The sequence below is a fragment of the Anoplolepis gracilipes genome, chromosome 6, assembly GCF_047496725.1.
Source record: "Anoplolepis gracilipes chromosome 6, ASM4749672v1, whole genome shotgun sequence".
Taxonomy (NCBI): domain Eukaryota; kingdom Metazoa; phylum Arthropoda; class Insecta; order Hymenoptera; family Formicidae; genus Anoplolepis; species Anoplolepis gracilipes.
In genome coordinates, this window is record NC_132975.1 from 11,344,284 (window position 1) to 11,455,261 (window position 110,978).

Here is a 110,978-nt window from a genome sequence, read left to right on the forward strand (position 1 = left end):
ATAATGACATGAAAGCGACAACAGTTTAAGTTACGATGTGACGAAACTTATGCACAATCGTCTAATTACCTATGTAATACCCCTAATTGTCTCACTGTGCGAGAAATCGTTAGTCTGCTTGCTTCAAACGAGGCCATATTCATTAGCTTTTTATCTACATAATCATCGGAGAATTCACCTCGGCACGACGGAAATGTGAATTCATCGAAGGTACCCTTCATTTAAAAAAAAAAAAAAAAAAAAAAAAGGCACGCATGTCGTTAATTACTCCGTTATCTCATCAATGTGCACCATTCCTGGAATACGATGTTTTCGTGCAACACGTTGTCGCCAGTGTGTGATATATTTCTTCTGAAATATCACAGGAATATTTAAATTAAAATATTACGTAAAATTTTAATTGTAATTTTTATAAGCATACACACCCATACACACACACACACACACATATATACACAACATGTGTGCATTCATATATATATATTAGTTTAGAATATGTATATATGTATATATAAAATTTTATATATACCTTATACATATATCTATTTTATGTATATGTATATACAAATATCAAATCTTGTTTAAAAAAGTTTTATATGATGTGCTTCCTTAATGAATTCCAATATATTTGCTGGTTCTCACACTTGCATTACTTTATTTTGCGATCAAGAAAAAGCGCATCGTTGCATCTTCACACTGGCAAACCGTAATTATTACAATCGCTCGGCCGATCGGTCGAAAGATTAAAATTCCTGCGCCACCGTTGCGCGTTCTTGCGCGCTTATCTTCTGGCAAAAAAGGAACGGTTTCTTTCATTAAAGAGGCGGCGGAATCAAAAGTTTCTGCGTTATAAAATCGCGTCGATTGCTTGGATTCGTAAACGTACCGCGTTTAATATCTGTTCAATGCTAATCATTATCATTCACTCTAGTGAGCATAATGATCGATTTCGTGCAGCGATAGAGCAAAGTTTATTTTTCTCGACTTAAAGCTTGCCTACCATTATTAGCGTTATATAAGATTGTTGATAAATGTACAGAAAAATATTAAAAATTAATATTACGATGCGTTTAACCCGACAGAACTTGCAGCTGGCGTTCAACGTGGAATGTGGGAGAAAATCATACGGAAATTAATAAACACATTGCTAATCTTCAACAACATACGTTTTGGCGTATCCATTCAATTGGCATTCAGCCGACATTCGCGTTAAGAAATGATATTGCGACCATATTTCGCACAGATATTCATGCGCGCGATACAACTGTGCAACGGTAAATTCATCGTGCGTTAAGTTTATTTATTCATCGGTAATCTCACATGCGCCGATATTTCCCATCGAATTTTTTATGCCAGGAAGATCATATATTTCGATTGCGCACGCGAGTTTTACATTCTGCAATTTTGTACGCCGTATTAGTGGACTGTGAAAAATGAGAGCACACAGTGTGTCGTTGTATTTTTAAATTAATATATATATACATATATATATATATATATATATATATATATATATATATATATATAATTCTTATAATCATGTGGATTTTTCGGAGAGACTTTGACGAGTCAGGACAAGGATAACAGAAGGTCTAAGGAGTGTACAATATACAATACAAGCCACGGAATATCACGATTCTCGTGTTAGGAAGTTAGATCCACTTTTGACGCGCGCAATCACGTCAGAGCTGTCTGTTCTTGTTTCTTTTTTCCATTTTTTTTTATTGCTTTTCTTGTTTTTTTTTCTTGTCGACAATGAGGCTCGCATCGCTCCTAGCGCACGACCCGAAGAAAGCCACGAAAAATATATATGCGAGGGTTGAGCAAATTCCCGAAGTTTCGAGGGAACTGAGACGTGATATTTATTCGGGCGAGAGTCTTTGATCGTAGCAGTCAATTTAAAATTCCAATGTACAACGAACTTCTTGTCGAATACATAATCGAATCGTTAATTGAAGGAGCAGATGGACGAAGAAAATGTTTCGATATAATAATAATGCTTTGAGATTACAGGCTTTAGCGTTAAATCAATATGATCGCGTTAATGTGACTTAATATTGTACAATGGATTCTTCATCCACAGGCTATCTTCACTAAGAACCATCACAGCACTAAATTGATAATACACTTTACGTATTGATTACGTATGATACAATAGGGAGTAACATTCATCCATACAAATAACTTAGCACATGCGTAAGAATGTGACAAGCCTTCTTCATCCACTTGCCTGTTCAATTGCGTATCTGTACATATCGATCACTTTTTTTATTTCTGCATCGGAACATCGCAACTCGCTATCGCGCTGTATATTTAACGCTAAATATAACAATTCTCATCTCACTCAATTCATATCTCATTGACTGTGTTTTTCATTTGCGTATAAGTAAAATTTGTGTTTAAAAAAATCAAAGAAATCATATTTAGCGTTAAATATAAGCAAGTTGAAGTAGTATAAGTATGTACAACGTTCGTCAGAGACATATCTGAATAAAGTTCATTAAAAATCAATATGCGCAAACCTAAAACAAATCAAGAGAGAAAAGTCTGTAAACCAGTAATAAATGATAACAAAAGTTATAAAGATTTATGGAAAATATTTGTTTCATTATTTTTTATCATGCGAATTAATTCCTAATTCCTTGTTTAAAATCTGATCAATCACGGGCCTCGTTGACCTTTCGAATTCCAATTTCCAAACCATTCATTTCGAATTGCTCGAAAATCTTCCTTCGGATTCTTTTTTTGAGCCAAAATGCTTGCTAATTTTTGTTCATGAAAGTTTTGACAATCGCGACATTCTATTAAACAACTGAACCGATTATTAATTTCACTTACGATAGTTGCATTCACGACTCTTCAATTATTGCTTTCAGAACATTTCGCTTTTTCGTAATAGATTTGGATTTACAGACATGTGTTACAGCGATGATGCTTGCCTTTAACAGGTATCGTAAAATGAAACAAAGCTGATCAGAACTTCCAAAAGTCGATATATGATTTCTCATTTTAATTAACGTACTCAAATGTCAAAGGTATTTAATAAATAATATTATATTCTATTTGTGTTTGTGCATAGATTATGTGCAAGTATATTAATTGTTAATCATTTAAAGTTAACAGATACTCTAGGGATTAAGAATTTTGAAATGTTACAGTTTGATAAATATCAACAATTAAAAAAGTATTTTTATATTTTTATATAATATCAATATATCACACAACTTAACCGTTGTATTGAAAACATCGACTGATTGACTTGATTCAGTCGCTGTTGACTTACCTTTCGCTGTTACTGCATAATGGCAATAAATTATGCTGAAACGAGAGCTCGACTTAGAAGATCCACTCGTCTTTCCCATTTTACGATACTCGACACTATTGCAGGATCGAAAACACGACGTTATAGCGATTAGTCGAATTACGACAGAGTGATTTTAGAATACGAATGAGGAAGCCAATCATCGATTGCACAACGGGATGATCGACGTTAACGCGAGAATACATAACGAGTCGGTCTTTTGATTGTTGTTGCAGCCATTTCGAATGTGCGCTGCATTCGCGTTGTCGCAAACGATAACGGTCTTCCTCTTTCTCGGATCACATCGCGGGAATCCCAGTCTCGCGGACGTTTCCTTAAAAAAATCATCGCACTCCAGCAGACATCGCGCGATTTCGCTTTAAATCACCGTTATTTTCCATCCCGGATGTCACGTTTTTCTCATTAGACCATTTCTATAGTGTTACGTATGCATTCGCGGATAGCGTACTTTCTGCTAAACTGCGCGCGAGTTGATTGCAATTTACTCGACGTTCTAATTAGATATTTAATAATTATCTACACCGATCGCTACTATTTATACAAATCGCAGGCCGGATCGGACTTTTGGTCGGCGCAGAGTACTTCCGGTCCTTTATCAAATTCACGACCGAGTAATGAGCAACTATTGTGAAATCTTATTTTGCTTTATATTCTGAAAAAAAAAACAACCCCACAGTGTCGTCATGTTTTTGACAGGAATATGAAAGAAATATATAATTTTTGACAAATAATTTCTATAAATGTAATAGAGAGAAAGACATTGTAGGCGACGATCACAAGCCCGACCTACTCCATTCTACTGATAAAAGATCGAAAGAGATTATCCGTAAAATCCCGAGGAAAATCATCGAGAGCGCGCAAGATAGCGAGAAGCATTTTCCTGTAAGTTGGCAAAAAAGCATGACTTGTCAGACGTCAAAAACGATTATCGTTTGAATAAATTAATGAAAAAGCTCCTTGCAACCGCGTCGTTTCGGTCAACTTTACCTCTTATATATTTTTAACGATCGCGAGTCTTCGCGTGATGATGACGTAGAATTTCAAGAAATCAAGAGAATTGGAAAGTCGCGGTGAACTGATCCGCGGTTTTTACGCCGCTTCTCTCTTTGCAGACTTGCCCCCGAGATTTTTTGAATTTTGGATTTTTTGCGCTTCCTTCTTTGTGTTTTCGAGGCGTAAATCGGGCAGCGTGCGTTTATGCATTTACGCATCTCCTAATATCGTTATAATATAATATATTTATATAATAATTAGTACAGAGAAAGTGTAGATGTTATTTATATTTATATATATATAATATTTATATATATAATATAATATATAATATATAATATCACTAGGGTACATATGTACAGGGACTGCAAATAATAGGAGGTGCTCTTATATTGCAATATCGTTCTCTGTTCTTTTCTCTTAAGACCTAACGTACACAGGTAGAACGTAGACTCACACGAGATACAGGTACGCGCTCGTAGACTCTCTCATCTTCTCTCACATTCATTTTTCTCCTATCGCAATCACCCTTGCGTCTCGTTTAAATTTACATTAAATGCGCGATAGGCGCAACGTCTGTCGAGAGTCTACCGTACCCCGCCACGCGGTCTTTCAACAGAGATATACTCCTAACGATCGCGGATCGCGCACAAAGGTTTATTTACAGATACAGGAAACACGCGAAGGACTCCTTGTCCTGTCCCGAAAGCACGAAGAGCGCCATTTTCGCTCGTGAACACGACTTCTCGAGCGCGACGCTATTCCGGAAATAAAATTGCACTTTATAGTATGAGAGTCCGGCCATCCTAGCTCTCCTCCAGCGCGTCCAGCAAGAATCCTGGCAAACGATCGAGCGCAACCAAGATTCCTGAATAAAACACGGAGGAAGAGGTAGTGAGAACCGAGTGTCGACCAGCCGACGTTCCTACCGCTACGACGGCTCCGACGTAGAGTCCGGCTCCCTCTCGTCGGCGGAGAGGTCCTCTGGATCGCCGCCGGACTCGTCGGTGCAGTCGGGATCGTCATCCTTCGTGCTGCTCACAGGTTCGTTCTCCTGTCACGGACTCCCTCCGCCGGCGTCGTCGCCCCGATGTCCGGGCGTCAAACTAGGACTTCTCCGTCTCTTTTCCTGTAGCCCGTTCACCATGTTCTCGATGGATTTAAGCTCGCCGGCGGAGCTAGGCGTCGTCGAGGTCAGAGGGCCACCACCGGTGGGCGTCGGTGAATCAGTTGGTGGCCTCGGCGGCGGCGATCTCGGGCTCAAGGTCCTACTGCCGGGTGTCACGGTCTCAAAGGCAGAGCCATGCGAAGGAGCCGGGAGAGTATAGGGCGCAAATCTGTGACCTTTCAGCTGATGTAAGGGACTCGCCAGGGGATGCGGATAGTGCGCGAAAAGCGCTGGATGCTGCGAAGCCGCCAGAGCCAGTTGGGCGTTGAACAGCATGCCGGGTGTAACACCGCCGTGCAGACCCAGAGGCGAAGGTGGTATCAGAGGACCGTGACCAGGGTAAAGCCCAGGAACCGGTGGATACAGATACGGCAACAGTGGTGGGTGAAGTGGCGGACCGACGGAGACGTCCGGGCGTGGGCCCTCGGATCCGGTCGGGCCCGGTCCGCCGCCGCTCTCAGATCCGGACGACTCGCTACCCTCGCCCCGCTCGCTCGTTCGGTCGTCCCTTTCGCGGGAATGCTCCCGTTCTCGATGATGGTGAGCCGGATGTGGCGTATCGGGACCGACCACGTCTAGCAGCTTGTCCTCGTCGTCCATAAGATCGGTGGCGGAATTGGACGAACGCCTCTTGTCCGGCGACGCTGGTCCGCCAGCTGTCAAACGGGAACCGCCGCCCGATACTGTCAGTAGCGCCTGCCTTCTGCAACAACGACTCAGAGTTAGCAATCTTGCAAGGTTGACGCATGCTGAGCTTATAGTTTTACTCGTTAGATTAATTTTCCATATATTTTTTCGTCTAAAATTAAGTTAAAAATCCATTTTATATTATTATAAAAATTAATGAAATTATACTGCGCTGATGTTATCTCGCGTAAAGTAAATTGTGAGTTAATAAGATGGATTCATTGTTACCGCGACGCGCAACTACAAAGAATCAATAATGTCTTCAAATTTCTATATAAATTGATTATTGATTTATAGAAAGGCGTGGTGGTAAAAGTTATCAATCGTTAAAAACCGTTATAGCGTAGCTGCTGGGTAAAATGGGTTCCGCCTATTTCGATATAATTTATCGATGTTCCTAAGCTGACAATCTCCTTTGAGACGCGCCAATACCCAATGATTACGGCACACTATAATTGCTTCTGAGAATATAACGAGAGGGCGGACGATAAAGTCACTTCTTTTCTTGGCAGCGACAATTTCAAAATAATCGCTAAATTGTTCCCAACACCGTTACGGTTTTGTTAATATGCCGTGTGCATCTCTCGATTGAAAATTTGTAATAAACAATGTGCGATGGAAAGAGAATTATTTCAATCTATACCAACAATAATTATAATAATTCAATGACATTTTTGCTTTGTTTGAAAATGATTGCAATGTTATAATTTCCAATTTGCAACATGGAGCAAAGCGACAGAGCTACTCTTTAAAAATTTGACAAGTTTTGAAAAATAAATATATACTTTTCCTAAAGTTTCTAAAATTCTGTAAATAAATTTTCTTGTCTCGGAATTACACATAGCTTAGAAAAAAAAAAAAATAAAACTACAGTATATTTTTCCACTGGGAATAAAATATCGCGTTCGAGAGAAACAGGCGCACGATCATGCGATCGCAAGGAGACAGAGAGGTATATTGTGTCAAAGAGAGAATCTCAAAAGGCCCCGACGCATACACGAGACAGCGCAGCGCTCACTCTTGGCTTATGCGGCGCGTCTCGCTCACGTCTTCGTAGCGATAATTCACGCGAGGCTGGTTGGCGAGCGATGCAATAAACGAGGCCCTGGGATTTATGCGAGCGCCGGTAGCTGTATCGCCCCGAGGCGCGGCCGTGGTATTAGATTAATTATCTTAATTGCGCCTTCAACGCCTTTCCTATGCGCGCGCCAAGCGTCTAGCTTTCGTTCGCTCGCTCGCGCGTGCGTTGCCTTCACGTGCGCGCTTAACTTTATGCCACTCGCGGCTATTTGCACTTATAACTAGACGAACGAGAGTGTGGCGTAATTCGCGTTTATGTGTGTTTATGTACAAGCTCGCATAAACGATAGAACACTCAAGATATACGCGAGGCACACTATTTTATATCGCTCTTCGCGTCGCGGTACGACGCAAAGAACTTTTTTCCGCGAATCGCGAGGAGCTAAAGGGAATCGAACGCTGATTTATCGCGCTGACATGTCTAGCCGCCTGTATCCCGACAGTCATGATCATTTTTCACGATGTCGCGGCGATACCGAACGCGAGAGACTTTATCGATTCGCGATGCGCTGATCTATTCGCGATTTCCTCGGGCAACGTGTTTCTATCACCCGATCTACGCAAAGAGTCGCGTATATCGCAACGTGATTTATTGAACCGCGTTATATGGATATCCTTTACACAAGAGTAGCCTAGCGGCTTTAATCGTCCTTAATTAATCTACATTAGTATGTATGAATTCTTATACATTTTCACAGTTTGATTTTACAATTGACCGAAGCGCAGAAAAAATATAGAAAAAAAAAATAATCAGCCGTGATTAGCGCTAAACGGCGACTTCGATCGCTCCTCGCAACCGCAGACGGAAGAGAGGGACTTATTCGAGAATCCCATACAGAGTGTGCACGACGGCGAACTATTGATTCGGCGCGCTCTTGCACTTACATACAGAAACCAGAGAGCCTGTACACCCCTTTCGTTGCTGCAACGAGTGCTTGTCACGGATGCATCCACGAGGAGCGCGCTTCGCGCCAAACGGATGCACCTAGGGCAAGGGAAAGCGCGCGCCACTGTGTGTTAGTGAACTGATCGCATTACATGGCATTAAGGTACCGGTAAGCCTCTCGTTGTGCGAACGGCTATGTTCGGGACTTACACGAAGCTTAGGTTTGTTCTGCCTGCACGAGACGATGTATTAGATTTGCCCTATTCCCCTTCCCTCGTTCCGTCGCGCCCCCGTAACCCCGGCCCGTCATTTCGATTGTCGACGGTAACGTACCATCGAGTTTCCTTCGCGTGATTACAAACATTCCAGGAAATTTTGCTCGAACTCGCCTGAAAGGATCCGTGTGCGCCAATTAATTCTGGATTAGGTTGCGGAATCGAATATTTCGGTTTGGCGCGATTATGAGAGACGTATTTGAGGCGCTTTTCGTATCGTCGCAAGAAAAGATTTTTACGGAAAGACTAGAGACTGCTCTTCTGTCAAAATATCTTTTTCTGTTTTGTAAATTGTCGCAATGATTTATGCGATCCAACGAGCGAGATATTTTTATATTAACAAAAGTAGAAATTGCGAGAGATTATGTAACAAGAAATATCAATGTTTACTGTTTACTGTTTACTGTTAGGGTAAACTCGGGTAAGATGGCCATAGTTTTTTAAAATGCAAAAAACATACTTTTATTTTTGTTATTTTTTAATACTGTTTGGCATATTATCTTCACTGAAGCTTAAATTATGTAATATTATCGAAATTAAAAGAAAAATATTTAACAGAAATTTTATATTATCAAAATAATACGACATAAGCATTGGCCATCTTACCCAACTTTTAAGGAAAAGATGGCCATAATATTTATAAAAAAATAGTGAAAATGAAAATAAAAATTATAGGTCATATAATAATTTACATATCTTTATAATATGTCTAACGTCGATTACGATAGCTTAACTGTAATTTATTCGACGTTATAACAGTTTTTAGTGGACAAATGAAAAACTTTGCAGATAGTCAAAAGTAAAAATATGATATGAGATTCACAATATCGTTATTTCGAACAATGTGCGCACATAAACTACTATAAATATCGATTATCTTTGATAATGACTAAAACAGCGCACTATGTAGCGCTTTTTTAGTCATTATTGAAAAAATTACAGTCTATAGCCGTATCTTTTCCGTATGGCTATCATACCCTAGTTTACCCTATATTGCAAACAACGATATTTAAAATGTCATTACTTATCCATATTTTTTTGAATGCTAATTTTTTGATATTACCCAACAGGAGATTGCCAACGAGGTTAGACTGATATTTTTCAACAAAAATCGAAGGTAAAGCCGGAGGCTAATCCGGCTAGTAATTATAGCTTGAAGGAATGCTTTGTTGGATGCGGAGAACTCGCAGGAATTCCAACGATTTTTGTTCTGCGGATAATATAATTAACTGCGAAAGTAAAGAGTAAAACTCAATACTGCAGATTTCTCAACGCGTCTAGAGAGATATCCGCTCATTAATCAGAAACTGAATATGTGGTGGCGAATGTGTAAATATCGAATGCACAAATTAATCCTGGAGACAATGGTCAGTGTCACGGTTATTAATTTAACATCCGCGTTAAATACATAGGAAATATGTATCGTGTAATATATATTAAACACGACAGTGAGAGTTTCACAAGCGAACGGATTAATTCGTCGCGTATCGCAATGCGATCTTTCCGCGGTGTATATATGATGATAAATGACGTGACAACTCGCCGCACCGGTGTACTTTCTTTCTTTTTTTTTTTTTTTTTTTTCGCTCAGTCTTTTTTTTAAGCACTGTAGCGAATCAACTCGTCACGCTCGAGTGGCGTTACATCTCGTGACGAAACGCCGCGTCGCGCGTTGTTAAAAAATTAACGAAACAATGCACCAGCTGTCAGTGGCGTTTAACGCTATCGCGTCGAGTGGAAGCGATTTCCACAGAGAATACAATCGTGCGCGGTTCCGTATCTTGAATTATATAAGTGATTGTCGAAATTATATTGCGCGAAGACAACGAGATTGGTTTTACTACACATTTGCGGTCACTTTTATCGCCTCTCTTTTATTCTATTATCCTTCTTGCTTTCTCTAATATCGTTATTAGCGGTTCAGTACGTTATACAAAAGTCTACGTACACGATCGAAAGTGTAGTGAAAAATGCATAGGGATATGCGCGATCAAGGGAAAGCGATCTCGTACCGCTCTCGTATCGCCCACGCTCTCGAAGCGCAGTCTTTGTGCAGCCACAAAACGATCTCTATAGAGGCAATATAAAATTCAAAGCCGCCAAGAGTGGCACCCTCCAACGTTAACGACAGCGCCGCCCCTGAGCATCAGTATGCTAATCCGATGATTGGCTATGTTCCAACCCCCGATCCCTCTTCTCACTGTGCCACTCTCTTTCTCTCGCGATACGTCTCCTCGTCCCTTTCTGCCGGTATTTCTCCGTTGTGCCTTCTCTTTCTCTCTTTCTAGTTTCCCTGTGGCTTCCTGATGGCATCCAACCACCCTTAACCGAAACCATAAGCCAAAACTAACCCTTATTCTAATTAGGCAGTGCCGCGGCGACGCGTCCCCCCTACTTTGCATATTTTCTCGATTAACCTCGCCCTTTCTTTATCCGCTCGACGTCGCAGACCACAATTTTCCGAAAATTTTCTGTTCTACGATCGCTTTTGCTTTATTCTTTTCTGCATAACGTAATGCACTTGCTACGATGGCACGAGATTCGTAATCATAGATGGGATATCTTTTTTCGCGCGTGCACATATCGATAAAATTTTTCTGAGAAAAATTATTCGCTAATGATGTAACAAGGATTAGGAGCAGTTTAAATTGTTATGCATAGAGAAATTTAACTTCATCAAAATCCACTTTTCACCCCGCGATCAATGAGATTGAAATGAGTTTCCATAGCGGCCTGGTCCACGGCAACGGGCCAGCATCCTCAAGGGAGCGCGTTCGCTGACATAAGCTCATAAACCCGCAATATTGAATACAAATGGACGGCACTGCCAGCGATGCGGAGTGCAAATGAGCCCTGTGAAACCAACCCTTAGCTCCGGGGGTGACCCTAAGGTCGGCATAATAGCCCCGATCGAGGGGAAGCTCGAAAGGTCTACGATCAATTAGGTCGACCCCGAAGACAGATTCGCGCTCTTTGCGCTCTTTACGAAGCGCGATTCGAAGAGAGGGCATATCCCTTGCTTCGCATTTAGGGTAGTTTTTGTAATCCGTTTTATGTACAAGTTTTTCACAGGATATTCGATAAAAAACGCTTAGTCTATTTTGATTCTTTTGATTCTTTCAACTATTTCTTGATTATTAATATTTATACTTTTCGTAAATAAATTATATATGAAACAAATACATGTATGTGTAAATTAGATAATTTGTTTACATATATATATACTGTGAAAAATATGAACATCTATTTCACATAAATTCGCTTTTTATTTTTAATTTTAGGAAAGGGTGAAAAAAAAATATATCCTTAAAATGCAGTTTTAAAAGCGATACTCACTTTTTCTCGCGCTTCCCCGCGCCAGTATCCCGAAATCCTTTCGCGAAAGGGTTATTATCGATCTTCAGTTGGGTGATCTAAACACAAAATTAATATATATAAATTTTTTTAGAAAAAAACATTTGTAAATTAAAAGATTTCTTTTTAATTTACATTCATAATAAATTTGGACAAGACTCTAGAGTTAATATCCTTTCTCGCTTTGTTTTATATTCGCCGACATACTGAGAAGGCGCGATAATTAAGATAGTAGTATAAAGCTGCGTACATAAACGACCTAAAATCTCTGTACAAAGCTCGGTCTCTTCTTACGGCCATGTGTGTTCGTGAGCAACTCATTCACTACCGAAAATAATGCGTACCGAGAAGACTTGTTATTCCACGAAACGATTTTCGTAGCCACAATTTTATCGAAATAAGAATGTAAGGAAATTATTAATTAACGAAAAAAGGCCAGAAGCTAAAACGGTCTACCCCCGTTCAGATCGTAACGTGAGATTGTTTTACCCTAACGAATTCTCGCTATGCGTGTGAGTTTTACTATTTCTCCTACAATAAGGTGACGAAGTCTTAATAAATCAAAGGACTTTCAGAAAGATTATATCTTTACGTCGATAAAGTTTACGAGATAAAAGAAAAAAAAAAAACGAAGTAAATTTTTTTACTTTTCTAAAAGTCTCCGCACAACGGATACTACAAAATGCAAAGTTAATATTTTTTTTAATTTTCCAAAAGTTTGATATTTTGAAATTAGTCTGTAATAAAGGTTTCTTTTACATAAAAGAAATTTCGATGGTCACTTACCTTTTCATTTTGATAGGCCGTCACGGCAATGAATTCCGTCTCCTTGAAAACGTAACTCCTGAATGTCGAATACGGAAGTTTCAGGATGTCGTTGGCTCGCACGAGGTGAAACCTCGGCTGATACTTGTGCATTGAATTCAGTATCGTCTGTAATAAGAAAGGGGGCATACATTGGGACAGATTGTTTTATATTAACTCTGACAAGAACGTTTGCAATTAATTCACTTTTATTCGTATTTTCAGACCAATTCTATTTGACGATACAATCACGAAAATCTGCCTTTATAAAGCCTTAAGTTAAAAAGACGTTGTAAAAGAAATTTTTTAAAGAGCTATAAATTTTTTCAAATATCTTTAGACTTTATGTGTAGAAAATGGATCTCGTTTTTATAAACGATATTCGAAGCGTTCCAATTAGAGCAAGTCACGGAGCTTAAAATTTTCGTGATTAGTCGTCGCGAGCATGGTCTGAGAGAGTGAGTACGGCGCAAAATTAAGAAACAAAAGCGGCACGAGACACGAGAGCGATTTTGCACGAAGAAAAATATAGAGAGATATGTCAGATTAAAAAAGTGTCAAGAAGGTGTCGCCGTTAATCATACAATCAGAGAGCGTGCGCCGGCATGTTACTCTTTCTCCCCGTTAATTAATCTTCGTGCAAGTATTTCATAAAGTTCCGTGCGGGCCAAGAAGGTACGAGCTTGGCAAAGCGGCTATTACAATGATGCATCATGCCGGGTTGATCGATATAAAGTCTGTAAACGCAATCGAGCTTTACGAACAAGCCTCGCGCGATTTTATCATTGCTAACGATGACGATTTGCGGTCACATATTTGCATTGGAAACGTAATTATTTATCGAAGACATCCCCTTTATTAACACTCAAATGATACGCTAATGGACAGAAACGACTATGATAAAATGGCCGCATATATTTACCCTGCCTACAATAATGCGTATACGTTTCGATTTAGCGTCGCAATTGGCGCCAAATTATCGTTGTTAAGCGGCATAATACAAATTTGTCAAATTATCGAAATAAACGAACTCCCGGATTACAATAATTTATCGATCTCGGCCTCGCGATTAAAGCTCGCGTTATCCAGAGCGGTAGCCCATCGATCTTGTTAAACGGACGCGAGTTACTACTCGCTCACGAGCAAATTTGCCGGTGCACGCGCGTGTTGCTTTTATTACGATGCAAAGGAATGTTCAGAATATATTCCAGCACGCAAAACGACAAGAGCGAAACGTAATCTGCGCACGCGTCCGCATGCGTAAAGAGAGAGGAAGATATTAATACGTGAGCGGTAACGAATAAATTATCGGGAGCATCTGTATAAAAATACGGACGATCGATATTACCGGAAATCGTGTCTCCATCGCTCGATTCGAATCCACGAACACGGATTCTTGGATCCACAACAGGCCGTCACTTCCGACCGACCGCTTTTGCGGAGTCAAGACCCGATCGTCGTCGACATAATTTATATATAGCGTGGTTATTGACGCATATACATAGTGATCGATAGGCGCGCTCCAAAACATGGCCGACCGTAGTTCTGGATATTGGTCGCTCTCTAGGGGGCTCAATCGAATTCTCTTATTAATTCAATGGAACCCGCAGTCTTTCGTTGCCATTTCGCCAAATAAAACATATCGATACCGCGCTTATCACCCATATATCGTGACTGCATCGTATGAACGAAGAGGAAGCGAGATTAATTTCAATGAGTGGCATCGAGAAACCGGTTCATCCGCACAGGAACTCGTAGTAATGTTTCTTTTAATCAAAAAGAATTTTCCTTCGTCAAAAAATGTCGCGGCTGTCTTAAACTGAATTCTAAAAATCTAAAAGAATCAATGAATTTTACGGAATGATTGTAAGAAATTATTCCTTTATAGATTACTAGATCTCTCTAAAAGATAACATAGTATTATTATAATTCAAGTTTCGCCTATACATCGTGAGTAATGTCGTTAAAGTATTAATGCCGGATTAGTTTATGAACTTAGAAACACCGGCTTAAACATGCCAAGAATTGTTCACGGAAATCTTAAAATTTTTACAGTATTCTGTAATTAACTGCGAAGGACGTATTATTATATAATGATGTAGAAACGTATGAGTATCGCGCTTGAAAATATGACGATAGTATCGTGCGATAAATCTTTAGTCTTTTCCAGAAAGACTACAAACCTCTGTAGGAGAAACCTGCACAAATTAGTGCATGCATATGAATCATAAAAGGGATTAATGAATAATCAGAAAAAACTGATATATATCCGGCGTATTAATTTATCGTTATTCTCATAAATAAAAATTCGCGTCCAAGCGGATGATCGGTCCACACGTGCGGAATGGAAAAAATAGAAATCGGGGGATGGTTAAGGGTCGAAATGCATGGAATTGTAAGTAAAAGAACCGACTCGTAAAGACGCGCCGTCCAATCCGCGACGAGAAATTCACGCCGCGCGCACGGGAACAAAAAAAAAAAAAAATTCACCGTCACGCTCGTGCGTGTAAATCGCACGGTGCACGACGTAAGGAGAAAAGAGAGAACCCGCTCTCGCTCCTTCCCGCGCGGACGCCATTATGCGCGGCACGGCACAAAGGAGAAATAATTAGCGCTGGCCGGGTGATAAGCCGGCAATCTAGGCGTTTGTCATTAGCCTATCAAAGCCGAATGCTTCTTTTCTTTTTTTTCTCTCTTTCCCCTCACCGACCGCCACTGGGTCCCCCCTTCGTTGCCTCTCTCTTCCGATCCCTTGCGCGTCGCCCCGCGGACGGTCCCCTCGTCCCTATCTCGTTTCTCGTGGACCTTCGGCCTCGACACGCCTCTGGCGCCGTGGAAAATATGTGCAAACGCCGATCGGAGCAATTAGTATTTCTCTGGACTCTAATCTGGGCTCGCTCGAGCGCGGCGAATGCGCGTCTTTCGCGGTGCATGTTACCTGTACAACCTGTACAACATAGCGAATGAGAGATTAAAAAAAAAAAAAAAAAAAAAGAGGATAGATAGAGGAAGAGGAGGGTATGATTCGCGAGAGAAGAAAAAAGAGGGAGCTAGTATTGCGAGATGCGTCTAGTTGAAGAGAGAGAAAGAGAAGATAAATAAAAACAGTAAAAAAGAAAAAAAAGAGAGGAACGAAAAGAGATGGTTGTAGGATAGAAAGTAAGTGGTACGATCTGAAGCGATCCGGTGTGTATATCGCACCGCATGAATTGACCGACCAGATAAAACCGCACGGCGGAAGGGGGAGGACGGAGGGAGCGGGTAGAGGGAGAGACGGACGGCAGGAAAGGAAAGTGAGAGAATATCTCGACCGACACAGAAGCCGACATTGCTAATGACTCTGTCCGCGGTAATCTCCGGGTGTTATCTGTCCTGGCTACCTGGGGGCCCACCTACTTCGAATCACGAACCTGCACACGTTGCTGCTGTTGCGTCTCTCTTCCTCGCGCTTCTCCTCCTCTACATTCCTCTTCCTCCTTCCCCCTCCCCCTTTCCCTATGCCATCAGGATCATGGAATCCCGAGATCTCTTTAGATGCGCCGCTTTTGAGCCGATATGATATACATATCTTTAGTATAGTATATAGTTTTTTGATAAAAATGTATGCGCGTAACAACTTCAACTCTGTTATTCGGATTTTTAATTATTCGTCCCTTTTAGACAAATAATACTTAAAAGACGTGTACAAAAAAAAAGAACAAAAAAAAAAAAAAAACAAGAATAAAATAAATCGAAAATATAAAAGATTAAAAAGATTGACGCGTGGAAAAGACAGAGATGAAATAATTCGTCGTTGGACAGCCGAGAATGCGAAGGCGCGCAACAAAGCCTCGCCATTACTGTCTTTAGTGTTTGGTCAACTGATCGTACAGAAGAGCAAACAAATCTCTTGGGCTGAAAGGGCCTGCCTCGGTGAGAGTCTGAAAATAAGGACTTTAGCAGTACCGGCGGTATCGCGAAATTCTTTCGCCGTAGAAAGGAGCAAAAAGTAAAGTGCAGAACGCGCTTCGACGTATTGCGAAGACGAGAACTGTGAACTAAAAGATAAGACGGGTTACAGGAAAAAGAGAGAGACAGGAGAGGAAAAAGTCGGCGCTTTTCACTTTGAGGGTCAAGGAGTTGGCCGATGGTCCGAGGATTACTTAGTCGGTACATCAGGTAACAGTGCATGTGTGATTTAGTTTGCAGTCCTTGCGAATGCACGTATCTCCCGTATGTGCGCACTCTCATCCGCTTACGTACACACGTGTGTGTACATACGATCTCCGATACACACATTCGAGATCGAGCTGGATATCTGAACGAATAACGCGAGAATAACGAAAGAAAAGATATACTGGTAGAAAGTCATCGGACGGAAAGAGAAGAAAGGGGTAACTCGCGTATGTGTACGATACGTGGGGGAGTGAACGAGGAGAGCGAAAGAGGGTGGTTCTTGACGACGAGTGTGGCGCTACCTCGGCAGAAAGCGGCGGAGGAGCGAAACTTTTCGCCGAAGGCGAGGGTGCGAGCGAGATAGCTCGCTTGCCATGTAAGGGCGCGACGAAGAAAAGACGAGGAGGCGACGGGGGGTGGAACGCACCGGAGCGGAAAGGGAAGGTGGTGGTAAGGTTGGTCGTCCTGGTATCGACCGCCTGAAAAAGGGGTGGATTTTTCTATCCCTGGGCGGAGGACCCGTCGTGTAGGAGGACGTGTTCCGGACGCAAACGCGACTGGCCCATCTCGGGACCTTCGTCACGCGGAATAAAAATAAAAGCAGACTGTCTCGGTGATATTTCGTTGTATTTAGTAATGTAGCACAAAAATAAATTTCTTTACTTCGCGTCATCAATCACAAAGAGAAAGATTGAAATGGAATTTTTTAAAGACAAAATTATGAAACACTGAATATTATTAAAATTTTGAATTGAAGTATTATTTTGAATTTTGAATATTTCATAAATCATAAAATTTGAAATCAAAATGATTATAAGACAATCAGAAATTTCGCAAAGACGTGTGAAAGATTAGTGAGAGATAAAAAAATACATGAAATTTTACATTAATTATAAAAGTGAGTACATTTTAATTATAAAATCAATACAACCAGAAACGGTTCAATTAATTTTTCGAGCAACTACGTCACGTGCAAAAGACCTTTGGAATCGCAATATTTTCTGGAATAACTTTAATCGCGTTTTCAATTCTCGTCAATCTCGGCAGACGTTACCTCCTAGCTCACGATTAAGCGCGCGTAATTTTAACAAAGTCAATTAGTTCGAATCAATCTGAATTCGGGGAAGCGACGCGTGGGAGCGTGACAGAGTGTCTTCCAGTTCTAAGAACGAATTAGACGATGAACTTGGGGCTTACAGACGGCTGGGCGACGCGACGCGACAGTCTCACTCGTTGGTAAAACGAGACCAGCCAAGTTAGGTCAATTCGTGATGGCTCAACGACGAAGACGATAAGGAGGAAGAGGAGGAAGGAATGGAAGAGGGGAGGAAAGGGGTGTGGGAGAGAAATGGATCCTTGGGGGGTTTCTCTGCCACTTACTCGCCCGGAAGCTAATTGGCCCGAATCGAGGGTGGCTTTTCCATCATCCGGTTCGGGCATTATGGCCGACTTGCACGTAAGCCGACAAGCCAATAGCGGGCCGGCTGGATAGCCGATGCTCGGCTGAGCAAACACGGGGAACTCCTTTAGATCGCGTTCCTTCTTCCCTTCCACGCGAATTCGTGCAGATTTTCGAGACTACTTTGTAAATGTTGTTACTCGGTGAAATATGACAAGTGTCACAGTATGTCGCATTCACCTCGATTAAGAAGAGCGACGAGAAATATTTATTTATCGATGACGCGACTACCCCACTACTACTCTATTTTTCATTTTTTCAGATAATTTTCAGAATCTTTTACAGACAAACTGATAGAACGTGAAACGTTTTTTTTTTTTTTTTTGTATCTAAATAAATCCGTGTAATGTAAATTATTTTTAAATATAAAAATCTAATCTATTTCTAATTCGATACCTTGTATTTATTATTCTGCTAAAATAGCAGTAAAAAGATAAGCAAATTTTTTTGCAAATATTGAAAAGAGCGATTAAAGTCGAGCGTCGTATTAATGCTAATTTCAATTCCGGTGTCCTCAAGTCAAATTGCGTACAAGTTCCATGGATCGAACGGAACCGCTCAATGGACCCACTGTGCACGCAAAGAGATAAAGATTATCGACTTAACGCCGTTCTTTGATCACCGAATGAAAGCAAATAGGTACTGTCGCCGACCAGTGCTATCGCGCCGTCATCATAATTTCTGATAAGCTCCGCGCGATCAAAGTCTGGCTCATTAAAGAGAAACGGAAACAGAAATTAAATCACTATTTCACACGCTTTAAATTTACTTCTCTCTTACTATATTTTACCATCAAAAATCTCAGAGAAAAATTTACGTACATTTGCACATACAATTTTTATATACAATTTAATTAAGGCTCAAAGTATCATTTCCAACCTTTACAGATTACTTAATGTATGTATATATATATATATATATATAATGTAAAAGTGAAATCTCGGTTTTTAAAATATACAATTGTCGTCCAACAAATCTCCAACAAAATGCCCCTTCGAATTTATACTACAATTCGTGGAAGTATTCAAGATAAATACGTTTGACGTGACTCTACGTTTACATAAGAGCGTACACGAGAGGTTATTTAAGCGAGAATTGTCAAGGCTTAAAAGAGGGTACACGCTAGAATCGTCCTTTTCCCTTGATTTCCGCAGCGGTTGATACAAAAAAAAAAGCAACGGAGAGAAACGTTAAACGGAAATCAGGCTGCTTACAGACAGCCGCGTGTATAAAGAAGGCGTCACTCTCTCTTTCTTTTTTCCTTTCTGTCTCTCTCGCACCCGCCCGAAGGATGATGAAGGGAAAAAAGCTCTTTGAGAGACGACAAACGCGCGGTATCTCTCGCGCTGAAATACGCGACTACGGAAGAGATGGGAAATCGCGCCGCCGCGAGGGGTGTTCGCTCGGTTCGCAAGTGTGAAATTGCCGGCGATGCTCGATACACCATGAAATACACAAGAGCGGAAGCTTCCAACTTTTTTTCTTTTAACGCGAAAAGCGGGAAAAATGGTTCTCTCGAATATTCGAGAGTTTGAGGCGACGTTTTCTCCAATGTGTCGCGCCGTCGCCGTCATCGTTCTTTTACGGCCGTTTGCATATTGCGCTAATTGCACGGTATTCATAGAAGCTTTACAAATGGACATCGTGGTCCTTTGAGGCCCTCGAACATGGGATACACGGATTTTAAAACGCTCCGCGAATTCGAGTGGGGCAAAAGCTCGATTATCACGGTACATGACAAGCAAGATGAATTCCAACCGCTGTGTGTCTTTCGTCGCCTCGCTTTCATGACGCAAATTCAATTCGAGATTAACTCTTCTCCTCTTCCGTCGTTTTGTTTTTAAATCGCATTCTTATTATTATAAATTATTATTACGAAAGAAAATGTTATTTTTGTTTTTCCATAGAAAAATAATCAATTCTAATAAAAGAATGGTACACTATAAAAACATGTATCCGATATATTAACAATAACGAGCAAGAATATCGCAACCTATATACATATCTAGAATTCTTCTAACTTCCCGGTTAAATAAATGCATTGACAACAAGCATTGGTATCGCGTTATTTATCGATCTTACCGTATCGAATGTAGAGAATCTAGACGATTCTTTAAATATAGAACATTAAATATTGGCTAAAGACAATACTATACACACAGCCTAGACGACAAGGCTATACACGTGTGTTCACCGGCAACGAGCTTTCCTTGCTGATGCAGCGAAAGTCGACTTCGGTCGTTTGCACTATTCTTTTTTTTTTTTTTTTTTTTTTTTTTCAATACCTCAGTCTAGCGGATTACGCTGACCGACAATGGTGCTGATTGAAACCGATTATCGGACTCTCCTCCTCTCATCTTTTCTTTTTTTTTTTTCTTTTTTTTTTCACTTCAACCCCGTTACAGCGACAGTCGTCGGATTCGTTTCCAGTTGAGGTGTTACGACCCTGTGATTTCATCGTCGTAGGGTCACATGTAAAAAAAGGAATAGAAAGAAAGAAAAGAAAAATGCCAGAGAGCGAGGAGAGAAACGGAAAAGAGAAAGGAAGAAATGGAAGGAAACGAAAGGCTGAAAGCTCGGCAAAACTTAACTCCCGAGATGTGGACTGTTAGCCACCCCCTTCGTTTTCAGAGAGAGAGAGAAAAAAAGAGAGAGAGAGAAAGAGAGAAAATAAGTCGGGGCTTTTATTATCCTGAAGAATACGTCGCAACCACGTCGGTCACCCTCCTATCTAGTAATCGCGCGTCCCTTCCTTTTTTGGAATATGAACGAGGGCAACTGCGGCACGAAGGGATACTGACCGCCGATATTTTTTCCGTCGAGAACATTGCGGTTTAGAAGGCCGTAAGCGCGCGGAATACGGAATATCGGATCGATTATATCGAACCGCAATAGAGATATTGCGAACGTATTAAAAACGGATTAGATATTCTACTTCTTTAAATGCAATATAATTCTAAAGAACGAATTAATGCATGTCATTTATAATTTCTGATACCAGACGCGTCATTATATATTTAAATCTACGAAAAAAATTATATATTTATGCGAGAGCTATATTAAGATTTTCTGTTTGGCACTTATGAAATTAGAATATTTCATTAATTACGAGTACCGATTAGATTTATTAATTCAGATGTTCCACACCAATGATCTATTTCTTTGATTAACATAGACGAACGCACAGGCGAGAAAGGCTAGGCGCGACTGATTAACGCCATAAAAGCTGAGCATCTGACATTTCGTGTGAAACTAGACTATGCAATCCTCTAACCATTCGCCGCTCGTGACACGCTCGCTCTCCTGATTTCACTGAAAAAAATGGAATTGAATGGTCGTGTCACGTAAGAGAAACGTATGTCGGTAACACGCATGAAATATTTTACCCCTGGGAAACGGTCCTTTCGCTACTCGCGTTGCTCCATTTCCCTTAAGTAAGTCTAATTTATTAGCATTAAACTGACCCTCCCAAACTAACAAGCTACAATTATGTTCTAGTCACGTAAGATAAGAAAATATTTTTTTGCTACAGCTCGAAAAAAATCTCTGTGTCACTAACATTACTGTTAAACTTCGCTTGACCAAGTACTATATATTATTGTTTGGCCTTACAATTTAGCAACACGGAATAGTATTGTTATCAATAATGCTGACATCGTAAATGTCATCAATTAATAATGATCATCGTGAGAAAAGCGTTATAGACTCATCTATTAGAAAACTAAAAGAACCGCAAAATAAAATTTTCGAGGCCGAAAGACTGTTCCGAGAGATATATGATAAACGTGGATAAGTTGCCGGTCATAAAGATAAGTTAGTTGGAAGAGCGTAATAATCAGAGAATCAACGCATGCATTAGGTCTCCCGTCATTTGACATTTTTTATCTCTCTCGACTGCTTTTGTCTCTCGTTTCTTTCCTTTTTTTCTTCCCGTCCAACCTTCGGGATCGAGCGAGATCGTCTTAAATTATCGGTCCCTGTTATCCGTAACCCATGGGGAGGTATTTAGATAACCCCGAAGTTCAGAACGCGCTTTATCACAATCTGTCTCAATAATTTGGAGCAGTGACGATGCACGCATACGGCATCGTAAAATGCGTGGGATTCGTCGCGAATACGTGGGACTTGCAATGGATGAGTGACACTCTATAGCCGCACGGATGCGTGTCGATGATCGCGATTCTTCGAAATTACGATCAGCTGATCTGTTGGCGCGATCAACTTTAATCTTTTATTTATAACAATCAACTCATCAGTACGTACTAAAACATTTAAATTGTTCTCACTATCTAGATAACATCACCTGATATTATTTTATAATTCTCTGAATATAATGTATTCAGAGAAACGCGCGCCGTTGTTTAACTTTGTTTTACGTGTGCTTTGATACGCAAACGTCGCGCGTAAAACACGTAGATGAATTTGTGTAAACAACTCGTCAGAGGTCTCTATGACAATATTAAAAAAAAATTGCAGTGCGATTCCGCCGCCAGGTGAATCCCTGGTTCTCGCGGTACATCGTTAATGTAACGTCGACTGAGCAAACCGACGGCTCGGCGTACCCGGAAGCAAATTTGAACACGAAATCGGTAGAAAAATAGTAGGCGATAGTGGCGCGTCGATTTTTAACTGCCGCCCGTTGCGCACACCAAAAATACAGTGGTGTCCGGACGCAGCCGCCAGAAAGCGCAAACAGATACGCGTGTTTGCAGAAGCATCCGTCATAGAGAGAAACGTCTGCTGTGTGTTCGTAGAGCGACACAGAAGGTGTCCGCAGTTTCAGGAAGAGTGAAAAAGGAGGAGGAGGAGGAGGAGGAGGAGAAGGAGGAAGAAGACGACGACGACGACAACGACGATGGACGGTCGATGAGGGAGAAGGGGAAACGGAGGAAAGAAAAAGAAGAAATGTTCCGTGCAAACACGGCAGCGGCTGTCTCCCACAGAGGCAGTAAGTAAGTTGGTTAAGCAGAGGTCCTAAAACATTCAAACGACAAACAGTAAGGAGCCCCGTTTCTTCCGTCCCCGTCTCACGTTCCGCGCCCAGCGCTCGGCTTGTCGTCCTCGTCCTCGTCCTCGTCCTCGCCATCGTCGTCGTCGTCGTCGTCGTCGTCGTCGAATGTCCATTAGTAGAGTTTGCGCGGCGGCGCCTCTGATGTCGGGACTCTGTATGTGTGTGTATGTTCGGCCGTAACACAAATTTTTACCCTGCCTGCCCACTTCGATCAGCGTCGCGAAAGAATCTCGCATAAGCCTCTCTTCGTTCTCGTGAGAGAATCAAGGCGACGAACGTAAACGACAAGCCGACTGACAAATCTCGCGAAAAATTCTAGAAATTACTGACAATGAGTTACAGCGATATATTATACTTATTCCTATCAATCTTATGCTTAGTTTTAAAAAGAAAAAAAACGTACGTAGATCGTACTCATTTTTGGTTCTGCTAATATTTTCATAATTTTCTATTGCTTATTGTTTAGACAATATACGTGTGAAAAATAAGATAATCGTGAGATTTAATATCATAAAATAAGCGATAATTCGTCTGTGACTCGCTCTATTTGCCACTCAAGGACTCGCGCTGCTTTCGGCGAAAAATAGCGCCTTTTTATAGGCCGCCCTAATTTGCAACAGATGCACCACCAACGACGTCGTCGCGACGCCGAGATTCGTCGGCGACGAGGTGGTCCCTTTAGAAAACGATTTTAGGAGCGTTTGCGATAGCCGCGGAACATCTGTCCGCTTGTCAGCTCGTTAGTTATCACAATAAAATGATAAAAAACGGAAAGAGAAGGATTTAAGTATGGTCGTTAAACTGATTTATACATCTCGAGTCGAAGTTATGCACGCAATAGTACGTACATTCTAATCACACGGCATTACATCATTATTTTCGATTGAAGATAAGATAGAGAAAAGATAAAATGAAAAAAAGACAAGAAGGAATAAGAAAAGCGCGTTCATCTACAACATGTTAACACCGTTTCTTGACGTACTAGATCATAAATTATATTTCGACTAAAAAATTAGAGCAAGAAAGTAACGTCATGAGTAAAGAAAAGTCATGTTATAAAAGCCAAGCTCCATGGATCATTATGCTTGGGAATCAAGCAATGCTTTTGCATCCGTCATAGACGAAGATGGAAGACGAAAATCCATGAATTTAGATGACGTTTCTTACATTCAACGATCTGGTGGCGCCAAGCTGGTATGAAAGGGTTGAAGGAACCGACCGTAGAGCCTGGGAAACATTGCGGGAAGAATGAGAGAAGACGAACAGCGGAAGACGCGAGAAAGAGAGGGCGCTCATTATGTTTCGGTAATTAGCCGAATCCACGAGTGTTTTCAATTTACTCAAAGGCGCCGCTTGTACGCGCCGGTCCATTTTCGTTGCGTAGGCGCAAGCGCCTGCCAAAAAAAGACACACCGAGAGAGAAAGAAAGAAGGAGAGGAAATCGCGAGAAATGGGGGAGGTAAGGAAGAAAAAGAGGAAACAGGGAAGCGCAGGAGGGAAGAACGCGATTCGTGCGAAGAAGAAAAACTGGGCGCGAGTGCGCGTGCAATCTACGCGCGCATCACACGAGTCAACCGACTCGGCTCGAAGACCCCAAGAAGAGAGAAAAAAAAAGGAAAAGGGAGAAAGAGAGAGGCGTACACACGCTTCTTCGTCAAGGGTTGAAGCGCCGGGACGTTTTTCTGCGGCTCGGGTTTCGCAAAGAGAGCTCGTGCGAAGTTTACAGAACACTGAGAAGTGCATGTCTCACCTAGAATTACCACAGACGCCTTTTTTCATCTCTTTCTCTTTCTCTCTCTCTCTCTCTCTCTCTCTCTCTCTCTCTCTCTCTCTTTCGGACAAATTTTTCTGTTTTTAAAAAGCAAACAAATCCAGATTTTTATCCCTCTTGTTATTTTTATTTTTTTTTTTTTCTATACAACTAAATAATGAATTAACGTTGAATATTTTAGTATCGATGATATCATAACTTTGATTACCTACGATGCAGCATTTAAAGACGCGAAATTTAATCGTAAAAAATTATATTATTAACGCAGCGGGAACAAAAGTGGAAGAGAACCAACGATGGCGATGATGGTCGTGGTGCGCGTGGCAAAATTGCTCGAGTGCATTATGGTTGAAGCCCGGTGGGAGACAAAAGGCGTCCGGGCAATTTAGCGATTGTCGGCTATCGTCACCCGGAGGTGGCTCTGATAGAAATTATGATTGGCGGATTGATGTGACGCGCCGAGGATGAGGAGGAACGACAGAGAGACGGATAGGGAAAGAAGGGACGACCTGGAATTGCGTGGAACGAGCGGACGTGGGCGAGTGGTTTGGCGTTAAGCAGGAAGCTGTCCCGACGAAGCGGACCCATTAAGCGCGTCCTACGGGGCCCCCCTACTTTGAATCTTCTCTCTTTCTCTGTCTTTCTATCCCGTCGCCGACCACTGGCCCTTCAGACTGCGTTTTATTATTTCAACTCATTTTTCAATATGGAGTCGCAGACGACGAGCAATTCGATTAATTCGTGGGAATTTTTATTTAATCATGAATACAGTTATTAATGATAAAAAGAAAGAAGAAATCTATCTTTCTAAACGTACAGTACTTATTAAGAGAGATTATGATATGAAATTTGAATAAATTTTTGATTAAAAATAATGTGTATCACATTAAGCCACAAATAGCATTAATATAAAATTTAAGAAAATATATATTTTGATGAAATACGACTGTTGTTGGAAGACAGGTATCATCATCTCAAAAGTTTGTAAAAAGAAACCAAAGACGGCCAGAGGCGGATTCGCGCGAGAAGTTTTCTTGAAACCTCAGTAAAAAGGGCGGACACGTGTAAGCGTTCACCGTCACGCGCATCAAAGACTGCACTTTTGCAATGCCGGCTATGAGATGCGAACGTACGTATATACCGTCGCATAGGCTTGTGTGCGAGCGAGCGCGATTCCGCGCGCGTGTGTGTTTGTACTCGTGGTAGATGTACGTGCCGCAAAGTAATTAAACGGCCGCTGCTCGAGCCGCAGCCACTTCACGCGTTCCGAAGAACCTCGTAGTTTCGTCAAGAAAATGCAAGACATAATGACGAGATTTACGCTGCCCGTGGGGCTGCCAACGTTTCTTAATGAGACGCGCGCGCTGGAATGACAGATTTTGCTGTAATTAGCATTAAATGCGATCCAGCATTTAATAAGATAAGAGTAATTTTATCATGGGGATATGCGAAAATCCCATTTTATCATGGGAATATGTGAAATCCCGCTGATGATGCATGGAAAATAAAAAAAATACTTTTGATTTTTTATATATATAATCTCAGCATTTATTTTTCATGATAAGAAAATATATGTGTAATGTAAAATAATTTTTTATTTTTATTTTCGTTCTCTATCTCGCTGGAGAGGAACTATTTAAATTATATCTTATGTAAAAAAAACCTTACATTAATATAATTTATGATAAGCAAATGAAAAATGATATCCGTAAAATTAAATGAAGCGTTACTGAATTAAAAATTTAATTTAAAATCATAATTACATAAATAAGTAAAAATTTCGAGATTTAGCTTAGATGTTATATGTGCGTTTTGTCGGTATTATGACGAAAATAATGCGTAAAAGAACACGGTTTTTCTGGAAACAGGAAATTAATCGTAAGAAAAAGAGAGACAACGTAGTACAGGTTGAAAATAGTCTAGCCACAGGTCGAGATCGTTCCTTAGGTGGCTACTCAAAAAGACAGATACGTCTCCCTTCTTCTCCCGAGGCTCCGGTTCCTCCTCCTTCTCTTCCTTCTCCTTCATCTTCCACGGAAGATGATGGCGTGCTATATAGCCTCTGGCCACGGTTCGCTGCCTCCTCTATTTCCCTCTCTTTCTTCAGACTGCTCGGGTATGAACGACGATGTTGGAGAAAGACGAACGAAAGAAGGTACGAGGAGTAAGAAAGAGAAAAAGACTTGGCAGAGAACCCCGGATGATGGATTCGGAGAGACACGAGAGAGAGAAAGAGAGGAAGAGAGAAAGAAACAGAAGGAGAGAGAGGCGATAGATGGTTACCTTGGTAGGCAGATATAATGTAGCCAGCTGTAGGCAGTCGGTAATCACATGTTTGTTTAACCTCCAAAACCCCTCATCTACGGGGTCTCCCCCTCGACCACCCTAACGGGCCGACGGAGCCTGGGCCACCCCGAGCCTCCACCAAACAAAGATGTCGTGTTTTCTTTCTCTCTTTTGCTCCTTCATAGTAAATCTTCTCTCGCGCTTTCTTACAGAGCTGGACCACCGATCTGCGGGATCGGAGACGAGGGGCACTAGGGACGGTTGACCTCGGTCCACAGTGCGTATTTAATGGGGTACGAAGTTCGCGCGCGTCCGGACCCCCGTAAAGTGCCGAAGATTACATGCGCGTTTTTCACGCATCGCGGATTACACTGCGATCTGTCAAAATTTCCCGCCAAAAATGTCTTTCTTCAAGTTTCGCGAGGGGATCGAAAAGGAAGGCTCGCAAAATCCCAGGGGAATCTACATAATTATCTTGCGTGAACTGACGTTGGGTATCGTTATTTTTATTTCAGAATCCTGTTTCGTTACACAGCCTCCAATTGAGATGCAACAAGGAAGAGGGCGAATCTATACAAGACAAGGTATACTCAATAATAGTCGCCGTAGGTGCACGATAAAACGCTTCTTGAGAATAGCAGGTTGAAGCTTGATCCGCGACGGGTATAACGTAGTCATAAGTTTCCACGACGAATTTGCAAGTGCATATGAGATGAGCCGCGAGTTGCCGATCCTATGGCGTGCATATATAGAGCAAGGGGAGGTCGGGGGCAGCGCGGGAGGAAGCTAACGTTCGTGCGGAACCACCATGTTCGTTATTATAGCCGGCTATAATATGGTACTCGCACCTACGAAGAGCCTTCAGGTGCGACCGTCGACTCGGGGGAAGTCGCCCGGAGGCTAGGGAATCTTCCACTTTGAATAAGTATGACGGACGAAGTGTTTCAACCTGTAACCTTCGCGAGAGCGATAACGTACGCCTTCCTTGCGCCGGTATTTCGTATGCAAACGGTGAATAACCGAGCCGTTAAAATTGGCACGGTATCGCATGATATGCGATGGCGAAAAATTCCACCGATTATTCGCAAAATCTGTGGCACGTCGGAATAGATTTAAATTTACAAAATATATGCGAATAATTTATTAGAATAATATATTAGAGTTACGCAATAATTTCGTTATTATCATTATTTGAAAAAAAAAATTATTTTAATTGTTTATTTATAAAACATCTTTCAATTCAAACCCACACACATAGATATATCTCTAATTTTAATTTAAAAAAAAAAAAAAACAACGATATATTCTAATATTTATAACCCGAGCGATAAATTCTCATTGCAAGGCAAAACTTTGGCGTTAATTCTATCGCAAAATAAAATGCCTCCAAAAATGTCGCTATTTTTTATCAAAGTGAACGCACAAAAAGATAACTAATTGAAGCGAGGAAGGAAGGAAGGAAGAGTCCGATTAGCGACGGAGCTGATTAAATCTGCCAGAATTTTGTAAAAAAGTCCGTGTAAATTTCCATCGACACGGTGTAGCAAGCCGGAGCGACCGACCGGCGTTTCAGGTGACCGAGGGACTTGCACGACGACTACGACGACAGGGGGTTATGGGCGCGCGATCGTGAGCGCCTCGGAGGAAGGCGGAGCACCCTGGCGCCATGTCGCGGGGGGTCCGTGGTTACCAATACGAGGAAGAAGGGTCGACGAGCGTGTCCGTGAGAGAGAAGCCACGATATTACTACCCGGCACTAACCGGCTTGTATCCGTGACTGCTCACCAACACGCGCGCGCGTGCCTTCCTTCTCTCTTTTCTTTCCTGGCGAGTGCAGGAGATGCAACCAAGTCGCGACGTGCACCAACACAAAGTTACGCCAAACTCGCGACGGACTCGCAACACACACTGACACACCGGGACGGTTATTAACCGTGGACTCTCTATCGCTGGAGGTGTGCTGATGGAGGCTGAGATTTGTGATTTAGATGAGCTCACCGGCTCGGCTCTGGGCGACCAGCCTCCGATTTCTAACTCCCCTTTCTTTTTCTCTCTCGGATCCTTCGAGCTATCTCGGTCGCGAGGCTTTGTTTTAACTGTTTCAAGTTTCGGCCGGCCCTTAACTAGTCGCGACCAGGTATACAACGAGCTACGGAAAAGGAGAAGGAAGAAGAAGAGGAAGAGCAGGGGGCAGACGAACCAAAAGAACGAAGTAAAATCTCGCGATAGAACGAATATTGCGTTGGGAGTTCCGAGACCTTGGAGAAACGGCTTTGCTCCCGCGCCTGTCGTTGTTTCGTGAAAATTTCATTCGTCCATTAATTCTAACTTAACAGTCTATTACAACAATCTTTTGATTTTTTAATTAATTAAAGAATTTTTAATTCGTCTTCTTTTAGTCTCTTTCAACGATCATATTATTGACGAGAAGAAAAACATATGCAAAGTATTAAGTTATCATTAAAGGTATATGCATTTGTCACAAATAAATATCATTTTGTCTTTATAATAAACATCTTTAGTCTCTCTGACGCTACTTTATATTGTTTGTCTGTGTTTGTTAAGTTCAAATAGTGTGTGTAGATATAAGTTGTCAGTAAGTAATATAAATTGCATCTTTATATATTTATCAAGAAAGAAAGGGCAAAACCATTATTTTACATTTACGCAGTGAGAACTTCGGTAACTATAGATGAAATAGAAATGTAAATATACGTAAGCAAATATTAAAGAAAAGTTTTATGCAGATAATGGTGTTGAAAACTGTATAGGCGTTACAGTGTCGGGCATTTTCTGATCTATGTATCGCTTATCTGACACATGTATTGTCGTCAAAAATATTTACACATAAAATCTCACATAATGTTATCGAAAACGTATTGTTTTATAAAATGACAAGACGATATTTTTTGTAATATAGAAATAAAAATAGAGAGAGTTAAATTACTATATGATAAACTATCAAAATGTTTTTTTTCGTGTGGAAAATATTTTATTTTTTTGAGAAATGTTAACTAATCTATATTTATTTTTGTAACTTTATCTTTTTTGTTTCACGCACAAAAGTGTGTATATATATATATATATATATATATATATATATATATATATATATATATGTATATGTATATATAAATTTCTGTTCAACGACAAAATTTTGACATTTAAATTTTCCTTTAAAAAACTTAAATCTTAATTAAATTTGATTTTCAATTATTTTATTTTTCGTTTTAATAAAATTTTTTATAATATACATGTCTATTTTAAACTCGGTTTTACAAATTTCTGTATATGTTACAGTCCAATTAAAATATTTTTACGTCTTTCAAATCATGGTTGACACACGATGATTCTTTCAAAATATTCAAGCGCTTATTGACAAATACATATTTATTCTTTGAAATATATATATATATATATATATATATATACTTTTTAGCCAACGTCTATTTATAAAATTACTTTGTACTTTATAACATTTACATCCGTTGACAATTTACCTTGCAAAATTTCTACAAATACGCATAATCATAATTCATCATGATCGCGGAGTTACATATATTGAGGACGCCAAACGGTTGTAAAACGCGTTCCCAATCAGTACTCGCGTTCTCGCAACACAGGCGGCACTTTTATTCGCGGCCACGTTAAGAGAGGAATTCGTAGACTCGATTCCAGGATTCTCCGGACTAAACTATTCGCGCGGCGCGCCGTCTTTCCTGGAAAACGGAAACGGGATCTGGATGCCTGGGGGACAGCGGCAGGAACGGCAGCAGCAGAGACGCGTACGTCGATTTAATCGGTAGCCGAGAAAGGGCCTACATAAATAAGATCTATCTCGGAAGGAACACGAGAATCCTTTACCACGTAGAGATAGAGGCCGGGACATATCGTAGATAAGACGCGGCCTTTCATCGCGCCGCCCGGCAAGGCGATAAAGCGTCGTCTCCGTGACCTGACGTTCCTTTAAATCCCAGTCGGCTACCGCTCGTCGTCGCCTTCACTTCTCGCCTCGAACGAGCAATATGCGTTGTTGCAAATAATGACGTGTCGGAAACTACCTCGCGATATCTTTTAAAATTCCTTCATTTTATTTTTTTTTTTTTTTTTTTTTTTTTTTTTTAACAGTGATCTATTATTATATACACAGCAACTATCGGTGGAAACGAAAGATTATGATAAGAGTTTTTTTTTTATTATTATATTAAGTTATTATATAAGTTTGAGAGTCGATATTTTCACGAAACTGATTACTACGTATGATAGTATCACGTAATCTTGCTTATGTAAGAATGATCTGATATAGAATCAGATAAAAAATGCAATATCGCATATACTTGTGCGAACAAATGGAATACATTGTATGATACATACAACATTGTGCAAAATAATGATCTAATGTTATGTCAGAAAAAATAACACCGCAAAGTCATGATAGCGATTGTAATCTTCGATTCATAGATTTATATACATCATTTCATCTAAACAATACATTTAAAATGATGAACGCTTGTGAAATTTGATCGTTGTATAATTTTTAGAATATTCCAATCGAGCTCTCTATTATGTTCTTATAAAAATAATTTACGTTATGCTGTCTCAGAGAGATCATATATAAAATTCCGATAAGCCGCATTGTGCTGGAATTTACTATTATTATTATCTGAGCAACATCAGTTCTTTCCGATAGCTATGCGATTATTTTCAACGCCGATGTAAATGAAAATCTAAATTAACCGATATCGGGATTGATGAAAACGCATCAATTTCTCACTGCAAAAGCCAAACGTGCGCTATATTGTGTTCGATATACACGCTATGTGGGTAACGCGCGAGTCTCTCACCAATTCCTTTCTAATTAAAATCTCTCGAAGCAACAAACGCAGATTGGTGGTAACGATCGTCGGGAAACGTATGACTGCGAAATCGGAAGAAGGGGAAAAGTATCAGAGTACTCGAAGGATAAGTAACGAAACGACAACCCCTTTCTGACGGGAATCTTTTCCCCGGGGGGCTCCTCACCCACAACGGGAGTATACTCGCCCAGGTAGATACGTACCTGAAACACGATACGTCGTATCTAACGAATCAATATGAAAATACGTCGAAGTATAATGATCAGGGATAACGGGGATGAAGCTTATCATCGAGCTCGCTCGCGATACGCATTAAAAATCCCGCGTCTAGATACGAGAACGATTCGATGCAATTCGAATGACTTTGAAAAACGCTACGCGCACTCTCCTATCTTTTTCTCTCTTTTTTTTACGCAAAATCCGCACGTGCGGTAAGCTCCTTTCCCAAGTACCGGTATTTAACCTATCGAACGCGAGCGGAACATTAAATGTTGGGCTATTAAAGCAGCCGCCGAGCACCGGTACTCTCATAGACGATACACGAGCGGAATACTCGTCTAGTGACTCATCCGCCGGTCACCGTATCGTGGGATATCTCGGCGAATGCGCGTTATTCCGGTGGTAGGGATTCTTTATCTTTTTCTCTCACTCTCGAGCATATCTCGGTGTCGATGCACCGGCAATCGGCAGCTGTTTAATGCAGCGCGGCTCGCGATGCCTGAGACTCGTCTTACGAAACGACGATTTTCTCTCGCCCTTGCTCGAGGCACCTAAGAAGCGATGACTAAAGCGACGGGATATGAGCCGTCTGGTCGTCTATCGGAGAGAACATGGAATGGTACTCTGATGAGGAAAAGGCAGCCGAAATCAGTTCCTTGATAATATAGAGAGCAACGTTTCTCAATTAAATTCGAATAAAAATTCAACGAAAAAAATTCTTGATCATACGTGTTAATGTTTCGCATCATTATAGTTAAAATATAAAGAGTAGAAAGTAGTTTAATACTTCCATGAGGAGTAATGAAATACCGTGACCATGCTTCTGCAGACTTGCCTCAGTTTCGTGATATTTTTCACGCAAAATCGCGCATAAAAAAAGGAGATCGATTTGTTTCGGGATAAAGCGGTCAAATCGCAAAGGGATCGTAGATACGGCAGTTATATACCCTCTTGATGTATCATATCGCGGATCTATGATCCCCCTGGAGGATCCTGCGGTGGACCGTAATCCCAAAACTCCCTCCCCCACCCCATAAAAGCCCTGTAAGAGATAGTTCCCCGTAATACGATAGAACCTCGATAGACCTTTATCACGCTTTCTGATCAGTACACGAGCCATATGTCGCTCTCCTTCTCTTTTCCTACTTTGATATTATTTATTCGCGTGCTCCCCCGCATCTGAAACGCATCAGGCCGTTCCACGCCCCGTGAATTATTCGGAATTGCCGAAAATTGCCTGCAATTTTTGTCCCGTCTAACATGTGTGTGTGCACGCGCGAACCGCTCCTCCATCAAATTCGTTAAGATTCCAGGAGAAAAAGAAAGATGATAAGTAAAATTGTAAGCTACATGCAAGCGCATATCTATATGTATGTAATTGTGAATACTTATGTAAGTATAATATGTATATAAGAGATTCTTGAATGAATATTGATTGCCTTTGAATTAATTATAATTATCTCTTATCCTTGTTTAAAAAAAAAGTTAAATTATGATGAACATTTTTTCAAACAACATTCCTTCAAAAGTTTTCTAGAGTTGCGTAAATAAATAATAGAATTAGCAAAATAGAATTTTAAAAATTTCAGAGGAAATTTCATCTTTTTCATACGTTTATAAAATATACCAAGGTTCATCACATTAGTTATAAAATTGCATTCTATCAATATAGACAAAATCATAATAGTTATCGAACTCTTGGATTATGCATTTAATCAGACGCTTCGGAAACAAGATACGAAAGAAACTTTTCGAGCTCGTACACGTAAAATATGCAGAAGGTGAAGAATGTTATCAATGAACTTCGAAAGATGACACACCGTTGGGTTGAACCCACGTCAAAATACAAAATTGACAGGCGATTTCCCATGAAATTGATGACCGTCCTGGTTGGCGCCACGAACCCACGATTAGCCACAGGCGTTCTATGGGTTATGAATGGATCACCATTTTCTAGATTGCTTTGGGCAGGTACACCAAAGGCGTTCTGTAGAAACAGAACGGATGGGAGAATTGCCCCTTGCATCATTTAAGTTTTACTAGGTAAATCTTTTGTTACCAATGCGTTTGCCAAAATTTAAAAAATTAAAGACTTCTTCCGGGTTTTTAATCATATCGGAGAAATTATTCGTTAATTAGATATGTATAATTAAAATTCATATAATTTATAATATAATAAATTTTCAAATTCAATATTCAAAATATCATCAATAAATTCAATTTCTTAAGCCTTTCTTATCTTCGATTCGTTGCTATGATAGTTAATTATAAAGTTATCGTTGCAACGTGTGTTATATCCCATGTTAAGAAAAATACAGGGATATTTCATTTTTTTTTTTTTTTTTTTTTTTTTGTGTGTACATTCTATCAGGAAAATTACATTCGCGGAATCAAGAATTAGCTATATAACTTGGTGTGTAGGTACCTACCTACGCTTTAACAGCTGCAACGCGGCGAACTGTTTGCTACCGCGAACCGCATTTGCGCCACGTATAACCGTATACTTTGGGTAGCTCGATACTCTGCAATTCCCTCTTTTTGTGCATTATCCGAGCACGATGTAACGCGCACTTTCCTTTCCTTTCGCATGCACGGCGATAACCTGAGGTGTAAGCTCGCGAAACGCGAGCGAACGAGACGTGTATCTTAGTTACGGCAAAAAAATTTTTCTAGAAATATATATTTCTCTCTATAATATAATATGCATTCTAAAAATATATTTTTACAGCATCTTTACAAGGTTAACGTTATCCCAAAAATAAGTTATTACTTTTATAAATTATGCGATATAAGATACATTGATATTAAAAAAAATAGCAGGTAATATAAAATTCGAAATTAAAATACATATTGTAATCCGGAACTCTGTAAAACTGAAAAGTGGTTCCGGGACGCCCAGTATACAAAGCCACCGTATATTTAGATAAGGGGATCGATGTGCTATTTAATGATGAAGTCACGATCATGACTGCTTTTATCACTAACGAGCGTTGCGCCAGTTTCTATTAGCGGATCGCGGACGAATATCTAAGTCGACTATAACTAGGTAGAGATTCGACGATCTCCCGAAGCACCTTTCACATGGTGGTCCACGATTACCTCTATCTCCCGCGAGCTCGGCCTGGTATCGGATAATTACAACTTCCTGGCCGATCGTGGTCGAGTGGTCGCGCGGACAAGCACCGGCGCGACGCGAGGCAAAAAGTGCGAACAATCTCTTCGAAGCTCATAAAATTTCAGTCGAAGGGACAAGGGAGATTAATGGAAAAAATGAGAATGGGTTGCGAGAAACCGCGTTGCCCACGGCGACGATAGAAAAGTGGCGCGGGCAGTAATTTCGAGATAGTTGAGGATCGCCTAACGGTTATTACTCCTGGTTGCTTCGCGTAACGACCTCTCTCGCAGAAGGACGACAGGGACGACGGATGTCCCAGGACGAGTTTGCCGGAATGATCTTTGCGCCGCGACATAAATCAGCAAAAAATCAGCTGTCAAGCGAGCGGGCAAGAGGGAGGAAGAATCCTTTGCGAATCTTTTGAGAAAATGCAACGTCGTTCAAAAAAGTTTCGTGACAGAAATAGTTTACTGTAATCTCTCGCAGAATCTGATAATATTTTATTTTGTAAATTTTTTTTTACGAAAATTGTAGCGCATTCTCAAACATTTCAGCAACCGATTAGTTCGCGTACGACAACCATAATTAAACCATTTAAGCGCGGTAAGTTTTCTCAAATGGCCGAAAATTGTCGTCGTTATCGGAAGCTTTTAGAACAATTGCCCTTTTTCCCTTCCAATTTTTCACATGTACCTTCGTCCATGGTCAGTCCAAAAAATGTCCCTTCGATTATACTTATCTCTAATTATCTGTAGCTACCGTAAAAAACAAAACCCACTGAGACAACTGTCTGCCGATTGTCTCTTTTAAAATATTTTTTTGTTTTTTTTTTTTTTTTTTGTTTAAATTTAATCTAACAGTTTATTATAAATAAAATCATAACTTAAAATCTTTTTGCATTCTCTATATTATATTTAAAAATTTTGTAATTTAAGGCTGATTTTTACAGATCGTGATTATTGATATAACAAACTGGTTTTATTATTGAGCCATAGGAGGCCTCTTAATTCGCGCACAAAGTGCTAATTATTTGCCCGGGGTATAGTAGTGATCGTTAATCGAGAATGACGTTGCGCAACGCAAGGACGGCAACTGAACATTGCCGCCAAGAAAAAAGCGAAAGACCGTGTTACGGTTTTCGCGATGTCGCGCCGGCTTAGTCGGCATCAAACAGAGACGAAAAGAATCTTGTCCGATTTTACGCTTTGATGGCGACGGCAAACAACAGAGGGCTGTTTCTTCTCGTTACTTTTCTCCCCTCCCTCGACTCTCCCTTTTTATTTTACAATAGTTTCATTGCGTTGCCATAGAAGGCGGAACTTGCCCTGTTTGTTATTCTACTTCGAACCTATGTGACACCTGGTGTCGCGTTAAACTTAAATCAGAAAAATACGTTTTCATTTTTTTGTTAATTACAAGCGTATCCCTTAAAATGCGCGACTGTAGTCGAATAAAACTTTAGTAAAAAAAATTAGTTTACATACACACTTTCATAAAAGAATTGTAATATATATACAGTTATTCATAGATATAAAAAATATATATATAATGTTCAGACCTTTAAAAAATAAGAAATAAAAAATAATTCAGGAAGATTAGTTCAGAGGCTAATCACGTATGATTCTTAAACATTCTATCTTGTGTGTTACAGAAAAAAAAAGATCAAATAGTTAAATATAACTGCATCGTGGGTTGTCAGTTTTCTATTTTGTTACTATCATTTCTTTTCTCTCTTTTTTTCAACGTTATGTGGCATCTACTCTATTTTTTGTCGGCCACACGTTCTCTGTGAAAAAAGGCGCATTCGTGGATTTTATCGCATCAATTTTTTGGGTGCTCTTTTCTATGCACATCGACCAATTTCGCTGCTGTAATTTTAAATGTAAATACAGAATGGAGCAGCACACATGGCCTACGGTTACCGAGATCGATTGCGAAACGGGAACAATTCAAATATATCGCGTGATAATATTTCGTTCGACCTATCGGAAACTGCAAATGTTTTTATCGAGTCGATAAAATCGTCATCCATTCTCGCGCGCGCCAGAATATTTTTATTCTACGCGTTCATTGAGCTTTCTAATCGTGAAATCGAACGCGATTTTTACATCGTTCAGCACTGTCACTTTTAACTGATTCGCTATTCCGGCACGCTTGTTGAAACGGCATGGCTTATAAGTAATTATAGACTCGTTAAGTTTTAATGACAGCCAGTTCAAGAAGAAACGAACGAAGCCGATGCGTTGTGAAATGATTAGATAAATTGTCCGATAAATATGACATTTATTGGCGCGGCATAAAAACAGCGCGACAGCGCAAAGGTGTATAAACGCGTGTCGATAATAACGATAGTCGATAGAAAAGCCGATCGGCGACGAGAGACAACGTGTATAAAACACATTTGTCTTTTATTCGCATTATTTTATTCTATATTTCGATATATACGTATTCGAATGGTTTCCATTTCCCGATAAATTACAGAGAAACTAAATTACGCGACATAATAATCGCTTCTTGTGTGTAATGTGTGTTGTTCAACGTTCCTTTTATACTTTGTATACTTTCTCACCTTCGTGTTGTATTTTTCCAGAAAGAAATGTGACATTATAATTAACAGCAAGTATAGACAATTTCCAGACTCGACGTTGCCGTTTAATTATTCGCGACTGCCGAAATCCCGGAAGGTGCGATTGCTGCTGGGCGAAAATGTGTTTATTCGGGTTAACGCTGCATCGCGTAGGGAGCGAAATGAACACGGAGTAACGCTAATTAATATTTACCCTCTGACAACATCGCGCTGCCGTGACGTACTAACACTTGGAGTATGCCAAACTTTCGAAACTATGCGCGATACGCAAGAGAGTTCAATAAGGCAAAATTAGGAGAGAAAAACCTTTCTTCTTAATTTTCCATTTCTTATATTAAAAATAAGAATATTTGAAAAATCTGATTTATATTTATTTTATATATCTTAAGAAAAATTAGAAAATGTGAAGATTAACCGCAAAAACTTTGCAAGCTTGTAAAATCAACTCCATAAATTTTAGAATATTCCACGACGTTTAAATTTTTCCGAAAGCGTAGAATCTATTTTTCAGAGAAAATCCTAATATTTTTCTATTTTTTTATTATTATAATAAATCAAAAACTTAATTTATATATTTCTTTTATATCTTGACAAAGGCTAAAAAATATAGATTAATTGTTCGATTATTTTCCAACGTTTGCTTCAAGAACTTTGCAAGTTTGTAAAATCAACCCCAAAAAATTTTAGAATATTCCACAATAACGTTTCAGAAGACGTTGAAAAAAAAAATCGTAGAATCGATTTCAGAGATATTAGACATAAGTCATCTCGTTCATCCATTAGTGAATTAATCGACCAAATCTATGCGGTATCCCTCTGCCTCCCTTTCTCGTTCGTGATGCATCAGCCCCGCGCGCGCGCGCGCGCGCGCACACACATAGAAGCCTGTTCTGGGCATTTTCGTCGCCGGGGAGGGACGCGGCCCTTCCACCAGGATATACGATATGCTATATGCTCCCTCTCTCCGTGCCCCTTTACCGCGTAATATTCCCCGTTCTGGTGGGGACGACGACCGCCTCTAGAAACGCCCTTCGACTTGCTTCACCCGATATGCGCGTATGCTCCTTCACGACGACGAGACGACGACGACAGCTCTATGCGATATACTCGCAATATATGCACGTACGTGCAGATGCATATACGTGTGCGCGCGTCTGCTGATGCGTGCGTCGTTCACACGCGCTCACATCTGCCCGTGCATGCGCGTGCACACACAGAGGACGTATGTAGGACAAACTGCATGGCGGAGCCCTTCACTGGCTTCCGCAGTCGTCTGTCCTCGGCGTCGGGAAAAAGAAGGGACGAAGGGCCAAGAAAGGATCGTTCCTCCGGATCTAGCGTTCAAACGCGAACAACGTACGATACTTTTCGCGACTGAGAAGAGATTTTTCAGAAATTATCTTCGAGTATACTCGCGATTTAAAATAAAATAATGTTACATTCGAATTGTCAGTTTTGCAGAGGAAACAAAGAAAGCTTGAAAAAAAGTTAAACCAAAAGACGTGTATCGCGCCGTTAGCTGCAATCACACGCTGTAGAGTAAATTGACGAATCCTTTTTTACACGTATGTCGACGAGCAAGTGTTGTAACGATGTGGAAAATATTACATGTGGTGATATCTTTTACCTCTTACCCCTCCCATCCCCTCAAGAAACAATCCAATCTCGAGTCTAGTTAAAATGTAATTAATGTAATAAATGTGATGTAATTTCACGCGGCGGTGTACACGTGCATTGTTATGTAATAATTCGTCTGTCTCGTTACAATATATATGTACGACGCGTTTGCATGAAAAATCGAACGATCAGAAGAACAAAGTTCAAGAGAATGGCTTAATTTACACAGTAATCTATGCGAGATTAATTTTCAACAGCGAAATTATTTTTTATTTCTTTTAAATCATAATAAATATTTCACTCCAATGATTTTAAACACGCATATCATTCTTATTAATTATAATCTTTCCTATTTCTCTAATCTACTGGTATTTACATGTGATAAAATAAGTACAATGTCACGTATTTTACTGTACAACAACGGAATAATGTATAATAATCGATTCCGCTTTACATTATGTCGCATTTTATCACATCAACACGCATCACATTTTCCCAGAACGTTTGTCACGAGCTGTCAAATACTTGACGAGTAAATATGCGCGTAATATTTCGTCTGTGCGGAGCCGGCTTTACGCGTACGAGAGAAAATTGCGCGTACACGCTAGATGCATTCAACATGCGTTCGCGTACGCGCGGGGATGCACGAGGAATGCAACGCAACGCAACGCAACGCAACGCAACGCAACGCCGACCGCCGCCGCCGGTATTTTTTAATGGAATGACAATAGAGGGAGATAGAGAAAGAGAGAGAAAGAGAGCTCAACGGGGTCGGGTGGTATCCAATTTTTTTTTCAATTTGCCGCGAGACTCGGGATTCGACACACCCCGTATAACGCGCGCTCACGCGCACGTGAGAACGCTCGCAACAGAGCGAATGGAAAAATTCGAAACAATAGGGAAAAAAAAAAAAAACATTTTCTCCCACTCTCTCGGTTGCCCTCAGAGAAAATGCCAACGAAATTCACTTCGCCTCCGGTAAGATCCGTGGAAATGATATTCCGCGGTCGGCCGGCTCGCGCCACGGGGTACCGCGCGGAAAATTTCACGGGGTACCGCGCGGAAAATTCGGCTGCCGCGCGACGTTTGTTCCGCCGTTTTGCAAAAATGGCGAATTTCAGGAGAAAGATACGGCGAATAATCTGATTTGCCGTGCGCAATTATCCGGCTGGATATCAACAAATGCGCAAAATAACTTTACCTATTTTTTTCTAACTTCATTTTTAGCGGTTTTTCAAAAGGAAAAAAAGAACGTGCTGCAAACATATTCAACATTTACACGTCTAAAGAAATATATATATATATATATATATATAAAGTAAAAATTAATTAATATTAAAATACAAGTGTAACAAAATGCAATTTGCACTTTGTTACAATTAAAGTTTTCAATTGTAATTTGCTTTCAACTTTGTACTCGCTACTCCCTTACAGTAAAATCAGCAAACTTAAGAGACCCAGCCATGTTGGGGGAAAATTCGAAAATTGCTATTCGTGCGAACAATAACCGCACGTTATTCTCGTTTCTTTTCCGTCGCGAGTTTCGTTGGTGAAAACGGAAGAACGTTCGTTCGTCGAAGCAGAGAAGGTCTCTCTCTCTCGGCAAGGAAAACTGTGCTTTTTATTTAAACCACGCTTGCCAGCCAAACCTCCGCGCCGCGGTACAACATACCTTTTAATTTTACTTTCTTTGCTATGCTTTTGCGCCGCGTGACGTCTAACCGCTGAAAAAAACGGCGAACAAACGCGGTGGTAATGCCGTGAAACTACCCACCAAGAATAAGAATACATACCATTTTTCTTTCCCTCTTTTTCCAGCGTACTTCGTTAACGTCCTTTTATCTTCCGAATTTTCTCTTCTCGAGCCGCCACTTTTTAGCTCAGCAAAGAAGATAAGTTTACAGAAAGTGTCAACGACGCGGAAATATCCCGACGTTAATAACAACATTAATTTAGATCTCGTTGATAAGTAACCTTAATAAATTTACACAAAGCAGATATGAATTTGTACATATGTATATGTAGATTCTTTCGAAGCAAATAGCTTCCGTACTCTTGGCCGTTCCTTTTTTTCCTCTAGAATATTTCAAATTCTTTTTTACTCGAGGAAAACCGAAGAATTTCATTTTCAGATAAAAAAAGCATCTATCAGTAGATATAATTGTGATCAATAGATATAAATGGATGCTTCAAATACCTTCCACACATATTTTGAATGTTCCTTTTTTTTTCTTGTAAATCGCACGTTTTTTTTTTAATACTCGCTAAATAGAAATGTCGTGTTCTCTGAATTAGAACCAGCATCTATATCGTCGCCATCTTTCGCCCTGCTACAAGAAATATCACGAAGAATCCATCACTTTCGGATCGCGAGGGCGCGTCTTACCCCATGAAACGGAGCGCGGACGTCCGTTAGGGACGTTGTACGAGGGTTGTTTGCCGATGTTAAGAGGTAGAGGTGAGTGGGGTGAGGAAATGTCGCGTCAGACGTCGCCAGGAGGGTTTCGATTGGGCCGTTCAGCGGCAAAAGACAGATCGTTTGGGATCGCCTTACCGCCTGTTCGATTCTATTAAACCGACCTATTCTATCTCCCTGTGCGCCCTTCGGCACCCTATCCCACGTATACATGCAAGGAGAGTGAAAGAGAGAGAGCTTACCGTGGAAATCCATCGGTGACCCCAACGAAAATCGTTCCTATCTCGTTTCAACCTCGCCCGGAACTCTCGTCTCTTTTCGTCAAGATCAATTTATGGTTTCCTCTCACGGTCTTCACCGGCGAAATCGAGACATAAATGCCGCGAGGCTCCTTTTTCGCGTCTCTTCATCTGACTCTAATTTAATCGATGATTCTATTCCACGCCAAATTAACCAATTATGTAATTATAGTAAAGGCGATCGCTAATGATTTTTCATTTTCGTTGTGAGAATAGAAAAATAAAAGTGTGACCAAGTATATGAGAGTAACGTATGAATTAACGAGATTATAAATAATTAATAATTTACGGTGAAGCCTGGTCAATGATTGACGTGATACCGAATTCGCGCGTTGAGCTACGTATGCGAGCGATTACACGAGGGATTCCATAAAACGTTCGATTATTCAATGCCGTTGGTAACGCGAACTGTAAAAAATTCATCGATTCGATTTGATTATTGCAAGTAGAATGGCTGGTCTATCTCGCTGTCGGAACGGACTGAACGATAAGTACCGAACACACACACACACACACACACACCACGCATACACATGTACGCGCGAAATAATCGACCTTGTGAAATAAATGCCGCTAGTTGGAATAATATGCCAACCTCGTGGATGATGTATGTCCGCTGAGTGACAGCTGTCACGCTTGCAGCGCGCTCGGACTTGGGCGTTCGAGTTAAGATACGACTTCTTCGCGAAGAAATCGTCGACTCGAAAGAACAATAACAGCTGCAGAACTAGGCGAATCCGAAAGCAACTGCGTGCGCTCGCTTGTAAAATTTTCACTTGGAAACGCGACAGGTGCGTGACGTATCCGTGTAACGACCTACAAATTGAATATTAAAGCGCGGAAAAGTGGCGTTTAACAAGAGCGGAAAATAAGAAGAATAATAGTGGAGATACGAGAGCAAAAATATCAGAAAAAGCTAAGAGATAGATATCTCTTTCAAGAAATTTATTTTTTTATGCATTAAGAATAAATATTATACTGTTTATTATCGACATCTTGTAATGCTGTAAACTGAGCATATATATTTTCATAATTGGTCTCTGTTTGATTTGCATATTATACGTATATCCCTCTTCGGAACATACAGCGGAAACAAAATAGTCTAAATTTACAGTTTGATATTTTTAATAGAAAATTTATCGGAAAAATAAAAAAAGATTCAGTATCTCGATTTCAAGACACGTTAATCTCGCAACGTACAGTTTCTCTACCAATTCGTCTCAAGATTATTCATTATATTTCGTTTCGTGTGTGACGAGAGAAACATTCGTTATTCCAATTTAGCAGTGATAAAATCCGCGTCGCAATTTCCCAGCGATCTCTCGCCACGAGTGGCTCGCTAAATTGCCCGCCAAGTGCCACCTGCGCGAAATGCCGCATTAAGACGGGAAAAATGGAAGGCGGTCGGTTCGGTAGACAAGGACATACGGCTTACACGGACGTTGATTAACGAGACGGTGAGAAGGAGGGTTGTTAGTTAGCGTGGGCATGGAGTTGGTGCGAAAAAGGAGATAACGGATTACCGCCCTCGTATTATTTCACCGTAAAATAATCGCAACCTCACTCTTTAATGCGATATACATACATATATTCTTCGTATTTACGTAATCGCGTTATTGGAATTATTCTTACAAGTTCTTTTACTTAAAAATTTCCATGTTAACGATTAGCATCTAATTTCCTAAGCTAATTCTTTCTACGTGCATAGGCGTATTTAGTTTTAGCTTACTTATGTTCTCTTCATATTGAAGTACTTTATATTGATCTTTCTGCATTGCACTTGGAGTTCATCGAACTTATATTATTCAGAAACAAGAGAATAAGTTGACGAATAGAGCAGGAAGTAACCGACAGTTGGCAAACGCCTCTTCACTCATCAACTTGCTCTTACGTGTAAATGTCGCAACTATTATCACAGTTGTCTACTTCCTTCTTCGAGTTTTCACCCGGCGTATCAATAAACGTATGTGTATGTCCAATGTATTGCGAGTAGAAGAAAGTTTAGCTTCATTAAATAAAGATTTCAAAAGTGAGGAAAACCAAGAAGTGAGTGTATGATCAATCTTGCAAGTTTGTTCGCATACGTCACATATGTACGTAAGGATTATCCATTCCGTAAAGAAATATCGGTTTGTTTGTCGTGTACAAAACATAGACTATTATTACCCTCGCGTAGGCGTCTGAAGAGAGGTCTTTCTAACACAATGTGATTTCGTGCGACGGATCTTCTCGCGGAAAAAAAATATTCGCGAGGAAAAAGTACGTAGGAGGAACGGCGAGTCGAAAGTAATAATTACGATGTTAGGATCCGAGCGCGCTCTCGATCCTGTGGCCTGCCCGTTATGTCATTATCCCATTTATTATAACGATCAGGAGCCACCGTGGCGGCTCGACCGGATTCCACGCCCGTTTCTCGCTCGACGGACGCAAATTGCCCGGGCGCCGCTCGGGCAAGTCCTCGAGTACCTGGCCGCCGCCGCCGCCGCCGCCGCCGCGGATGATACACGGTGATGTCTTGATACGGAATGCACGATCGTTAATCGCCGTTTAATTCTCTCCTCTCGGCGTTCGCAAATACGGACGGACATGCGTAGTGCGCCCCCTTGCCACGTCATTTCCTCCGGGGTTTCTCGGGAACCATAAAATTTTAAGAGATAGGTCAACGTGGGCCAATCAGGCCGCCGCGAAGCTGCAAATGAACGCGCGCGCTCGCGTCAGGGCTCTCATTAATTCGGGGTGTCTTAAGTAAACGTTGATGCCGGGCAAACGAGCGGTATGCGACGTCGAAAGTATAGGGTTGGCCCGCGAGAGTGAGATGGTACATTTTTCGATATACATCTTTCGATCACGCCAAGAGATTTAACTTAGTTATTACGGGTGTCCGTGTTGCTTCATTAAGGATTCAGGAATTTACACCGACACGCCTTTAGCACAACGGCTACAAAATTGATACGATGTACACGATCACGAAAGAAAGAGAGAGAGAGAGAGAGAGAGAGAGAGAGAGAGAGAGAAAGACAAAAGAGTTACACACCGGAAGACAAAATAATCGTAAGAAATTTTCTCCAGACCGCAGCTAAATATCAGCCATCAAAACGCGAAGTGGGGTCTCTTTTCTTGTTGTATCGACTAGAATTCGTAGTAGAATTCGCGCTCGATTGTTGACGGAGGGCGAATCCCCAGGGAAATTTGCAGAGTGCGTGCGAAACGCAGCCGCGGACAAATGATTTAGTAATGTCTGAGCGTGCGTAGCGCGAGCTCCTTTTTTCTTTTTCTTTTTTTTTTTTTTTTTTTTTTTTTTTCATCGAGTCTAAACAAAACGGGCGTGACGCTGGTTCGCTTAACGCTAACTTGTTCTCGAAATACGAAAACCAAAATTTACATAAAAATATTATTCAAAATATCCTAATAATATTTTTATTGTCGAAAGAAGATAAAATGGATAATTCTTCCATATAAATTCTTGCTATTCTTGCTGTTATCAAAAATTAAATGCAAAACAGATAAACGGTAAAGAGCGCAAAATGTATATCATCAACTTGATATCATCATTTGTTATTTATTATTTACCGATTAAATACACGATATTTTCTAATGGCTTCGCCGAATAAATATTCGACGGAAGCTTATCGCTATGTAAATAAGAGAAACGATAAAATTGAAGGCAAAGAACACGCATTATAGATAGTAAAAGCGAGCAAGCCGTGAATTATAATAATAAACTTGAAAAACCTGAGTCACAAAATATACGCGTGTGCGTGGAGCACGTATAAAAAAATACAGTTCGCTTTCCGATAATTAGGTAAGTAGAAGCGGCATCGAAAACAAAGAGACACAGATCCCGACGTGATGCACGGTGAAGGGATACGCGGGACCCACACTTGCAGAGAATATTAAATGCCAGTTTATACGCCGTAAATAATGACAAAATACGTACCTATAAAACCGGAACGATCTCTTCAGGCTTGCGCAAATTGCAAGAGTCGCGACGATGATAATCGTCTCAACGGCGTGTGAACGCGAATATAAATGCGGTCTCATTGATGGCGATTTTGCGACTATGTATAAAGAGAGGGCTTTGACACACCGGATACCCCGACAAGCATCAAAGTATACATTTCGTCCTGATCAATTCGAAATATTATCGACAATCCCGATTAATCAAATCAATGTATCAGGTATGCGAAATACGAATACAATAGTCGCTAATAATTAAATAATTATCCACTGCAGACTCGATGACGTACAAGCATCTAACACGTTATTTTCCGCGGCACGATCGCGCGCGCATTTCCGCGTGCGGACGCCAACGACGTAAAGCGCTCGCGGTATAAACGTGCGCAATCTCGTTACGATTCTCGTGACTAATCTCCATCTGATAGATCGCGGTGGACTTTAATGTCCGCGACACGTATCGAATCGGTGTGTTCCTCGCACGGCGGACAGTAAAATGGCCCCCGCGAGCCACCGTCGAAGCTTACACGCACGCAGACACGACGCCTCGGGACACGCGATGCCGCAGTAATGAACGAACGTGCGTGTGTGCGTGCACGCGACGCACGCAACGAGCCGCGCGAAGCAACGATCTAATATCCTGGCCGCGATACTATTCCGTGCGCCGATGTATGCGCTTGTTGCGGCTTGCGGACGACCGCGTGTCCTATTTGCATATGCTGCGTGAATACGTATGTACTATATACGTAAGCCGCGTTGCAAGAGTCGCGCTGCTCCCTCAATCGTACCTGTGTGTGTGTGTGTGTGTGTGTGTGTGTGTGTGTGTGTGTGTGTGTTTGTGATTATTATTTTCTTAACAAACAATCAAAGTTTACCTAGAGCAACTATATTGTAAACGCGAAAGAGAATCGTTCTAGATATGATTTAAGAACGTAACCGTTCTCTCTCTTTCTCTCTCTTTCTCTCTCTCTCTCTCTCTCTCTCTCTCTCCCTCTGCTCTTACGAAACGTAAATATTGCGAGACAAAAATTCCCGAAAAACAAGCAAGAACGGAAACGCCGCTATCTCGGATAAGCTGCATCCCATATCGGTCTACCGTTGAATGTCAACTAACGAACACCACTATAGCTGCACGTAGCCATTACTAAACAAATCACGAGCGCCGCTCGACCGTGCTTCTGTAAGCTCCGCCGCTGGGCGCTGGATAATTAAAGCTGCGAGGCACATTTGATCGAGTTTTGGTCGCTCTCCGTCCGACAGACCGATTGTTCTCTATTTTAATTTTTTTCGGAAAATTGGAAAAGGAATCCTTTCCCTCGTTTTCTCGATGTTTTTTTTTCCTGCACGCGCACGCGCGGATATGAATGCCCTCCCCCTTGTGCATGCGCTACTATCGGGCGAAAATTGGAAATTGATTTCGAACGGAATTCCGAGCGATATGTCGAGCACGTATCGAACGATACCGAAATTTCGCGCCTACAAAATAGTTTCCCGGCTGTATCTTCGCCGAACAATTCGTCGGAATATCATTCAGCGGATGTGTGTCGCGTTGAACACGCATATTAAACGAAGATGAAAAGCAAAATGTGAAAGATGCTGTGGATTATTATTCCATTGGCATCCCCGAGTCAAGCAAAATTGATTTCTTTGAATAGGAAAACTTAGTATTTTTCTCATTATATTCCCGGAAAAATTGTGCAGATTAGACACGTGTTGACAAGAATATTTGCTTTCGAATATCTCGATTAAAAAAACATCAGATTTGATACTTACTTACTTATTTTACGCGAATTTAGAAATATCGCTTCGATAAGCTGACATGTAAATAATTCTTTGAAGAAATGTAAGTAACACAAGATTCGAGAATTGTTAAAACAATAAAATCGTTACCATCTAATATAAAGACGACGTATCGCTCAATTTAGTTGGATATTTTTCTCAAAAGATTGCGAGAAAACATTTTTGTGAGTCGCGCGCATTAAAAAGGTGATTTTTAGCAATGTAGAGGAAGATCGCTCCCGATTCCAGTATTTCCAGTATTTCGGGTATCCCGCGGCGAAGCGGTTTAGATTACCAAATTGAACTATTTCATTAGTGGTAAGCCATAATGACGATAACACGATTCAACCACGAAAAAAAGAAACGATCACACCGACAATTAATAAACAGCGACGGTATCGCAGAATTGCCACTGGATTGTGCCCTAGGGCTTGAGAGAGAGAGAGAGAGAGAGAGAGAGAGAGAGAGAGAGAGAGAGAGAGAGAGAAAGAGAGAGAAAGAGAGTTAAAAGGTTGAAAATATACACATATATATAATATTTAATATTTAATGTATGTAAACGATAATATACAATATGTAAACAATATGAAACGATAATGTAAAGGCGGTCGTGACGCGTACGTGAAAATATATGCATGTACTGTGTTATTTACATAATCATCTATATTGAAAAAGATAGAAATCTCTAAACTATACTTATTTTTTATGTAAATAAATTTTAATTATTTTCTGTCACATTTTTTTTATATACGCGTGTATCATTATATTTTCGTTAATTAAATAATAGAATATATGTGACGTATCATACATGAGGCGGTGTATATCTCAACTTCCATTTAAGATCGGATCCGCCCTACGCTTTCATCCTGTCAAACATTCCCACGCCTAATGCTTACTAGCGTCTGAGGAAGCGCACGCGGTGTCACTTTAAAACGGGAGCAACGAGGTTCTTTCAGCCGCTGTTGTCGCCACGACGGGATGTCTCTCGCGAGGTACCGTCGGTGTCCTGTTTGCGGTCCTTGACGGCCTTTCACCGATATTTACTCGCAGACCTAGGGCCTCCGCCCTCGAAAACATCCCGAAGGGCCGTGACTCGGCAGTGTCTCGTTTTTGTTTGCCACGCCAGGATTTCCCGACAAAGGGCCCGGTGCGTCGTCATCTTTTCTCCCCGACCCCCACCCCGCTTCATCTAAGACGCCAGGATTAGACTCGAGAGGCTTCCGAGGTGTTTGCATTTTTTTTTTTTTTTTTTTTTTTTTTTTGCTACCCTCTTAGACCTTTGCCTTTGCTAATTGTAAGTAGGCTAACCAGAAGAAGATTAAACCTCGGCAAAAATTAGGGTTAAACTTGAAGTCAAATCTCAAGATGAATCTTTAAACTTAACAACCCTTAATAACTCTTTACATGCTTTACTAATAGTCTAATGGGTTCGCGTAAATAAAAAAAATCACAACCTTGTTTACTAAATTTGATTATTATTATAAGTCTCTAACATCAATATAATATAATGTGTCGATCTTAATATATTTAAATTTGAAAATTACCATAATCCCTATTTGCACGCATGTTTATTTTTTCAAATTTCCTACATACTAAAGAAAATGAAGTTATCTTCCACATTTCACGTCAGTAAATAATCATATATTCGCGTTTCTCAATAAGTGTGTATTCCACCGTATCTATATGAAATCGTTTTTATAGACTCGCTTTTGAAGTAGCGTGAAAAAACACATAATCCTTCAAAGAACTCTCGGACCAGATCTTTCGTAAATCTGGAAAGGGTTGGGCCAGGTGAAAAGGGTCGCCGTCTATTAGCCGCGACAGGAGAAAGGGGTTCGGGAAGATTTTTTCGAGAGGCATTTTCTGGGCTCGTGCACAAACTGGATCCGATCTCTCTACATTTCTCTGAGAAAGAGAGAGAGAGAGAGAGAGAGAGAGAGAGAGGGAGGAAGGGTCCTTAAAGGCGGAAGAGACGCACGCCCGTTGCCCTGTCACACGATGTAGGTGAACCATGCATAATGTCGTGGCCACATTACTTTTCGACGACAATCTGCCCACTGTTCCTTCTCGTTTTTTTTATCTAGCCCCCTCCCCAACTATTCTATCTTTCTCTCTCCTTTCGCTTTCTCTTTCGATTTCTCTCATACGTTCATCCCACTCGTTCTCTCACGAATACTCGTCCATTTTTCTTCCTTCTTTCACCTGGCGTGTAGATGTGTTTACGCAAGTGTTTAGAAGGAAAGAAATAGACGTCGAGAGAGAAAAGAGATAAGGGAAGAAACGGGAGGAGGAGACACGAGAGTGGTCTTAACAAAGGTCGGTCTGCCACGCACTGCGCGACAGCCAGCCATTGACATCGGTGGGCTCTGGATAAGGACTAGATTTCACGAGCCAGCGATGCAAGATCCTTCAAAGGGCGCCGACGGGTTGGCCGCAAAAAGGATTCGCAAAAAAGTAAAAGAACAAGGTAGGGAAAAAGAGACAGAGCCACCATGGCCGCAGAAAAGGGAAGGAGAAGGGGGCAGGCGAGCTTCTTTTTTAGTTAATGCTGGCTTCCGCGCATCCTTGCGTCAGAGAAAGAAAAGACGAGAGAGAAAGAGAGCGAAAGGGGTCGAGGGAACAAGCGGCCGAGGCTAATAGAGAAGAAGATGAATAAGGGCAACGCGCGAAGCGAGGAAAAGGGACGCGGATGGAGGGCGAAACTACTTGACGGCGAAATCCATCGCGATAACTTAATCCGGGGATTACGCTGCGGTTAAGGTATCCGCGCGGAAATCCGATCGCGCGCGGCTGACAGAATCCTTCAGGGCCGTTGTGAAGAAACGCGACTGCTCCGTTTCCGGTTGCTCGCAAATCCCTCTTTGATAGTGTACGATTAACGCGAGGATTATTGTTCGGATGTAAAAAAAAAAAATATATATATATATATATATATGTATATATTTTTACCGATAAAATTCTCAAATTGTAAATATAATTAAACATCGTTATATGGAAAGTATTACTACTCTACTAACTTTCTTCCATAAATTATAGCTAATATTCTATGGAAAATATCATATTTGAACGAATATTTATGTGATATTTTGGAAAAATTCTTTGGGTTGAAAGCCCAAAATGCATTCATTTATCTTTTCCTGTTAATACTTGACCAATCGTCATCGTCGTGAAAATCATCGCAAAGAATGCCGCAAGCATGCACATTCGATTACGACACATTCGTTTTGAATCGGCCTGTTGATTGCGCGCGTTTAGACAGATCCAAAAGTTAGCGATTAATTGCAAACCAGAGAAACAAGCTTAAAAAGTAGCTAGTAAGTAAGTAATTGTTTGGTTGGCGTTACGTACAGTACTTACAAAGCCGTGCTTGTCGCTGATGTTGTTGGTGAGCTTGAGTTTGTGGAAGCTCACGACCTTCTGCATCCACTGCTCGCCGCTGCTGGGTGAGTCCGGATGTATGTACATCCTCTTCGGCATTTCCGGATCCGCCTTACCCGCTACCATCCACCTACTGTTCGCAACACGCGTAAGAGTGTATTAGAAAGTTACCGGGTGCAGTCCGTCACGTAACATACCTCGACTAAGATGCGACGTAGTAACGATCTTCATCGTTACTTAGAATAAATCTGAGATCGAAACGCAGACCATAAGAAAAAAAAAAAAGTCCGGCTATATAGGCTGTAATTAACTTTAATGTCGATTTTTTAAATTTTTATATCTAAAAAAAGAACAGATTTGTGAAAAATATTTAATTTACGAACAGAGATTGAATTTATAATTTAAATTTAATTATATAATTTATTATTCATTAAATTTAATTATAATCTACTTAATTATAATCTACTATAATTCATTAAGTAATTTTTATTCAATATTATCTATTTAAAGTTAACTATAACACAAATTGAAAAAGCGTTAATCATACTTTTAATACTCAAATAAATCTTAACAATTTTCTCGTAGTGAATTGATAAGTTTATATATCTTTCAATATAGACGTCGAAATCGATAATTTAGAATGAGTCAAAGAAAGAACGAAATACTCCTCGTTAGTTCGAGTCATTTTACCTGCCGCGAGCATTAACCGGGTGCGATTGTTGTCTTTTAAAGGAGGCGTGTCCGCCATTCGTAGTCGTCGCAGGTGGGTCAAACTCGAGCGCGAAGGACCGAAGGAAGAACTCGTTCGACGAGTTCTCTCCAAAGTGGCTGCGGTCGCCGGCGTGATGTAATCGTTCATTGTGGTCTGCGTTTCGATCGTCCGAACGTCGCGTCGAGGTATCCGAGATGCCTCGCAAGTATTTTCTCGAGGTGGAGAAGCGACAATCGAGTCCCTTCTGTCGGAACGCGAGCCGAGAGCCGATGTCTGTCGCGAAAAAGTTGCGCGCGGCCGTCGTAAAGTGCGCGAAAGTACGTGAAAGAAACACACGGTTGTTCACTTTTGTAGCTACGCAAATATTTTTGCGCTGGCCCAAATTCAAGTGAAACCTTCGACGAAAGTATTGCAAATAAAATCATTTTTGAATTTCAAACTCTGTCGTCGAAACATTATTAATTAATACGCGCGAAGTGCATTTAATTTTTATAGAATTAAATATATATATATATATATATATATATTTATAAATTGAAATATATATAAAATACATATATATATATTCTAACGAAATTTTGAGAAATACGGAGATTACGAAATTTGCAAGGCATCTCGGCTGACTAATGTGAAGGCTTGCGATCCCCATACAAGTCGAAATAATTTCCCATGCCCTTCCCCTATGTGCTATTTCTGCAGGAGAATCAAATTATTATTTCTAAAAATATTGCTTCGTTTATGGCAGTATATACAAATATAAAATGTTTATTAATTAAACATTTGTCAACTTATTCTCAAAGTATCCTGTATACAACTGATTATACGCATGAGAACTGTACAGGAATTAGACGTCGAATTTATTATGCATGACGGAGTAGATTAATCGGATTTAACACACGATCGCGATAAAGGGTGCACTGGATTAGAGAGATAAATTATTTTCGACGAGTATGAGGAATTGTTCGCAGCGCACGCTCCACACTTATTTTAAGAGAGTTTCCTGGTGAAAATAGTTTAATCCGATCAGGATCGATCCCGGATCATTGTTTAAAAAAAATTCCGAGATATATCTTGTTATTTATAAAAAAAATATTTAATGCTTAATCAAGTATATTTTCCAATCTCTCAAATACTAGAATCGTGCCTTTAATTCGTCGATATAAAAAAAATGATCCAGAAACGTTTTGATCACGCAGGGTCAAAAAAAAATCACCTGTTGTGAAATTTATAACGGCATTCGTCTGATGCCACGATGTCCATTAGAAGAATGTAGCTAGCCTGCTTGTCTAACCCGAACACCCTCACTTTATACGCGGGAAACATGCGTCTGCGAACAATTTTGCGATCGCAAAAAACACAGCATACGTTAGTTCTGTTGTTCACTACTGAGCTTCGTTAATGTTCCCTTGGAAAAGGGAAACCGTGCATTAAAATTCGTATCCTTGGATACGGTATTTTTCGGCGGACAACTGATTTTAAAAATCTCGACAAGTGTTTCAAAAACTTATCAAATATTGACAACTATTTCACATAACTCAATTTTATATAAAAAAGCTTTTTAACTTAATATTAAAAATAAAAAAGGTAATAATAACATGTGTAAGTATTAATTATTTATTATCATGTCAAAAGATCGCGATTCAAGAAACGCTCGTTGCTGTCTGGAGATCGTTAACACGAGCTGTCCGCAACAATTATATTTTCACAAGTGCCTCCGTTTTTCCCTACACCACGCAAAACCTCTACCTGTTGTGGAACTTGTATCTGTAGTCATCGGCGGCGACAATGTCCAACAGGAGGATGTACTTGGCCTTAGCATCCAGGCCGGAAACTCGGAACTTCATCTGAGGAAACATCTGCCTAGACCCCCGATCAACATGTACAATTCGATTAGATTATTTGCTCAATTAAGCGAGCTATCTTAAACTATCATGCAATTCATATAGTCATAGGATCTTATTTTAGATCATTTTGTATATTATCCGCGAGTATTTTAATAATTAAAAAAAAAATATATGTCCTGCATAATATATAGTGCTGAAAATAATTTATCACTCGTTTTCTCCCTGAAAAAAGATAAAAGATAACGTCCTTCGATATATTCGTTAATATTAAAACTACATCTAAAATGCAAAGAGCTTCGCCGCCTTCTTTCCGTCATCGGTTTCCTCTCACGATTACAATTCGGAAAGTTCTCACTCCTGAAATGTCTTCGAGAGACGAATCGTACGCATTCCGCGGAACGCGCGGCCGCGAAGTCACGTCGACGACACCTGGTAGAATCCTGAAAGGTCGGAATAGAAACGTGCACGAGTCAATCCCGTCCGCTGTCAGACGGCGGACGCGCCGGTGGCTTCCGAGGCGCGTTCCCTGGAATAAAAACCAGACCCCGGGCCTGAAACCGACGACGACGGCCGTGCTGTGCATCCCGGTAGCGACCCTCGAGGCAAACCAAGCGCGTTTGTGTTTGAAGGAATTATATCCAAGACGAAGGAGAGAAATATATATTGCTGCCGCGAGAGACCTGGAAAATCGTCGCTCGGAATCACGTTTTTCGAACGAAACACAAGATCCATCATGGTTGTACAGCTTGCTGGTTCTATAATGGAAAGTTACACGCGATCGAGCGTTTTTTCTCGAGAAGAGCCAAGATTCCACACGATGAAGGATTATGCTGAAGTTGTTCTGCACTGTTCTGCATATGCTACAATTCAACGTAGAAAAAAATTCCAAACTTTTATACTAAAAGTAGTAAAATGCTACTTTTGAAAATTAAAAAAAAAAAAATTTGGCAACTGTTGTCAAAAATACATGCAAAACTAATTATTACATTACATACATTAAAATTTATTATGCTCGTGTAAAGTATTATTCGAGAATTCTACACTTATACCGAAAATAATTACACCGTAATAATAATGGCAAAATGATAGACGTGATTCATCAATTTATAATTTACATTTAGCGTAAAAAACAATACATATTACATACTGTATCAAAGTACACAATATTCCAATAGTTTCTTGTATAATATGCTACCCAAGTTTCATCGCGTTCTAAGTGTAAAAGCCTAAAAAATATGTAAAAATTATATCTTCAAATTGACGCATTTCAACGTGCGCGTAGTTTCTCACGTAACTCAGTAAATAGTTTTTATTAAGTCAAAAATTTCATTATTTAATTAGGTGCTATAAATCATCAAATCTTAGTTACATTAACATAGTCATCAAGACAGTATAATGTAGCAATTACGGAAGAAATGAAATACATGAAAAATATAGGACAATAGATACGCATCTGGACATATCTATAAACAGATTGTGTCAAGATATATAAAGACAGTTTTTACATAATAACAGCAAAAAAAGAATCCGTCTATTTTATGTCTCAACTTAAAGACGATGATCCTGATCAAACTACAATCTTCTTTTAACACCTCACGTTCTTAGTAAAATAAAGCGTCGATATAAACAAATATAAAAAAAGTAAAAATATTAAATACGCATCTTTGAGTAAAAAATGATAAACATCAAATCAAGATAATATAAAATCTATTTTATATTCATTTATGCGCATTATGAAAATTTACAAAACTAATCAATACGAAATTTCCAAAAATCTTATAAACTCTAAGAGCTGGCTGGATATCGATCGAATATTGATCTCTTAAAAAAGATCGACCGTTCGCGAGAGATGTCAAAGGTATCGCGAAGAAAAGTAACAACACGCAGCAAGGATTTCTCTGGTAGCATCTGCCTACTGTCTGTCCGTTGAAAGATATGCCCCGTACCCCGTGGAATTTCGGCGTGAGCGAGGAAGAGACAGGATCTTTTGGTCCTTGGCTTGGCTCGATGGCGCATTCGCTCGCGATAAACGAAACGCCATTCTCATTCACGTCGTAGAGGACACTAAGCCGGATTATCCGCGTTATGTGAGCCAAAATATCCCGCGGGAAGACGCGCACGGGGAAATCCTCTGACGAGCGTGACGCTGTCGGCGCTTCATCGCAAATTCTATAGGACACGAAGTTTTTTTTTTAATTTTTTTGTTTTGACGGCCATACGATCAGTGAATTGCGTAACGTTTACAAAATCACTATTATGTTTTTTTTCCGCGTATGATATACATATATATATATATATATATATATATTTTATTATTTTACTATATTATTATGTCATTGCACACGAAATGTAATATAAATTAATAAAATCAACGCATTCATAATAACAAACAGACATTGGAATGTCTTACATAATACACGAAACGGGCATCTACATGTGGATTCGGTTAATTTAAGAACAATTTAAAAACAAGAATTCAGACGCGTTGCAAATTTTTCAAGCAATGCAAGCGTCACGTGACATTTAAATGATACGCGCGTATTAAATTAATCGAATGACGAGTGCAACTATCTATATTTTCGATCGATTAAATAAAAAAAAAATCAGCTCGGAATGTGTAAACAGCCGTATCATCTGTAATGTATATTCATGCCTTCGGAATTAATTATCGCGGAGACACATAAAGCGAGCTGACACGATACTCTCCCTCTCTCTCAAGAAATCTGAACATAAATCTTCAAAATTACATTTACAAAGTAACGCCTGTGTGTAATCTGTATGTTATCGCATTTAGGGATCGTAGAAAAGAGACTGAAGAAGAAAAAATAACGAAAGTTTATGTTATCACTTTGAAATTACATACGGAAGGCCAAGATCTATGGATCTGATCGCTTCTCATAAATCGCTATATCATAAATAGGCGGAATATCGTCGATTCCCCGCGTCGCAACCAAAATCTTTTTCCTCTTCCGTCACACATAATTCTCAGCTAGACTAGCCGCTAATGAGCGACAATACGAGTAAGCAAATTATGACCGGCCGTTGTCGCATACAGAGACTGTCGAAAGCTGTAAATCGTTCGATAAACGTCTCTTTGAGAGTTTCCGCCGCAATTTCTTTCTTTCTCGCCGCCACACTTCTCGATATCACCGCTCGAAACTATAACTTAGAACGACCTGATAACAACACAACGCTTGCCACGAATCGAAAGCAACTGACATATGACTACCGTACTTTCCGGATTCAAATTTGAGACACAGAATCGATTGAATTAGGACCGTCGTTTGTTAAAGTTATTTTTAGATCGACATCTAACCAGTAAGTATGCGATCTTTTATAATACTTTTTTATAGCCTTATTTCTGTAATTTATGTACCTCTCTTTTTATATATAATCCATTTTTACAAATTATATATTTAAAACAGTATATAAGCGGTTTATATAATATCTTTTAATCAAATAATTTATCAAATAATAAAAAATATTTAAGACTTTCAATACTATTTATCGAAAGTTCAACCAGAAGCAATTTTCTTTATAAGAAAACATATATGCTCCCTGCGCGACATTCCTTTAGAAGCTGAGGAATCATCGTCATCGAGCGCCGCTCGGCTTTAATGGCCTTCCTCCTCTTATATGCGCCCAGATTACGGGAAAGGGCTTCCGAGGTCTCAAGATCTGGGGAATCTTACGACAGCGGCAGAGTCATCAGAAATATTTATCGGCATCGGATACGACCAGTATCCTCATTACGGCTTATGTTACTGCCAGAGAGAACAAGAAATTAGGTGCTAGATCGAGCCGCGCTGCTGTTGTCGATGCCGTGTCAATAATACTAAAAATTAAACCGTAAAAGAAACGGTCACACAAAAACACGCGATGAATCGTATCCCAGAAAATTAGTAGAAGCTTTAGAGATATACAATATTGCCGACAATGGCGTAATTCTCCTTTCTGTAATTTTTATTTCCAGATTAAATCAATTTTCATGATAATAGTAAACTCGTCTAATTTCTCGATGTTATAAAATTTATTATTTTTTTTATATATGTTAATTTTCTTTCGAAAAGAGTGCGTTACAAATCCTACCGTTGTTACTTGCACTCTCGTGAAAACAAGCGAGAATCCAACGCAACGATTCCGATATCGCGGTCCATGTTGAAAAAGAAAAAAAGCTTTAGATAACGATCGTGCAAACGAGGAACATGTGAGCCGGTGGTACATACATACATTCACGAGAGCGCACGCCACACACATTTTCTCTCATTTACATATGCACGCGTCGTTACGCCTGCTCCGCGATTATTGCCATTAAATATGTAGCGTGTGCGCTACGACGACACAATTACACCTGGGAAATGATAACCGTGGCGATATCGCGTTATGATTGATTCCGAAGGTATCCGCGCGATGAAGAGGAATAGAATACAAGATAAAGCGCGATAAAACGGGCAAGTTTGCGAAGAAGCACCTGCTTCGTCCGACAGTCGATCATCCGGCTTTCTCGTTCGTAATTCCTCGTCCGGCTACAATGTTCAAAGGGCTTTACACATAGCGGTTTCCTCTCTCTTTCCTTCTCCCTCCCTCCCTTTCTCTCTCTCTCTCTCTCTCTCTCTCTTTCTTTCTCTCGCTGGAGCATACCATGTCGGTTTATTCCCGTATGGCATATGGTGTGTACTCCCATTTTCGAGACTTTCGATCGATGCGCAGCACGAACCTATATCGCGGATGCCATCGTTAATAAGTTGCGAGATGCCAATCTTTTTAATCGATATAATTTTTATGCTCTTCCGCTCTCTTTCCCTCTCAGTCGACGATAATTGCAATGATCGCAATTATCATCGACCGGATAGGCCCATTTCTTTCGATAACAGCGTATAATCCTGTCAGATTAACTATAACTTTAACCTTTCGTATCTCATAATTTAATTATAATTTACATATATAGATGCGTTTAATTAATTGCATTATACATATTAATTAACTGTGGATATTGATTATAAATGCAAAAGCAAGATATAATAACGCGCACTTTTATCAATCTGTCTCTTTATCCTTTCGATTATTTTACGACCTCGCCCATATACTGCAACAAATTTTCTCTCTCTCTCTCTCTCTCTCTCTCTCTCTCTCTCTCTCTCTCTCTCTCTTTATCTATCTATCTATCTATCTTCTCTCGTCGCGTTTCGTCTCCCACACACGGAAGTGGTCTGCCAGTTTCGGGTGTAACCGCAGCGATGCACTTCCGGGACACCCAGTACATCCCATCTCCGGTGCTGTGCTTTCCGCAGTGTATGGCAGGTGGAAGAGAGATCGCTTCCACGAAACCTCAGGAGCCCGCGGTGATGTGCGAGAGCACGACGACGACGACGACGACGACGACGACGACGACGACGACGAGGAGGAGGACGAGAACGAGGACGAGGACGAATACGAGGAGCAAGCGGGATATAACTGGGCGCGAACGCATCCTCTCTTCACCGGCACGAATATACTATATATATGCACGTCTCCCTTCCTCTCTCTCGCGGCGACGTCGCGTGAGCTGTCCTTGTCCGTCTAACCGCTCTCTCTCTCTTTCTCTCTTCTCACATATTTGTTTCTCGGACGGCGCTAATTTTCGGCGTTACGGCTCTATCGGCGAAGCCCGATCTAGACGCGGCCTCGGGCGTTCTCTCGGTATTCCGTGCCGTGGCTTCTGCCTCGTTAACGAGAGACAGAGAAACGTCGGAGAAACAGGCTGCACACCGATCGAATACGCATATACGGCGCTATTTTATTCGATCGCATCGAGTTTCTATAGGTAGTCGCGATGATTGCCAATCATTAATGCAGTAATTTTCTTGTTGAATAATTGATGACTATACAATGTGAATGTACTCGATAAAGATAAGGAAAAGAGAGAAGAGTCTCACAGATATCGATTAATTTTTCAATACAATTATACGATTTGAACATTAAAATTATTTTACAAGATTGAATTTTCATCCAACTCTCTCTGCCATTAATACTAAAAAAATATTGTAATCAAATGGTGATACTTCATCGATCACTCGTTTAAAATTCATATAACAAGAGAGAAGATCAAGAGAGAAGAAAAATAAATAAATTTATACGCGCGAAGTATCTCATTCGTGGCTATCGCAGTTATGTAAATCTGAAACAAGAAGCGCCTTCTCTCTAAACGGATATAAATAACTGCTCGCGAAATATCGATGAGTAATGACGACAAATAGGGGAGAAAAAGAGACGGCGCTCAAACCCATGTGCACGCTGCTCCTGCTTCTCTTCGTCCTTGCGAGAGTCGAAGCCGCGCTGATATCTCGATGGAGATACACCCGCCGCCGATTCGGTGAAACCAGCCGCGGATTTACGACACGGACGCCCGATAGGTGTGTATCCTATACGATCGTCGTGCCTTATTTACGACTGTTGATTATGCATGCACGTTGCTTTCGCGCTTCCGAGGGACGATATTTCTCTGAGAAGCACGAACGCGCTCTTGTCAATGGAGCGAATACGCAGGCTTAACGCATTTTCTATAAACACCTTTCTTCGTATTGTATCAAATTATCTGCATGCATTAAAGAGACAAAAAAATATAGGGTAAACTCTCGAGTAAGATGGCCATAGTTTTTTAAAACGCAAAAAACATACATTTATTTTTGTCATTTTTTTAATAGTGTTTGGCATATTATCTTCACTGAAGCTTAAATTACGTAATATTATCGAAATTAAAAGGAAAATATTTAATAGAAATTTTATATTATCAAAATAGTACGACATAAGCATTGGCCATCTTACCCAATTTTTAAGGAAAGGATGACCATAGTGACGGAAAGATGGCCATAGTATTTATAAAAAAATAGTAAAAACAAAAATAAAAATTATAGGTCATGCAACAATTTACATATCTTTATAATATGTCTAACGTCGATTACGATAGCTTAACTGTAATTTATGCGACGTTATAACAGTTTTTAGTGAACAAATGAAAAACTTTACAGGTAGTCAAAAGTAAAAATATGATTAAAGATTCACAATATCGTTATTTCGAATAATGTATACACATACATAAACTATTGTAAATATCGATTATCTTTGATAATGACTAAAAAAGCGCACTATGTAGCGATTATTGAAAAAATTACAGCCTATGGCCATCATACCCTAGTTTACCCTATTTCACCTGTCATGTCGTTATACGCTGTACTCTGTCAAAAATAATTATATTTTCTCGAATTTTATAAACTCTTTGAAAGCGCGCACAGAGATGCATCCTTCATCTTTCCATTTAGCTGTAATTAAGAACGGCCTCGAGCCCTTCACGTGCGCGTTCCTTTCGCGTCCCGGCGCCGAGAAATTCAAACGACGTGCCGGGGAACGTTACGACTTTACGCGACTAATCGTTACGATTTCTCCGGCCGGAGGCTGTAGAAAAAGAAGCCTCTCGTTATTAGTGTCCGACGACGAGCGAGCTCCCCGGTAAGGCGTAATAACGATGCCGCGGATGGATAATACTCGTCGACCGACAACTGTAACGCGCATACCGAGTGCATCGACTTTACGCAACGTCGAAGAGTCGAACCGTCTCCTCCCGCCCTCGTCGCCCTCGTCGCTCTCGTCGATATTATCGAAAGGGGGAACACGGTTATTTACGGCGCGTCATTACGCACGACGGGGACGCGGCCACTGTATAAGAATGCCGGGCGCAAGCCGGTAGCTTTAAGTTAATTTATTTTATCGCTAAGCGCTGCGCCCACCATGATGATTTGCTCGCGTCCCTTTTGCATGCCCATTTATTTCTCCGCCCGCCAATCCGTGCTTCTCCTTATCGTTTCGTCGCCGTCGCCGTCGCCGTCGTCGTCTCACTCTTCTTTTCCATCTCTCGCCGATTTTGGAGACAATCTCCCGGCCACGTAACGGGTGACACGCGAATCGTACACGTGATGTGTAAGAGATAAACGCGAATGACGGTTCCTTAATTGAATTGAAAATTTCGTGAGCGATTAAACAGCGTATTGGAAATTTATTTCATGCAAATTATATTAATTATTCGTTATATTTGTGTTATCGATATGATATACGATGATTGGGTGATTCAACGTTTTCTATTTAATTCTTTTCTTCGGAAACACTCGTTGCAGATGAGGACACAAGCTTCATTCACCGCGGTTCATAAACTACGAAACATAAAGTACGGGCTTAGGAAACCGTACGACGCGTGATCCTCGTGCAAAAGCGCCGCCATGCAAAGGAAATGCAAAAGTTTCCCTGGAATTTTGCGTCTAACGTAATTACGCCATAAATCAGTCGCACCGCAAACACCCCGTCGTACCTCTTTTCCCGATGAATCAATCGCGCCATATATCGCATAATTATCGCGTGTACCTCTGGTCTCGTTATAATTTAATCTGTTTACATTGCGTAAATTTATTGACGTATTCCGTAATAACACGCGAGCCGTTCTTCTCGACACCTCGACGTCAGAAGGAAGCGATGGTAAAGACACGTGAGGAAGAAGGTGAAGAGAAGGAGCGAACGAGGAAACGAAGAGAAAATTTTATGGAACAGCAAAGAGTAAAATACAAATCTATTCGCAAAGGGAACTGACAGTGAAAAAGGGAAACGGAAAGCGAAGGAGAGAAGAGAGTCCCCCTATTCTTCTCCTCTTCCTTCTCCTCCCTCCCTCCCTCCCTGCCACCCTGTCCAATCTATCGACTGTGCGAGGTTGTCTTGTGTGCGTCTTGTCGAACAAATCGGTACAAACGATCGTCGTAAAGCGGTTAAGGCAGAGTTTATATACGCCTTTCCACCGTAGGGCCCCGCATAGAGGGCCCCAAAGGGAGATGAGCGGGCGCGATAGGGAAACCGATAGTCGCCGCTCGGGCACTGCCAGAGTTTCGAGAGCTTCTTTGCCCTTCATCCTCCGGTCGCATCTTCTCCCGCGGAACCCCCGCAGCGAAGAACTTTTTTAACCGGATCCGAGAGAGCAGGATCGATCGAATATACCGAGAAACTCTCTCTTCGAGAACGTTTCGTCCCTTTTTTATTATGAGCGCGATTCAGTCCGTTAACGGGCCCAAGGGAGATGGGAAAGCGACGCGAGCCTTTGTTTCAATTCCGAGTTAGAATCGAAAGAAAATTGTTTCATCTCTCATTAGGTTTCACGGATTTACACAATAAAAAAATATATTATTTATATCTAATATTAATTTTTTTGGCAATAATTTCAATGCTTCTACGAACACGCGCGCGATTTCGAGGAGAAGATTGTGATTTACAAGAAATTAAAAATTTGACAGGAAATGAATCTCGAATGCCAATGGACTCTCATCATCACTTCCTGCTGCTTCGAAGATCAGCGGGCAAAAGTTTCGCGATCGTGGAGACCACTTCGTGGTAGCCCCGGTATAATTCCGGGCGTTTATGACTCGCCAAGAACAAATAATAATTTAGTGGGCGTTCTCCGGCCTTCACCCCCTGTCCCGAGAGATCCCGAAGTCCCCCGACCGACCCCTTTTCTGGCCGACCACACTGTATAAATAACGAGTGGCGCCAGCCGAACTTCCACTGTTACATTATCTCTTATGGTTTACACGCTATAGGGCACGCCACGGCCATCATTATATCTGCCGTCTTCGTTCCGTGCGTGCGCGTCACACATCTGCACGAGGATGTGTGAGTGGCGGAGGCTCTCCTTCGTCGTGATCTCGCCATGCGGCCGCCCCTATAGGATTTCTTATTAGTCCTACGGCTCTTCAACTCAGGTGTGAGAAACTCGGAGAACCCAACTCGATCGTATAATGACGCACGATCGATACATACCGGGTGTCGTAAATTTATAACTATTATAAAGTACGATGGAAAAGATTATCGGCGATGTAGGAAAAAATTTCGTTATTAAAATTAACGATCAAAAATATATTGAGCCGTTCCAAGTTTCCAAATATTTTCCATGTTTTTACAGCTATATTTGATAAAAGAATAATTCATAACAATTTATAGTTAGTTGTATGAAATTTTATCAGATGTGTGAAAAAAAAAAGATAACGGACATTGATATGGTACATGGATGTTTCTACGGTTCTCGTACTAATATAGATCGTTAAAAGTGGGGTAACCATATCCCGTGCAGCGGCAGCTGGTGAATGGTTAGGTACCTATTAAAGTCTTCCAGATAAAGCGCGAGATTAATTTGCCCGCATGCGATCGCTAATTAATCAGTTCCAGCTTGTCGTTGCCGGCTTAATATCGCATCTATGATATGTGCGTACAGCAACGATCGCACGAGAAACAACAATCCCGCGATAATTCTCTCAAGATGCATTCGGAATACTTGAGTCTACTAAAATACATTGCGCTATTTATATAAAAACCATCATATGTTTTTACACTAGTGTTAAGTAAAAAATTACGACTCAGCTTTTTTACGAGGAAATTCAATTCATTTGAATTCTATGGAAAAAATTTTCAGGCTACACTTTTCAGAAAAGGTTTCCTTTCTGCAAGAACAACGACGCGACGGTCCAAAATGAACCGCTGAAAAAAATGATGAACTCATGAACGCGGTATCCTCAATTTCAAGTTTTTTTTTTTTTTTTTTTGCATCCACCATTCCAACGTTTCACATTGAATTCACACTTTCCGTGCCGTGAGAAAGGGGTTGGGCTCGCACGTCATATTCAAGTGGCAAGTGGTAGGTTAGACCGAAGGCGAAGAAGACGCCCGTAACAGCTTTCTATTTGCATACTCTACTGCCTCCCCGCATTTTCATCCGCGAGACCCCCTTTCGACACCACCGTTATTTGCATTCAGAAATTGGCCGTCGACCACCGTGCGGCGATCTTTCTCTCGCTCGCTCTCTCTTTCTCTCTCTCTCTCTCTCTTTCTCTCCTTCCTTCCTGCTGCGCCGCGTATATATCGTATTCTCTCTCTCCTCCGCACTCTATTTTTACTCTTAAAAATTTTGAACGAGCCATCAATTCAATAGAGATTCATTTGTCTCTCAATATGAATAGTACCGTCTTGAATTATTTTGAAAATTCAAGCAGAATAACATTAATTAATTAATTAATCAACAAAATATTTAATCCTTCGAGAAATATTTTTACAGACTTTATACAATTATAATTAATTAAAATTTTTTTACGGATATTATTTGTTACTATCTTTAGTAACTTGTCACAGAGGCAAAAATGTCGAACTGTATTTACTTGTGATATACTGATTAGATTGTTCGATCGCAGTTTTTCCTTTAGATATTTATAACTCATACAAGTTAAATTCCCACGAATACCGTCAAGCAAGTCAGCCTTGCTAAAGACATTTTTTTTATTTAGAATTACAAACTCAACGGTAAAACATTTTTCGCCAATCCTTTTCTTCTTTTAAATTAAAAATTTCGTTTCAACATAGTAACTGTAATGATGTGCGAAAGAAAAATGAAGGGAAGATGCAAGAAAGTATAATTATCCTCCTTTCGCGTGCACATATCAGCCTCGACAGTTTATATTGTATAATTATAAAAATAAGCGCGCGCGCGGCGCTGCCGCTGCCTGTCAAGATTTGAACCAGCTATAATTCACGTATAATACGATGTACGTAAAGTCCCGATCATTAACACGCCGCGTTGTTACATATTCGTGCCGAGCGTGCGATACGAGTCGAGGCGAATGTGCGGAGTGTGATGCGTCAAGAAAATGTGTCGCGAGGCGCTTAATTAGACACTTCATGGACGCAACTATCGTGTTCAAGGACCGATAACGTTGCACGTTTTATCGAAAATTTAAGCTGATCTGATGCGTCATCAGCGATTCGCTATTTCGTTTGGTCAATCATTCCAATTACATTTTATTTCCGAATGTATTCTTTCGCATTCTGTATCTCGACAACGAATTACATCGATACTTTATCTTCGATATTAACGAGAAGACATGTCGCTCATTCGGTATCGATACCCTATTAAACTTGAACGGGAATGCTTTCAACTCGCAGAACTGAAGTGTGCCGAAAAAGATGATCTCAACGTATCGCAAAAGAGAACATAATAGGATATCCTGCTCTCTCTGACGGATAATAAAGTTCTCGCACCTGTTCGAGACGCACGTCAGATCGCAATCGCCGTTTATAATCCCCACCCGATGCAACGACGGAGCAGCATATTTAAATTAATATATTCGCGCGGAATTTGATCCGATCATTTTTTTTTTCATCGCGATTCGATAACGAGCCGATGGAATCAGTAGGTAGGTAGATACGGCAGCACGATCGATGAATCCGGTCGATCGATCAAGATCCAAATACCGTGAGTAGCGAACGATCAGTGAAAACCGAAATATGCTTTTACGGATTATTATACAATGTGTAACGCGAGGAGGAGCTAAAGTTACATACAGTGAATTTGTGAATCGTTACTGGTGATAACGTATCGAATATACATGTAAATGTTCGATATCGCCTTATCGATATCTCCATTGTTCAACACACTAAAATGTAAATTGCTCTCCAAAGTTCTCTTACATTAATAAATTTTTCCCTGTATTTATGACATGTTTTGTGACGAAAAATTAGATTGAACTGTCTCCACTGATGATTATCCTCCTAATTTATATCGGTGATCGGAGTGTTACCTCTCGACGCTATAATCTCTCGCGATTCAGTGCTATTTACATCATTTTATCACGCGATTATTTTAGGCGATGCGACCTGAAAGATGACGTGTTCTTATGTAAGTAACGTAACATCGTTGTACGTAATAAATAACCGTTCAGCGATAAATCGATGCAACAATGAACAGGAATTTATGGCGCGCATATATGTATATATATCGCGGGTGCATCAGAGTCCTCAAACTTCACCTTCTATTTTTATGTCCCTAAAAACCGGCATGCATAACCAAATTAGGACTAACCGTGCGCGATTATCCCGTGATAGATGGTACAGGACAAATGGCAAAGAAACGTGTCGCACTTTATGTGCAAATGTATCGCCGTGACAATGCAACGTATTTAACGCCTCATTACCTCACCGCATGCTAATATATTCGCAATAACCTTCCGGTACGCGGCATTGACTATTAACTGTAAGCAGTAATCTGTATGCACTTATCATTTGTTACGAAATCTTCGTTTGATAACGTGTTTTAAATATGTAATTTAAATAATAGCCCGCTCCCCTCCACTGTTTTGAATAATAATAACTCCAGCAATATATAAAGGTGACATAAATGGGAAAAAGAAGAGACTGTTGAAAAATATCGAAAACCATAAGAACAAATTTTAATAGTTAAGCATAACATACAACAGACTAAGTAAATAAAATTTCTCTGTCGCTTCTATTTTTATTTTCAAAACAACCGCATTCCTTTTTTTTTTTGTTTCGAAATACTTTAATTCTGCAGAAAATTTAACTATTGGATGGTGAAGCTCGACGAATGGACATTCAATCAATATGGATGCGTGACTTGCATATGACCGACACGCGTTGAGTTTTGCGCCGATCGTTAAACACCGCACGCGGTGTGAAAAGTGTGGGTTTCCACGGACAGGTGAAAGCTCACGAGCAAGAAAAATCATTTTAAAGCGCGGGGATTCACACAGCACTCTCCCGAGCGTTACGCGCCGCGCGATGCGCGTGAAACAGCTTCGCGTGCGGGGCCGATACAATGCGATGCGCTATCTCGTAATCGCGTGTGTATGGGCTTTTGTAGCCTTGAAACATGCCGCGAAGTGCCGCCGAAGATAAGGACATTCGTGTTTAAGTAAAATAAAATAAAAAAAAAAAAAAAAAAAAAAAAGAAAAAGCTGACAAAAAAAGAATAGAGGAAGGGAAAAAGAAGAACGCAAAACGCAAACGGTTGGAAAATAGAACTGTAAAGAAAGCTAAATGAATAAATCGTTACGTCTAGTTTGATGATAGAACATGATAATAACTCGATTTAATATAATAACAAAAATATTCAAGAAAATTAATTGCGAAGAAAGAAAGGATTGATTGATTGATTACAAGATACTACGAAAAAGTATAAAAATGAGATGAAAGAAGACAGGTTGGGCTTGGAATAAAATTCAAAAAGTTCGCGAATACGATAAGATCACTTGGCAAAATGATTTCTTTTTTTTTTTTTTTTTTAAATAAAGTAAAATCGCGGAAAGATCGACGGCAACCGTGGAACAACCTGTCTACCTGTCGGATCGAGAATGAAACAAACTAAAATTACACGTACGCGTCACTTCACGTGTCTCTTTCCCTTTTTTTTTTTTTTTTTTTTTTTTTTTTTTTTTTTAAGCGAGACAGTCTGCACGACGACGATTCGGCACGACAAACAAGGACGCGGCAAGGGAAAGGTGTAACCGATATATAGAGCCGTTGGGGACAAAGTGCCCGCGGCACGTACGAGCGCGGTAATGAATTGACGCTTTGGCTAATATTTATGAGCGGTGATGCAAGAATGCGGCGATTATTCCCCCCTTGATTTGTGTAATTATTGGCCGCGCGGAATGCACAGGACGCACAACTATCGTTTCACTTGCACGGAAAGATTATAGGCTTCGAATATATAAGTAATATTGCGTTAATGCCACCGCGAACGCGTGCGTCGCTTTCCTCCTCTTCTTCTTTTTTTTTTTTTTTTCTTTATTGCGCGTTTTCAACACGAACATCGTCTCGAGCCTCCAAAACGGTCAATGTGGTGGTCTTAAATCAACTCTCATGCAACGTGCATATACTTGCGGCCTTCTTCCTCCTTTTATGTTATATTCTTTCTTTTTTATTTTATTTTTAAACGTCTCGTTCGAAATTGCGATCCTCGAGATTCACGGCTGATTTTCGTCGAAGCGTAAAGCGTAAAACGCGATACTTCGTAGGCGGAAAAACTAACGGAACGTGAGAATGCTTAAAGTCGTCTCGCGTAGATATCATCGCTTTTAAAAAGCGTGACCCAAAGAGAAAGAGAGACAGAAAGAGTCCAACGAGTGTAAAAAAAAATAAGGCCGGTTCTTTGACTAAAACTAAAAGAACTGGACTTTGTGCCCAATTCCTCATCTTGCTTGGAAATAATATATACAATAAAATCGAAACATCGACTCGTTATGGACTGTCAGTTTCAATATTCCGGCACGAGAAACTTCTTTATTACAGTCACGCAAAGTTCGCGAGTCGATTGCGATGAAACAAGCTGTTTTCACACCGAAATAGCGATGTGTATATATGTTTAATATTACTGGATTATAACTATTGTATTTTAAAATCAATAATGTATCGTAATGATTCTTCAAGAACAAATTAAGATTCACGTTACACGTAAAATTATTATCATTAACTTATATTATTAATTGTATATTATTATTACGTAAATTCTTTTTAGAAAAAGAAAGACCAAAATAATATTTTTAAAAAGAACTTTATTATTTTATTTCTCATATTATATTAAGATATAAAAATACAGCTGCAAAAACTTCTTATATCGTAGCACGAATAGCATTTAAAAAAAATGCTTTTAACGTGCGCGAGACAGAAAAAATTGAGTGTAAAAGGTCGAGGCACACATACAGACAGAACGGAAGATGCTTTCGGTGATGGTTCGGCGAGGGAGAAATAGATACTCTCACTTCAAGACACCCTAGTCTCGTTCGTGACGACCCGAAAGAAACGTCGATACACGGCAGAGGCTACGCCGACACTTTTACCACAATCGCGGCACGCACTTTCAAGGTTCGCACGCGCGTGTAAACCCACTATACGGCTAATTATACTGAGCTCGATTAACCGGTGACAAGCGCGCGCAACCCTGTACACGGAAAAGGGAGAAAAAGAAAGAAAGAAAGAGAGAGAGAGAGAGAGAAAAAGAGTTGGTAAGGGTAGGCATTTGCGCCGAATACAATACGGAAGCTGCGTGCAAATCTATCACGCATGCGCACGGGCGACAGAAATGGGGTGAACCCAATTGTTAAGCGACAAAAAAGGAAGAAGAGTAAAAGAAAGAAAGATGATGAATCTATACAAGCGGTAAGTAAGCCTCAATATTATCGAGAGATATATCGGAACTTTGTGAGTTGTGTCGCGTATTTTTAATATTGATATTTTAGATTAAACACTGGGATATTTCTCTTTTGACAATTACCTAAGGCAATATTTCATAATTCATGCACACACAAACTTGAGTTTAGAGACACTGCACAGTTCTTCTCGAGATTCAACGATTCGCGAAATAATAAAAATATTGAGCGAGAGTATATAAGTACTTGTGTTTCATAAGATGTTTACAGTGGCATGAAACGATGGCTCGTGCCGATGTTGGCCAAGAGACTGAAAGTGACGGAGATGAATTATGTTAAGCCGATTACATAAGATTTCACGGGTCTCTTTTCTTTAACGCTTTGTTTGCTCGCAGTCGCTCGCGCTTTTATTTGATTTAGAAATCAGACGAATTAAAGCTCTTACGCATCTCGACAACTCGAGTCACTCCTCTTTAAATCGTACCTGAAAACCGCAGATTTCGACAGCACAGATACACCAACGAATTTCGCGCGCGATGTCGTTTTAACAACCGGTACCCCTGCAATTCTACGCCATCGTGAGCACGCGCGCATGTGTGTTGGTCGTCATACGTGAAACCCATGAATGGGAGACTGGCAATTTGAAGGCAATCGGAAGAGGCAGGGTGGGGGAGGCAATTTTGGGCCCAGGGGGTCCACTCACTCCCCCCTCTCCCTTCATCGGCTGGCGCTGACTCCTCGGCGAAAATTTTCGTTCGAACCCCGCGTCTCCCTCTTCCTCGCCACCTATCTCTTCGTTCCCTCTGTCCCTTTCTCATTCACTCTCTCTCTCTCTCTCTTCCTTCGAACGAGCTCCTCGGGCGCGCACCACGACTCATTCGGGCAAGGGTTTGTGTATCGCAACGGGTCCGGGTAATATCTCGTTTAGAAAGATTACAGGTTCGAGAAGAGGCTGCCAATGTATAAAACAAACATCGTTAAGGCAGCCCTATACTTAAGATCCCCTTCCCCACGCTCGTTTCCGGCCCCACCCCGCGCACCCTCTCTGACATTACATGTTTGCTATTATGTACATCTACGATACTGTTGCGTCTCATTATCGATACGGGTATATATACAATACATATATATGCGTGCTACAAAATTGTCTCAGAAAAACAGTAGCAGAAATAAATTCTCCGCAGTATGGTAGAATTATGATAAATTAAGCCTTAACAAAATCTCATTTTCCAGTTTATTTCCATCCTTAACTTTATCTTTTCTACCGACGTATTTACATTAAAAATCAAAAGTTGTGTTCGATAATAATTTATCATTAAAAAAAATTTATTAAATATCAGTCCCTTCTTGCCGTATTTCATACATCTTTTGAGTCACCCTGTACAAAGGTATACTACACGACGATGCTACGGGCGATGCTAAAGGTGAGGACGGGAGACGTCTAGAGTGGATCACGCACGTGATCCAGAGTGTAGTAAATTCGCTTTGCGTGTGGTGGCGCAAACGTGTCAAACGCGTACACCGCGTATTGAGACGTAGACCACCGGACGGGGTTCGAGTACGGGGTCCGACGGGTCCCGGGCCTACGGCATAATTTCCACGCGTATAATTATCGATGATCGGGGGCCGTTACAGGGGTCCGGCGCGGCGTTTCGTTGAAACCCGATCGCGAACGAACGGATATTACGGCCAAGACGGGGGTGGGGGAGACAGATCGGTTGGTCATGACGGTTATTATTTATCGATGGAGATTGATTTAGAGCGCGGCCAGTTTTCAAGATTGCGATCGATCGGCCGCGGGTCCCGTGAACGTTGTGATTTCATATTGATCAGACACGATCCTCGTTCTATTCTGATAAAAATGCTAAGCTCTATCCGTTTTGACAATTGAGTCAAGCTTTTTCATTGATGATTTCTCCATTTTTAATCATTAATCTTCTATTCATTATTGCGTATTAACTATAAATGTGATTTTTTTTTCTATTGAAAATAACTTTAATTTTATTCTTTTTTTTATTTCTGTATTACAAAATTTAAAAATATTCCTTAAATTTTATTCCTTTATAGATAATAATTTATTTTTTGAAATATGTAAAGATGATATTCGACTGAATTATGATGTCATTCCGAGACCTTCCAAAAGATAAATATATTTTAGTAAAGTAGTGCAGTGTCACTATAAATGCTAATGTTCTTCGTAAAAAGATTCACAATGTTATAGCATAGTTTATTTATTGCATTAAAAATCAGAAACGTTGAATAAATTTCAAATGTAGAATAGCTGTCATATGCAAGAAAGAAAGATAATTATTACTGTTCGATAACGTTCGATCATTATGACGTGTGTCAGTACGCATATGAATTAATCATGTCGGCACTTTTGAATCAGTCATTTCTTCATGTATTCAACTTACTACTCGGTGCTGCAAATTGAGCTGCTAAATATCATGATCGATTATTTGTCATTCATTAAACGACAACGTGTATTTATCAAAGACGCTGCCGAGATCGCGTATATTATATGCGATAAACGTACTTGTTCTATTGTGTAAGCTGTCTTGTTACATTAATAAAACCGTCGATAACTTGACTAACAATAACGTGCATAGACATAGAATAACCGATAATATCTATCAATTTACTTTAATTTTTTTTTTACAAGAGCTACTTACACTCTTCATTCCTCTAGTTCAATTTTTTAATAAAAAAAGCTTGTGTATTAATTTTTATTTCTATACATATATAAGAATACTGTATTACTAATTGGCACCTTAATAAATATTATGCCGTACTATCGATTTTTACGGCGCAATCCCCTTAAAGCAATCTTTGCGTTTCCCCTCGTCGTAGTTCTAATGACGCAAGTTTGAAGAGCAAACGCGACGCGTGTTCGCGAGAGACCGTGGAAAGCGTATTAACCGAAGATCGAAAGCAAAGAGCGAGAAAGATTTAATCCGGCCGATATTCATACACGCATACACTCGTAAAGGGACGGTGGTGCGACCGATGTTCACGTCGAGGTGGTAGCCATAATCCACGTACACGCATACAAGTATATGCGAATGCGCGCTTTAGCACCTGTACACATCGCACATGAAATATGTAAGCGTATATGCTCATCCTTTCCTCGTGGACGCACGTGCTCTATTCTCGGCTATTATAGTTTGCCTTAGTCTCCATTGAAAGCCGATATACTTGCCCGCTCAGCCTATCATCGCCTAAGAACGCTCGTCATTTCTTCGTTTCTATCTTTCTCGACTTGTATTCGTTCACCGCCTTCCATATCAAGTCTTATTCTCTTTGTCGCGTGCAATACGATGCGTATCCACTCTATATATCCGAGCGATCATGACTTTGCGGAATTAGGTGCGGCGATAGATAAGTTTCTTCTACTTCGAAGAAAGAAAAGGAAGGAGAAAAGAGGATAAGAAAGCGCGAGAGCGCGGGTGGAAGAGTAATCGCGAAAGAGGGGAGTGAGAAGTTTCAATTGCTTGGCGACGAAGGGATCCAACTCTGTAGTGATATCTTTTTTACGACGGCACTGTGCTACACGTCATCGGGGAAGTGCCGCCCGATACTCTGCCCCTCTTCTCATTCTGTCTGTCTGTCTGTCTCTCTCTCTCTCTCTCTCTCTCTCTTTCTCTCTACTTCGTCGCACACCCTTTCCTCCCCCCCTCCCCGCCTCGTACACGTGCACAGGGATCGCGGACACGTGTGCGTTGCGTGCCCGATACGCGAGCACGGCTCGCAATAACGAAAAGTAAAAGTTTCGTCGCAAGAGCATGCACGGAAAAAAACTGCTCGTAAGAGAAGTGACGCTTTCTTTCTTTTCTTTTCTTTTCTCGCGCGTAGAACTAATGACATCAATATGTTCGCTTTTATACGTTTCTTCCTCTTGTATCCAGGAAGAATCAAAGTAAACTAAATTCTTTTATTGAGATGTCAATATTAAGCCTCTCTATGTGTATCATATACCTACTATAAGTGCAATTAATTAAAATTTATCCCGGTGATAAAGTTTAAAATACCTGTTTAATGAAGTACTGAAAGAATTAAAAACTCTCGGTATTGTGCGTCTATGAATGTTATCCGATAAGTTCCTCGAGACAACCCGCATGACATTTTTTTTCTCATGTTCATTTGAGCTCATATTCGCTCAAAGAGTCCTCAGTCATGATTATAATCCTCGATCAATAAAATTTTATGCATCTATAAATCTACATATATATGCTAAATTGAAGAAAATTTCTTTACTTTAATGTTAAATTATATGTATTTTTTTTCAACCAATATTTGTTCTGTTAGTATTTTCAAATATAAAATTAAGAGAAATCCCTTATTTATTTAATAAAGCTTCATTAAATAAAGCTTTATTAACCCATTTCTTTCTTCAAGCATATAATCGCCCTATTAAGGACTTTTTTGAAAAGTTAAAAAAGTTTTGAATCTTTAGTTGAAAGAAAAATAATCAATGTAAACGTGAGAAACCATTACGCGCGCGTTCTAGTTATACTTGACGCTTTTGACAGTTGGTAGTAAGAACATCTATTTGTATCGCACGAGGAAAATGATTTTTTTTCAACTTTTACAAATTGGCAATTAAATACTATTTAACATAAACACGACTCACAGGTTGCGATTTATGTTATATTCATGCCATTCTGAGTAGTCACGAATTTTCGATAACGTTGCCAGGTATCAATAGGAAACTTCAAAGTCCAAAGCCTCGACTACTCTGTTAAATGTTACATATTTACATTACAGATCGTACACGATGAAACTGGGTAGGACTAACATCCTGATTGCTCTGCTCTCAGGATGCCACGCAATGATCGTTCAATTAGCGACAAAGGATCGTAATCATGGTAATGATGCTGACAACGATATTGACACTTACCGGCCGCTCTTCGTAATGACCATTTCCGTTCCGAGCTTGTGGAATTTCTCCCAGAGCTCCTTGCCCTCAAGCGTAACTTTAGGATCGTCAACGACGCCGTCCTCCTCTGGATGATGGGGTGGTACAAGGGGATGATGCGGCGCCGTGAGGGGATGATGCGTGGCTAAGGGATGCGGCGACGTATGAAGCATCCCCGGCGGTAGCGGCGGCCTCAGGGGCCTCATCGCTGGACCGCCAGGACCTTGATGATGATGATGTAACGCCGCCGCGGCTGCCGCCAGGACGGCGGCCTCTTCCGGCGTGTGCGGACCCAAACCTAGGCCTGAAATTTTCAAATGTCAAATGTTTTGAGAACTAGTTTGAAAACATCTGTATTATTTCACATATAAAAAGAAAACACATTATTAAGAGTAAGAAGTTATATAAAAAAAAATTAATGAAAAAACATCCGACAACTACATAGTAGGTTTCGGTAGGATTAATTTAATCCATCGCGATATCAAGGGACCATATAATCACGGTAATCGAAAATCGGTATCAGTTTGCGCACGACGAGCAACATCTGGTCGCACTACTCTACGTAAACGCAAGATGCGAGCCATAATGATTCGGCGATCTACAGTGCAGGCTAAAGATCAACGATAGATAGCAAGTAAAGGACAGCTGCCTAAAGTTTCGCGAGGGTGAATCACCTGGCAACTCGCGATAGCAACCCCCGAAGGAAAGTTGCGGATTCTTCTCCACGCCACCCCTCGAGGGCTACCTTCTCCCTTTACCTGACCCTGCTTCGAGTTAGGAAAACTTTATCGTCTTCCTCTTCTCCTTAAGCTGCTCCTGTCACGACGACTTAAGAAGAGCATCTTGAGCAAACCGCGAACGATCATAAGTGACTATAGACATTATATCTCTTAAATCAAAGAGATGTATCATTAAAAATAAATCTGATGCATTCGCGAATCTATAGAGCAGTTTACTTATATCGGTAATTGTCTTCTTCGAGAATCGATCGTTGCACGTCGCTACTTCGCGAAAAGATCTAGTGACCAGATAGAACGAAAGAGGATTTATATATAATTATATTTAGAATTTAAGTATGTATGTTTAAAAATATCTTGGTAAAGTTGTAAGTTATTCTTGTCAATTCTGTTAACTTAATCGAGATTAAACTGTAAAAAAAGAAAGAAAAGCATATAATTATTGCAGCAAAATATTCTTAAATAATTTAGCATTAAGTGAATGCGTTATTGCGAATAAATTTGCAAAACTGCGACAATTTCCCGGAAACACGTCTTGACGTATGCGATCGCACAAATATCAATAGTTTCTCGTTTCACGCTCGTTTTATGTCAAAGAGCGCGGCTTGTATACGTGTATATGAGAACGGAATTGCACTAATCCGTTTAAATAATATACCGTTTACTATAATTTCAAGTTAGTGAGAATGATTAATGTAAATCACCGTCTATAAATGTTATGAGTAATGATGCAGTTAATAGTTAACGACACATATACGGCTCCCAGTATTTCCTTTCCTTTTCGATCAATTACCATCTGTAAAACGGAAAAAAATGGAAAACCTGTTACATACCGCGTAATGACTTTATGATTGTTACACAGCTGATCTCTATAAGTTAATTCTTATCTCGATAACAGTTATCTCTTCATATGTTATTATTTTTTTTATCTTATTTCTTTTTGCATGTGTACGCATTAATTATTTCCGTTATCAGACGCGTAAAAAAATATCGCTACTTTTCTCTTGTACTATAATTTCTTTTTATCGTATCAGTTTTCTCGATGAAACTTCATGTCAGTTAAACAACTAATTCTTTATATGCAACTAGCAATTTGATTTATCTCAAAATTAATATGTAAAATGGATTTATCACGCGATGCTGTCTTACTTTCAAAACGATTGATAACAATAATTATTATAATTGTGCGCGTGCCTATAATCCCCGCCTATGTTGAATATAACACAATTAATATTTATTTATTTTCATTTAAAGTGTTTTGTGGATGTGATACCTTTAGCTGAATCAAAAAATTGTCAAAAAAAAATATAGGATACATTTAAAAAATAAAATCTTGCGTTTTTAACGTTTCAATTATTTTGTTATATTACTACCTTTGTTTCATGTAGTTTTTTTTCTGCGACAATACACATTCGTGTAATATACTCATAAAGAAATTCATTTTTCGCGCATTTGTTTATGTAAAAAGAGCAGCAATGGCTAACAAATTTTACCCGACAATCGTATAATAGGCAAAAATAAAATGTATTATATAACATTTTTATGAATCGCGCTCCCCCGACGGCAATGTATATCTCAAATTACACTCGTAACAATGATGTACGCACGCGTTAAACATGTATTATTTTTTGTGACGCAATAAAATGGTAAAATATAACAATACGCAACTCTAGTTACATGGAGATTCGTTTCCATCTATAGATATCATAGCATAACTTTCAAAAGATATGAATGTGTCACACGCATTCATTCTGACTAAAAATTAAATCATAATCATAAGAACCTATGTAGAAGATGAATAATTGTACGAAGCATGGATGGAGAAATTTGTTTCTATGCATCCGTATTTGTTGTTTGCATTAAACGTAATGTGTATTTGCGTTTGTGTAAAGACAGTGATGTGGATATAATACTAGAGTATAAAGCTATGAGCACTAAGTCGATAATAATATACCGCATGCTCTTATAACAGATTTGCGAGACCGCTTATTTCAGACGCGGTTTCTTATCACGCGCGTGATCCTTTCCTTTTTTTTGTCATTATTTAAAATATTTTAAACGCCGTTTTACCGTTGTCTTGAAATATATTATGCAAGACGGTAACTTTCCACATACGATTATGATTATGAATACTATATTTCGTATCGCGTTTTTCGCCATAAACGAAAATTGATGACAAAAAATCGACAGATTTCATATACTTTTACACATTAATGCATTCATAAAATTTCTAGATTCGTCAAAATTTACTGTATTATCGAATAAAAGCGCCATTGAAATGTGACGTTTGGTATTTGTTCGTTTATCAAACACACGAGTTCCGGAATCCGTCCGACGCGACCGCATCGAAATTTTATCGGACACTTACGGGCGCATACTTGACGTATATGTATTTCAATTTTCATTCGCAAACTGGAAATGTAATGGAAATGTCCAGCCTCAATATTATATTATTGAACCGCGCGGCATTTTTTAACGCGTTATATTTCTCGCGTGGATCTAGTACAGTTAAAAATCATCCATCAAACCGAGCGGAATGAGACAACTGTTTACAATGAACGCGATATATATCGTGAATTGAGAAAAAAATAAATACTCGTTGATATTATTTTGGGTTAGTTACGTAAATTAGTTGCCCGTTTTTATAACGGTTTCGCTATTCCTTATCAAAGTGGACGAAACTTTGAGTATATGACGCAAAGTGCGAGGTTCCTGTCGAGATGGCGGCGCGGATTAAGTCGCTCTTCATCCAATTTCCATCTCTTTTTTTTTTTACTGATTTTTGTGTCGTTCCTCGACCGCGTCCAATTGCATATTCATTATATTGCTACGGTGTTTCCACAGCGTAACATTCTTCCCGCCGGATTTTCGTCAAACTCCATTTTTATTTTAATGAGAACGGAAACATTAATTAGCGCAAAGTGTGCAGCCTTGGGATACATATCTAACTTGCGACATACTTGACGAATTACTTATTATATTTGGTAAAATGAATGAAAAGCGGCTATTTGATAGAGCAGCTGTGGATTTTGCTTTGGAAAGTCCGAATAATGTGAATTATTCTTTAGTCCGATCTCAAAACAATTTCGTCTGTTGTAGCTATGCGATTTTTAGCTTATTAATTATGCGCGACGTGGAACTTTGATCAGCAAAGCGCTTTGTTGCGCGTTACAAATACACGCGGCGAATTTAATAACTCGTTCACGATTGCGAAGACCGGCTATCGTGCAGTGAAAATACATTGCTTCATTGCCACCAATTTATCAACGGTTGTGCGCAGCCTATGCGCTCTTTCTTTGTGCAGAAGTAATACATTATTGAAAATTATAAACAAACAACGGTGTACAGCTCCAATAAAGTGCGGGACGCGGATTTTCGATTTGTCGAACGCGATTTCGCGCCATATTATACTTTAATACAATTGCTAACAATAAGACACAACAATGCCGCACGTTTAACCGCGCTACGATTACGTCCGAATTTTCATCGGTTCTACAAATAGCAATTTTACCTTATTACTCGTGCACGCGTGACTTTTTACACTCAACTATGAAATGTATATAGATAGATCAAAGTGCCTTGCAGCTGCGGATGAAATTTTTTGACATTACAAAAAGCCAAGTTAATTTTAATTAATTTCAAGGCACATTTTATTTCGATTTCTCATTTTTAGGATCTGATTAAAATTTGATCAAACACGTTGATAAGACATTTTCATTTCTCGTATAAATTGTCGCTGCACGCATATTTCCGACAGACGCTCATGTTCTAATTCGCTCTTTATGTTTCCTATTTCATTTTTTTTCCTTTTTCTCTCTCTCTCTCTCTCTCTCTTTTCATCGCGCGCATTCGTTCTCTCCTCGCTCAAAGTACACGGGTTATACGCGCGCACGTACACGTGTGACTACACGTTCCAAATTTCGAATGCACGTCGGGTATGCCCTTGGCAAGATTAATCACCACTACCTTATGGTCAGTTGGCCGCGAGCCCAACTAGAAAAGAGGAAGAGGACTCGCCGCACCGCGTCGCGTCAAAAAATGACAGGGAAGAGGAACAATAACAATGACAGATATCTCTCGTCTTGGCTCGCAGTTGCAGCCTAGTCCAACAATCACGACGCAACAATTTCGCATCATTCGCAGGATCATCGTTTGCACGTCGCGACTGCAAATAAAGTTGAAAACAAAATAGCCTCTCTTTTAATTGTAACCACCATGCTTGTTAATCGAAGCATATTCGAGCACGTATTTCACACAGAATTAGAGAGAAAATATTTATGAAGCATAACGTATTTATATATATACTTGTATATATATATATATATATATATATATATATATACGTTTCAATTTAATAAACTTTTTTATATTATTTAACTTTGCCTAAAAAAATTCCAATATAATATATTCAATCGTATAAAATATGTTGTTGTAAGTAAAAGGGCTGTTTGGCCGTAAAGAAACTAAATCGTCTAGCGAGGTACCCGACATGTCTACCGGCGTCGGGAATTAATTCATCATTTAGCCTAACGAAGGGAATAACTAGTTGTAGCGGATGAGGTGGACGCGCGTAATAATGCGATGTCAGATAAGACGACGAGCGATGAGCACGTTGTCGGCTCTGGAAATCGTACCTCGATTCTTTTTTTTTTCACGCACCTGGCACGACATTTGCACAGACGGCATCATATCCTCGCTGCCACAAAATAAAATACGAATGATACCTTTTGCGACAAGTTTTTTTTTTTGTCAATTCCATTATATTACTATATACAGTGAGATCGAAAACTTGGAATTTTTTCCTTATACTGATAATTCCAGAAATTTATCGGAATCGTTGCGTATCTCGTCTCAACTTTTAACCCGCGTAACTTTTATCGCGTCGCCTTTTTCCGAAATATCCTACACTTGCGTATGTCGCGGTATTTCGTCGATGAAAAACAAGACAATGCATCTGAAAATAATGTCGAGGAAACGAGAAGCCGCGCGTTCCACGTTCACCATTCCCATCGCCCTACTCATTTAACGCCAGAGATATGCTAGATCGATTACATTATCGGTGCCTAAGTCATAATATATCGCTGACGTATACCAAGTGCATTTTTCTCTCGACCGACCGCCTTAGAGTCGCACCGCATTCTCGATGTTGTCGTTCGCGCGCTATTGTAATCAATGATCGGGTACGATTCATATATTTTTTTCACGTCAGTTCGCGGATATCGACACAAATCGCGTTCTCGTTGCGAGAGATCTTCCGGAAGCTAAAGAAATCACGCTATCTTTGAAAGGAAATTCAATACATTTAGGCTTTAAATTGCAGAAAGAAATCTCTCCTGGCAATTGAGTTAATATCACTTGATACACGCTTGATACATGAGTATTTAGTGTATTTATGAATCGATATCTTTCAAATTATTTTTTCGATTAAAAAGGTAAAAAGATAATCCAAGATATTATCAGAAAATATCTTCGTTTCCAGACTCCATTTTAAGATAAAAGTTCACAGAATATATACTCGCTCTCTCAAACTATTCTCGGAATATTTCCATTTCTCGAAAATGATTCTCTCTTCGTGACACGGATTGCGACGGAGTCGGGCCATCATAGCCGCGACTCCGATGACATTCACGCAAGACCGTACGTCTGAAAACAACAGATAAGCCGACGTCGCGCATTGGCGACACTTTCCCCAACGTTCGAGCATGATTATTGGGCGTAATTGAGAAAACAATTAGCGACCGATTAATCGCGCGCCATAAAATGTCGCGACATTAGCGCTAATCTTTATAATGGCACCGAACGACTGCGGCAAACAAGGTAATAAATTCTCTAATTAGCGGCATTTAATATCAATAGGGCCACGTCGCTTTATCAGTCGCGCGAATTAACAACAATGGCCGCGAGCACGAGACGCGCAATTATTGCGCGGCATTGCGAGGAGAAAAAGATGCCTGTCCTTTTAAAGCGAGCGGATAAAACGCGCAATATTTCATTCGACGTTCTTCTTCCTGGCGTGTCGCACGCTTTGACGTTACGCGCCAGGCCCGACCAGGATGTTGCGTAAGGCGCACGACGAAACGGCCGACATGAGTGACAAACGAGGGACTTCCAGCGCGTTGCAAACGTGTCCCTGCGAAAAACCAAACGCGCTTTCGACGGCGACAATGGCATCGCGCCAGAGCAACAAAGTGCGCACGCTGTGTTTACGAACTCGTCGAAATTCCGAGATTATTACGTCGGTTTCTAGAGATGACGGAAGTCGCTCGAAAGTTTCAAGATCGCGAGGTCCACAATTTGTAATGGCTCGCGGATTTTTTTACTAACAGCAGAATATATATTGTAGAAAATTATACGACTTGAAAGTACAAAGAACACTTATTGAGTCAAACAATCATCTTGAGCGAGGTTTATCTCTCGTTTAACGATGATGAAAGTTAGAGACAGACTCGGACTCTCCGCATTATTCGGAGAGAAGGTAAAGGAAAACGATACGCGTTCGCATCTTGTAAAAAAAAAAAAAAACGGGGAAAGTATGAATGCTTGTACATAAAACTAGAGTTAACAAACTGCCCGTCTACTATACCTACTCTCGTCTAATTTTATCGTGAATTGTAGCCGAAATAAACACCGACGCCCTCGCGGCACCAATTACCTCGCGTTAGCACGCAACAAGTTTGTTTATTTCGTATGGCTCATAAAATTGACTCGCTCTTTTCGCCTCTCTCTTTCACGTGAGGCGTACGACGTACGACGTGTATATATTAATTAAACGCGAGAGCACTTTTGTCGACAGAGACACACTCTTTACGCGACCTGCGGTGCACGACAAGATGAATGAAACTAGATAGGTAAATTCGAAGCACGATCAAGGACCGCTGAAATCATCGCTGACACACGATACGTTCACAAATCAAGTTCACTACTTTAGCAAAGAAACTTTGGTGGATCTGCTCACCTGGCGGCGTGATACCGTGCGGATTGAGATGCGGATGATGATGCGCGCCGCTGAGTATTCCCTTGCCCTGGAGATGATGCGCGGCTGCCGCCGCGGCCGCGGCCGTCGTTGGCCCTGGCGAGCTGGTGGGCGGTAGATGCGCCGCCGGATTGTAGAAACCCGCCGCCGCCAGGGCGGCAGCGCTGAAGTAGCTGGCGGCCGCCACCGCCGAGGACTGGTGCGACAAGTCGCGTTGGCCGCTCACCGGCAAGGGCGGCGGCGTTTCCGGCGCCGCTGCTGGACTACCGGGACCGCCGGGTGGCGGGGACGCGCTGCTCTGCGAGGACGAGCCGCCCAGGATACCGGGCGGATGAGTGCTCGCCGCGGTTAGCAGCGAGGAGACGCTAAAGTCCGTCGGCCGTGGTGCCGCCGGTGCCGGCAGGTGTCCGGTGCCGGCACCGATGTGGCCGTTCGGGTTGCTTGCGGACGGCGTGCCGCCGGCGATCGCGCTTGCGAAGGGCGAGTGCTGATTCAGAGCCGTCGCTGACGCGGGATACGCCATCCCAGGCCCCCCAGCCTCGGCCCGCGGCCCCGTGTTTGCACCCTCGACCACGTTAGCCTCCAATTCTATTCCACCGAGTCTACGTCGTACGCCTTGGCCGTCGACGTCCTTCTTGGAGGAATCGTCGTCGTCGTCCTCCTCCTCCTCCTCCTCCACCACCACCTCCTCCTCGGGCCGTGATCGCTGCTGCAGCGCGGAGGGTTGCGGAGTGCTGGCGCAGTGGGTACCCCTGCACGCCGTGTCTTGTTCGAATCTCATCGAGACGGGCGGGTGTGCCGAGTCGCGCGAGATTCCTCTTCGAGTGACTCAACCTGCTTCGAATGCTGCTCGCGCGATATTCTCTCTCTTTCTTTTTTCTTTTTTTTTTTTTCTTTGTCTACCTTGTTCCTCGTTTTTTTCGGTTCGATCGCGCGTCTGTCTCTCGCGCGAACCCGCTCACCTAACCCGACGGACGGAGACTGCTCTGCTGAGTGTCCGATGTGTTCAACGATCGCGCTCGTTCCTCTTCATCATCGCGCGCGCGCACACACACACACACATACATACACACGTTCTCGATCAAAGTTGACACTCGCCAAACTCAAAATCGTGAACCGCAATCCTCGAAACGCCCGCGTTCTTCTTCCGCGCGGATTTCCAGCTGCGGAAAATCGCTGCCGACGATCGTCGTCTCGCTGGCTACTGCCGAAAACTGTCTAGTCGACATCTTACGATTCGATCTTGCCGCGTCCGACGCTTCAGCGAGCCTTTATCATGACGCAAAGTACATTCGAGATATCACTCGCGCGAGTCGTTAGAAGCAGGACGAAAATGATTGTACCACTGACACTCGTCGAGACTCGTGCCGACACTCGTGGGCGGACGTCTACGGTGACGCCGCGTGGTAGATTTTCAGTATAAGAGTCACTCCCATGACGAGACACTAGCCGCGCATGGAGTCACTCCAAGCAAATTCGATGATTCACTAATAATCACTGACTTTGTCACCTTGATTCGTTCGCGAAATTTCTTCTCGTCTCACTGCCCTTGCGTTCTCTCTTTATGCTTCTCTCAAACACTGTTATAAGTTTTAGACACTCATTCGACCGTCCGACGGACGTTTGCGACACGAGATTCCCGGAAGGACAGTTTGAAAGCGTTTTACATGCCGGCTGACACGCGCGCACGCGACGCAAAAAGCACGAGTCGACAATCGACGACGACGACGACGATGAGGACGACGACAAATGACGACGACGACGACGACGACGACGACTAAGAGGACGACGACAAAAAGAGACTTATCTCGTCCCTCGATAAGCACGGTTTGACGACGAGAATCCGTCGAGGCCGAAGAGTCGGACGAAAGGTGTTACTTGGGTGGCGCCGCGATGGTCACTGAGCAGCGCTAGGATTGACACCTACTCTGGGGGCTCACCCCCACACCTCCCGCGGAGGTGTTGGTGTGCTAAAGTCCCCGTCCGGATTCAGGGCGGTGGTGTACGCGGCGCGGCCGCGCGTGTATACGGGTGGTCCACGGCACCGTGTGCGTGCGTTTCGCGCGTGTATACGGATCCGCGTTGTGCCTGCGCCGCGGAACGGACGCGGGAGGCGTGAATGCTGGAGGGCAGCGACGCGAAGACTGAGATCGTGCGGGGGCTCCTCCTCCCTTCCCCTATGACCGTCTACGTCCGAGAGTGGGGAGCCGGCTTTTCCCCAACTGTCGGCAGCAGCGACGGCGACGAGCTTGTCCGTCGCAAGAGCGGCAGATGCGGATGGGATAGCGCGAGCCGAGCGTGGAGAGGGAACGCGCGCGCGGTGCCTTCTCCCTACCTCTTCGTCGGGTGATAATGAGCGCTCGTAGTCCGGATTGGCGTTCCGGCGCCAATCCGAGCGGCGTTGGACTCGACGCCTTTCTCGACGCTACTCGAGCCAGGACCAGGTCGTCTCGCTCACACCTTCGTTTCTCGTCCCTCGTTTCGTCTCCTCTTCGTCGGACTTATCCCCACCGTTTCGCGCCGCGCACACACGTACACGACCGTCGGTGAACCTGATGCGCTCCCACCACGGTGGTTCTAAGGGTGTTAACCGCGAGTACGCCCATTAACACCACCCTGCGTCACTGCCTTCCAACGAGGGCGGGGGCATGGGGTACGGTGAGAGGGGACGCGCGCGATCGACGTCGCGAGGTGTCGTTAGTGGGGCTCCCTCGGATCTTCGCCGGCTGAACGTTAACGCTCTCGCGTTTGACGCGAGAGAATTTTCGCGTCTGAGTTGCCACGTCGGTCGACACCTTCGTTTCGCCAAGTAGAGAAAAATTTTAACTCTCCTCTACCACCCTCCTATTATATTTCGATTAATTCTAACTATTTTCCATACATGTTTGATCAGTTATAAATATTTATTAGCAAATCAACGACGAGATCATTCTTTCTCTCCTCGTACAATAAACGGAAGAAATAAATAAAAAATGTAAAATAAAGTTTTTTTTTCAATACTTGCCTAGTTTCCAACAAAGATAATTTTATATACAAAAGTAGTGTATATGTGTATAGTGTATTTATTTGATTAAACTATTATTATTAAACTATACAAATAAATTATTTGTAATAATTATTTGCCGTTGAAACATTACGACTATACATATATAAACCCTGTTATGATGCTAATATAAAATATATATGGAAATATATTATATCTTGTTACATATTTCAAGAAACCACTGAAAAGTATCAATATTTAATATGATAAAAATAAAAATGTAGGGAAATAAATTTTAGAAGACTGCAGAATAATAAATATTATATTACTTGTTTACTAGATATATATACCAAAACATAAATAAATAGATTCATATTATTTTTATATTTAAAATCATCTTTTTCACACACTATACAATCAAGCAGAAAAATTTATGTTGCGTATTACTTATTTTTTATTTTCTTGAGAAAATTATCTAGTATATATATATATATATCGCATTACTCAATTTTTATTATTATTAAATTATCAAAGTTCCAACTTCCATCATTTTAATAATAAAATATACATCTTTGACGTCAATACATGCATGACTTATAGAAATGTATCTTAACTAACGATATTGGACAATGTCATACCTTCCTGCTGTTTATCGTATTTTGTAATTCTGAAGCCAAAAAGCTGCGAAAATTTTTGTCCGAGCGAATCATAATGTACAAAGTTACATAACTCATTTCTACGAATCCAAGAGTTTGTCGAAAGATTTATATCCGAAAATATTTATCCCTTTCTTCTTTTTTTTTCGCAACGAGTGTACTTTATCACGAGCGTAATGCAACGCAATTGGCTACGTCGAGAATTCAGCGAGTTTTCCGCGAAATGCCGCGAGAGTGAGAAGTTTTCGAGAGCCGTGCCAAAATTCGCACGGCACAGCGTCACGGATCTCACTCCCCGTCTCGCGCGCTCCGTCCTTGTCGCTCGCGCTCACGTGCTGCAGTCTCGTGTCGAACACGACGGCGGTGGCGGCGGCGACGGACGGAGGGGAAAGGCGATAGCCACACCCTCCCGGTGTCCCTACCGTTGCCGCGATCGCCACCGCGGTGGATCACGTGATCCAGCCAGTTCCCCTCTCACGCTCGCTGACGCCGTCGTCCACGTAGCCGCGCTCCCTCTCATCTCATCTCTCGCGGGTGCCGCCCCTCACCCTTTCCTCCCAGGCGAAATTTCTCTCCCGCTTTTTCTCCGCCGTGAAACGCTCGCGACGTTCGTCCTTCGCGCCGTGGAGTGTTGCTGAGACGCCCAGAGCATCACAGTGTTGCCAAATCCGCGAAAGAGCTTTTCTACCGGACCGGAATTATATACCCAGAATCACATTATTCGGGAGCGTCGTAAAGAGCGAGCGTCACGCTGAGACCGTCGATCGGACTCGTTCTTTTGTTGGCCGGGAGCAAAATTCAGTCTCTCTCTCTCTCTCTCTCTCTCTCTCTCTCTCTCTCTCTCTCTCACACATCCTCACACACACACTCTCTCTCTCTCTGTCTGCCAGGCTATGATCCGGTTTAATCGTAATTATATGGAAAGAGGAACGAGAGGATTAAATGTCTGGAATAAAGGGGCGGGACATGTTGCCTCATTATTTATTGCTTCTGTGGTGAATTATTGGCAATGTGCACCTTGTGCCGCTATACTTTTTGTAAACTCAATTTCTCTGATTTACGTCACAAGAGAAAAGTAATGGTGCTTGAAAATTTTCTTTGATTTTTGTTTCAATCTCGTTTTAAACTTTAAGTCACCACGATATCGTGAATTATGAATAAAAGAATCGTAATTCTCTCCTACAATTTTCTAATATTTTAAAGCGATGGGGAAAGAATGCGATATAAATTTCTTAAATATACAATTGATTCAGATGTTATATATATATATATATATATGTATATACAAAAAAGAATTAATTTCCCAATTAATTAACTTTGGAATATACATGTACATAATACATATATATATACCTATATAGTACAGTTTATTTAGTTTCTTTATATTTGAGTTTAAGATTTCAATATCTTTATCACATTTATATCTTTCTGGTGTAAAAGATTGAACTTACAATTAGTTTTCGAGTTATTCATGCAACAATCATCGACACAGCTTGTACATCTGATAGGCTATTTCTCATGCCCTCACCTTATCGCAACTCCCATTTATTTCCATTTCGCTAAATTGTCCACTCGCCGTGAATAACCCATTCTATACTTTCTCTCTTTCTCTCTCTTTCTCTCTCTTTCTTTCTTCTCCCCTCTCTCGTTTCTTGACCAACCTGAGAAAAACGTATCAGCAGCGATCGATGCCACTATACGTTAGCTATCCGATAGAAGCAGTCGAACGTAAAGGAAACGAAATAAAGGAAGAGATATAAAGCAAGAAAGGCGAGAGAAGGAGAATCCGAAAATCCCACGGGTACACATATACCGCGAAAAACCCTATAGCGAAAAAGAGAACGAGCTCGGTCGCCTCTTCGCGTGTCCGAGACGACGTCGTAGCGAGCGGCTGAGGTAAGAGCAAAGTTTGTCCTCGTCGGCAGGGAGAAGATAGCGGTGCGAGACAGAAAAAGAGACGGAGAGAAGGAAAAAATCCACAGCCACCGAGCGGAAAACGCCGGGGTACACGGAACCGGCGCGGGAGGATCGAGGGGAAAGGGGCGAACGAAGGGGGGGAGAGAGGGAGCGGAAAGGGGAAATAATCGCAAGATAGATAGAAAGCGACGACGCGGGCGAGAGAAAGAGAGAGGTGGTCATAATCGCGCAGACCGCGTCATAATCCGCGACGAAAAACATTTGACGAGCGCACCGGGCTGGTAAAGGGGCAACTCGTTTGGGCGTAGCTTGACCTGACACCGCCTACGTATCCGAGCTCACCCCTCTGCCGACCTGGTCTGTACGAGGGTGGTGGAAACAGGTCTCGACGTTGAAATGCGCGGAATCGCGCCGTACGGCGTGGGGAACAGACGAGAGAAGAGGGGGTCCGCGAGACGAGGACGGAGACTCGCGTGGCATTCATCCCGCGACCACGATCAGAGCAAGACGAAAGACAGGACGCATACAACGAGATGAGCTTTGCGTGCGCTCGCGCGCGCGCGCATGTTGGTCCGGTCGCGCACACACGTCACAGAGTTTTTTTTCGGCGCGTACGCGATAGTCTTGTCGGTTGACCGCGATGTGGAGATCGGGGATGATGGGTTTTACGCGGACGAACTCTGCGCATATCGTTCTTTATGCCGCGCCTATATCACTCTCGCGATGGATATCCCACATGTGGACCGTGGATTTTATCGAGCAATTACATCGAGTCCCAGCAGAGCGACTTAGACTTTGCAAAATAATCGCGTCGATATCATGAAACGGCTAAATTATAATAAAGGTTCTGGGCTTAAACGAAGAGAGAAAGAAAGAAAGAGATTAATACTAAAGCACAGTTAATTTTTGATCTGAACGAACAGTGTATATTAATTTAATAAGAGTGAAGCATGAAACTAGTAATATATAATATTTACAAAACTTGCCGTGTCTGTTTAAATTTGATTAAATTTCATTCCTTTGGTTTTGATTAAATTGTTCGTAGTGATTAGATTAATATTGAAAACGATAATTTAACATTGGATTATATTGTTGCGATCGTTGGTGAAATAACAGTCGAGAAATAATTAATCGAGGCACAGAAAGAAAAAATAAACCATTGTCTACATTAAATAATATCTTATATATATATATATATATATATATATATATATATATATATATACACACATATTTCATTGTGAAATTTTCATTTGTCGAAGAACTATATATTCAATAAAAATATAATATGTGGTTTTATCAAAGTTATTCTGTAATACAATAAAACGTAAATTTTTTTGTCTAGAGTTACACAAATTTGAGAGAGATGGTCAATAAATACTTTTTCAAAATAATTCTTTATAGTAAAATATAATTTAGAAAAATTTATATTTACAGAATTTGTGATAGTTATCTATATGCATATATGTAGAGTCACATACTCAAGAGAAGTTTATGATGTATTGTGTATTGTATGTGATAAAAGTATTAAAATGTTTGATGAAATTATCGCGTTTTAAAAATAAAAATATTGTGAGTTTCTGGAGCCTAAGCTACAAATGTGTTCCCCTCATCACACGTATTGTTTCCGAACAATGTTCCATTAAAATGAAATAAACTTTTCGCTCTGGGCGATAATGTTACTACCAAATTATGTCTTCGATCGCATTCTGTTCCGCCCACAGGAAGTGGACAGTGCGCGTATGTAGTGCATCCGGTCTTTGAAATGCTACCGTTGATAGTGCCAATAACTCGCATATAATTAATGATGCCTACCAACCACACACATACACACACACTGTTCGCAAGCACGCCGCACCGATATAGACCATTTGTTCCATCCCCTTTCCTTTCTCCACCTGATGCGGTAAACCATTGCATACGCGTAGTCGCATTAGTTAACCACAGTGGCTGTGAAATTCTGGAAACCGGCGACCTGCATACGGGAGACGAGCCATTAGAATTCGCATACGAGAAAAAAATATATCAACTTTAAAATTCCGGTGCAAGGTTTAACAAACTCGTAAATATAAGAACGTTGAAATGCAGCGAATAACAAGTATATTACCTGAGTATTATAATTCGACATTACATCCATTTAATATCCTTTCCACCTCATATTATAAAGGCTATATTTATGTATATGATTACAAATGTAAATTTTAGTTAGTCTTTAATTTATCCTCATGTATACATAAAAAAATATAATTCTTTACTCTCTCCGATGATTTAAAACTTGTTCCGTGTAAATGTCGCGAAATCATTCATAACTCGGGGCCTCTTATCTTCTCTTTAAATTATCTCCTACAACCGGATATCATATTCCGCAATGCCTTTTATTTTGTTAAAGAGTGATTAAACAAACTGGATACGGCAAGATGAATTTTCCCTCCTCGACGTTGCGCGCACAGAGATTCCAGACAGATAGAGCACACCGAGCAGTTATATGTATATCGGCGCGTAGTCTATAAATCTTCTCGGCCCATAAACAAAGCTTTTGATCGCGAAAGGTCGTTGCAGCATGTGCGTGACGACTCGTCGGTTCGCTCTCTTCGCGAGTAACTTGGGAGAGAGACAAGTGAATGGCAGAATAACTCGCGTGAGGGTGACGAAGACACCGAGGCGGGGTGGAAAGCTCTGACAGCTGAATTTAACGCTAAACTCATCAAGTCGCAGCTTGCTTCTTCGCGGGAAGAAGGCACCGCGGTCGATTTTGCACTCTTAGCGCGGCTTTATCTTCTCGTTTATTTCTCTCTTTGGGCTCGTCATATTTTACAGCACATGTTTTCTTTGCTATTTTCCAAGGTTTCAATGTCGTACAGAGATTGCCGTATAACCCATCTCCATCTTAGACTATCCATGAACATTATTCATAGACGTATAATATATTATAGAATTAATTTATTTGATATTATATTTGATGATATATATATATCATCTCTATAAAGCATCTATATAAGTATAAAATGACTACATGATGAGACAAGAGTGTGCAAGAAGAAGCTTAATGTGGAAAGAAACGGATTTTCAAGTAGCCGTAGAAGGACTGCGATTTTCTTCCAGCACGAGAGGATCGAACGCTCGATTACGGATCTTACTTTGAGTGACTCGTTTGCGCTGAAGAATCGGCCAAGACACTAATGAAGGTTGCGTGATACGGCTGATCGCCAGTAATCTCGCGCATCAAAGTCGCGAGCGTGAATCGGCGCGTATCGTCACCGGCTTTGAACGTGCTCGGTAGCTTTTCCTTCAAGAATCTGGTACGGCGAAATAAAGGCTTAACAACGCGTCATTCGGAGGGGGGGGGGGATAAACGGGGAAACCGCGCGAGCAGCGACAAACCAATTAAATATTTTAATACGATGGGGGTTGCCCGCGATCGTGTAACAATAAATCGGATAAAACAATCGGAGCAAGCATTCCCCGTTCGTCCTCGCCGGTGGCAAAGCCGTGTCACCTCAGGGCAATCGTCGTCAACGAGAACAGGGGGAAGGGATGCAGAAGAGACAACGAGATGGTGGTGGTATTAGTGATAGTTGAAGAGTGTGGAAAGACAGTGAAAATTCCCGACGTCACTCCAGCGCGCCACGGGCGTGTAAATTTGCACGGATCGATTCTGGAGAGGAGAAACGAAGAGGGAGGGAGATAAAGAGGGAGACAGAGCGAATAATAGAATGAGAGAAAAACAAAGAGAGGAACGGAGAGGGAGATCATCGGCGGTTGAGAGAAAACGCGGGAGCGCGAGAAGAGAGTCAAGTACCTAACCGACGCGGCAACGAAACGCCCGGAACAAACAACAAACAAGCAAACAAAAACCGGCATCCGCCGCCTCCACGGCGCCTGCCCGCGCGAGGCGCGCTCGCCGTCACGATTTTCGAATTCTCCGACCTGTCCGATATCGTTGCTACGTTGGATGTGGCGAAAAACAAAAAAGGAGGGATGCTAATTACATATATTTCTTAATCCAATATCGCCTTTGCATGTAACGGGCGAAAATATTCATATTGGCTTTATTCATTGTATAACAATCAGTGTAAAATCAACACTTTCTTTGATTTAATAGCATTTTGTAAGATATAATATTTATAGCTTTCGAATGCTTTATTCACAATTAAATTGAAATTTATTGTTTATCTTTGACGCCACGAAAATGTATGTGATTTGGGTAAGAATTTTTTATTATCTTTATATATTTCTATTTCTTATTGTTGTAGTTTTAATAACGCGCAATGCGCAAACGCATGCGAATTAAATAAGAATAATAGTACATAGATATACAGTCATTTCGTTAACACGTGACGACAAATACGTCGATAGACCTGAATAACAAATCGAGGGTGACGAGTGTCGAGCTCTCGATAGGATATCGCCGATCCATCGACGTGTTTAGCAGATTTTGGGGTGGAAGAAGCTAGAGATCAGAACTCGTTGGACGAACCCCGACGTTTACCAACGTAATCCGTAGCGACCGTAGCGATCTGTAGAAGAACGGCAAAGCCAAAAGCAGGAGGGTGGTTCTCGATCGAGTGGTTTGACAGGGGTAGTTTAGTCCGAGATATATATATATTTCTAATACTATTAGCCGGTGTTCCGTTACACAACGACAGATGGACGGGCAAGAAGATATACACGCTCTGTTTGGATTTCGGTGTTAGAGGGTGCAGCTGCGCGAGTGTGTGTTATATATCGCGCGCGTTACCCGTGTTTGTGCCCCGACATCAATTGATAGTTTTGGTAAACGAGAATCCACAATAGGCCTCGTCCCGCTTTGCAGGGAAGCTCGCGTCTTCGTTCGAGAACATTCATTTTCTTCGTAATGCGATTTTCAGACCTCGCAATTCTTCGATTCTACGGCGCAGGGCTAAACTGAAGTAAATCAGAATCCCCTGAATGATATTTACCTGAGTGATATTTTTTTTTCAATCTTTCACGTTTTTGAAAGATTTAAGTAAGCGTGTTTATCATTTTGAATTTAATTGAAATTTACAAAAATTTTAAATGTCTAATTTGGAAGACTTGACTATAAAAAAAAAAAAAAAATTAGACTGCGCGTAAATAATTTCTCCGTGAAAAATAGATGCTAAAATTATTATCACACTTGGATAGAAATGCGAAAGCGTAATAGATAACCGCGACTATCCATCTGCTAATCGCACACATACCTCGGAGCTTCGCTGTAATTAGATAATTAATACTCGCTTCGTGCGGCTCAAGATATATCCAATAGATTGCAGCAAAATTAACACAACAGATGTTGCGTAACCGTCGCCGGATCTCGGCAACGAATTATCGATTCGCGACCCACGTAGCTGCGAGCGACGATTGTTCTACTCGAAATTCACTTCCGATAACACGGAGACTCGATTGTGTTTCCGAGAGTCAACTTCGCGCGCCACTGATTGAATTATCGGGCATGCAGTTGATTGAATTCGCCGTAGGTGTACTGCCGCGCAATGAAACCCATTTAACTCATCGTCCAAGTAACTATTTAAACCAACCAATTAGATATGCTCTCTATTCTGATAAGAGCGTGCATAACTCTTCGCCAATTTATATTATCACATTCGCGAGTTAATCCTGTTCTAAGATCATTCACTTTTTTTCTCAAGCAAAACTTAGAACTAACTTTAACTATCTAATATGAAAAATTTGTAATCTCTGAATGACTGCAAATTTTAATTAATTATTATAACTTTATATCTTTCTTTTTTTTTGCAAGAAAAAAATATATAAAAACTACTCAAAGTTTGTTAACTATTTAAAAATAACTTTTATTTTATTATTTTCGTATTTATAATTCTCATCTCATTTAAAATTTGTATTATTGTAGAAATGCTATACAAATGATAATTTACTCAAATGTAAAGAAAGAATTATAGAATTTTAAAATAATTTTCTAACTGCGTGTAATGTAAAAAAAAAGAATACTACGAAAAAAAACCACAATTTGTTTGACCTGCATAAAAGTAATGATTAACGAAGACTTCAAGGTGTTAACAATAAAAGCAGTGATGCGCGCGAGCATCCATGATGAATCATAATGTCATTAAGTATTACTAGCTTGAGATCTTAAAATAGATGTGAGCTTTAGAGTATCGGTATATATCTAAAAATAACATATCGATTGAGCATGAACGGTACTCGCAATAAAACGTAACATATTGAAAGCGAGCATTGATATATCGCTATTAAAATTTAAAAGGATTATATCATAATTAGATTGGATTATACATATAAGCCAAAGGATTATATCATTAAAGCTATTATGACATAGACTTTTAATTTTGCATTTGTCATAAATTATTTTCTCAAACTGAATTAGTAAAAATTTTACTAATTAAAGTAAAAACACGCTTTACTTGTTTGCCTTATGTTTATGATTATAGCAATAAGATTTCATATAAACTAGTATCCAAATAACTGGCAGTCAAATTTAAAATTATATTACACCTCATTACTCTTAAAATGTGATACACTCATAAAAAATGAACAAGACTATTGGTTATACACAAACTCAGATATTTCTTTAATAAACTATATTGCTGAATTTATCACACGTATAAGATACAAACAAGATGTATTTTAAAATATCACTGATTACTAATTGATTCTTTTAGTGAGTCTGACTGTTGCACAGTGTTAAACTTACTATTAAAATCACTACTTATCAATAATAATATACTTTCATTTAAAAGGGAGTAATTTAAATCTATTTTAAATTACTTTTAAAATACAATTTTTTCGTAAAATTAAATGATAAATGTAACATCTTTATCTTATTCAAAAGAATTTTTTTTATATCAGAATCTCATATTTTTTTAAAGAATTATTACATGTATGTAACGTACTATATTTATTTCTTTCGGACACACACATTTCGTTACTAATACGTTCATCCACCGTGTATAGCAAGAAATCCGATGTACGCGGTCGTTCTCTATCGTAGGATTACGTGTCGTAATTCAAATTCGAAGAGATGTCAACACAATACAAAGAATACACACGCACGATTGTCATTTTATCGACTTGACTTTTATTTAGAAACTGATTACCTATGCAAGAAAGCTATAGTTTTCCGGCGACAACTTTGCTATTCACCCTTCGGTACTATCTCGATACTGTCGTTTGTTCGGTGTACGCATCGGGGAAACGAGGGGGGGGGGGGAATAATTTTGCTACCGAGAGATCCGCCGGTGGAAACACCGATTCATTATTGAAGAAAATAATAAGCCGATATTTATGGAGGAAACATCGCGACGCGTGCGATCCTTCTACGCGCGATCGATCGCGACTACGAGTGTCACATAGGGTTACTCTCCTCGTGTGTTGACAAATAAAACTTTTCAATGTTTACCAAGAGTTTTTTTGCACGATCAAAATTAATTGTGGACGTTTTATGGAATAATTAAGAATAAAAAAAAATTTTGGCCTGAATAATCCGAAGAAACGGCAATCGTTAATTGAGAGATCGGCACGTGTGGAAAACCCAATGGATTCGGGAGCAAGACCTCGTGACATGAAAACGCCGTTTTGCATCGTCGTTTCATCTCTTCTGTCTTCATCTTTCCGCCGCTCTTATACGCAGAATATCGTCTGATCTATCGTTCTTCTTTCTTTCATTCGTTCCTTCGTCTTTCTTTTCGCTCGCTAGTCTACGAAACTTGCAACGGATCGCCGGAGAACTCCCTCCCCCGCTACTCAGTCCGCTTGTTGTCTCGGAGCCCGAGCCCGAGCTGTTTTGTCCCGTCAGTCCTGGACGCGCAATGTGATATCTATGGGTTTCTTTTGGGGCCTTATGTCGAAGCCGCCATTATATCGGGGCGAGAAAGAGAGAGAAAGAAAGGTCCTCTCCTCGACTCTTCTTCTTACATCCTGGGGCACGGATACAAGCTCAAAGTGCAGTTCACAGGGACGTCAACTACAGCCGACGACGATGATGATGATGATGACGACGGCGGCGACGAGGACGATGTACGCGAGTACGAGTGCAGCGCCTCTGGGATTGTTTTTTTTTTCTTTTTGTCTTTTTTTTAAGAAAGAGAGGATGTGTGCGCCCCTCGTGCGTCAGAAACCAAAAAGGAGGAGGAGAAAGAGAAAGAGGATGAGGACGCTCCAGATACTCCCGCACTCTCCCGGATCTCTAGTTCGTTCGGCTATTCACGGCGGTACGCGTTTTCGAAAGGGATGAAAGGGTAAACGCGGTACCGACGACTGTCTTCTCATCGTCCCCTCAGACCTTCTTTTTGGCAGCGCGCGAGAAAAGAAAGGAAGAGGCTCGAGAAGACAGAAGCGGCGGCTTTCTGTATACCAGAGCTTGCTTGTTTTTTCCTGTTCGTTTTTAAGCAGCCTAATTATTTCCTTATCGACATAAATTTCTCAGATCGTATTACGCCGCGGTCTCTTAGATCTCATGTCGCGATCTGACGTCCACAAACCTTCAATGGACCAAGCGCAAGGTTAGGAGAATTTTTAGTGTAACGTAAAAAGATTCATTGGCGAGAAATATTGTTTCTTATGACATAATAAAAGATTATATGCGATATGCATCGCGCATTTTTGTTAATTTTATACATATTAATAAAATAGGTATTAATATAAAAGCTTTACACAAGGTAAATAAAATTACCTTACAAAGATTATAATAAATAAAATTAAATAATAAAAATTTATAAGGCAATTAAAATTTTGTTCGTTAATAATTAACATTTTTTACCACACATATTTCTCATTTCTCAAATAGACTATCACGATATCACTTGAGATGTCACAACACGAATGAATCTGCGCGAAGGATCTCGCAAAATATTTATCGAAGCCTGTCTGTGAAAAATGGCCATTGGGCGGCGCTGAACGTGACAGAGCAATATGAGGGAATTCGTTCGTTCGTTCATCGGACGTAATGTTGTCGTTTGCCGCTAACACATGAATATCCAAACACACGATACTCATCGATAATTCAATATCACACGTAGTAGTAGCCTAGCTCGTCTCGGCCTCTTTTGTCGTGGTATGTCGCGCCGTAATGACGCGTCTCTCCATCGTGAAAATTTAATTGATCTGCCAAGACCTTCCCACATCCACGAAGGACATATGTGTACGTAACATTAATACGAGTCTCTACGGTTTACCGGAAGTCATCGGGACATCTATCATTTTCTTCCGTCCACTAACGGATATTTATGATTTTAATTATTGTTCTAAATCTAATTGCCTTTGATAGAAAGCTGTAGAAAGGAAAACTAAATGTGATGACAAAGATTGAATTTTGCACAACACAACTTCCTTACATAAACTGTCATGACGCGATGACAAGCTAATATTTAAACATATCCTTATGCGGGTTTTTTTTAATGAGACTGGGAATAATCTTGTTATAGGTGTGCATATATTCGAAAGAAAAAAAAGAAATAAAAACTTTGAAGTCAGACATGACTGTACGACCCACACAATGCGATTTCTTTGTTAACGCGGTGATCGGCAGATATGTATGTACGTTACAAAGCTTGAGGGAGAAAAACAGAACAAAAAGAAGGTTGAGAAGAACTGAAAAAAACACGAAAAGAAAAAAAGAAAACGTCATGTAGTATAGCGACTTGTCGAACTCGCTCGCTCGCTTGCTTGCTTGCTGGCCAATAGTTTGCACAGCACATTGTTTAGTTATAGACCTGCTCTAGTTTAAGTCATGGAATTCGCACGAGTGAATGAGGACATCGACAATTTCAACGGTTTATCCGAACTAAACTTCATAAGCGATGAATCGACGGACGATTTGCTTGCTCATCGAATTGTTCGAATCCCGAGTGAAATTTTAGCACAAAATTTCTCGAAATTTTGCGGATCACAAACGCTCATAGCGTGTCTGAGGACAATAATAACGATAATAATAACGAATTTTGTAAATATAAAAGAATTCGAATAGCTAAAATTTCGAGTATTTTTAACAAAAATCCTCCTGATGGTTAAATACATTCAAATGCTTCGAGTTTTGATATTTCTTACTAATTACTTCTTATCAACGCGTTTATCTGCCTATAGGATAACTAAAGATAGTAATTTAAATAGATTATTCTAGCAAAAGTTTTACTTGGTAATTTCTTAGTCACAAAGTCATTCGTTATACTTGCACAACTTTCATTATATGTAGTTTAAAGTATAAAATTATAGATGACCGGGTTTTCTTGTTCGTTTTATGTGATTTTAGAGTATTTTGTAAATGAGAAAAATCTTTGTACTTACTATCATCTATATAATCATTTTGTGCTAAATCCAACACGAAGTAAGATGTTTCATCGTTTGGATGTAGAGCCAGATTTTAATGACGGGTCTTAAGTTTATCAAAGTTTCGTCAATTCACATTGGTCGTTTCGCAGCGAGGATTGCCGTCCATTTGTTCGCGATGCACCCACTTTAATCCCTTCCACCTATACGGTTAAAGACTTATCTATAGACTACGCGATCGGAAAACGTCACGGACGAATGTTCTCTCGGCATCTAAATAAATTAAAGAGTGTCTCCATTCGCGATGCTCTCCTCCAATCGAATCGGCGCGTATTGTCAGTGTGAGGGATTCCGTCGCTATACATACCGTGAGAGAAAATGCCAATGGTTGAAGTCACTGTCGTATTGCGACGAGTGTTGTCTCTCTCAAACCGTTTAATAGCTAAGAATATAAACATTTTCTATGTCCATTATTTTTATTCTTGACTGAATAAATGTATCTTGGTACGGCAGCTATATATTTCTAAAAGATATTTTATGACAATAATAGTCTTTTCGAAAATTTCAATCAATCAACTATCATCATGCAAAACGGTAAAAGAATGAATAACAACAAACATATAAAAAAAATGGTATCAAAAATATTACAATGCAATAAATTTAAATAAAATAACCACTCGTATCGACACACACAAACTTGTTTGGAGCACTCGCCGCGAGGAAAATTTCACTCGTACAACCTTTTCCTTACTACACGGGGGATTTTCCACGATTTCCGTCTTACCTCGATACACCTGGGAGAAGTGGAGATTTGCGAAGCGAGGAAGACTCGCGCAAGAAAAAGCCCGAACATAGAACAGGGGCATACCGTGTCGTTAAAGAGAGAGTTCGAAACACGATCTCCCCCTTGCGACGCTTGTGAAAACGTAGGAAAAGATGGAGGAAACTATGAAATTCCGGCCATTCTTCGCCTGACAATAGGACGCACGGGGATATATATTTCGGAAATTCCCAATGGCACACGCGTGCACCGCCGTCAGTATAAAAGGGGGGTCACGGAAAGGCAGAGGGAAGATAGAGAGGACAGGCGGGGTTTGCTCGCTTCCATTATGAGCGACGCGCGTTTTTTCCGAGGGTGGGTTTTCTAGCATCCGTATGCAACCGTACGTGTATTAGCGCGAAGCATTTTGTGCCGCCGTGTGCAAAGGGGTCCTTTCTTCGGGGCAGTTCGGCCAAAAACCACCCCTGAGGTGAGCACCAATGGAAATTCGGCCGTGCGCCTCCCCGAGCCCCGGTACCCCCCCGAAATCAGTCCGACTCGGCCTCTCGATTGTCGCGCCATGAAACCGCGCCGATCGATATTTCGTAAATATTTAATTAATAGATATGGACGATTATCACACGCGTCGGGATACTTGAATTAACGTTCGTGTGCAATCGCCACATCGAGATCGATTATAATTTCATTTAATAAAATTTGCTCTAATGTTTTATCCGTCACTAACAAGTAAGTAATTTTTAAATACTCCATTTTTTTATATTAAAGTTGTTTCTTTATATTTCTCTGCGCGGTTTCTCTTTATATATAACTAGATATTATTAATCTCCATATACATTGCGATAAAAACCTCAATGTAATGTCAGAGAGACGACATTAAAAATTATCACATGACAGTATTTTAGAGTTCAAAATTTATCATTATTTGATCATCGCTTCTACATTTTTGCCAGCTTACTTATTGTTTGATATATTGTACGTAATCACTCTGATATTCCGTAAACAAATTTTTAATTGAATTGTTAATTTTAATTTAATTACTAAATTTATTTTACTTTTTTTAATTTTAACTTAACTATATGTATAGTATTAATGCCATCTCAAAAAATCGTCTATAATATTATTATATACAATTATAATATATACAATTATTTATACGATAATTATACGAGATATATACGATTATAATATATAATATTATTAATTATGTATAATACTATTAATCTGTAAGAATAAAATTATTTCTTACAAATGTTGATATTTGCAAAAAACATTCGTGTATAAAAAGTACGCTTAATTAAATAATAGAATTCACGCAAAATGTACCTATCATTATATTCCTATCAAACATTGTAAACAACGAGGTGAGAATTGAGTTTTGCACAGTCACGTTTAATTAATCCTGAAAACTCTGACGCGATAAAACGAGAACGAGCGCGATTTTTGAACGTGCATTCAGAGTCGCGAGATTTGCAAAGTTCCACGAGTACCGCGGTTTTGCCGGCATTCGTGTGCGACGCGTGAATATTTCATGAAAATTATAAATTACACGGCACGCGCGGAACGCCGGCAGCCGCGGATCGCATCGAATTTCTGACGATGTCAGTCGACATTTCCTCGCGACCGCCACCGCGGAAAACGCGAAATTTCAATCGCATTCAAATAATTGTTCACGATCCGCTTTCAACGCTTTTGGGCACTGTAAATTCGCGCCATTAATTGCCGTCAATGATCGATACAGTAATTCGAATCATTTTAATTCGTTCTCGCTTTTGTTTCGTTACTTTTGTGTAATAAGTCCGGTACAGTGAGCTAAAGTTTTGGTAGCAAAGTTTACCTAATCTTTTTATATTCCGAATACTTTATCTATGTATATACAGTATTTATATACCTTTATTCGACGTCCGAAAATTTCCCTTGTTTATCCACTTCAAAACATAGTATGTTCGCCGAATGTAAGCAAAAGCGCCTTCGGGATTATTTTATCACTTTTGTCGAATTAATCTGAAATACAATTTAAATTTCGTGAGATGATTACTTTCAAAATACGAGGAGTGTATTCAACATGAATTTTTCACGTTTTAAATTAAACAACTTAACTATGAATAAAGTTTGTTAAATTTTTTTCAGTAGATTCAAAAAAAAATAATACAAGTGTTTATTTTTTCACATAAATATAAAATATTATATATATATATATATATGTTCATGCTTGGAGTTATTAAAGGAATTACATTTATCTCGACAATATAATTTTAAATTTGAAAGGTATGTTCACGCAACGCGAATATGTATCTGGGCCGTGCGTAGTGTCGCGTAGAATCTCTCCCCCTTTTCCGCACATGCAACACTGCTACTGGCAACAACCCCTTATTATCCCGGGCACTCCTACCGCGATACATAACTGCCATTCGCATTATAACCTGCACCTCGGCCATTGTGAAACCGTAGCCTGTGTTTCCACGGCTCTTCTTCGACGTCTGTCATTAATTCAGCTTTACTCCGTTGACGTACCTTCGTATCATTATACTGCGCGTATATACTCTCAGAGCAGGAAGGAGCACGGAACTGGCAATTCAGAATGTCGGAAAGAGCACGGGAAATCGACACCGGGAATTTCATTAACCTTAGACTAGATCCGTATTAATTGGCGTGCAGTCAGTGATTCGCTCGTATTTAACATCCGGCAAGCACTTCTTCATCGACATTGATATTAAACAGTATATGTCGAAAACAAGTGCTCAATTTGATAGACATCTTTACGATTTTATCTCCGCATATACGTAATATTTTAGAATTACATTTATACCTAAATTACGTGTTATTAAAAATTTTAGATTGAAATTTAATATGGTTAATTTAGATTGATATTTATTTTTTGTTTACCTATACTTGAAATTGGATTATTTTAGACAACCTGCCTGATAAATTAGACCAAGCAAGTTCCGTTAATTTGGTGACGGTTGGAGCTGCTTGGAGCGTCGGCTAACGTTTTCTGGACACCGATGGGGGAAGATTTAAACGGTAGGTTGTGTGGACAACCCAGAAAATTAGTCGTATCCGCATTCAGCGCTAAATCGTTCCCGTGTTCTGCTCTTCCTATTGTCGCTGGCTCCTCGACTGTGAAACTTTTGTTGAGGTTTCGCCCGAGGGTTTTCCGCGAAATTTGTAGATGGCAAAACGATGGCCGCTCGAGTTCTTGGCTCAATGAGATCTCGGCATTGAACAATACCAAAATATCAAGTGGAGAGGATAAAAGTATAATCGCAATTTAATTTCACATTCCTTTACACATCGTACTCACTCGGTTTCTTGCTGCCCACGTAAACATAATAAAAATTGAAACAAGTGGATTTAATTAGAACGTGATTATTTTTAATATTTCAAGATTGCAAGTCAACGAAAAAAAGTTATTTATATATGAATATATATTGCTGTTATCTAAATTCTATTACTAATTGATAATTTTTTTATATTTTATAAAATTTTCTTTTGATATATTTATTCAGTTGAGAGAAAAAAGAATTAGGTCACTATATCCCGATTTCTGTGTATAAAACTTGAAGGAATGCAACGTCAAGCATAAATTCACCAAGATCGACCAAGGTCATGGGAGATAAAAAAATATTCTCAAACTTTGTCGTCAAATATTACGAATGGACTTCGAATTCTCGCGCGGCGAAATTCAAGAAAAAAGAAAGCAACGTGAACGAGAACGCGGAGTGGCATGAGGGGCGAAGGGACAAGATCTTGTGGGGGTTGGTTTTTACGCACGAACTACACTCCGATACCGGGGATGAAGGAGGAAACATCGATCCCGGAGTAACCCATACGCGGCCGCGCACACCTACATATATATATATATATATATATATATATATATATACACGTACACGACGAGGACGAGAGCGCGTTCGCGCTCGCGCTCTTTCGGGGGCGAGAACGTTCTGTATAAAGGGGGATGAAGTCTTATGGGGTTGCGTCTTTATGTGAAAGCATTCCGCGGGTTCTCATGCCGGTCTACGAATTCTAGAAGGCGCTCTTTCTCGTCCCTCGACGCCTGGAATTCTTTCGTGTTCCATCGTCCCTTCGGTTTTAAGTTGTCCTGAGCGACGAACAAAGTACAGAAGATAAAACAAAGTAATATATATATATATATATATATATATATATATATATATATATATATATATATATATATATATATATATGTATATATAAATTATTTAGTATATAATGTATATATTAATTATTAAATTTATAAAAAATATTAATGATATTATACTGTGTCTCTTCCTTAAAAAATATTTGCAAAAATAATATTGTCGCTTTCTAAAGAAAATGTAAAATATATAAATATGAACTGCTCGAAAATTTAAGAAACTTTTAAAAAGTTGAATATCTCGCTGAAGCAAACTATTCATTATTATCAGTACTTAGACTTTCTTAATATTATCACACATTATCAGCTTTTAATGATAAATTATTAAAGAAATTAATAATTAAGCATATGTAATATCACACATATTACTATTAACATAATTTGTATAACGCATTGGTGCATGCTCATAGAATTCGAACACGGATGTCTCAATCATCCTTGAGGAAATGAGTTTGGTCGTGGTCACGTGACTTTGTCCGCGAAACGAAAACCGCAGAGATTATTAATTCCCGTATAACAGTGATTACGGATCCAGAACCAATATCATTATGGCTTTCGTGGCCATCTCTCTCTCCCTAGGCCATCTACGGTCAATCCTCTAATACTCGCTGACCACAGCTGCGCACGCACACTCGTCCTCACGAACACGCGCACGCTGCTTTATTTATCCCTTTTACCAGGGCCCGCCTGGCCCTGGCGCCAGGATAGGAGGACTCTGCCCTGAAACTCCCTCGAGAGAACTTCAGCCCTGTGAAAAAGAGACAGGCGTTCGTGGCTGATATTCTTTCGCGTTTCTCTTGCACTCGCTCTTCCCCGCTTTTACGTTTCTTTCGTATTTTTTCAAATTAAGAATTCCCGCGACAAAACGTCACGACTCCAAACAGGCAAATGTATATTAAATAGAAAGGTTTCATTTTATCGTTTTTTTGCGCGAGACAGTTTTTTTCACCTCTCTAATGTTTATTTAAAGTTAATTACAATCAAGTTTTTCCCGGATGATTGATATTAATCCTTAATTATTTAACGCATGTAACGTCTTCGTATCTTTATCAGTCGTTTCTATTTCTAAACTTTTTTGAAAATCTCATAAATACTATTATATCATCTATCTTTACGTATCTCTTTCTGCGTGTTGCGATATTTTCGCTTCTCTTTTATCTCAATTCCGATCCTTCGCGAAGATGCGCGAAGGAAGCCAATGCGGAGGTCAAAGGTCAGAACCTCACTAGATACATACTTCGAGAGAAGAAGCGATGAGAGAAATATCGTGGCGAATCCTTCGGCGAAGAAGGTGTACAGGACGAGCGAAGTTTCGCTCCGAGGAATTTTCGTGTCATCTCTTACGAGACGCAGTCACGACAGTTTGTATTTTTCTCGAGTTACTATTCCTTATCTCGGAATTATTAGAACTATTATCCATGCATTGTACGCGAAAAAGAAAAACAGAATCAACAGGAATAATTGCGTCAGTAAAACAAACAGAATCGTAGTGATTTTCAATATTAATAAAATCAATAAAAATTATTATAAGATTGTAACAATAAAACGATAGTAATCTATTTAATATTGTAAAGATATTTCATTATAATAATCATCATTATTCACAATACCATTATAATGATAAACAAACGATCTGTGTGAAGAGAAAATTATTTAAAGGTTAAAAGTGAAGTATCATTTTATTTTTTTGTACCGCTCTCTATCTAATCATTCTATTGTAATCAATGATTTAGAGGCACCTGTGTAAACTACTTCGAGGGTGTAGAAAAAAAAAAGGCAAATTGTCTCGATCTTAGCAAGACTTTCTACCTCGGCAACCATGAAATATACTCCCTAAAATAATGGAGCTCCGGAATAATTCAGCGGGACGATTACGTTCGCGCTACTACGGCTACGTTTCGTGTTATTATAGCAATTGCTCATGTACCTCAATAAAAGAGACATATCGTTCCCACACGTGAGTAATGGAAATATTATAGAAGTACGTTTAATGTGTAATCATAAAAAAGGAGCGAGATAATCGATTGCAAATGGAAAAGTTGGAATGATCGGCTCAGTCTTTGATTTTTTTAACAATCGTTATTTTAAATAACACATTAATTTCGCATAACTAGCTGACGAGTCAACCAAACCGATTTCGCAGTGATGATGATGCTGTTGCAAGGGTGAATAGGATTTCCCGGGGCTTGTCCAGCACGATATTCTCGTGGCTAACATAGCTACGGGAGTCTTGGCTCCTCTTCTCTTCCTCTCTCTCTCTCTCTCTCTCTCTCTCTCTTTCTCTCTCTACCTTCTCCATTTATTTTTTCGTTCTCTTTCTCACTCATGGATAGGAACGTTAGCCATGGCGCCACCATACGCAGAAGAGAATCGAACCCCTCAGTTGCACCGAGAACGAAAGAACGGACGAACGAAAGTGCGCTTGGCGGTGGTTTTTTTAAAAATAAAATGGCAGCCGCCGACACGAAGGGGACGAAGAAGCGAGGGACGCGAGGGGCCCGAGTGGGAGGACGGACGGAGGAGACGCGAGGGGAAGAGATCGTTGCTGCGGTAGATGGAGGAATGAACCGAGGAGGACCACCGGAGAGCCCGTTCTGCGATTAGACTTACAAAACAAACGGCCCGGCGGTCTGGACCATGCAGACCAATGGCGTAGCACGCCGATCCCGACACAAGGGACACGAGATAATTGGATCAAGACTCGGCGAGTACGAAACCGCGAGCGAAGGGCGTAATTTTCGATTGCTCGCGGGTCGGCGACCTTGACTTCTCTGTCCGATACGTCAACGCGGATTCTTCAGCGTCGTTGTCACTTACATCGCCGCCAAAGTTCAACACTGGACACGTTAAACGCTATATCCGCTTTTGTCTCGATTTTCAAGAAACTGCGGACAATATTATCAAGATAGAAGAAAACAATTTTTGCTCTTTCTTCCATAAAAATATTACTGAAGAGAGAGTGTTCTCGAGACCAATTTTCGGACACAATGTTCCATGATACTCGAAATAGAAATGGTATCGGCGAGAAAATCGCGAAGCGAGAGAGTGAGGAGAGGCGGCGATATCGGATGAACGGCACGATCGTCGTCGACGGCATATACGAGGGGCGGCAGAGAGCAGGGTGTCCACCTCCTAGAAACGTGTAGCCTCTACCCTCTATTGATCGAACAGTCTGCCCTGGGCTCCACTGGAGTGGACTGGACACACCAGCAACCCCTAACCGTCGCACCATCTCGCAGACCCTTACCTCTCACCCCACCTTATGTACGTAAGAATATATGTATATGTTTGCGTGTATGTGTGCACGCGTAGAGTTGTGAGCGCGTGTGTGAGAACGAGAGAGCTCGGCAGCCAAAAGACGCCCCAAAACGTTGTGCCCACGGGAGGATGGTCATCCCGGGGGGTGGCTCGTACGATTTCGATGTGTGCTTCCAGAAGGTCTTTCTCAATGTGTGAGTGTCCTACGTGTTAGTGTATGTTCCAGCACGTACGACGCCTTATTGGATACTGGATATTGAACGAAGGTGATCGTCTGTAAGGTGAACGACTATAGGGGCCACGAATATGAAATTTTCATACTATTTCGATGGTTAAACGAATCGAGATTTGAATTTGGCCATACATTTTGGATACGTGAGCAATTGTTAAGGACTAGGTCATACAAAATACAAAGAATTGAAAATAATACATATATATTTTTAATCTAAAATTATTTGGATTTTTTTAGCACCATTGTAAATGTTTTATTCCATCTTAGTTTTAACTATTTTTTTATACATGGGTAAAATATATAAACTAAGTATTTTGTGACTTTTCTTTGTATCATCATTTTCCAATATTTCCTTTTATATTCGATTTGCATTTATTAAAATGACATCTTCGTCGTTCAGATATCGGAACGCGTGGTGGAAATTCATTCGAAATCCTGAAGCCGAAGACTGCATTGTAAAACGAATTCCGACTATGTCTGACGTGCTTGCGAAATTGCATCGCCTCAACATAGTGATTTCTACGTGCCGTGCTGTCAGTCGTTTCGAATAATTCCTCCGATTCGCTCGGCAGGATTCGTCCTCAAGATCGAAAGAATCTTCCGTGGAAGCGATTTCGTAGTACGACTTCCGGGAATCGTCTCTACCGATCGAAGATGAGAAACAAGAAAAGGATAGAGAATAAAAGCAAAAACACCAACTGCCTCTATCATAGCGAAACGGAATTTTTATAGCGCATGTTTACGAGCCGCCTTAACCGATTGATCATTTGACGATGCGTGTGTTAATAAAATGTGTTGCATGCCACAAAAATTATTTTAAGATGTAACCTACAATATATTAAAAATACAGTTGAGAAAATAAAAATTTAATAAAATAATATGACTAAATAAAAAAAAGTAACAACACAATTTATATCTTAAAACTTAAATTAAATTATCAAAATATGAATTGATTGCTTAATAATTGGATTTATGGTCAAGTTCACTAGACAAATATCTGATTTTTTTCTCGGTAAAACAATCAAACGATAATCATAGTTAGTGTGTCTCTTTTTGAAAAGCTTCTATCGCGAGGTAAAAAAAAAAAAAAAAAAAAAAAAAAAATGCAAAGTACGTATCTGAGTTCGCGCTCGACTTTCATAGGGCAGGAATTTGCATCCGAGATAATCTCATAATCAGTCGAGTAGGAGGGCGCGAATAGCGAGTCGACATAAGTAACCGTGTGCATTGTGTAATGCAAAACGGCGGCGCATTATAGCATTAGCATTATAGCATAGGCAAGCCATTCCGCACTCATACACAAATAATACGCGCGTGTGCAATTCTCGTGCCGTTTCTTGCGAACGCTTTATGATATTGCGCGCGCTCCCGTTCCCGCTATATATTAAACAATAACAGGCGCAACGACAGCGAGAGCACCCCGTTAATCCGTGCGGACACGTTTGCGATCGCGGTCGATTAGTCGCGTCGTAAGACGTGATAATAATGAATCGGCAGCAGGCATGCGAGAGCGATAATATCTAGCTTTTCCTTCTTAAGAATCAACACTCGGTCTGTTTGATATTAGATACGCTTATCGTGTCAAAAAGAAGGTGTATAATAGTAGATTATTTATATATATTTATATAATATATATAATAATAAATATAATAATAAATAATATATATAATAAAATATAATATATATATATATATATATATATATTACATAATTTATGCGATAGTATAATAAATTTATACATTTAGATTTTTAAACAATCTACAATTTTGTCAACGCGATTTTTTCTAACAAAACCGTTTGAAGTAACGATATTTCGGTAAAGAGTACAATATAAGCATCTCTGGGCGGTACTCGCGAGTAAATAGCTGGGTTGTCTGTGGTGAACAATTCGTGAGCCGGGTGTCGTGACTACGCTTGATAGCGTTCGAGTAAAAAGCTATCCCTGAGTCGTATTTACATGTAGAGCCGAGGTTTCGTGTTCGGATTTAAGCAACCGTTGAGTATCGATTACGGCATGGCCGTACATTTAGCATCGAACGTAATAATAGTCGGTTAAAGTGAAACCGCGAACGGAGACTGACAATGAGCTCATCATCGTCGCGATGTATAAATATGTCGATACTACGGCGAGTTATAAAGATTTTATTTATAAAACGTTTGAAAAACCGTCTATAATAATCTGCATTTGAGGGAGACAAAAGTTTCCCCTCGTAGTAAAACGGACTCTCTTTCTATAGACTCCTTTGTGGAACTTTCCAAGCTCCTCGCTAGATTTGGAAAGTTTAAAATTCAAGATTCTAAGTGTACTTTTTTTTTTTTTTGCAATCGCGAGTTATAGACCGCGCGCGGTTTCTTTGCGTGTCATGCACCCTGTAGGTGCAGGGCGCAGGTTAATATCCTCCCGAGTTTAACTTCTATAGATTTGAGTTTTTGTAAAGTTTCTACGTCAGCTATATATACGTCGGATAGTGCGTGTATCTTACGAAACTGATAAAATCCGCACACGCGATGCTTAAAGTCAAACATAGAATAACGGCATTATTCGATATTTATTCGAGATACCATTCAATAGATTATTCAATCCTCTAAAAATAAAAAATAAAAAAAAAGATATGCAAACTAAATTTTTTCTAAGGAATACTATAGGATAATTCATCAGTTGAACGTTTAGGAGAACTGCAGGAGAAAAATCGATACACTTTACAAACATTTATAATCGATAAAACATAAATTAACGCGTGGCCGTGGATGTCTCTCCCGCGGGCGAAACGCACGTGACAAAATAGCGAGGTACAATACTTGCACGCGTGTACTCTAACATGTACGAAGTTGAATCGCGTTATACATTACACAGCTGGCCCAACCTAGCTTACCATTGGAGGCAGACCAAGCGCACCTAACCGATGCCGACGCATTGTCCTGTGGGCGACACGGCCGTTATTGAATCGGCCGTCGAGTTATGTGAGAGATATCGTCTCTCTCTCATTCCTAGGATCCCGCGGTAACCAACATGTGTTGGTGCGTGTACATGACGAGCTGCGCATAAAATACACGCGGACGCATAACCGCGTTACTACCGGACGCGTGTAACTATGTGTTGTTCATTCCGTCTCTCGTATATATGTACGTTCGCGATGAAAAAAAGAGAAGAAATTCCCTGCCACTGCTCGTCGTTGTCCATTGCTGAAATAATCGCGTCGTTCAGTGACACGATCGAGTTTTACTCAAGCTTTTGTCAAGCAGCATACGTCATCCGAGTTAACGGGATACACGAACAACGACATGTATATATATATATATAATATCGTAGTTTATAGTACGAAATATCCAGCATTATATTGTTACAGATGGAGAAAATCATTACCGATTTACGATTATTCACGATATTTGCCAAGCGATCATAGTTTTTGTCTTTCCATTGCCCTCCGCCTTTCTACGAACAATTTTCCTGGCATGTAAAGATCGATGCCTGCTCATGTGCGTGTCTATGAAAATGTTCCCTTCGAGAGGGGCGCGTTCTCCCTATCGTGTTTATATGTGTCGGAGCAGACCCTAGCACTCCCCGATCCTCGTAAAGGAATGGAATGGAAGATGCTAGGCGTCCCTCCGAGGCGCCTTTCTCGTCATCTATCACCCCCTCAATGGTCCACCCCCTTAATGTCGCGAACGAGGTTGCAGTTACAAGAAGCGGGTAAGCGAGGGAGGAATTCCGTCGGCGACCACGTCGGGGTCGTAAGTCGAGAAGGGGACTTATCAGAGCGTGGAGGACACTCGGCGCTAGGAGACGTCGCGGAAGGAGTAATAATTCGGTGCTATACTTTTTACGTCGGATATTTTTCCGCGCGAGAAAGATCGCGAAGAGGAACAAGCATGACGGGAGAATTAATGGAACCTGGTCCCGTGTAGACTTGGCGTAATCTTGACCTTTAACCGCTCGATGCTTTCTTTTATCAAAGCAAACTGACATCTATGACGACAATGCAATAATGATCATCAATTGCAATGCATTCTCGGCACATCCGAGAAGAGAAAATGCGTATCCATTTTCCTTTCGTTTATAAATATCGTTTTTTTTTATATATATC

The 110,978-nt window shown here is 40.5% G+C and overlaps 1 protein-coding gene across 7 annotated transcripts; it reads right to left on the reverse strand.

Annotated features, from left to right (window-relative positions):
* Positions 1–592: 592 nt before the first annotated feature.
* Positions 593–84,858, reverse strand: Bi (T-box transcription factor bifid). Of its 7 annotated transcripts, none has more exons than XM_072894919.1 (8): positions 82,633–84,858; positions 74,923–75,244; positions 53,930–54,043; positions 53,397–53,510; positions 51,451–51,604; positions 12,552–12,698; positions 11,748–11,824; positions 593–6,186 (listed from the first exon to the last, which is right to left on the reverse strand). In XM_072894919.1, exons 1-8 carry the CDS (start codon positions 83,429–83,431, stop codon positions 5,373–5,375), a joined length of 2,541 nt encoding a protein of 846 aa, XP_072751020.1. In that variant the 5' UTR covers positions 83,432–84,858; the 3' UTR covers positions 593–5,372. The 7 variants fall into 7 exon arrangements, with proteins under 7 accessions (XP_072751020.1, XP_072751017.1, XP_072751024.1 ...); XM_072894916.1 differs by having other exon boundaries at positions 594–6,186; positions 51,442–51,604; positions 82,633–84,857; XM_072894918.1 differs by having other exon boundaries at positions 595–6,183; positions 51,442–51,604; positions 82,633–84,856.
* Between the last annotated feature and the right edge of the window lie 26,120 nt (positions 84,859–110,978).

What these genes read in the sequence shown, in the direction of transcription:
- Bi (XM_072894916.1), bottom strand. Translation starts at nt 83,431, where the DNA reads ATGAGATTCGAACAAGACACGGCGTGCAGGGGTACCCACTGCGCCAGC. An exon ending in AGATACAAGTTCCACAACAG is followed by an intron (nt 53,511 to 53,929) that starts GTAGAGGTTTTG and finishes AATTGTTCGCAG; the next exon opens with ACGCATGTTTCCCGCGTATA. An exon ending in GCGGGGAAGCGCGAGAAAAA is followed by an intron (nt 6,187 to 11,747) that starts GTGAGTATCGCT and finishes TCGTTGTTGCAG; the next exon opens with AAGGCAGGCGCTACTGACAG.